This window comes from Nylanderia fulva, unplaced genomic scaffold, assembly GCF_048542155.1.
Source record: "Nylanderia fulva isolate GAGA-0341 unplaced genomic scaffold, ASM4854215v1 Scaffold43, whole genome shotgun sequence".
In the NCBI taxonomy this organism is placed as follows: domain Eukaryota; kingdom Metazoa; phylum Arthropoda; class Insecta; order Hymenoptera; family Formicidae; genus Nylanderia; species Nylanderia fulva.
Window position 1 is genome coordinate 58,122 of NW_028190510.1, and position 144,179 is coordinate 202,300.

The following is a 144,179-nucleotide window of genomic DNA, read 5'->3' on the forward strand; positions in this document are numbered from 1 at the left end:
TATACAAAGTTAATATTACTCTATTATTTTATATCAGATTGATCTCTAAATCGAGAGAATGTCGTATTATTATTGTCGTATAATATAATTATTTATTTAATATTTGTGTTATTCTGTATTGTTTTATATATTGTGTAATTTATTGATTAACTTCGAGCATTCTATAAATAAGTCTCATTTTGCACATACACATACACACATATGATATGAATTTATTAATATATACTTTTATATTATATATATGTATATAAAATATGATATATAATATATATATGTATATATATTGTCATTATATTATACACGAGTGTTTCTTATTTTAAGTGTTGTCGACTATCTTAAAAATAATACATTTTTGAGCAAAAAATTATAGATTAGGTTAGCTTAGGTTGATGATTTTTTAAAACTCAGTTAAGTTAAAGTTAGTTTTAAAGTATAAAATTAATTTAGTTGAGTTAAAAATTGCATGAACAAAAAATTAACAATCAGTTAAAGTTAAGCTAAGATTAAATTAACTGCGAATTTAAATCAAAAGTTAATTTTTATAAACATTTATTATTAAATTAAAATTTTATTTGTTAATTCTTTTATAATATCAAATGACAAAGAAATTTTGATTTTTATATAGAAATATATTTTTTAGTAATTACAATATTGATGACAAATGAACATAAAAACTAATAATACTTTAATTTAAAAATGATACGTTTATAACTTATAAAAAAACAATAATATATGATATTCAGAGATAAAAAAGTTAATAAATTTAAGGTCAAAAACTATAGGTCAATAACTATAGTTTAAGTTAAAAATTGATACATTTTAAATTAACTAAGCTAAGTTAATGGTTATTAGATTAGAATAAAAGAGAAACACCCTGTATATTATTATTGGTTACGTACTACTACGAATTTATTATTACGCGTCTGATGATTAATATCTATGAAGGTGTCATACATATCATTATTCTTCTCAAATCAATGTGTCATATATTAGCCGGTTTACGATCCCTGATCATTCCGATTGCAATCACTTGCAATGTGACTAATGCGCATGTCTTAAACGTGCAACTTAAATGACGACACGGCACAAAGCTTAACTTCTTGCACAACCCGCGCAATGCACACGTGCTCACGCATAAGAATTCATTATTCTTCCGTTCGTGTGCGTATATATAAGCGCAGGCATTTAGACTGCATCGGTATATTGTATATGTGCATCTCAGGAGAGGATGCATGTTCGCGAAGACGATTTCATCGACGCGCAATAACGCATATATTCGCGTTGCATCGCTGATTTTTGGCGTTAAGAGACGTAACGTCCCTATTAAACTCTAATCTTACAGGATGCGCAAAAAATGTTGAAACTCCTTAATTTTATTATGTATTTTCGAAAAAAAAGTGTTTCAAACAAAAGTTGTGCGCTTTAAAATGGCTCGTTTAATGGGCTTATATGAATTTGATAACCTTGCATGACGTCACCAAGGTCAAGACAATATGACCTTAAATTTTTAAATGGGACCATCTTATTTTTTGTCATAAATTGAATCCTCTTCATATTTATAAAAGTTATAAGAGTGGGATGGCCGAAAAGTGAATAGTTTTTATACGAGATATTTTATACTTTTTTCGAACCAAATATTTCATACAAAAATTATGGAGTTTAAAAATGATTTATTTACTGGGCTTATCAATTTTTGATTTTGGATAATGTTGTTAAGATCAGGATAAGAGTCACTTTGAATTTTTTAAATAAAATCATTTTTTAACATAAAATCATTTTTTCACATAAATTGATTTTTTTCTAACATTTATAAAAGTTAAAAATTAAATTAGAGTAGGATAATTAAAAAAGAGTAAAATGGCAAAAAAATAGTTTAATTTAATAATTTTTGACATAATTTTACATAAACTATGAAATAGTTCGTAAAATATTTATTTTTCAATAATCTTATTTCAAAATATTTTTATGCAGATAATAATCAACTGGAGTAAAGAAAGGATATAATTGTTTAAAAAAATATATATATATTTATAGCAGTTAGTTGCATTTAACATGCTTTTAAAGTTAAATATTTATAGTCTTTATAAGTTATAGTTGTAATAATAAATATTCACTATCATATCCGCGTATAAAAAAACTTTTTAAATTGTATCACAATTTTATTAATATTGTTTTTAATTGACTTTTTTTATAAATGTTCTTTTTTTAAAATTGAAAATTGATGTTTAAACTAATTATTTTCTCGAGAAACCATATTCATTGAAAACTATAGAAATGTGATAAAAATATGGAAAATTATTGCAGTAATGTAAATTTTTTTAATTGTTTATTTTCTATACAATTTTTATATATCTGTAAAAGAAAAAATATATGTATATTTTCATCTTTTATATTTAAATAAAAAATTTTCAAGATAACAAATATTCTTAAGAAACAAATTTAATCAGCAATATTAATTTATTCTTTGAATTGACACTTTGAAACAAAATGTTAGATTATGTCGATATACAGAGACTACAAGGTATGTCGATTTATGGAACATTTCAATTTTCCTACAGACAGAATGTAGACGTCAAACAGAAAGAGAGGACAGATGGAAGATGGATATTAATAGAAGAAACAGATTATATAAGTAAATATTTTACTAAAAGAGTCACAAAAAAGTGTAAAAGTTCAAAGTAGAAATTAGACACGATTTAGATGAGATATTTAGATATTATTATATTACAACTAATAATACTATGTAATAATTTCTACACTTTGTATTGTTTTTTTTTCTAAAACTAATATTATTTTCAATGCAGAAAGTGTTCGTAAACACAATAGAAGTTAATACATTTATATATATACAAACTTTTCTAGAAATATCGAGCGTAAATGTCAAATGTCATTTTGTCACAACTTCTGTCTCGCAAAAAAAAAATTAATTGAAGGCAGGCAAAGTACAAGTAATAGTGTGAGCAAATGCAAGCAATAGCGCAAATATATTCCTATCTCTTTTATTCCTTCTCTTGTTTTTCTTCTTTCTTTCTCTCTCGTTGCGTTCGACTTTGAAAAAATTGGCAAAACCGGTGAGACACGTTTTTCGAAAAATGACATTTTGCACTTTCACTAACGCAGTCTTAAATGACAGGCATAATTAATTGGGTGGCTGGATTTAATGGAAACTGGTTTGTTGGATGCTTTCACATTGTAATTTTTCCTGTATTCTTTTATTCCAATAAAGATGCATACAGAATGATGTTTCAATAATTCGTATAATTTTACTGACATGAGTCTTCGAAATTCCGAAGTATTTTTCAACTTTTGATTGCTTTCTCTGTCACTTGTTTTTCTTTCGATTTTTATACGTCTTAGAATAAACTTGAAATAGGAATTAAAATCAATTTCTATATTTTTGTAAAATAATATATTTGCTGAAAAATCTCCACGTATAAATAAATATATCGTGTTTCTTTGAAAAAATTTATTAATTTCTTTTTTCTTACTTTTTCATTCTCTCTCTCGCATTTGAAAAATTTTTTAAAAATATTAATATTGAAGATATATTTATAATATATTCAGTGATTGTTAGAACAGTTGCAAGCTTTCAAAAAGTGCATATTATAATTCTTGAGCAGGAATCTTTTGTTCGACATGTGCATTAACGTCGAATAGCACGAATTAACGAAGCCAGCCTCTAAATTACAGCTTTATTGCCTATTTTCGCTCCCTAAAAGATAACGCTTCTATGGCATGTTTGTGTGAAACTTTGTTGTGTAAGCAGATACAAATTCCACCGATTTAATCCTTTCTAACCTTCTTCCCTCCTTCCCTTCCTTCCTCTCTATCCTAATTTTATCTGCGACCGGTGTGATAAGAGTATGATAAGGAATTTCAACATGTGGTTAATGATTTTGGCAAAATTTGGTCCCACAATCTGATAAATCTGTTTGTTTTACATAACATATTTTCTTTTTTGATTAGCACAATCTTTACGTAACATTTTTGGACATTTTAATTATTCCTTTAAATATTATTTTTTCTTACCATATTTTTTGTTCTTTAATGCTTTTTTATTCCCGGAAAAAAATTTTTTATATATTAATTATATATAAATAATTGCATAATTATATACATCCTAAAATTATATGTGAATATGTCTATTTTTATACATAATTATATAAATGTATATATAAATTATAAGGGTTTATATATAATCATATTAAATTAATATATGAAACATATATATTTATATATATATGAAGAAATACTTATTTATTATATATATAAATTTATATAATTATATAGAAAAGCACTTTTATCTAATTATGTATGGGCATATTTTATAAATAATTTTGTGATTATATGTATAATTTTATATATATCTATATAATTTTATATTGTTATATATAACAAATTTTTTCACGGGTTTATATGTGAAATTCGGTCTAACGTCCATCATATATATTAAATGACTTTCTGTTGAATCATTTATAGCCTATATACATATATGTTAAGAATATTTTATAAAAATCTTGCGATACTTAAATATTTTATGTATACAGGGTGTCCGGTAACTAACGGACCAATTAAGGGCGGATTCTCTGGCCAATTTGGAGACGATTTTTTATTAGCAAAAATGTTGAGAAGTCAATAATTTTCGAGTTATAAGCGATTGAAAAAAATGGGTTTTTTGAAAACTAAACGTTTTAGAGTTAAAAGTCTAACATAATTACATTCTTCAGTTAATTTCAGGTAAAGTTTACTATAATAAAATTTTAATTTAAGGCTTAGTTATAAAGATACGTAATGACAAATATTGGAAAGTTGTAAAAAATGATGACCTTTTTCGACATTTTCGCTGAGGAAAAATCGTTCCCAAATTGACCAAAGAATCCATTTGTAATCGTTGGTCCGTTAGTTACCGGACACCCTGTATATTACACAGGAATAAGCTCAATAATTTTTATTTTAAACATTTTTTTTATTTAATTATTACTTTATCAAGTGGAATATTATTTAAGAGAAAAGAATATATAATAATACAATATAAATGTGCTGTGTGTGTTTATTCTATAGAGTGCTATTATATAATTAATTATCTCTTAGCTTTAGGCTCTTTAATCAATTGAAAAATATATTTTACTTTTAATTCAGTTTTTTTAAAGACTAAGATTATATCATACAAAATTGAGTATCAAGAATTTTTATATGCAGTAAATGTAAATAACAAGAGCTAATAATAAATATACATAGAGTGTGTATTATATAATTATCTCTCAGCTTTAGGCTCTCTTATCAATTGAAAAATATATTTTACTTTATTCAAATTTTTTAAAGACTAAGATTATATTATATAAAATTATGTATCAAGAATTTTTATATGCAATAAATGTAAATAACAAGAGCTAATAATAAATATACATAGAGTGTGTATTATATAATTAATTATCTCTCAGCTTTTAGTAATCAATTGAAAAATATATTTTACTTTAAATTCAAGTTTTTTAAAAACTAAAGTTATGCATTGCGTAAAACAGAGTATATCGAGAATTTTTATACGACAAGAGCTAATAATAAGAGCATATAATTTTATGGATGTAATAAATATAATTTTTATCAGCAGAATTTGTCCTTTTTCTTGCGATATGAGTTGTTTCTTTCTTTTTATGCACCGGCAACCGGTAATTTTATTTTTACAGCTGCGTAAAATGGCGCGTGCCGTTGTCAAGGTCGTTATTCTTAGTGATAATTGCAGTCCAAGATTTCCACTTTTTGCCTGCAAAACATTCCGCATGAGATTCAATAAACGTGAAAGAACTCGGCTTAGAATTGCAAAAGAGGGGATACAGAGAAAAAGAAAAAAGAATGGAGATTTTGTCGAGTTAACACTAAAAATAAAAATAATTTCTTTTAGCTTTCTTTTCCATTTCTTTCCATGCAAAAAGTTTATGCGCACACACGTGTTTATATATATGTATGTCTAGTATAATTAATATTATGCATTTTACGCATATTATGTGTTTTTTTTACAACATACGATTCATATTCAGCATATTTTTCCCTTTACATTTAATGATTTTATTTGGAATTTATAAAACAATTTATAGAGAATTTAATAAAAATATATATACGCACACACATATCTTTCTACAAGTCAGTGAGATTTATTTATTAAATATTTATAAAATTTAAAAAAATGTTATATATATATATATATATATATATATATATATATAAAAGGGTGTTATAAAAGTACCGGAACAGCAGAATAACTCGAAAAATATGAGTCCTAGAAAAAATGCTAAGTATTGAGTTTTTCTGATTTTTTCCTGGCTATCTAACGTTCAGATAGCCAGGAAAAAATCATAAAAACCCAGTACTTAACATTTTTTCTAAGATTCATATTTTTCAAGTTATTCTGCTGTTCCGGTACTTTTATAACACCCTGTATATGTGTGTGTGTGCGTATATATTATACATATGTACATTTTTAAATATGCAAAATTTTATTTTATATTAAATTATTTTACAAATATTTTATAATATTCAGTATTTTATATCTGTGTAAAAAATCTTTTTATTAAACTTTTTTAAATATTTTATATATTTTCTCTAGTTACATTTTACTAATATGAGAGATCATATTTAATTTATGTTTGATGCATTACATTTTATATTGTATACTCGCATATTAAATTTATGCTTATATATTACATGCATGTATGTGTATATGTATATATATATATAAGGTGGTTTTAAATAAATGTAAAAAATTTTAAATAATTCTTTGTCGAAAATTAAAAAGGGTTTTTTTATTTAAACATATACTTCTATATCTCTTCCTGAATAGTCTTCCTAAGAGAGGTAAAAAGGAACGTGAAAATTATTCTAGAAAAATTATTATAGGAAGGTTATTTTTTTCTTGAAAACTATTGATTTTATGAAAAAAAGAAATAAAAATGTTTCTAAAAAAATCAAGCTTTCTAATATATTTAGATGATCACATTCCAACTATTAAAACGTTTTAATAAAGAATTGAGTAGAGGTTGTTAATCCCCTTATAACAATATGGGGAGATTAAGAAAATATTAATAAAAAATTTTTTTACTAATAGAAAATATCCATCAAATTTTATTTTCCTATAACTTGTCCAAAATGTGCGAAAAAAATAAGAATTAAAAAAATTTTTATTATTATTATATTATTATTATTATTATTATTATTATTATTATTATTATTATTATTAGCTGAATTACTAGTCGACAATTAATTTTTCTTTGTAATGATTATAGCAAGATATATTTTTTATGCAGTAATGAAAATTATAATATATATTAATCTATGTATAATTATTAAAATATTGAAATTAATATTTTATTTTAGAAATAAAAATAATAAAAATAAAATTATTTCCAGCAAAATTCACGCCTTATTATCGCGCTTGCGAAACCTTATCGTCATGTAAAATATAGTTATACGTAAATGCGATAAAATGCGATAAAAAAAACATCAGATTTCGGTGACGCAAACTACAGAGAAAATACATAAACAGGCCGCGAAATTCGTACATTATCGAAAAATCGAAATATCACGAATCGCGAGTCTAAATAAAGCGAAAGGTCGCGCAAACTGAGTCTCGGATTCGAATCTCAATTTGAACAACCCTTAACAGCATGAACAAATACTATCACGCTTTTCTATACTTTATTCATGATTTTATATTTGAATTTTGTACGTGAAAATATATGCGAATTGAATAAACCGCGAAATTCATTTTTGCTATTATTTGAATTGTATTATTAATCTCAGAGAATGTTATATTATTAATCTTGTGTATGTAAGATTAATATATGTTTCTAATATATCTATTCTGAATATTGTAAAATTTTCTATTTATTATTTTTAAGGAATAAATCATATACATCATTATATATAAATTATATTGATTTTTTAAATTAATTTTTTACTTAGGCAGTTTTTTTTCTTTATATTTAGATGGATAACTGAAGAAAATATTATCAAATGTTATAATTATATTGAGATAATACTTATATTTATATTTTATATGTGATACAAAAAATATTTTTGTTTAAGAGAATTGATAAATATGACATTCTTATAGATATGTTTTGTGGCAGATTGAGAACTTTTATAGGAAATGAAACTTTATTTGTGCTATAATTTTTTTTATTTTATTGTTAACGTACAATTTAAAAACTCATAAGTACAATTCAACAAACCAGCATCAAATACTACTTTTTTATTTTTAATTTACGAAATAAAACAATGATAAATTGGTGTTAATGTTTAGCATTAACAAAAAACTTTAGTTTTAAATAAATGAACAAATTTTATCATTTTTTAATAATTTTATTGTAACTGTAATATTTATCTTAGGAGTATGATTTACTTTTCTGTTGATATATGTATATGTATATATATATATGTATGTATGTATGTATGTATATATCCAGGTAGAAATTTTGTCTAGAAATAATCAGGGCTCCATATTCTTTTAAAATATTTATGGAATCCAGGTAAAAAATCTAACTATCTAATCAGGGCTCCATATTCTTTTAAAATATTTCTGGAATCCAGGTAAAAAATCTAACTATCTAATCAGGGCTCCATATTCTTTTAAAATATTTCTGGAATCTAGGTAAAAAATCTAACTAGAACCTGTGTAAAGTTTGGAACGCCTAAAACGTACAGGCCCTGACATAGAATCCGGGTGGGCTCAAGATTACGCCCAGAATTTGTAGAAAAATTATTTGGAGTCTAACTAGGACCTATAATTTTTTTAAATATTTGCTTTATTTATTTGTATTATAATTATTTCTATAAGCTAGATTATTCAATCGTGGCCCCATATATAGTTTCATATTTATTCTAATTTGGAAAAAATGTCAGTGGCAATCTAGAACCCATGCAGATTTTTCCGATTATTTTTTTCCTCGGTAAAATAAAGATAAATTTCTAGGGAGTATTCTGGACTTAGACAGATATTTTAAACTGAATTTTTTTACCTAGGCCCTGTTTTTAATCTCGGCAAATCGAGGTAGATTTCTATCTGGGTATATTTTTATATATCTATATATATATATATATATATATATAGTAAAATATAGTGTTGTGCTTAGTAATTTTCAAATTAACTAGATAAAGATGAGATGAAAATATGTAAATTTATCTTAAATAAGATGAAGATAATTTTGTTTTAAATATATTTAGATAAAAGATAAAAATTATATAGCGATTTATCTAGATAATTTCCAGATAATATCATTTTTAAGATTGCTTATGTAAACAGTTATAAAAAAAGTAAATTATAAAAGGGATATAAAAATATAGTCATATTTTAATTTGTAAGTTTTTATCATTTATATCTTAGGTTCTACTATACTTAAATATTTTTATGTACTATGACTCTAAACCAAATTATCTGAACATTATTCTAGATAAGTTGGTAAAGATAATACCTTTTTTATCTAACAATAAGATAAAGGTGTAGATAATACATATTTTTATTATTCATATAAAGATAAGATAACGCCAAAATTTCTAGATGATTATTTATATAATTTTATTTAGATAACAGCAAACACTGGTTATACATATAATAAAAAATTTGAGAATATTTACATTTATAAGACTTCTTTTACATTTATAATGTTTACATTTATAAGAATTCTTAAAATTCAATGTAAAAAATAATAATTTTTATTGAAGATAAAGAAAAAAATAATATTTAAAAAATCAATATTTATATATACAATATAGTACATTATTATATTTTTATGAAAAGTATATATTATGTTTTACTTAAATAGCAAAACCGTATTATTTTAAGCTTTAAAAGAAATAAACTAGAAACTAGTAATCAGAAATGTATGTGAAACTTCTTTTCGTTATGTGTGTGTTTGTGTGTTTATGTGTATATATGACAGCCGATAGAGGTATTGAGTTATCGTCGTTTCGATGCGGCAACTCTCTCCTCTCTCTCTCCATTTATTATGTATATATACTTACACACACATACATATATATATATATATATATATATATATATTATTTATATATACATGTTTTATATATATAAAAGTATGCATCCTTGTTTTTATGAGGTGACTTCACGGTAACTGTAATGGCCACTCTCACAACGCGAAGCACCCCATTATCGTCACTCTATTTCACAGTTGATATCTATATCTACCTCTTCACCCTTTCCTTAAAGACCGCGTCTCGACGATGCGAACGATAGAAAACCATAATGCGCTATTTCTACGCATGAATTCTCTTATCATTTCACACACCGGACTTTTCGCTGCCTTGGATTATGCGAACATAGATTATTCAATCGAGATGTGCGATCAAAGACTAATATTTCCATAATTTTATTCGGAATATGAAAAACGATATATATAATATAATATATAGAATAATATATAATATAATATATTGTAATAATATATAATAATAATAATATATAACATATAATAATATATAATATATATAATAGAAAGTTAAAAAAATTGCAAGATATCGCATTGAAAAAATACACATATTTATTGCTTGGGTTGAACGAGAAGTAAGAATAAAGGTAAAATTAATACGAATATTTTTTTTGTAAGAATAATACGCAAACAAAACATATTTTTTTCTATAAATATTATTTGCTATAATTATATGCTTATTATTATTTTCTATAAATATTATTTAAAGCAATTATGCGATTTGTATTTGTAATTGTAAAATGGAATTATAAAGAAATTGAAGATATAAAAATGACAACTATATATCGGGATAAAAAACAATATACAGAGGTTTTTATAAATAAGTGCGAAAATTTTAGGAGATAATACTTTGTGGAAAATTAAGGAAGGTCTTTAAGAAGTTATCTTCCTGCAAAATTAGGGTTTTATTTTTTTTTTCTTCAAAATTATTGATTTTACGAAAAAAAATTAAACAAACAAGTTTCTAAAAGAATCAAGCTTTCTAATGCATATTTTTAGATGATTATATTCAAGTTTTAATAAAAAAATTGAATAAAGGTGGTTAGTTTCATCCCCTTATAATGATACAGAAAAATTGAAAAAAATTTTAATAAATATTTTTTTACTAGTGGAAAATATCCACCAAATTTTATTTTTTGAGTTTGTCCAAAATTTGAGAAAAAATTAAAAATCTAATTTTACCTCCCTATTTGGATGAGTATAACTTTTCAGGGAGAGATATAGGAGTATTCTACGTTTATATGAAAAATCCTCCTTAATTTTTTACAAAGAACCATCTCCTAAAACTTTTCGCGCTTATTTAGAGAAACACTTTGTATAAAATTGAGAAAATTGCAAGATACCGCATTAAAATAATGCAAAATATTCATGTAACGCTTAAACTGAACGAGAAATAAAAATAAAAATAAATTTAATTATTAATTTAATAAATTAATATACTAATATAAAATAAAAATAATATAAAATTAAATATAAAACAAAATAAATTAATATATTTTTTTTATAAAAACACCACACAAAACACACATATTTTTTTATAAATATTATTTATAAAGCAAACGTATACGATTTAATTTATAATTACATAAAATATGAATCGATGAAAATACATCGGACGTAAAAAAATGAAGAGATTATTTATCCTCTAGGAAATATAGTCGTTTTTATATCGTTAATATTTATCAGGTACGTTTGACGATCTTTGAATGGCTGTTTCGCCAAGAATCTGCGATCTGAACAAGCACTTACGTTGTGTAATGCGATCCGCGGTCTCGTTGTAAAAGTTGATGTCGGATCGAAATTGAAGGTGCCATTGAAATTCAGTGCGTCTCTTCTCCACGATCCCGATATAATAAAGATATTGTATATATAGTCATATATTTCTCTCCGCGTATGAGAGAAAAAAAAAGAGAGAGTTCGCCCGTGGTGTCTGTAAAATCTCCACGTACTCAGAGACGTGATTGCGTTTTCGAAATAACATATGGACTCTTGATATGGTATTTGAGGCTCTCTACCTGTTCCTTTTGCCTCTCATTAGCGCGAGCGCTAATTAATTAGCAATTAAGAGATTGCAGTTTCACCAATAAATGCGAAAACAATGTATTATCAAATTTAAATGCTATTATATTGTTTATTTTATTAATATATGATAATCTTTATTATGATATATCAATTTTTATCTATATATACTCAGACATATATATATATATATATTTATATATGTAATTTATTAATAATTAGATTAAAGTAAATTAGATGAAATAATTGGATAAAATTAAATATGTCTGCATATACTATCAGATAATATATAATAAATAAATAAATAAATAAATATATATATATATATATTTATATAAGTATGTATATATTTGTATATATACATATATTGTTAGATTTAAAAGTAAAATGTATCATGCATGAGGCATTGGAAAAAAATCTCGTCATCCATTCGAAAGAGTAAAATAATAAAAAATACGAGAAAATGTACGCTTCCATGCATTATTTTTCTGGAATCTTCTGAATCTTTTGATCCGCTTTAAAATTTCCGCTAAAATTTGTGTGAAAATTTATATGTCTATTATCAATTAATAATTAAATCATTTTTATATATAAAATATATAATAAAATTATTTCTGATTCTTTAAAAACAAAATTTGTTTTAAAAATATCTACAATATATTTAAATATATCCATATAGTGAGGTAATTATTTACTGTAAATCATTTACTGTAAATAAATCAGCCGCAATAGAAAGCAAAGAAAACGAGACAAGGGGAAACAGCTGATCGTAATATATTTATATCATGACGTACACTTATCTGATTTCATATACGCTTTAGCGTGATATAAATATCAAAGTGGCACGTGTATTATGTATATGTGACGGTAACGTGATATAACGATATAAAAAAAAATACCGCCGCGCGCCATTGTATAAAAATAACGTTGGCCAGTCTTGTTATCGACTTGAATTACATATACCAACGAACCATATGATGCATTACGACGGCCCATCGCGTTAACTCGCAAATGCAACACGGCATGTCGATATGCAATCATAATAGAATTTTAATTATAAATTATAATTTTTTTAAAAGATTTTAAGAATTAATTAAGGCGATCCTAACATTATTTTTGTGCATCCTTTTCTTTTTATTGGTTGAATAGAATAATAAATGCTTTTTTATTATTAAAGTACATATAGAAACAAAGCGCAAACTTATCGATTTTATGTTAAGAACAAACAATTTTTAATTTCTTAATTTAAAAACATTTTTTTGTTTTTAATATAAAATTGATAGGTTCGCGCTTTGTTTCTATATGCACTTTAATCGTGGAAAAGCATTTATTATTCTATTTATAAAATAAAAAAATGAGTGCACAAAAATGATATAGAAGAAAAGGAGAAAAAAAGAAAGAGATGAGAAAGAGAGAAATATTACAAAAATATTTAATATGAAGAATAAATAATTTGTAATAAAAAATCTCTCACAAAATATTTGTGTGACAGAACAAAATTAGAAAATATAAGAAATTTTAATCAAGTTAATCTATATATATATATATATATAATAATTATATAATAATATAAAGTTATATGACTAAACTTTAGTCACTAAGTATATAACAATATACAAAGTGTTTTTAAATAAGTGCGAAAAATTTTAGATGATTCTTTGCTGAAACTGAAGAGGAGTTTTTATATACTCGGATATCCCTCTCTGAGAAGCTACATTTTTTCAAAGGGGGAGATAAAAATTAAGTTTTTATTTGTTTTTTTGAAAATTATTGATTCTATAAAAAAATACATAAAAAAGTTTTTAAAAGAATCAAACTTTCTTATTACCGGATATTTTTAGATGATCATATTCTGGTCGGTTAAAAAATTCTAATAAAAATTGAATAAGAGTTGTGAGTTTCATCCCTTTATAACAATGCAGAAAACTAAAAAAAATATTAATCATTTCTTTTTACTAGTGAAAAATATTCACCAAATTATATTTTTTTAATTTTTTCAAAATTTAAGAAAAAAATTATAAACCTAATTTTTACCTCATTCTTTGGAAAAGTATATATGTGTTTATATAAAAAATCGCTTTTTCCGACAAAGAATCATTTCCTAAAATTTTTCGCTTTTATTTACAAATTCTCATCTGTATAACTAAATTAATAACAGTTGTATAAACATAATAATAATAATTGTCAAAATATTTTCTTCATATAATTTAAATTATTTTTCTGTTTCAGACGGCGCGATAAAAAGGACGTTGTGCACCGGTATTCAAAATCTAATTAATATATTCACCAATTAATTCAATCTTTATTTGGGTAATAAACACATTTTTATTTAACTTACATAAGTGATATATTTTGCCGTTTTTCACAAATGTTCAAAGTGCAATAAAAGTGCAACAAAGGGTGTCGTGTGCAATCGAGTGATCGTATCCGTCGTTCGTTAAATTTCTCGAGAGAATCCGGCGCGTCGCGACGCCGGATTACATCATTCTTTCGTAATCATCCCGAGCTCTGGCTGACGGGAAATGTTCCGGAAGTACAAGCTGCAGCAACGCGACAGCAATTGCCGACCGCCTGACATACACAGATAACGCGAAAGTTGATCGCGAGGAATTGCGCGAAGGACCCGAAGATTCGAGATCAAGGGGCAGAGAATCAAGATCGAGATCGACGAGCCGAAGATTTAAATTCAAAGACAAGAATGATGATGATAAAAAGTCAAGGAACCTCGAAAGGAGGGTAATAACAGATGGATCCTTCGAATTGTCAAATGGTGGGATCGACGATCAAGTGAAAGTTGTTGAGGGCTTTAATAAAGCGGGGGATTCCTTGCGAAGAGTGTCGAGTAAGAGTAAAATCGGTAAGAGATGTGATAGATTGCTGGGAAGGATCAATAAAAGCCAATTGTTTCCAAAGAGAAACATCCAGCGGAAGCCAAATCTGAGGAAGAAACATGTTCAGGAGAATTTCTTGTCGTTGAAGAAGGGTATTCGAGAAGAAATATCATTAGACAATAGAAGACGGAGTTTAATATTAAAGAAAAAAGATATTAAAAGAATTTTAAAGGAAGGTTCTCTGTTGCTGAGAAAAAACAGGGAAACATTGTCAACTGATAGAAGCAATCGACAAATCCTAATATTAGCGAGAAAGGATTTTTACGAAAATCGACTGAAGAATAATATTCAGAGAAAGATAGCCGAAATAAACAATCAGCAGAGTGTATTAATTGCGGAGAAATACAATCTGAATAATCCTTCATTGTCAAAAAAAGAAGGGCTTCATGAAGACATTTCATTGCCAAAGAAGAAAATCAAAGAAGATACACTGTTGACGAAGTTAAATCTTAAGGAACAATTAACGCGGGAAAACATCGGGAAGAATCTGTCATCGGCCAGAAATAATATTCTCCGTTTATTCTCAAAGAATTATTTTCAAAAAAATCCACGTCTCTCGATTAAAAAAAATGTCAGCGACAATCTGAAGAAGACTATTTCCCTTGATCCATTAATGCGATTAATGGACAAAAATATTCGGAAAAATTCAGAACCGTCAACAAGCATTTGCGACGACAAGATATTTTTGGTAAAAAAAACTTTTGAGAAAACCTCACAATTGTCTACATGTGTAACAAAGAGTTCCTCATTATTGCGGAGAAAAGAGATTTTTGATGATATAAAGTTAGCGCGGATCGAGAATAATTTTTTATCGACAAAAAATTGTTTTCCTTCGACTCGAGAAGGAGATATTCCTGAAGCTTTACGGTTGCAATTAATAGAAAACAACGTTCGGGAAAATTTGTTTCCGACAAATACCATTTTTGCTCCAACTAAGGAAGTTATTTTTTCACAACCTAACCAAGGCACTTCTTTAATTGAAGAAGAAAACGATATTTCTGAAAAGGGTCTGTCGTTGACCGAAAGAACCAGCGACCAAGAGTTTTCTTCGACGAGGGATTTTTCTTTTTCAACCGAGGAAGATATTTCTTTAATTGGAAAAAAGACTAGACTATCAGAAGCAAAATGGACCATCTGTAACTATCTTTCGTTTCAACAGACAAACGATTCGGTTGATCTCCCTTATCGATCATCAATTATTCACAGACGTCATCTTCTATCGAAAGTTCCTGGGTCAATTCTTCAGGAAGCTAAGAAAATACGCAATAGCGACTGTAAAGCAAAAAGATCGCCACCACCGGAGGAAGTCCGGCTGAGTCAAGGGTCAACAGGGTTTGATAACGACGGGTCAGCCGATAAACACGATTCGTCCGTTGTGAAATGCAGACTTACGGATTCGAATTGCTATGCGAAACAGTCGATCGCGAAACCATCCGAAGTGCATATTACAATTTCTAGGATCTTCTCTTGCCCGAAGCAAGATAGCTCCGAAGAAGGTCCGGAGGTCAATTTCATCGCGGAATCTGAAAGTGCATTGGGATGCACAAATGTTGAAGATCTAAAGAGGAACTTGAAAGATTCGGTCATCAAGATTAAGAATTCTGAAAAGATTTCGAAAACTCGAGGCACTAAAGTAAAACACGAAGGGGTACTAAGGAAATCGGTCGATGAGGAAAAAGACTCCGAGGAGAGCTCGAAGAATCCAATTGTTGGGATAAAATATTGCGAGGAAACTCCGACAAGTCGAATTATCGAAGTAAACGGCAACAATTTGCCTATCTTGAAGATAATCGACAATCCCGAAGGTCCAACTCGTCAACAAATAGTTCAAAAAGGTTCACAGAAATTTTTCAATTGTACAAATCATCGATTGGATAAATCTGTGGATCGACGTTCGTCATTAATAGTAAATTCTAGACAAAATTGCGCAAATATCTCGAAAAGTCCATCCATTAGGATAGAAGAGTTAGTCGCCAGGATATACACCAACGATTCACCTGCTTCGAAGAACAATCCCGAATTTCTGAGCAACCAACGACTAATTCGCGAGTCCTATCGTCTTCTGGATCATCGATCGGACGATTCGCGGTTGCCGATAGTCGAGCAAGGATTATTAGAAGGTAACAAGAGAAGTGACTCGATCGACGGACTCCGTAAGAAAAATCCCAACATGAAACTGACTATCAGACTCATCCGCATTCGCGACAAGTTGGTGCTGGGCCTTAGCGCGTTCGCAATCGTATTCACGCTTCTGCTGGTGATGGACCTGCAGATGGATCTGGGTTACAGCGGCCATCACCTGACCCCAAGCCACGCTCGCGTTAGGGTCGGCGACCCGGCGGACGCCGACAGCGTCTACAACAACTTCCGCCGGAAGTTCCTTCAACGAGGTAATGGCAGCCGGGAACAGGCGAACGGCGACGCGACGCCTGCAGTTGAAAAATCCGGGAAAAGCGAACTGACTCCGTCATCGTCGACGGTCAGGAGGCATGACGATTTCGCCGATCTGATGGATTTGGTGATAAACGGGGACGTGGTGAATGGTGACGAAGGCGTGGCGAGAAATAGCGGGCGAAACCGAGATATGTACAATCCGACACTCGGAGAACTGAAGAGGGTGGCACCGAGGTGAGTAGTTCAAATTCTAACAATACAATTATTAAAAACAAGGTTGAGATAATTTTATTGACCAATACTGGCTAAGAATAATAATTCTTTTATTAAAAAAGAACAACGTTTCGATCCTAAAGTAAGTCCTCTTCAGGTTATTATTTAATGTATTGTAGAATGGTAAACACTATACGTTCATGATGTCATTTCAGAATATGAATTAAAAATATATAAAACTTGACAGAAATATAGTCAATATCAAAAAACAATTATACAAAATGTTAAAACAAAATTATAAAAACATATCAAAATACAATTATTATCCTTTCATCGAGTATCAAAACCCTAATAATACAACATATCCGAAAGATATTCAGAGGATATTCAGAGAATATCCAGAAGACATTCTCAGGATGTTCTCTGAACGTCTTTGGGATATGTGTGCTGTTAGGGAAATAGTGCAAAAAAATATCGGAAGTATCATATTATAAATTGTGTGAGAAAGGAAGCTGTTTTTTGTACTCTTCACAAAACTGTGAAAGAAATAAGTTCATTGAAATATTTGTATATGATTATCCTATGCTTTGGTTCACATTTCTCTCTATTTCTCCCCCTTCTCACTCTTCTTATTTTTTTTGCCGATAAAAATTGATAACATTTATTTTTAGAACGAATCCTTCGATTTATGATGTGTAATTAATCTTCCATTGAGATTTAAATTTGTCAAATTTGTCTTTTTATCTCATTTGATTCTTAATCCTCTAAGATTTGAAATGTCAACACCCCTTTATCTTATTCATTTCTTTATCTATTTTATACTCATGTATGTTATATATACAGTATCCTCCACAAGTTTGGAAACACCTTACATTTTACAGTTAAACAATCATATAGCAGATTTTTTGTATGAATAAATCGTAAAATATTTAAATGACATTTTTATTTATGACAGATTGCTGCCATGCGATTGTTTAACTGTAAAATGTAAAGGGGTTTTTTCAAACTTGTAAAGGTATGTATGTATATACATATGTACAAGATATTTCATTTTTTAAGTGATGCAGTCAATCTTGCAAATAATACATTTTCAGGAAAAATATTTTTTATAGATTTTTCTATATAAATCTTTTTATTAATTTGAAACTATGATTCTTTGTCAATATATACGCTAAACATTAACACGAATTTATCATTTTATATCGTAAATTAAAAATTAAAAAAAGTATAATAGTATTTGATATAATTTACAATATATATACTGGTTTGCTAAATTTTTGCATTGTATGAGTTTTTATAATTGTACCTCTAACAATAAAATTAAAAAATTGTAACACCCATAAAGTTTCTACAAAAGTTCTGTCTACTACAAAACATCTATGAGAATGTCATTATTATAATCATAAATTCTTTTAAACAAAATTGTTTATATTTTTGTGTCATACAAAAGTATAAATAAGTATTATCTCGATATAAATGATAAAAGTTGGTACCATTTTCTTCGGTTGTTCATCTAAATATAAAGAAAAAAATTAATGCTTAAGTAAAGAAATTAATTTAGTAGATCGTACCAGAGTACGAAAAGAAGAAAAAAGTTAGTGGTACGTTTTATCGACTTCCATTGTTTAACTTTTATTGCTTTATCAAATTTGAAAAAATGCTTTAATAATTTTAATTGCTTATTCTTCTCAAAGTGATAGCTTAGGCACAGTGTGTTAAATATTACATGAAAATTACACAAAATAAATTTATAAATGTCACTTATCATCTTACTTGGAAAAACATTGTGGCATTTTCGAGTGAAGTTATAGCTATGATACAACAGCGTTATCACCTGAAAATCTTAACTCTGTTTAAAAAATACAGTAGAGGTATGATTTAATGAAAAATATGATTTAGCATTCTTTTCTTTGAAAGTTGTAGGATTTCAAGGAAAACATAATATTGTTACCCCGAATTGCCCTTGGATGGCGTTTTTTCAAAGTTATTTAGAAGTTAAGCTGGATTGTTTAAATAATGGAACTACTATATTTTTTTTACATAAATCGATTCTTTGTCATAAAAAGTTATAAGAGTAGAATGGCCTAAAAGTCTAATTTACTGAGATATTTTATACTTTAATTTGATATAAAAACAATGAAATATCTGCTAATCTAAAAGAACGTCATTCGACATCAATGACGTTATTTTGACGTTTAATGACGTTAGTATGCTACCTGGAGAACTATTCATTTTCTGACGATTTTACCTCTCGATTTCTTTATGCACAAAATATAATGAGAGAAATCAATTGGTGTAAAGAAAACATATAATTATTTAAAAAATCTATGTATAGATAGCTATAGTTGCAATTTACATCCTATACGTAATTTTTTTCCAATTATAATGCACAATTTTCCATAGCTTCTCTATATAATTTCATCCTTCAATGTGAGTGCGGCTTTAGGCGTTGCGGGATGCGGGGTCGGCGGCGCATGCACGAGTGCGTTTGCCGTTTGCAAACGTAATTATACCGATGACAGTCGGGACGAACATACGTAATCTCGACGCGGGCGCGCGCGCGCGCGCGCGCGTGTATCTATTTGCGAGTACACGCATACAACGGGAAATGTTATTGGTACAGGTGCGCGATGTTCCATGGCGCCTTCGTGGAACGTTGGAATTACGTTTCGTTATAATCGCGTGGTAGAGAACGCGTACAAAAGGTTGTTGTTAGGTCTATTCGATCCCACACTCACATTGTGCTGTTCCACATGGAATGTACCATATATGATTCTCCACTTCGTTATATTCCGACGATAAATACATATATATTTTCGAAACGTCGAATTTTTTCAAGAATTTTATTGGAAAATCCTAATGGCACAACATATCCAAAAGATATTCATAGGATATCCAGAGGATTTTCAGAGGATATTCTCAGAATGTCCTTTGAACGTCTTCGGGATATGTGTGCTGTTAGGAAAGTAGATCGAGTGAAATAAAAAAGCGACTCTTTTCTAATAACTTATTAGAAATATAAATATATTTCTAATATACGATAAATATTTTAGAAACGTTGAATTATTGAAAATATAGGAGGGAGATTTGTTCATTAAATTCTCTTAATCATTGTTTTGATTATTTTTTTATTTTCCTCAGAATTTTATTTCTCCATAGTATTGTTTGTCAAATTCTATATTCTTAATTGTATTTGTTGTCAATAGGTTTTTAAACCTTACAGTTTCTGATCAATTTCAAAGACATCTTGTTAAACCGCTATAAATTTTGCGAAGCATGAAGGTCATCTTAATTTCCGGTGCATCATGAACGTGATTACATGGCGATAGCGGAAGCGTGATGATTGCAGTTACAATAACGCTTCATTTCCGCGATGACATATAATTATCAAAGATAATATACAGTCCAGAAGTGCGTATTTGGTCAGATTCAAAGAATACAAAGTAAATCAAATCTTATCTTTCAATACACATATAATTTCTAAGGATATCTCACTTTAGTTTAAAATACTTTTTTTCCGGATTAAGCTTCGCCAAAAAAAAAGAACAGATAATAAAATTGTATTCCTTAAACAAGTTCAGAGATAGATTTTAGTATAATAAAATTGTAAATTCAATTTTGGAGATATTTTAAAATTTAGAAATTGAATTTTCGCTGAAAAAAGAAGAAAAATTGATCGAAGAAAACATCATTATATTATTTATATATTTTTGTTGAATTTACAAATCGAAGCGAAATTAATGGCAAATAAAATGAAATGCAAATTTTATTTTTTCGACGGTTAAACACTGATGTTTTCGATATGATGGGATCGATTACAAACTGGTGAGAAAAAAGATCCATCGTCGGAATTTTTCCCTCACTTTCTAAAATTCGTCATTGTATTACGCGTATGAAATCACGTTGGATCCCAGTAGATTACGAAGAGAAATGCGTCATCAGCATGTATCCACTCATCATATGTGTTATGTTAACGTTTCTCATCATCTTGTGTCATCTTGCGGTTGATCCTCGGAATGCGATTATGCACATTCGCCGATGATAAATATATTTTAAAAATTAAACGCAAACAAATCCGCATTTACAATTTATGCATATAATTAAATTGTAAATTAATTAATATTGAAATTATTGTTGAAATCTGTCAACTCCATTAACATTTGTCAACGTCATTAACATTTGTCAACTTTAATATGCCTATTTGTTTGTTTGTTGACTAATTAACTGCATGTTAATAAATCTATATATATGACCATTTGATTAATTGAATCATTAGTTATTGAACGTTAACATCGCTAATATTTCCCTGAGGCAAAATATATTGTAAATTTTATAGAAAAAATACAAAAGTTGCAACATGGTAAATAATGTCAACGGTGATTTCTGGTTGATCTCCAAAGGTCACAAGACATTGATACAAATTTTTATAATGATAATTCTCTATTTTCTTATTCATGATTTTTATATCCTATATAAAGACGATTTCAAAATGCTATAATTTTATACTTGCTTGTATAATCAAATTAAAAGAGATATATATGTATAAGTATAAAGATACAAACACAGATATTTATATACATAATCATTCGAATATCTTTTTTTTTAAATAATATAATTATTTTTTAAATATTACATAAATATATAAATATAAAATATTCCGCAAGACTTTGTTTTTGAATTGTATGTATGTGATTCATTGTCAGATTACAAAAGATTACAAGTAATTTTAAATCTTTACGATTACTTAGCATTAAATATTATAATAGAAAGACAACATTTTTAGTTGCAAGAAAATTTAGATATTTCGTATTTCACAGAAAATTAATTTTTGGAAGATATATTAATTTCAAAAAAATAAAATACATATTATATTATTTTATTCATTTGGTTAACACAAACAAAATTATAAAGTACTTTTGACGTACATTTTGTACAAGAATATGAAATAAAAAATAAACTTTTTTGGCAACAGTCGCTTTTTAGCTAAACTAAAACAAAATGGCGCCTTTACGCTGTAAAAAATGTGCCACTTCTCAAGGCTTCGAAATCTTCTAAATAGGCAATTTTGTCATAGGAGACATAGGAGGGAAATAAAAAAGTGTCTCAAACGCTGGAAAAGAAGAAAAGAAACGGATCAGCTGTCTTGAAAACTTAGAACGTCTAACAACTGACAAAGAAAAAATTTCCCACGCTCTCTCGCGGGAATCGACGCTGTGAGATCGGAAACGATCTCAATCTTGATTGAGGGAAAAACAATAGTGATGCAGAAAAATGAGAATAATACACCGCCATCGCATCAATTTAGTATTATTTTAGCAAACAATTACGACTGATTAAAATACAAGAAGGGGGACAAAAGATGGTCATTTGAAAGTTATTTGTTTTTCAAATTAAAACTACTCTATTTTCGCAATTATTTGACGTAAAAAGTAATAAGAGTTAGTATAATAATCAAAAAGTGAATTGTTTTACGAGATATTTTATACTTAAATTTGACATAATTTTACATAAATTAAATATCTCGTAAAATATTTATTTTTGCGTCATCTACCTTTATAACTTTTATGTTGAAAATTGAAGGAATGGATTTATATAAAAAATTGAGAAATTGATTTATATAAAAAGAAGATATGGTAGTTCTATTTAAAAAAAAAACATAAATAACCTTCAAATGACCTTGAAAGTCGCTTTTTAGAAAAAAGTAAATATAGCTCATCTTCTGTTTCCTTTCAAATCAAATAACTGTTGTTTGCAACATTTTATTGAACGAGCAAAATAAATAAGTTTTTGGTATATTCTGTATAACCGCATTTCTATATCAAATCTCTATGAAAGTATCACTGCAATTTTTATTTTATTTTTATTTATTGAACAGATCGTTGTACTTATAACACATAATATAACAGATAAAATGATATATAAATAAATTTTTAAATGTTATTTAAATACTACATTTTTCTGCAACGACGTAACGATGCAACAGGTAGTCGTTCTTTTACCGTCATGATTATTTCGCATCTGCTTGTTTCGCTCGTAAATTTAATTACGAAGAATACTATAATTCGCGATCGTTACATGCTTCGGTTTGACGGAGACTCTTTTTTTTCGCTATAACATGATTTACAATGCATCTATCATCGTATTACTATCACTGTCATATTAATCCGGAGACTAATAAATACGGATAAATTTTTAAGTAGTCAAAGTGTGCCAACATATATAGGATTAAAAAGATTGATTAAGAATTTATTAGAATTGATATTTAAATATATATGGATAATAACATTATAAATTATATAAATTGTAAATTAATTAATTAAGATAAGCAATTAATATAAATAACCAAATTTTTATAAAAGGAAAAGAAATATAAACTTGTATAAATAAAATTTATATAAATAATAACAGATTAATTACATTAACATATGGTTAATATTAAATTAATGCAAGAAATCATGCATACAATTAAATTAATAAATACGATTATTATTATTATTGTTATTATTATTATTCTTTAAAAATATATATTTTTTTATAAATCTAATAAAAAATTAAAATTTTATATATAAAATATATATATATATAAAATTTTATATATTTATTATATATATATTATAAATTTGAATTATTAGTAATACATTTTACTATGTATGTAAAAATATCGCGTAGAATGAGTAAAAAAAAGAGGAAAAAAGTTAAACGACTGTTTCTATATTGCGTGTTCTACTGTAATTCATGATACGCTCAATCGATCACATTTCTAACGAGCATTGACGATCGTAAAATAAAATAGAGCTACAACCTCGATTATATTCCCGCTATGTAATTACTAGATACGAATATTTTTTTATTATACAGATTTTTAATACCGATAGTGTACTAAACGTAAACGAAAAGAAAAGATATAGAAATCGAGAGCGATTCAATTATACGATGCGAAATCTGGACTCTTTAATTTTCCGCCAAGTTCTATTAACCGATATCGCACAATTTTGCACGGTAATAAACCACGGTGAGAAACCAACTGAAGTCAAAATTGCTGAATCGTGAGAGGAAATTTTATGCGTAAGAATTCCATGAACAATAATTACAACAATTTTTGAGAAAAGGACAAAGGATTGCGGTGCTTCGTAAATCTAGTGACTTTACAAAATTATAATATTTCCCAATAATGTAAAATAAAATTATGCAAAATTATAACATTCGAAAGACGTAATTGTATATATAGTTTCAATTTCGTTAGAATTTTTATTAAACTCACATATACAGAAACAGAATCAGAGAAAAGATTTCATTTTTATAAAACTATTATTTTTCATTAATTATGTTGGATAATATTATTATCAAATTATGATTAACTATTATTTTTTATTAAATATAAAAATAAAAAATAACAAACATTTCTCTCTCTTTCTATCTTTATTATAATAAATTGAATAAAACATAATAAAAATAATTACGCTTTTCATATTTAATTTTTCCTCCGTTAAAATATATGCATGTGATATATGTACAATATATACATAACTCTAGGTTAATCATGTGTTAGAAATACAGTTACATAATTGCAACGTGTACAGATAAACTGGATTATCGTATCTGCGAAACTGGACATACTGGAAATACTAGTTATAGTCGACACGTATAGTCGATATATACATATATTCGGGGTGTCAAGGAACAATATAATTAATTAAACAAAATTTAAACAAAGAAACTATATATACAATTACGTCTTTCGAATGTTATAATTTTGCATAATTTTATTTTACATTATTGGGAAATATAATTTTGTAAAGTCACTAGATTTACGAAGCACCGCAATCCTTTGTCCTTTTTGGAGTCAAAATGGCGTCAAGTAATGTAATAATGCACACTTTGTGTAAGTTTTTTATGCAATTTTTTGTGATTTACGATTTTATCTTTCTTTATTCACAAAAAATAAAATTATAAAATACATTTAAAACAAATATATAAGCTCGAAATTGCTGTTTTACGTGGAGTCAAAATAGCGATTTTTGTTACTAATTGCGGTACTTTGTAAATCTAGTGACTTTAATTTTGTATAGTACCTAATTCTTCAACGTAATATTATTATAATATTATCTACAAAGGGGATTGCAAAATTACATACATATTTTATTTTCTATTTTATTTGTTTTTATTTTTTTCTATTTTCTTTTTTTTATTTTGTACTATTATAACAACTAATAACATATAATAAGTTATTTTTGTCATGGAACAGAACTACACGTTTATACAAATATTATCACAAAAATCAATAAAAATCATCAATATATAATTCCCTTTTCTCATAAAATATCCATATGCAAATAATTGATAAGTGTTTCAATGCTTTCATGAGAGAAAATACTGATATATTCCGTTGTTATGTATCTGATAATGCTGTATATAGCAAAGTATACATGTATATATGTTGTTATCCGCCCTAATCTAGTTTTAATATTTTAATTATTTAAGATTCTATAGTAGAGCAGAGACATGCTCGTTATTGAAATTAAATGTTCGATCGAGGACGTCGCAAACAAGTATATGCCGTGTGTTTGCATCACCTCTTATCATCTTTTATCAAATAAGAGAGATAAGAGTAACGACAGATGTATAATGGACGAGGAAAATGATGGAGTTTCAAGTCTGACAATAAATATCTCAGACTATTTGTCCCAATTCTTTCGTTTTTTTCATATAATTAATAGGGTTGGGTAATAACTAGTTAATTAGTTCAAAGTTAAAAAAGTTACAATAAGGTTAATAACTTTAACTTAGCTTAGTTAATTCAAAATGTATTAATTTTTTATTTCAACTGGTTATTATTAATTTTTTTTCTAAATTAAATTTTTTTATCTTTAAATATCATTATTGTTTTTAAAGTATTATTAATTTTTATGTTTATTTGTCATCAATTGTAATTACCAAAAACTATATTTCTACATGAAAATCAAAATTTCTTTGTTATTTATTATTATAAATTTTAAAAGAATTAACAAACAAAATTCTAATTTAATAAAAATAATGTTTTTAAAAATTAACTTTGATTTAACTTCAGTTAATTCAATCTTAACTTTAATCGAGTTAATGTTTTATTCATGCAACTTTTAATTTCACTAAATTAATTTTACAAGCAATTAACTTTAACTTAACTTAGTTTAAAAAAATCATTAACTCACCCAACCCTGATAATCAATAATAATTTAATGAATTAAGTATATAAATTCCGTAGATAAAATTTAATTTTGATAATTCCGTATACCGTTTTTTACAGATAGACATAGATCCATCGATCCAATGATCTCCGCGTTTTCTTGTACATATAACGGTTACTTACATTGGTTACATGTTGTACATATCTATATAGACGGCCAGCAGGATCTATAGACTTATAGATCGGAGGATTTTCTCGCTCGGTTAGTTTCGGTTTATACACAATGAACCGAAATTAGGTCAATAGTAGCTTCTCTTTCTCGTCAATTTCCGGCAAACAGAACTGCGTGTTCTCGAACCAGCTTGCCTGTCCAAATTGTCATACACGATCAAGATTGAAGCAAAGAGAAACATGGGAAATTGATTTTGCTTTTACTAATATTGAGAGACTGTGCGAGGTCAAAATATATAAAGAAGTATAAAGGATGAGATATAAATTTTAGACTCGAAAAATTTAATTAAATTTTAGTTTTAATATATCACATTTTTCCACTCGAATTTTCAAAGGATTCCCTCAGCGACCAACGAACTCCGATAAAATAGTAGCGCCCTCATTTTAGAATTAAAAATATCCGTATTTACCGACATTTTTTCGAAGCATAATTATATACTGATATTTTGAATTTTACATTACCTATAAATCCTACCTATAAATACCTACAACGCACGTACACGTATGTACGAATCGTAATACAAACTATACTTTTATATTAGACTTCTAATCTAGATTTAGAGGATAACAGTGCTTTTTTATGTATCTTAATCCCAAAGATCTTATAGTTCGTACAAAGGATATATTTTTTATATAAAGCACATAATATGATTAATTGACAGCCGTCTGTCATTCGAGACGTTATATTGAGATAAAAGTTGATAAGGAAAACTGTAATTTCTCGTTTTTCATATGAAATCGAACTTTCCTAGGATCATTAATGTAAGTATTGCAATTGTAGAGAAGTATTTTTAGTCTGTCAAATTAATGCGACAAAAGACTAGAAGTACGAAAATAATAATTGATTGATAATAAAACAGACAAACGTGAGAATAGTAATAATATTTACTTATAATTATGTATAATTATTTAATAAACATTACACATAAGAATTTTTATATTTTCAACAATAAAATATTTCTTTTTCCCGATTTTTTCTAGTTTTTCTAATTTTTCTAATTTTTAAATTTCTATATGTCTATAATTTATCCTAGTGTATATGTATGTCAAAATAATGTAATATCATTTTTACTTGAATTTTTAAATTATTTTTTAAGTTTTAAAGTTATAATAATATTTAATTATTTATAATTTATATACAGAATGTCCTAAAAGTCCTGCAACATTCAAATATTTCGAACTTTGAAAAAAATGTTTCAAATACTATTATGTTAATGTGACTATAAATAGCATTATTAAGACTATGTAAAATTTATCTTGAAATATTTTAATGGAAACCTTTATTTTTGATTGCACATTCTTGTAACTTATCTCGAGAACTTTTCAAAACATTATAATAAAGTATTTTTTTATTTGATACTTTTCGAATTGTAATTTGAAGTTTACAGTACTTTTTTGACATAAAACACAAAATATCTTGTAAAATATTTAGTTTTCGATAATCTTATCTTAATACTTTTATGTATAAAATAATTCGATAAATCAATTGGTGTAAAAAGAGAACACATAGTTATTTTCAAGAAAATGTATTTCGATTTTTAACATATTTTTTTTTAATAATTATATTTTTTTACACCAATTAATTGGTCTCGTTATTCTGTATACAAAAGAATCAAAGTAAGATTACTGAAAACTCAACATTTTATAAAATATTTTGTACTTTACGTCAAAAAAAGTACTATATCTTTCAAGCTTTATAACTCGAAAAAATACCGAATGAAAAAGAACTTTTAAGGTATGTGAATATATAAATTCAAAAATAAGAATTTCCATTAATTAATTTTAAAGTGAATTTTGCATGGCCTTATTAACAATACTATTTCTACAGTCACACTAATATTACTACTTTAATGCGCCACTTAAATCCGTATAACTTTTATTTAAAACATTTTTCTTAAAAAGCTTTTGTTTTCGAGACATTTATCTTTTGCAGAACTTTCGAGACACGCTGTATAATAATAATTGTTTAATATATTTTTCATTTTTCTCTTCTCTAATTTTTATAATTTTAAATTTCTGTATATTTTTATGACATTTTCTAAATTTTCTGTATAAATGTCTTTTATTTATACAGCATATGTCATAATATGAATATTAGATAAATATTGAGGGGAGAGGGAGGCATTTTCATTTTTCTTCTCTAAGTTTTATTCATTTTTTTCAAAGTTCGAAATATTTGAATGTTGCAGGACTTTTAGGCTATTCTATATATAAATTATAAATAATTAAATATTATTATAACTTTAAAACTTAAAAAATCATTTAAAAATATATTTTTAAATTTCTTAATAATTTCTGTAAATTTTTATAACAAGTTTCTGTATAAATGTCTTTTATTTATACAGCATATGTCATAATGAAAATTAGATAAACATTGATGGGAGGAAGAAAGCATTTATTTTTCTTCTCTAATTTTTATATTTTTAAATTTCTTAATAATTTCTGTAAATTTTTATAACAAGTTTCTGTATAAATGTCTGTATTTATACAGCATATGTCATAATGAAAATTAGATAAACATTGAGGGTAGAGGGAGGCATTCATTTTTCTTCTCTAAGTTTTATATTTTAAAATTTTTTTATAATTTCTGTGTAACAATTTTTATAACAAATTTCTGTATAAATGTCTGTATTTATACAGCATATGTCATAATGAAAATTAGATAAACATTGATGGGAGGAAGAAAGCATTTATTTTTTTTCTCTAATTTTTATATTTTTAAATTTCTTTATAATTTCTGTGTAATTTTTATAACAAGTTTCTGTATAAATGTCTTTTATTTATACAGTATATGTCATAATGAAAATTAGATAAACATTGAGGGTAGAGGGAGGCATTCATTTTTCTTCTCTAAATTTTATATTTTTAAATTTCTTTATAATTTCTGTAAATTTTTATAACAAGTTTCTGTATAAATGTCTTTTATTTATACAGTATATGTCATAATATGAAAATTAGATAAACATTGAGGGGTGGGGGGCAGAAGAAAAGAGAGAGGCGAAGAGATGAGAGAAGAGGGTCCGTACACCGGGTCGTTCCGCTCTGGAAAATGCGGAGACGCATTTCTCTCCCGGGGAAAAGCCATTTTCTCGGCTCTCGTGCTGTGCCGCCTGTTTACCCCGCCAACTCATCTATAATTTCTATCTTCGCTTGTTTATAGCAGCGCGTCGTCTCGCAGCAGCGCCACTAACGTTCCGGGGATATCGGTGTTTTTATTTCCAATCAGACCAATGGGGGACAATTTTTGCCACAAAATTCTAAATTTCAATAATTTCTCCGAATTATCATTTTTGCGGTTTTATGAAAAAAAAATAGATTTAGATTTTTTTTACTTATTTTTACTTTTCCAATACCGAATGACGCGCGAAAAAAATAATTCGAGAGAAATATTATTTTTTGACAGTGTGCAAAAATAAGAAATATCTATTTTTTTTCAGATATGAAAATTTATATAACTTGCATTTTATTTTGTCGACAAGCTTTAAAAAAAAGAAATCAATTATTTAATCCAAGATTACGTATGAATTAAAACATCCATGGATAAGTTTAAAGTACTCTTTTTTTTATATAACATAAAGTTATATTATAATTTATTTATTTATTTATAAGAATAAATTAATATGTGCATGTTTAATTTTTAAAGTGTATTTTCGACTTGTACAAATATTATATTATATATATTTAATCACAATTTTACTTTGATTATATGAATGAAACTATTGAATATATAATATAGTTAGAAAGATATAATTAAGAATCTTTAACTTTTATTATTATAATTTTTAATAATTATGGCCTTTATGGAATGAGTTAAGAAACAATTTTACTATAGTAATATGTATGTGTGTGTGTGTATGTGTAAGTGTGTGTGTGTGTGTTTGTGTGACAATTATTTTTCTACTTTCCATTTTTTATTACTTGATAGTGCTTAATTTATTACCAAATATAACTGCGGTCAACCAATTCGATAACATTCTTTTATCGAAAAATTTCGTTTCTCGACTGAAAGCACGCATGTTTCATCTCTGATAAGTTGAAAATAACTGTTTTCTCGTAGTTTGTTCATGAGAGAAAACTAGCAATTGTTTTCTCTCAAACAATTCGTCAATATTAATCTATTTACAGACAGTCAATTTAATTTATGTAAATTGCTGTATATTAATATTGTCAATATTAAAAATAATTTCATTGATGTTGAAATCAATTTTAAACAAAGGCATAATAACTAGTATTTATAAGTATTTTGCTACAAGAAAAGACTAGTATTTTAAATTATTATTAAAATATTATTTATTATATATATACATATATATATATATATATATATATATATAATTATAAAATATATGTGTATAAAATATAAAATATTACATATATGAAATATTATTACATTATTATATATTATTAAATATTAATATAATTAATGATAAATAAATAATAATAAATTATAAAATACTTACATATAAAAAATAGAAGAATATTAATAAAATATTTTTATTTTAACTAAAATAAATTTGATATACAATATATATGTATATAATAATTATTATATTTGATTATTAAATATTTATTAGTATTTTTAAGTGATTTTTCTGCTTTGCAATAAAAATTCAATTAAATAACTAGAGCAACGATGTCTTTCTCTCTCTCTCTCTCTCTCTCTATTGTTACGCAAAACAATGACTTATTCCCTCGGCGAGGTCACGGTCTCCCTTCCTGATAGCGCGGACTATATACTTGTACATGACAACGTTTACATGTTGTAATCCTTAGGGAAACACATGCCAGCATTTCTTTTACAACACTTTGTGTCGTGACATAGTCGATATATTAGTCGAGCAAAACTCGTCTCAATGATAGCCGCAAAATGCTTTTCATCTAAAATATCAAAAATGGCACTTTGAATAATTAAACTTTCGATGACAATATTGGATTGTTTGATTTTGTTTTATACCTGTCGACAATTTGTAAATAATTTCCGAAAAAACGCAAAATGCGTATAAACGTTTTTATATAATTAGGGTTGGGTAATAACTAGTTAATTAGTTAAAAGTTAAAAAAAGTTTAAAAGTTAATAACTTTTAGCTTAGCTTAGTTAATTTAACATGTATTAATTTTCACTTCAACTAGTTATTTTTTACCGTAAACTTATTAACTTTTTTCTTAAATTAAATTTTTTTTATCTCTGAATACTATTATTGTTTTTTATAAGTTATAAACATATTATTTTTAAATTAAAATATTATTAATTTTTATGTTTATTTGTCATTAATTGTAATTATCAGAAAATATATTTCTATATGAAAATCAAAATTTCTTTATTCCTATTTGTTATTATAAATTTAAATGAATTAACAAACAAAATTTTAATTTAATATAAATAATGTTTTTAAAAATTAACTGTTAATTTAACTTTAGTTAATTTAACCTTAACTTTAACTGAGTTAATTTTTTGTTTATGCAAACTTTAACTTAATTAAATTACTTTTATCAACAACTATAACTTTAACTTAATTCAGTTTATAAAAGAATCATCAACCTAACTTAACCTAATCTGCACGTAATTGAAGATATATGTTCAATTGATCTCTCTTTCTTTTTTACTCAGAACAAAAAGTTATTTTTAATACCTTTGTTTCCATCACAAATACGGGAGATTTAAAAATAAAAGTATTGCGAGCAAAACTCGTCTCAATGATGGCCGCGAGATGCTTTTTATTTAAAATACTAAAAAAAAATTCGAACAATTTGGACAATTAAACTTTCGATGACAATGCGTGCGACATTAAATTGTTTTATATGTATATACATTTTTGTTTTATACCTACAATTTGTAAATAATCTGAAATATGAAAACGTATAAAGTATAAATGTATGTATCATTGGAGATGAGTAATCTTTTTTTACGTTTTTTCTCACTGAATAAAAAATTATTTTGACTTACTTTTTTCCACCAAATATATAGGACATTTAAAAATAAAAAGCTTAAAAATAAAAAACATGTTTTTATAGTTTTATAGAGAGAGAGAGAGAGAGAGAGAGAGAGAGAGAGAGAGATTTAAAATTAGATTTTGTATACTAATATATTTCTATTTTTCTCGCATCAGTTTGATGTTTCTTAAAATGTTTTATTTTTATTATATATGAATCGTTTTTATGACGCGCGCACAAAGAAACACATACATGCACAATATTCATATTATATATATATATATTATATATTCGATTTCAAAAAATCATAAAGTAATATTGTGTAAATTGTCTTCCCAATATTTTACTTTTTCACAAATTCATTCTCTACCGCAAACAATTTGCAAATAGTTCGAAGAAACAAACGAAATGGAAATATACCTTTTTGGAAAATTATTGTATGCTATAAATGTGTGTTCTATATAACTAAAATATAATTCTACATAAGAATGCAATACTAATATCGGTTAGTAAACTACCTAGAAAAGTTTCTATGAAAACTGAAAGAAAAATTGAGGAAAAGTAGACGTAAGAAAACAATGAAATGTACTTAGTTATTGTTTGTTATTTTTAAGAAAAAATATGTATATATATGTATATATATATATATCTTTATTGTATATTTATTGTATATATGGACCTATTTTTAAAATATCCATACCTTTAATTTAGATTAAAAAAAAAAAATAATCATTTGCGACATTATAGATATATTTTTAAAAAATATAATTTTAATATGTTTTTGCAAAAACTTTTTCGTGAATTCACTTGTTCGCGACCAAGTTATAGTAGTTGAATTATTTCTCCGAGAGAATGGCAAACTCTCCTCTCACGTTTGTATATCGTATTTCCGTCATTAACAATTCGCATATGTGTGTGCCTTTGTATAAGTGGGTGTATTGCATGCTTGGGATGCATGAGTATATTTGCATCTGCAATTGCACGGAAAAAGAAACTGCACTTTTATTCATTTTCGAATTTATGAGACTCTGTTATTAGCAATGGCACAAATATGATTTTTGTATAAAAATAAAATCATTATTATCGTTGTTCAATTATATCATAATATGTATAAAGTCTTTTGCATATTCAATTGTGCTAATGATAACGATGTTAACTGTTATGTCGTTTTAATTGCTCATTATTTAATTTTAGATTTTATGCGCAACGTTTATTTATTTTAAATATTAATTTATAAGATATTTTTTAGAGTTAGACTTTTCTTCTCAGCTTAGTGTATTTATTAGCTATATTATATATTATTATATTATTATATAATTATTATATATTATACATACTGCATTAATATTATTATTATATTATTATTATTATTTTTATTATTATTATTTAGGATTGGGTAAGTTAATAATTTTTTTAAAACTAAGTCAAGTTAAAGTTAGTTGCTTATAAAATTAATTTAGTTAAGTTAAAAATTGCATGAATAAAAATTAACTCAGTTAAAGTTAAGATTAAATTAACTAAAGTTAAATCTAAAAAAATTTTGATTTTTATATAGAAATATATTTTTTGATAATTACAATTGATGACAAATGAACATAAAAATTAATAATACTTTAATTTAAAAATAATATGTTTATAACTTATAAAAAAGCAATAATAATATTTACAGGGAAAAAAATGTAACTTATCAAAAAAATTAATAAGTTAAAGGGTCAAAAATAATTAAGTGAAGTTAAAAATTAATACATTTTCAATTAATTAAACTAAATTAATAACTTTTTAACTTTTTTTCAACTTTTATCCAATTAACTAGTTATTACCCAACCCTGTTATTATTATTCTCATTATAATTATCATTGATGTATGTATTTATAACGCTTTTAATGAAGAGTATTCTACGGTTTATCAGTAGTGCGTATATCCATAGTACGATATGAGCCATTGATAATGATGTAAGTTATGGTAAGTCAGGATAATTAAAATGGTTGATAAAGTCGGTCAACGTTAATAGTGGTTGACGAAATACTTTACTACAATTCGCGTTGTAAAGTAGATGATATGCTTCTATGAGCATTATTTCATTTACTTGATCTATATAAACTATAATCTTATATTATTTCATTTAAATAAATTATATACATATACATATATATAATTACAGGATGTCCCATTTTAATAAATATGCTTAAATCAAAATAAAAAAAAGATATTTTGAATAAAAAAGTTAGTGCTACTGAATTTTTTGTAAAGGACGATTTTCAAGGTCATTTGGAGGTCCTTTACTTATAATTTTTTAAATAAAACCTCAATTTTTTATATAAATCGATTCCTCGTAATATTCGCTATAAAAAATTATAAGGGTAAGATGGTCAAAAATGAATAGTTTACGAGATATTCTATACTTACAATTTTATTAGAATTTTACATAAATTATGAAATATCTCGTAAAATATTTATTTTTCGATAATCTTAATACTTTCATGTACAAAATGACGAGAAGAATCAATTGGTGTAAAGAAAACACAATTGTTTATAAAAAATTATTCATTTGCAACTATAGCTAAATACTTTTTCTTTCAGGAGGTTTTTAATTTTCTACTTATTGATTTTTACAACAAAAGTAAAATAAATAAAAAAGTTTCTAAAGGAATCAAGTTTTCTAATACATATTTTTAAATGATCACATTCCGGTTGGTTCTTTAAAAAGTTCTAATAAAAAATTAAGGGGTGGTTATTTTCAACTTCTTATAACAATACAAAAAATTAAAAAAATATTAATTAGTGAAAAATATCCACCACATTTCATTTTTTTAACTTGTCCAATAATTGAGAAAAAAAATTGAAAACCTAAAGTTTTTCAGACACATTTAGAAACATTTTGTATATGTATGCATTTATTTAAAAATTTGTACTAAAGTGTATTTTTTTATTGAAAAATGTATTATATAGCTTAAGGGAACTTCTATTTTAACATCAATATTTGCGGTACGAATTGAGGGGGCATCGAGATATTTCGAAGCGTTCGGTACATCGAAGATAGAATCCGCGAATCGAGGAAGTGACATCTCCGAAATCCGCGATTCGCTATTGATATCCTTTTACGGGATTGATATTCTCTTCGATGGCGTTGTGGGGTGATCTTTCCTTCCTCCGTTACGAGATCACGTGAGAAAGTGCATCGTATGCATTATGCATCGCGGTAGCGACCGAACGGACATTGCTTGAAAATCTCTCGACGTGGACCACATTATTTTCCACAAGAACTAGATAAAATTGCATTATTCGGATAAAAAATTATGTTATAAAATTTTATGTTGTTGAATTCGCGAGAAAGCATGATTATATAAATAACATTTATATACTTTACTAGCAGCGTTTGCTGTTATCTAAATAAAATTATATAGATGAAACTTTGGCGTCATCTTATCTTTATAGATAATAAAAATATATGTATTATCTATATCTGAATCATACATGGGCACTGTTTGATTAAAAAATTATTTAAGTAATATTCACAATTTGAAATAAAAATTTAATCAAATAACTTTTGCAAACAACTTTTTAAAATAATTTTTATCTAACTAATTTTTAAATAATTTTTTTTATTTATTTTAAAACACATTATTTGCAAATAAATTATTTTCAAATAAATCATTTGCATTATTTTATTTGCGTAGAATTACAAAATAAATTGTCAAATAATAGTTTCATATAGAATTGTCATTGTACGTGCTATTTATATATATATATATATATATATATATGTGTGTGTGTATACATATACAATTATTATATATATTAAAATATTAACTCATACAATCAATGCCTAGGTTGCATGATTCTGATAAAGAATTCTAATAATACTTATTCAATATTATATACATATTTAATGTTACGTTTTTCTTATTATTTGTTATTATAAAAAGAGTATATAAATTGCTATTAAAATAGCTTGAAAATATTCTTCCTGAAATTAATTGAAAATTATTTGTTTTTGGTTAGTAAAATAAAGTTTATTTGAAAATAATTATTTGAATTTTTTTTCCTAAGAAAATAAAGAGTATATATAATCCGCTTTACATTATATTATTAATGATGTGTGCAATAACTTATAATTATATTGATTTATAATATTTATTATTATTATTATCATTGTTATTTATTAATATGAGTACGAAAATAAGTTGAGTTATAAGTCGTGTTTATTTCCCAAAAAAACTAGATAAAATTGCATTATTCGGATAAAAATTTATGTAAAATTTTGTGTTTATATCAAATTTCGAAATTATCTCACTAACATATATAATAACAGTTTTCTCAATAATTTAAATTAAATTTAATAAGATAAATAAATTATATTTAATAAGATCTTTTTTTTATAGAAAGAAAGAGCAGCCCGAGTTTAATTATTGATGATGTGTGCAATAAATTATAATTATATTGATTTATAATATTTATTATTATTATTATTAATTAATTAATTTGGGTACGAAAATAGTTGAATTATTAATTCGTGTTTATATTAACGAATTTTGCCGAAGGGGGGAGGGGATGAGGGATATATGGTGTACAATCTCGCTCGCTTTCGTTCTCAATATACACGCGATCGCTAATGCAATTTCACGGGCGTATACATGTGCAATAACGAAGGCTTAGGTCAGCCTTTCATGTGCACACTGCTGCGACTGATTACGTCTTGTCCACACGCGATTCGCATTAATTTGGTTTACCGCTTATATATGAATATATATATATATATATATATATATTTTTGCATACCTCATCGTTCGCATTTCCGCTTCTCTAATTGCATTTCCGCAGTTGCCGAACGCACATAATCTCGAACGTGATGGAAGGGAAGAGGGTAAATCAAGGATTGGTTCCCTAATAGCGCAACATATTCGAAAAATATTCAGAGGATATCCAGAGGACATTCGAACATCCTCAGGATGTTCTCTGAACGGCTTCGGGATATGTGTACTGTTAGGGTTGTTTTATCGTAATTATTATTCAATTATCTAGACTCATTCTTTTTTTTTTTTTATTAAATTTAAAAAGTCGGAAAGAGAGAGATTCATGGATTTGGGAAAGCTAGATAGGAGCTAAGGAAAAAAGAATCTAACAAGTATCCGGCGAATCCAATAATACTATCGGTAGACACCTCTCGTTTCTGGACTAATTTCGGGATCGCTACGCGTTATACATGAGAACCAGACTTAAGACTTAGTCTCGACAGAGTTCCCGACATCGACATCGAGAAAGGAATAGGACGGCAGAATGAGAAGGGTTGCCGAAGGAAGGAGGGAGGAAGAAGTCGCGGATTAGTTTCGCTCGCACGTGTGTTCGCTGAGAACTCAATCTAGAGATTCGGTTTGTAGCTCAGAGAGACAGAACGACGTTGCGACGACGACACCGTCGTTGTCGACGTAGACGACATCTTGAAAAGAGGGAGGGAGCGAGCGCTCTAATCATGAAATCCCTAATCAGCCATCACGTTCGGCCGTAGCTTCAAAAACTTCGGAAACTTCGGATTTTAATAATTGATCATTCTTTGATCAGGAAGAAGATAACACGAGGTCACAAAATTATTTTTTTTTATTATTTTAATCCAGATAGGTGTTACCCAGGCAGCGAACTGACGTCATTAAATGTCAAAATGACATTTTGACGTCAAATGACGTCATTTGGACGTTTAATGATGTTTCATTAATGATGACGTTTAATAATGTCAGTTGGTTACATAGGTACTTATAGGTTTTCTTTTTTTATAATTGAAAACGACCGCGAGCTAAATTCCATCAGTACGTCAGATTTTTGAAAAAATTGAGGTTTAATAATAAGGCAAAAATATGGCTATTTTGCGATCTTTACGACATCTTGAAAAGAGGGAGGGAGCGAGCGCTCTAATCATGAAATCCCTAATCAGCCATCACGTTCGGCCGTAGCTTCAAAAACTTCGGAAACTTCGGATTTTAATAATTGATCATTCTTTGATCAGGAAGAAGATAACACGAGGTCACAAAATGATTTTTTTTTTATTATTTTAATCCAGATAAGGTGTTACCCAGGCAGCGAACTGACGTCATTAAATGTCAAAATGACATTTTGACGTCAAATGACGTCATTTGGACGTTTAATGATGTTTCATTAATGATGACGTTTAATAATGTCAGTTGGTTACATAGGTACTTATAGGTTTTTTTTTTTTATAATTGAAAACGACCGCGAGCTAAATTCCATCAGTACGTCAGATTTTTGAAAAAATTGAGGTTTAATAATAAGGCAAAAATATGGCTATTTTGCGATCTTTACGACATCTTGAAAAGAGGGAAGGGAACGAGCGCTCTAATCATGAAATCCCTAATCAGCCATCACGTTCGGCCGTAGCTTCAAAAACTTCGGAAAACTTCGGATTTTAATAATTGATCATTCTTTGATCAGGAAGAAGATAACACGAGGTCACAAAATTATTTTTTTTCATTATTTTAATCCAGATAAGGTGTTACCCAGGCAGCGAACTGACGTCATTAAATGTCAAAATGACATTTTGACGTCATTTGGACGTTTAATGACGTTTAATAATGTCAGTTGGTTACATAGGTACTTATAGGTTTTCTTTTTTTATAATTGAAAACGACCGCGAGCTAAATTCCATCAGTACGTCAGATTTTTGAAAAAATTGAGGTTTAATAATAAGGCAAAAATATGGCTATTTTGCGATCTTTACGACATCTTGAAAAGAGGGAGGGAACGAGCGCTCTAATCATGAAATCCCTAATCAGCCATCACGTTCGGCCGTAGCTTCAAAAACTTCGGAAACTTCGGATTTTAATAATTGATCATTCTTTGATCAGGAAGAAGATAACGCGAGGTCACAAAATTATTTTTTTTTATTATTTTAATCCAGATAAGGTGTTACCCAGGCAGCGAACTGATGTCATTAAATGTCAAAATGACATTTTGACGTCAAATGACGTCATTTGGACGTTTAATGATGTTTCATTAATGATGACGTTTAATAATGTCAGTTGGTTACATAGGTACTTATAGGTTTTTTTTTTATAATTGAAAACGACCGCGAGCTAAATTCCATCAGTACGTCAGATTTTTGAAAAAATTGAGGTTTAATAATAAGGCAAAAATATGGCTATTTTGCGATAATTGAGATTTTTTTATAAAAAAGATTGATGTTATAGCTACAAATTCTGATTAGATTGTCATGAATGTGTTCATCTATTATAAAATGCATTTCTTAATTTTGATATCTTACTTTGGTAAGTTTAACCTAATCTAATCCTAATCCAATCCTAATTTTTACCTAATTTTCATATTTTTTACAAGAAAATCTGAAATATCGCAATAAAGCCATTTTTTACATATTAAACCTTAATTATTTTCAAAATCTGATATGAATCTATGCTAGTGAAATTTAATTTGTGGCATTTGTTTAGCACTCAAAAGTTTTTAATAAACACATAACTGCTGAAAAACGAAGTTTAAATGTTTTATAAGTATATTAGAATTTTATATTTTATAGAATTTTGATAATCAGTTACATTAAAATATAATATTTTAATTTAAATGTAATATGTTATTTTTGAAGCAATTAAAATATATTTTACTTTAATTTATATTGATAAACTGTATTAAATACTTCATCCATCTCAGTTTTATGATTTACTTTAAATTGCATATATATATATATATATATATATATATATATAATATTAATTATTTACAATACATTAATAGACGTATACTAAATATAATATTTTTTTTAAATATAAAGTTTTTTCTTTAAAATAATTAAAATATATGTATATATATTCTATTTTAAATTAGATTGATAAAATTATTATTTTTACCTTACAATATTAGTTTCATATGATTTATTTTAAATTATATGTATTAGTTTTTTTGTATTAACATCCGAATAAAAAACGTATGTTTTATAATGTAATATAATATAATTTTAATCTATAAATTAATATATGTGTGCAAGTGGAGATGCGTGTATATATAATATATATACATATATATATATATATATGTATATATATATATATTATATGATTTTGCTTCGTTCTTTTTTGATACATATAATGTGACATTCAAAATATATATAAAGAGAGATTATGGCAAAATTTAAGTTTGGTATTGTCTAAAATTGTTCTATCAAATCGATCCATCAAAATTTTGGAAAAGTGTGGAAAAGCAGAATCATGTGAAAAGATGATAGAGAGAATAAAAACAAGTGCAGTAAACAAGAATAAATAAATACACACACACACGCGCGCGCGCGCGCGTAAATATATATATTTATTCTTGTTTACAGCACAAATTGCTCTTGTTTTTATTCTCTCTGTCATCTTTTTACATGATTCTGCTTTTCTACATAAAATTTTGATAGAACAATTTTGAACAATACCAAACTTAAATTTTGCCATAATCTCTCTTTATATATTTTTTGAATGTCATATTACATGTATTAAAAAAGCACGAAGCAAAATCCATCTTACCCAGCCCGATGCTTTCAATATGATGAGATCTATAATTATATGATTCCACACGAGTTTTCAACTTTTAATCCAAATAAGCGAGATTCGCATACGCACAGAAAAATAAATCTCTAACATATGCAGAAAGTTACAAATCCACCAACAACTTTTATGTAGGTTTAAACTAGGTTTATTCACTGAATTTCGTTCGGCTTGATATATAAAAAAATTATTACAAAATTATTTCACTTTATATAACGTCACAATTTTTTATTCTGTTAGAACTAAGCCACTAAAGTCATTGATATTCATGAGGATCAACTTAGGATCCAAGTAAAGGTCATTTAAGGATATTTAAAGTCATTTACGAGATGTTGCGAGACGTCAGATAAATGTTTATTACGCACAAATATTTGCTATAAAATATAATATACATTTTTCATATTTTTTCGTAATATCGTTTTCTGTATAAGTAGATATGCTCTGTTATTATAAATTCATTATTAAAATAAAAATGTTTTAAATATTAATAATATTTCAATTTATTTTTAAATTATTGAAAATATTAAATACCTATATATGTGTATCACACACACACACACATATATATATATATATATATATATATATATATAAAATTGTAACTTATATACATATATGTAATATATATGTATACGTATATATATATATATATATATATATATATATATATATATATATATATATATATATTTACCTTACACTATATATATATATAAAATAAATATAAAATAGTTTATTTCGTAAATTATAATATTATAATACATCTAATATTGCAATTTAAAATTAAACAATGATATACATTAAATTATTTAATGAGAGAGAATTAAAACATTTTTTTTATATTTTAAAATTATTCTCTCTCTCTCTCTCTCTCTCTCGTTCTCTCTTTCCCTCTCGTTCTTTCTTTCCCTCTTTTGTGACGATGAAAAATCCATGTCTAGAAGTATCATATCAACTTTTCGTCTTCAAGAAAGATGAAGAAGCATCATAGCAGAATCCTTGTGGCATACTAACTATCCGATGACAGGATCTCTTCCTTATTTTTAGGCCATCATCTAGGTCTAAACGATTTTGTGAATTATAATACTAAGGAGAAAATAATTGTTGTAACTATATCAAAACTGAGAAACAAAGTTAATATTTAGAAAATATTAAAATAAATTTATTTAGTTATAATATTAATTTTATTTTATATTAATTTGATTAAAATAAATTGATATATAATAAGAATATAGTGAGAATAACTGTGAATCGATATTATATACATATATTAGCAAAATAAAATTAATATACACATATCTTTTTAAACATGCATCTAAATCAAAATTAGAGAATAAAAGTATATGCTTTTAATTATAAATCTACCTGCGCATTTTTCATTGAAATTCGATGGAAATATCGAAAAATTGGAACGTGGCTGAAAGTTTCAGCAACTCGACGATATGATGATTTATTTAGCGAAAGTGGTGGATTTTTATTGGAAACACGTCGTAACTGGATATCGACAAGTGTTCAGATTTTAGGTTGGAGGTGAAAATGGGATTCGGGGTAGGAGGATGGCAACGAAAAGGCCATGAGATGAATTTTAATAAAAGACTGCTGGCAGTAAATTAATCGATTTGAGATTGATGCCGTCGAAAGTTTTCTTTACGAAAAGAATTTAATAACAAATTTTGCGAAGTAATTATTTGTAATTCAATAATAATTTATAATTCGAAAATTTTATATTTATATAAATTTTATCGTATAAAATAAAATTAATCATATTTTTTCATATTTAACGCTTTATATTATATATAGAGGAAAGTTTGTTAAATCGTACCTCTTGTTTTTCTTAAACAAAATTAAAATATATTTTAAGAGATGATTTTCATATAATATTCGGTACCCCGTGCCAAAGTTGTCATATTGAGAAAGATAAGCAAATCAACTTATTTTATTAAAGCATTTTTTCATCTTATTTAATCCTGTTTATGGAAGCGTTGAAAATCGGCAAAATGTTTTAAGATTTATTTTTTATTCATTTTAACAAAGCAATGGAAGTTCGATAAAACATACTGTAATTGGTTCCCGATTTATCGCACTTGTACGGTTTACTAAACTTATTTTTTTACGTAGATATTAGTTTTTTTATATTTAGATGAACAACTGAAATATTATTAATTTTTATAATTATATTGAGATAATACATATTTATATTTTTGTGTGATACAAAAAGTATTTTTGTTAAATTTTTAAAGATAATTTATGATTATAAACATTCTTATAGATATGTTTTGTCGCAGATTGCAAACTTTTGTAGAAAATAAAACTTTATTTTTGTTACAATTTTTTAATTTTATTGTTAGAGGTATAATTTAAAACTTATAGATATAATTTAATAAACAGTTATTTAAGTTGTACCAACTACTTTTAAAAAAGTTTTAATTTATACAATTGAAAAATTTGTATTCATTACATGTCCCAAACGGTTCACAGAAATTTTTGTGTTATTTAATATAATATAGATATGTTAAATGGAGACACAAATACTGTGTTAATATTTTACCACAAAATAAATGCAAAAGTTTAATTTAAAATAAATTTTGTGCGAAATTAACATAGTTTTAATGTAAAAATTAACTAAAAAAATATGTTAATTTTCGATTTTATCATTCCCACTTATATTATGAAATAAAAAATCTACATTTTTTTCCTATAAATTTTAATAAATAAATCTTGTCACTAATAAAACAGGACATATTTATTGTGTAAAATTGAAAATAGATTCATATTGTGTTATTTTTACATTTTTTTTCAGTCGTTTCAATAATTTAACATTTAAGTTCAATTAACACAACAGCAATATGTTAAATTAACATATAAATGTATTAAATATTTAACACAAAATTTTAACGGGAACTGTTTTTAATAAGAAAACAAATTTTTCTACTGTGTACGATATAAAATAAAAATATTAATGTTTAGCGTTGACGAAGAACCATAGTTTCAAATAAATGAAGAAATTTTTTCATTTCTGTGATAGTTTTATTGCAATTTTAATATTTACCTTGGAAGATACGATTTAGCATACTTGCCCCTAATGTTATAATACTATATTATTAATGATTATATATGATATTATTAATGATTATATTAGCAGAAGAATTTTCGTGCATACACATTGATATATCTTTCCTATTGCTTTGCATACATATTTAAAAAAAACAACATTATGAATTGGGAAAGCGCATGTCGCGCATGTATATAAGAAGATAACTAAGACGATATCTTTTCATATCGGATAAGGGTATCCTTATTCTTAAAAGAATATCGGAGTAGTTTCGTATTATCGAAAAGTGAGACTAGATTTGACTATAAATCTATTTATTGGCTATACAGATTGTTTATTATCTGAAATTATAAAACTAACGCGGTTTGTAATATTAATACTTTAATTGTGGAAAAAGATTTATAAATCTCTATAGCCAATCAAAATATAAATAAAAAAATTAAAATATTTAGATTTTTTAAATTAAATTCTCTTTAAAAAATAGATTTATAGTCGAATCTAATCTCACTTTTCGATCGATAAAACAGAACTAATCCAGCATCTCGTGAACGCCATTGCATGCATTTTGACATGGCCAAATGACGTCTACAAATTATGTTTTCGTGATCTTCCCTTCCATCTCTCTTTGCCATTCTGTACAAGAGCTCAATATCGCGTCATAAAATTTTGATGATTATTTCTGTCTTATTTTGACAAAACAACTGTGAATAAAATATTAAAAAATACATTGATATCCACTTTTTCATTTGCTTGTTTTATATAATATTAATTAACATATATGAGACATATCTATGTATATAAAAATATGTTTATATAAACTCTTTTTCTTTTGGCTTAGAAACTATACCAAATATTAAAATGGATTTTTGAATAAAATAAGAAAACATTTTGTCTGAAGCTTGTAAAAGCTTTGTTTTCAGGAAACTTTTTATTTTAAAAATATTGATATATCTCTAAACATATAAATTATCTTAAAAAAATGAATGATGGTAAAGTAAAAAAGCAATATGATTTTTATTATTTTTAATAATTTTATTTGTTATTGCGTTAAAAACAAAATTTTTGAAAATATTTTTATCTTTTTTCCAATTTTCTTAAAAATTTAAGAAAATTAAAGAAAGAAAAATTTGTTTTTTCCTTTCGAAAATGTCTCATATTTCCAGACATATAGTAATCTAAAAGTGCTAACTTTGTAAATTATGAAGAACATAAAACCATTTTTATAAAAAACTTTATGTATTTATGATCAGATTAATATTTATGCGCTTGTAATATTATCTATACACTTTACAGTTCCGTTCTTTATCTTTTTCTTTTATCTTGTTACATCGAGAAAAAATGGCAACGGGAATTGCATTTTTATCGTTTGTCCTCGTTCGCGCAGAAATATTTGCCGAGAATTTTTCCAACGTTTCATGAATGTTTCTAGAATTGATACCTGCATCGATTGGCATTCGATCTTTTTTTCATAACGAAACGTTATTATTAATTTGCCGTTAAAATGTTTTGCGATCAGTAAAATAAATTGTTGTCGAGAGTTAAAGCTTCTTTTTTTTCAAAAGTTATTCTTCATCAACTCTCTACATTTCAGAAAATTAAAGCTGTTAGAAGAAATTTTTCTAAAAAGTCACGATTATTAAGAAGCATCATGTAAAAAAATGAAATTCATTTTTATAATATGATACACATGTAAATTTTAATAAATATTTTTTATTTTAAGAATACGTTGAAAGTAAACGCAAATATTTTTTATCGCAGAAAAAATGGCACAACCTTGGAGAAGTTTCATCTGCAAATCTCAAGATTGCAGTTATATCCTAAGAACTCGAAATACGTGGACCAGTTGCTCCACGAGATGGCGACTAAGCCGATTCTTCATGTGGGTGAGTAGAATATTACAATATAATTATATATTGTATATAGAATTAATCGCACAGTTTGTAATTCTCAAATAGTGTCTCCTATAAAATATTATTTTATAGCTTTTTACGTTTAAACACTTTTTTAATATTATTAATTTATATTAAATTATAATTAAAATATTAATAATATTAAATTAATTAAATTTATTATATTAAATAATTATATTCAATTATATTTTATTGCAATCTTCCAATATTATTTATTGCATGTCATTTAAATTAAAATAATATTTATTTTTCTGTATTTTAATTGAAATTATATGTTATATTATTTTATATTATTATTGAGTTTATTGTGAATATGTGTAATATTTTTATTTCTGTTAGTTAAAATATACGGGATTGTTTCACAGGATAATATCTGCTCGATAAAATCGAAGACTATAAATTTATGGTGAATAAACCTTCGAAAAATAATAACAACGGAATTATAAAATTAAACAAAAGAAGACGAAGAAATAAAGATTATAGTAAGACAAACAAATATAAAACTTTCGCCATAATAATAATTAAAATTCCGCTCCAATTCGATCGACAATAACGAAGACTGTATTTAATTAGTCATGGTAATTAGTCTAATTATATCCACAATGATGGCAATTATACATACGTTGACATACCGTCACTAAGTCATGAGACATTTGAGTAAATAACAGAAAAGTGGTATAAAAGAGGTTATATAAGGTGATGTCTCATAATTATGATATTAAATTATATTTCCTCAATTAATTGCTATATATTCTAATTTTCAATTTATTTTCCATATAAAACCAATTAATACATTTACTATACGATTACTTTCGCAGCAACAAAGTTGTAAAATATAAATACATTGAAATTAAATAAAGCAATGACCGAATTAATAAATAATTAAGATAATACGAATATTTACTGATATTAATATTAATAACATTATTTCAAAAAATAATTATTACGCTCAGTTTCACTTTATTCTTAAACCAATTTTTTATAAAATAAAATATTTTATAAAATACTTAATAAGCAAATAAAACAAATAAACATATAATTAAACACATAATTAATTTTAATTTTAGATACAAGTTTTTGTATATAAAATATCATAAAGTGAGAATTTTTAATTCTTATATAAATAATTTAAAGAATTATATATAAATCTTATTATATTTTTAGATGATATTTATATTAAAATTTAAAAAATTTTTATCATATTTTCTATATTATTATATGATATATATATATATATATATATATATATATATACACAATATATATATATATATATATATATATATATACAGAATTTTTATAACAATTTTATTTCTATTAGCTTGGCATCTCTATCATGAGAAATCAAACATATAGCTTAATCAAATAATATTATATGCTAATTTGTTGCTTTAATTCCAAATTATATATATATATATATATATATGCATTCCATATCAAATCAACGACTTTTTTCCTCGACCATTTTTTATTTGTTCCATTTTTTTATCTTTTTGTATTTATTGAAAGTAGCTTCCATGAATATCATATATACATTGTATAATAATAATAATCCACCAAACATTGACGTGCCGCACGTACATTAATAATAAAATCGTATATTAATAATGAAATTTATTAATTATTTAAACTATGTATATATACAACAAAAGTTTTTATGTACTAATTTCCAATAAAATACGTTTGATTTCATTAACATCTTTTATTTTAAGAGTGTTCTCCTTAATCCGAGTTGCCTAAACAACTGACAAACATTATTTTCGAAAAAATAGCAAAAATCTTAAAAAATTACAAATATTGGAATTTTTCCCTGACTTTTCGAAATGAGTGCTTATTAATTTTGTAAGTACTAATTTTTTAATCGAAATAATGTGTAAACAACCAAAAAATGCGATTTTTGAAAAAAATTTGAAATGGCCTTAAAAAATAATTTTGGTTAAAATTGACTAAAATATACCATTAAATTTTTTTAAATTATTTTAATATTTAGTTTAAAAAATACATTCAAAGACAAAAAAATGATCACCTTATTAATGACAATATATTTATTTTTCTTAAAGTTATAAATATTTGAAATGTTTTGAATTCAAAGAAATCAATGTTTTTAAAAATATATAACTCGGAAATTAATAAAGATAAAAATCTAAAAAAATTCATAGAAGTTATTTTTAATACAGATACAATGTGTGTATACACTGTGTATGTAAAATATGCAATCTTTCGATTGGTCGATTTGTGTTGACTGAATTATAAATTGCCGTAATGGTACACATTCTCAATCATAGAATCACGAATAGTCGTGAATTTGCATTTGCTTATTAACATACTATCGAAACGCGCAACGTATCAGAATAAACCTGGTTCCATTTTCTGCCGAATAATATATCGATCTCGTGATATCGATTATGTCGATATCTTAAATGTTACACGCTCTAAATTCGGAGACTGTAGACGACGAACGTCGTTTTATTATTTGATCGCGACGATTTATTATTGCTTGACAAAGATCGATTCGTGTTATTTAAGCTTATGAAACTTAAATATAAACCACTCAATCTAATCGCGATTTATATTAAAATTGTCATAATTTATAACATTTTACAATTACTAATTATATGTATATTACATATGTAGAAGAATGTTAGAGGGAGGAAGAGAAAAAGAGAAGGAGGAAGGAACACGATTTTGATCATTTTTAACGTAAAAGTACAACTTTCAAAGAAAGTTTTAGCGAGGAATACGAGAAAAGTACTTAAAAAATTCCACGACCAATTAGATGAGATAAGTCTTGTTTGAACCGTCATACAGGTCGGACGTGTTTACAACGCACTGCCGTTCCGAACGCGATAAAATATCTCAGTGTTAACTTTCAATAATACGGTAATGCTAATATTTATCACTTAAAATCAAACATCTGTATGTAAAAAAGCTAAAGTATTTAACAAACAGTAATACACATTGCTGGTCAGCTAAAATAATTCCATAGCAATGCACATATGCAGACCCATACAATGCCGCAACAGAGTAAATCAGATGCACTGAAACAGATAACCGCAGTCGAGACAGATTAGGTATCTTATAATAATGATGCACTTCGAAAAAGTATACCTCGATAAAACATAACGAATGGCAAGAGGTTAAAAGCAAGAACAAACGACCTAGATCCAGTCCAGAAAATCAAGAGACACGGTAGTGTCTCGCGACCAGTTAAGGGCGTAGCGGAGACACCGTGTATCTTAACGCGAGTCGGACATTTGAGTCTTTATAATATTTCGAATCCTCAATAATGGCTGAAGCAATCGAGTTTATACTAGACTTAATCGATAGATTGAGTTCGAATTATATAATAAAAGTGTCTTTATTTCTGCTCTACGTGATTTGTAAGCAGAGATATATAAATGCAAAGTCGAAATATGAAAAATTTCTATTAAGAAACGTCCCCGTCATCATTATCATCATTATCATCATCATTATCATCATCGACCACGCATACATAGTAGTATCGTGCTACACGTATTCACACGTATACAACACATGCGCACACATATATCACACGTACACAACGCATGCAAGATGCATGTAGTGGTAATTTTGTCCATCTCGCACGTTTTACAACAGATGGCGATAGTGGCGCTCCGCCATATCGGCAGCGTGCGGAGTTATGTTGGCTAACTCTCTCTCTCTCTCTCTCTCTCTCTCTCTGGGAGCGCTGCTAAATAATATTCTAACAATATTAAAATTAAATTGTTACTTTTAAACTCATTACAGTTAAAATATGTTTTGTGTTTAAATTAATTAATGTTACTTTAAGGTGCATTGTAATTTTGAAACTTAGCAGCGCGCCCAGTTTTTTTAACTAAAATTTTTTTATTTCTTTTTCACATGGCGCATGGACTTGGCATCTTGTTTATCTTTTTTTTTAAAAGATAAGTTTTTTTATGGTACGATTCTACATTTGCAAATTTAAATTTTTACTGATTCATTATACGACTCTATATATGTCTGCAACTTTAATTTTCCACTGGTACAAGTTTCTACTTTCACTTGGCGCAATTTTTTTTTTATTTCATTACTTTTGTTACGATTGTACATGGGTTTATAATCGATAATTTTTCATACAATTCTATTGTACATGGGTTTGCAATGTAGGATTCTACATAAGTTTGCAATGGATAATTTTTAATACAATTCTACATGGGTTTGCAATGGTTAATTTTTCATAGGATTCTACATGAGTTTGCAATGGTTAATTTTTCATAGGATTCTACATAGGTTTGCAATGGGTACGATTCTACATGGGTTTGCAATGGTTAATTTTGCCTAGGATTCTACATGGGTTTGCAATGATTAATTTTTCATAGGATTCTACATGGGTTTGCAATAGGATAGGATTCTCCATGGGTTTGCAATGGATAATTTTCGTTAATGGCGTGCCCTTAACTGGTCGCCTTTTTTTACCTTTTTTTAAAGGTGAGTTTTTAGAGATTATAATAATATACGCCACTCAAAACAAACACGTATTACCGATTACTGGCTATGCGCGCCAATTAGTGTAGCAAATAAATACAAGCAACTAGACAACCAGGAATTCGAAAGAACAGAAAATATAGATACTGTTAAACCTATAAAAGCTCTACCAATATTTATTTCAGGAGTCAATAATATTAGTCCGTTAATAAACATGCTAAATCTAATTACTCAAGACAATTATACTATTAAAGTTAAAAACCAAGAAATACTACAGCACTTCCAATCCAAGGTCTTAAGAATGATTCTAGATGCTCCATGGTTTATAACCAACGATTTCATACAACACGACCTCCAAATACCGAGCGTCAAAAGAGAAATTGTAAAGTGTTGTACAAACTATCATAATAGACTCCTAAATCACCCGAACTCTCTAACAGTAAACCTCATGAAACAATCCTTTAAAACGAGAAGACTAAAGAGAAAAATACCAATAGACTTTATATCCTAAAATATACAATATTGTAACATAACTTACCCTAAAAACTTTAGATCTACACACCTCAAAGTATTAATCATTATATAATTACATAAAGTATAATCAATATAAGATCATATCACCGGAAACGTTCTTCACATGTTCAATTCCATGACATAAATATTGCTAAATGTCCTACGTACATGGATAGATTGTAATAAAATTAGGATGACAAAAAAATAGATGAGACCAATATTGTATGTATTCGACGATCATTATTTTATATGTACATTTTTTATAAAGTGTGTATTCTTAGCACATTTATTTATTTATGCATAATAAATCTAAAGGATGTTTCTCTTCCCCAAAGAAAAAACTAGTCTAATCTAATTTATTTTCGAAGGGTATATGAATAATATTTTAATAATTCATCCCTTTAAATATATATAGATTAGATCAGGTTAATTTTTATTGGAAAGTTTCTCCTGCCGTTTACGTGTTTATTTTTTATTACACATAAATAAATGAATGAAACTAAGGTACATATGCAAATTTTTTGTTTTCTTTGAATAAAATTTTAATTGAAAATAATAAAAAATAAGTTGATGTGTTTGCATATTTGTGTGCATGTGTTTATATAGTTTTTATGATTTCTATTCGAAATGCAATAATTTTGTTAATTTTTTCGCGTGTTAAAATTTAAAATTTACGTTTTGTAAAATATTTATATCACTATATATCTTGCATATTTTATTAAATCCTAGATTTTTTTTTATTGTGTTTTCTCGCTAAAAATCTCTTTGGAAATCAAAATCAAAACGTGATGCAAAGTTAGCAGAATTTAGCTAAAAAGAGAGAGAATTTATATTATTCTATAATTATTATTATATTATAATTATGAGAAAATTTGAATTTTTTATTTAAGTTTTAATCGAGTATATTTCATAATGTAAAGATTTATCGAATTTTTTGTTGCAGTTCAAAAGGACGGCGGCACACAGCTAAAATTAATCATTGATTATGGCGATAACACGCAAGCATTGTTCAAACCAATGCGGTAAGTACATCATTGATGTATAAGAATATTTATATATACATATGTGTAGCAAAGTGACACCATTAAATGTCAAAATGACGTTATTTTGACGTCAGTTTGTCACCTGGGATATTTAATTACTTTATTGTAATTTTTTTATCTTTATATCATCTCTCTCTCTCTTTGGAGAACATATTCTGAAAACATACAGGATGTCCGATTTTAGTTGACCCCAAAACTTTTTTTATTTTTTATTAATACAACAACCTGATTAAAACAAAAGTTATTTGACTCCATAACCTTTTTTATTTTTTATTAATACAACAACCTGATTAAAACAAAAGTTATTTAACCCCATAACCTTTTTTATTTTTTATTAATACAACAACCTGATTAAAACAAAAGTTATTTGATTTGAAGGAGGACAGAAGATGGCATTACTGAGGAGCGCTTTCCAAAGTCATTTAAAAGTCATTTATATTTTTTAAATGGAATCACCATATTTTTTTTATATAAATCGATTGCTCACAATTTTTGGCATAAAAAGTTATAAGGATAAGATGATAAAAAAATGAATAGTTTAGGAGATATTTTATATTTAAATTTGACAAAATGTTAAATATATAATTGATGAATTATTAATATCTCGTAAAATATTCATTTTTCTTACTTACATATTTTATGAATAATGTAATAAAAGGTATTAATTAGTATAAAAGAAACACATAGTTGTTTGTAAGAAAAAGTATGTAGCTGCTAGTTGCAATTTACATACTTTTTCTTCGAAACAAAATTATGTGTTTTCTTTACACCAATTTTTTTCATTAATTTTATGTATAAAAGTTTTCAGACAAGATCATCGAAAAGTGAATATTTTATAAGATATTTCACAGCTTATGTAAAATTGTATCAAATTTAAGTATAAAATATCTTCTATAAACTATTTGTTTTTTGACCATCTTACTTTTATAACTTTTTATGCCAAAAATTACAAAGAATTAATTTATTTTAAAGAATATAGTGGTTTTATTTAAAAAAACGTAAATGACCTTCAAATGTCCTTTAAAAAACCAATAAAATAAAACTTTATAGGGATGGTCGATAAAAATGACACCCTGTATATGTATATTTAAATTAAATATATTAAATATATATATATATATATATATATATATATATAAGTGATATATTAAAATAAAATAATTACAACCGTGTGCTGTAATAAGGCAAATGGCGCTAATTAGTGGCGATCGTGCGCAAATTACGAGGAAGAGGTCAGCTTCCATGACTTTCGCGAATAAAGACAGCGACAGACCGCTGAGTGTCGGAAAGTTTTTGGTATATCTTGGAGTCGCAGGCAGGCAACGTGCGAAATTACTTTGGCAGTTTGTCGGGGCTCAATGAGCGTCGCAACGTTCTACCGTAGGACATCGTTCCGATAGCGCCTACATTAACGCTAGGATATACAGGGTGGCCCATAAATATAAAGTATTACCAGTGTCGATAACTCAAACAATATTTGCCAAATCAAAAAATTTCATGTATTTGAGAAGCAGTGTTTGTTGTTATCTAAATAAAATTATATAGATGATTATTTAGATGAAACTTTGGCGTCATCTTATCTTTATATAGATAATAAAAATATGTATTATTTATATCTGCATCTTAGATAAAAAAGTATTATCTTTACTAAATTATAGAATAATTTTCAGATAATTTTGGTTTAGAATCGTAGCACATGAAAATACTTAAATAGTAGAACTTAAGCAGTAAGCGAGAAAAATTTATAAATAAAAATCTGAATACATATATTTTTATATTCCTTTTATAATTTACATTTTTTTATAACTGTGTTTACATAAGCAGTCTTAAAAATAATATTATCTGAAAATTATCTAGATGAATTGCCATGTAATTTTATTTTTTATATAAATTTAAAATAAAATTATCTTTATCCTAAGATGAATTTACATATTTGTATCTCATCTTTATCTAGCTAATTTTAAAATCATATAACAATAAGTACAACATTGTTCAGAGACTTTTCTAACTAGACGTAAACATTAAGTCATCCTCGCTCGTTCTTTAAGGGAAGTGAGAAATAATTTTGTAATTTCAAATGGAAACTCCTATAAATTATATATTTGAATTTTATGAAAAAAAGTGAGTAAATTTTATCTGGAGTATTTCTTAGAAAAATATTTCTATCAAAAGTTATAAGCATTTAAACTTTAAAGTAGAGTTATCATTTAAAAGTTAAATTGATAAAATCATAAGTTAAATGAAAGATATTATAGTTTTTGTTTTTATTTTTTTTTTACTTATATATTTTATGCGGAAAGAGGGGCAATTAAGAGTCAGGCGTGGTAATTGATACGCAAAACGGAGCTATTTACCGACGATCTTTATTATATATTTTACTTGATAAAAAAATTAATATGAAATTGTTTATATTATCTTTAGAAAAATTTCAAAAATTAAATTCTTTATTAAATTAACTATTTGTAGAAAAAATATAAAATTAATTAATTTTTAGGAAAATTTAAAAAAGTTGAAGGAAACTTATTTTAAAAAAATAAAATATTTTAGTAAATTCGAAAGCTTACATTTAATTACAAAATAATTAAAATTAATCAAACAAATGTTCCGAAGAAAATTGACTTGCTTTTTTTCGTAAAATCCAAATACGAAATATTTTATAACGGATTCCATTTAAAATTATGAATTTACCCTTTCCTTGAAGGAGGAGCGGAGGTAACTTTACATAGTTAGAAAGACCTCTTAAATACATTAAACTTCTCTTAAACAAATTTTTGATTCAACAAATATTTTCAAAGTTATTGGCTTTTAACATTTTTTTAGGTGAGCCACCCTATATACATAAAATTTATATTTCTTTCTCTCTTTACCAGAAAGATCTTTTTATAATTGGAATTTAAGTAACTGTAGTAAAAATTCTAAAAAAATATCTGTGCCTCGTTCTGACTCTTTCGAGATTGATAAAAGTTTTGATAAGCAGACAAACATAAATATACATATCTACAATAATTTATATACATATAATCACTTCTGTCTCGATTTCTTCCCACTGACAAAGTTACGCGGATTCAGTTACGAGCGCAATTATATAAATGGTATCTTGAACGTATCCTCATATGAGAGCTATGAGAGAAACACTCTCGAGCAACTTCACAATTTCCTTTCGTCGCGTTTCTTCTTCTTTTCTCTTTTCTCGTACCGCTTCTCTCGTAAATGATACGTCACACACTCCATTGTTTCCGAGAGCGTGTCTTTTTGCCTGATAGCTTATCAAATGCGACGAATTCAATTTTAATTGATATTTTATAATTTATGATATTGACGATTCAAAAATTTATATTTTTATTTCCGTTTTTATTTTAAATTATAATTATGATGCTATATAATTATTATTTCTATATTTAATATATTAAATTAGGTGACTCTTTATGGTTTTTCAATTTTTTAATCGATATATTTATATCTACAAACAAATATATTATTTGTTTAAAATAAAAATATAGGGTATATGTAGTCACTTTATCTTTGAAGGACGAATCAAAGTAAAATACGTCGAGAATGACGAAATAACGTTTGAGCCTTCTTTAAAGAAATACAATTGAAAAATTTATTTGGATTATTATTTTTATTTGAATTAAAAATTTGTAAAAAAAATTACTTCGATAATCATAAGTTAAAAGACACAACATTAATTAACAAATAGACAATAAGATTAGAATTACAGAAGGCGTTCCGCCATTATTGTTTGTGAAGAATTTCCAGATAAACATTTAAAAATGCATTTTGTTTTTGAATTGTAACTTCTTAAAGAAGAATTAAAGGTAAAATCTTCATTCTTTATTTTCGACTTATTGGGACTTTGTTGATTGAGTCTCTAGAAAAATAAGGCACGACTTAAGATACATCCCCAAGTAGCAAACTGACGTCATTAAACGTCATATAATGATGTTATTCGACGTCGAAACAACGTCATTAGATGTCAAAATGATTGATGAATTTTAATTTTGACATCAAATGATGTCAGTTTGCTACTTAGGGGTTGTTTGGTTTATCTTTATTTGATTAAAAATGATGAAAAAAAATCTTTTTGTAAACTAAGTGTAATCAGCATTCGGAAAAATTTTTTGCGACACGCCAAGTGCGGAGAGATAGCGATGGCGCAATATCTAGGAAGGTCGAGAAAAATTTTCGGACAAGCCAGATATTACGATATCTATCTTCGTCTCTTTCTTTCTCCTTCCCTCCCCATCTCTTTCTCTCTCAATGATCCACACGAGTCCAGAACCCTTTAAACTTCCAGTGGGCCGAAGATTTCACGATAAGTGGCCGCCGCTCGCGCGCGGCTTAAACTCCGGTAATAAGTTTGCCAATAAGTTCTTCCAAAAGTTTGCGACCCGTGAGGGAGAGAGAGAAAGGAAGAGAGCAGTAGCAAGAATTTTGGGGCCAAGCTTGGTCGCAATAAGCTCTCGTTACTCGCTTGGACAAAATTTACTCCATCTAAAGGAAGAATAAAAACACATTTTCTCTTTACGATATATACTATATTTTTTATGTGCAATTTTTTAATTTATTTTACAAGGTAATTACGTATTTTTTACGTATATAATCAATGTTTGCTGTTATCTAAATAAAATTATATAGATGATCATCTATATGAAATTTTGACGTCCTTTTATCTTTATATAGATAATAAAGATATGTATTATTTATATTTGCATCTTAAATGAAAAAGTGTTATATCTTTACTAAATTATCTAGAATAATGTTCAAATAATTTGCTTCAGAATCATAGTACATTAAATAAAAATACTTAAATAGTAGAACTTAAGCAATAAACGATAAAAACTTACAAAAAAAGTATGAATTTATTTTTATATTTCTTTTATAATTCACATAGTTTTATAACTGTGTTTACATAAACAGTCTTAAAAATTATTATCTAGATGAATCGCTATATAATTTTATCTAGATATCAAGTTATCCATTTAAAATGACTATATTTTTATATCTCTCATCTTTATTTAGATAATTTTAAAATCATCTAAGCAGAACACTGTATATTATTGAGTTGTCGCATCGTGGATGGTTCAGATTTTCTAAAAGCGGCAGCTTTATATGGAACACTTATGGAGCGACGACCCATATTTTAGAGGCGCGTCCCCCTTTGTAACATTTATAATTTAATCTCGAGAATTTAGGAAATTAAAGGTCGCGAGATTCCCTTTATATAGAACATATTAAATTAACTGTTCGAGTGACACCTTTTTAGACTTTTTCTTTTCCCTATTTCCCAGAGATTGATCAGATCTCACATACGCGCGCGCATATAGTGTATGTTGTGTGTGTGTTAATTGTCCTATCTCATATGTATCCATAAAATAAATCTACTTACTTTCATCTCGTCTTTATCTAGATAATTTTTGAATCACAACACTGTATATTATTGAGTTGTCGCATCGTGAACGGTTCAGATTTTCTAAAAGCGGGAGCTTTATGTGGAACACTTATGGAGCGACGACCTATATTTTAGAGGTTAAGCGCGTCCCTCTTTGAAACATTATAATTTAATCTAGAATTTAGGAAATTAAAGGTCGCGAGGTTTCCTTTATATAGAACATATTAAATTAACGGCTCGAGTGACTGGATTTTTTAGATTCTTTTTCTTTTCCCTATTTCCTAGAGATTGATCAGATCTCACATACGCGCGCGCATGTAGTGTATATTGTGTGTGTGTTAATTGTCCTATCTCATATGTATCCATAAAATAAATTTACTTACTTTCATCTCGTCTTTATCTAGATAATTTTTGAATCACAACACTGTATATTATTGAGTTGTTGCATCGTGAACGGTTCAGATTTTCTAAAAGCGGGAGCTTTATGTGGAACACTTATGGAGCGACGACCTATATTTTAGAGGTTAAGCGCGTCCCTCTTTGAAACATTGTAATTTAATCTAGAATTTAGGAAATTAAAGGTCCGAGGTTTCCTTTATATAGAACATATTAAATTAACGGCTCGAGTGACTGGATTTCTTAGATTCTTTTTCTTTTCCCTATTTCCTAGAGATTGATCAGATCTCACATACGCGCGCGCATATAGTGTATGTTGTGTGTGTGTTAATTGTCCTATCTCATATGTATCCATAAAATAAATTTACTTACTTTCATCTCGTTTTTATCTAGATAATTTTTGAATCACAACACTGTATATTATTGAGTTGTCGCATCGTGAACGGTTCAGATTTTCTAAAAGCGGGAGCTTTATGTGGAACACTTATGGAGCGACGACCTATATTTTAGAGGTTAAGCGCGTCCCTCTTTGAAACATTATAATTTAATCTAGAATTTAGGAAATTAAAGGTCGAGGTTTCCTTTATATATAGAACATATTAAATTAACGGCTCGAGTGACTGGATTTCTTAGATTCTTTTTCTTTTCCCTATTTCCTAGAGATTGATCAGATCTCACTTGCGCGCGCGCGTATATGTGTATGTTTGTGTGTGTGTGTTTATTGTCCTATCTCATGTGTATACATATATGTATATATACACATATAACGCGCGGCTCGTAAGCCCGCACTAAGATCATCGAGTAAATATTTGATCGTGCTCGAGTTTGCGGAACTCCTGAAGCTCTCTCTTTCTCTCTCGCTCCATCTCCTTCCTCTTCCTTCTTCCTTCCTCTTTCGTCCTTCTTTTCCCTTCCCACTCATCTCGAAAGAAATTCTCAAGAGAAACTCGGGGACCAATAAAAGCCCGAGCTTTCGCATTGTCCCTTCGCTGCACTTCCCCGGCGAATAATTTTGATTTTTCTTTATCATACGATGTATTCCGCACGACTGCACGTTGCGCAATTTGAAATTTATCATTCCAGGATGATGTAATAAAATATTTGACTGACTAGATATGTAAATATCTATGCATATATACAATAGGTGTAGTATTACAAAGTAAAAAAGCTATTCCAAGTGGCAAATTGACGTCACTAAATGTCAAAATGACGCCATTTTGACGTCTAATGATGTCATTCTACATCAAAATGGCGTACGCTTGTTATTCGGGATAGAAAACAGTTTTTTTTTTAGAAAATATTTATTTATACTACACGTAATGGTCTTTTTAATTTAAATGTGCTGTCCTGTATATTTTTAATAATATCCTTATTTAGCTATCAATGCACGAGATAATTATCAAATAACCAGTGATTGATAACGAGCATGGATTTATAACAATTGGATATTAGAATACTGATACAAGTATGCGAATATACAGATACATACGTACACGTACACTTGTTTGTGTGTTGCTCAATCATATTAATTTATCTGCTAAATGAATAATTACAATGTGTAGAATGTACTGCAAGTTATTAATAGAAATGAGATGTAATTAAACGAAATAAATAAATAAATCTTTTTACAATATTCGAAGAAATTAAGAAAAAAAGGAAAATCTCTTTTGTTACTTTAATAAAGGGTTTTTCATTTTATAAAGTTTTTTTGTTAATGTGAAATCAAGTAATTTTATAATACTTTATTTTATATAAAATTTTTTAAAAAATGACAATTTAGTAAAATTATATATATATATATATATATATATATATATATATATAATTATTATTTTATATATGTATATATATAAACACACATATGTATATGTATGTGCTTATATACATAATTGACATGATTATTGAATTATGCAATATACGAAGGCAAGTCACAAAGTCACGCGACAGATATCGATCGATTGATGCCGCAATTCGCTGTAATCTTCCGCAATATAGCAATTTCGGATAATCTCTGCAATATTACGCACGCGAGCTCTCTTTTGAACACGTTCGTATCTTCCGGTCGATTACATAAGACGTTCCAAGACAAAAACTATCTTATACAGATTTTCGGACTTTCTCAAAGTCATAATTAACGTACATATAGCAACAAGAATTTTAATTACAACTTAGTTTTTCTTCATATTTGTTTAAAGTTATTTTTTATCCTGTTAAATCGTAGGGAACTTAAAGATTTTAAACCCCCATCAAACTGTCTTTAAAAAAAAGTTGATTTTTTTTTATAATATGATGATAACCAAAAATTATCATGCACAGATTTCCACGAGAGCAACAGACTTTGCCGAATCATTTCTACTTCACGGACTTCGAGAGACATACCGCTGAAATAGCCTCCTTCCATCTAGACAGGTAATGTTACATTTACCTTTTTTTATGTGTTAAGATCAAAATTTTATCTGATTTTTATATGAGAAAAATAGAGAAACTAAGAATGTAAAATAAATTATTTTAGAAAAAGAATAAAAAAATCTCAATTGCTTATAAAAATATTAAATATAGATGCAACATATAGAAAAAAAATCAAAGATATAAATCATAATATATTGTAAATCAATTATATTATATTAAATCCAATAAATAATATTATAAAAATTTATTTTCTCCACATATATATATTTTAAAAGAGTTTTAGTTGAATTAAATTTGTCAAGACAAATACTAACTATATTTTTTGCTCATCTAAAGAATAATGATAAAAAATTATTTTTCTTCAGAATCTAATAAATTGAAGGAATTTTATTTTGCATTTTGTGGAATGGAATTTTGATTTTAAAAGCTTTGCTTGTAATTCCAAAAAGCAAAGCTTTTAAATTCATATTAATATTTAAAATTTAAATATTTTTTAAATATTTAATAATTTAGTTAATAATATGTAATATTTAAAATTAAAAATTTAATATTTAATATTTAAAATCAAAAGTTTAAAATTTAATAACACTAGTTTACAGCCAAAAGTTATTTTAAACCAGACAAAATGTTTCTTATAGATTTTTAGGTGCTTAAAACAATGCCGCAAACCTAATTTTAAATTTTACATTCATTCTCTATAAAATACATTTTTTTATTTTAATTACTTTTTAGTCGTGTTATGAAAGATTAAAAATGGGAACTTTTTCTTATATGAAGGTGTTCCTGAGGAAAAATTATTTTTTCTCAATTGATTTTACTCATTATTTGTCTTTACATCATATAAAACTTTTATCTGGAACATTTTTTTGAAAATGCATTTGTTTCGAAAAATTCAAGATGGACAATTAAAATGAGACATCCTATAAATATACATTTAGTGGAATTTATCCTACGATTAAAATATTTACTATCTTAGCAAAACTCTGTATTTACATCCTTCTTAACATGACTAAAAAGTGATATCGAAATAAAAAATAAATGCGTTTTATAGGGGATAAACAATACTTTTTTTGATCAGAATTTCCAGATAATGTTAATCTTAAAAAAATCTCAAATATCGCAAAAAAGCCATATTTATTATTAAAAGCCATTTTTTATTTCAAAAGCCTGACGTGCTGGTGAAAATTAGTTTGCGACGTCGTTTTCAGCATCCAAAATAAGAAGAATCTTGTCTGATTTAAAATAATGAAAAAAATATTTTAATTTTTGTTAACGTAAAAAGAGAAAGATTTCATGTTTTTTTTAAATTTATTACAGGCTTCTGGGATTCCACAGAGCGATGCCGGTAAGCGGCCGAACTCTCAATGTTACTACAGAAGTTTATCAGATTGCCGACGGCGAGCTGCTCAAGACGTTCTTTGTAAGTCCGGCTGGCAATCTGTGCTTCCATGGCAAATGCAGTTACTATTGTGACACCGCACACGCGATTTGCGGTAGCCCGGACACCCTGGAGGGCAGCTTCGCCGCCTTTCTGCCCGACAAAGCCTTCGCGGCCAGGAAGGCTTGGCGACACCCTTGGCGTAGGAGTTATCACAAGCGGAAGAAGGCCCAGTGGGAAGACGGTGAGAACACCTTCGTTTCTTCAAGAATTCCGTCCTAAGAGATTCCGAGGATTACAAAAGAAAAGCATAAGATGTCCTTTTCTTTTGATTACATTATTTTACGCAAGTAGCAAACTGACGTCATTAACGTCAAAATGGCGTCTAATGACGTCATTTCGACGTTTAATGACGTCAATTTGCGACTTGGGTTATATTTAAAGAAAATGTTTCGCTTTTTCGTTGTATCCTACTGAACTTTATTTATTTGCTTTAACTTTTGCTATTATTTTTTTTTTTATTATTATCATATTTTTTTATAATAATCCTTTGCCTTATTTTGAATATCTTTTACTAATTTTTTCCAATTTTTTTTTACCAATTGATTCTTTTCATTATTTTATAAATAAAAGTATCGAGTTAAGATCGGCGAAAAATAAATATTTGTTTTGAAAACATAAATGACTTTCAAATGATCTTGAAAAGCGCCCTTCAGAAAAAATTCAGTAACACTTTGAACCATCCTATACATGTGTATATTTGTACATCTTTGTTGCATTGAATTTATTAATTTTTTTTATTTTAATCCCAGTATATTTACAATCTGTTAAATTTTGACAATAAGTTTTTATATACGTTTAAATAGTAGCGAGTTTGATCGACGCACGCGCTACCTTGCGATTTTTATCTGCATTATGTAAGCGCAACCATCCTATTATGCCCTTAACTTACTATGTACATTGTGCAATCTTTAACACTTATTTCATTAAAAATATAATTGATAAAATAACATTTATTAATAAATAAACTTTTTTGCAAACTTACAGATTCCGACTATTGTTCGCTGGTAAAAGAAATCTCACCCTACGACGAGGGTCGAAGATTGCTCGACCTGATGGACATGGCCGTCTTCGACTTTTTAACGGGCAACATGGATCGCCATCATTACGAGACGTTCAGGATTTTTGGAAACGACAGCTTCACGTTGCATCTGGACCACGGAAGGGGTTTCGGAAAACCCTTTCACGACGAGACGTCTATTTTGGCACCTCTCTTACAATGCTGCATGATTAGACAGACTACTTTAAGTACCCTACTCCGGTGAGTCACATTTTTATTAATATTGCAATATTTGCATGCTGTGTAATATAATAATAGTGCGCAATAATTCGTACGGCAACTATTTTAATTTTTAGTCTTTTTAATATCAAATTTTTCCATAAATTATTAAAAATAACTACATGTATTGAACATATCTAAAAATTAAATACATATAAAAATACATATATAAAATGCATAAAAATATATAACATAATATATAACAATAATAAAATTACATATAATATATTACATAATATAATAATATAATAGAATATGCTATAATTATAATATGACAATATAATTATAATATATAATATAATACATATTATAATTTATTTATTATTACATATATGTATAATAAAAATTTGTATATTTTATATAGTAATATATATTTTCTATTAGTACAAAAATTGTAGAATTCTTATTGTAAAATAATATGTACGTATTAATTCTTCTTAGTTTCTTTCGCAAGAGCATCAAATGTTCCATTAATCATTAAAATCGAATTTATCGTTACGGAATGCGGTATAGCAATCACTCCGATAACACACAATTTAATCTTCGAAGTGTCAAATGAACGTGGGGACGAGGGAGGGAGGATATTTCATGATTAGAGTAACTAGATGGATACGATAAAACGCGAGAGCGAACGCGATTTGATTAGAAGAGCGTTTTAATCTGATATATCCAGAGTGTTAATCTCGCGCTTGACATTATTTATCGGTTTTCCATTTTCGATACTTTGCGCGCGTCCGTGAAAATTCGGCCGGCTGAGCAGCGAATTTATCGCGCGAATTTACCCTCCTCCCTGTAAAAACGTGGCGCGAATCGGCGAATCAAAGCGAAGATTCACGAGCGTGGCCCCGACAATTCTGATAAAACGCAGATTGCCCTTATCGTCAAGTTTTTGCCGTTTTCTTTTTTTTTTTTTTTTTTGATAGGATCGAATTTATAGCATCGAATTTAAAATATACTATCGACACTGTTCTGAATTGGAAATTCGGCCGATCGACAGACACCGTCTGTCACGCGCAAAAATTCGACGACTCGAAATAATTGCTCTTACATTTCTATATCATATGTGTGTGAAATTTCTATTCTCTTCGAAAAGAGGAAGAGACGCGAAAAATATAAAATCTTTTAAAAATATACGGAATGTCCCAAAAGACCTGCAACAGTCAATAAATATCTCGAAAACAAAGGTTTTTTGAAAAAAGTGTTTCAAATAAAAATTGTATAGGACTTTTAACACAAAATTTTTTAATGAAAACCCATATTTTTGATTGCACATTATTGCAGTTTATCTCGAGAGCTTTTTGAAACATTATATGATAAAGTATTTTTTTATTCAGTGTTTTTTTTATTATAATGCTTAAAGTTCAGTATTTTTTGACATAAAATACAAAATTAAAGTGATATAAAAATATATATTATTCATATTTTTATTTATAAGTTTACAATATTTTTTTTTACATAAAATGTATTTAGTTATTTTTAAGAAAATGTATATATTACAATTTGTAATATATTTTTTCTTAAAAACAATTTTTCTTAAATTTTTTATAAACGCGTTTTTTTACATCAATTAATTAGTCTCATTATTCTGTGCATAAAAGTATTAAAGTAAGATTATCGAAAACTGAATGTTTTACAAGATTTTTTGTATTTTATGTCAAAGAACACATATCTTTCAAGTCTCAAAAAATACTTAACGGAAAAAACTTAGTATTTTGACAAGATCCTAAGATAAGCTACATGAATATGTAATAAAAGTGTATTTATTTAAAAATTTCAAAGTGAATTTTACGTATTTAATAATGCTCTATTTATAATCACATCACACTAATATTACTACAACTTTTATTTGAAACATTTTTCTCAAAAAACCTTTGTTTTCGTTTTGTATTTATAACTGTTGCTTTTGAGATACCCTGTATATTACTTTTTATTACACATACACCCACACACACATATATCGGTAAATTATACGAGATATATTTAACGGTGTATAAATCATAGAAAACTATCGATTCGTTTTTAAAAATTTAATATTTCTGCTAAGATTACTTGGGGAATTTATACTTATTTATAGATTTGTGAAAGACAGTGCACTGCATTTAAAATTATATTTCACAAACTTCTTTTATATTAATAATGTTATAAAAATATATCTACTACTAAACTTGCAATTTTATATATTATTATATTAATTATATATTAAATTATTTATAGTTAACTGTTATTTTTTTAACAGAATAGGAAGAAAGATTAATTTTTCTATATACTTACACATTCAAAATGCTTATTAATGCATTGCTCTATTTTTTAGTTATTATATGTATACATGAAATTATATTTTTATCTCTTGCGTTTTATCTCTACATTATATTAAAAATCAGTTACTTTTCCTAACAAAAATAATAATTATTTAATAACAGACGAGGAGAAAGAAATTATATATATATAAAGATTTTAAAAATTCTAAAAATTATAGTATATGAGATATAATTAATAAATCAATAAAAAATACAAAATAAAACGTAAAATAAATAAATAAATAAAAAGCAAAAAGAATAAAAATATTTTACAAATTTGTTTTTAAATGATTCTTGTTAAGGATTAAAATATACGAGTACCTATTTGAACATCTTAAACGTCCCATTGTAGAAAACGAAATAGAAACACACACACAAACACATAAAAGAATTAAAAAAGCCCACGTCTATTAAGCGTGTTATTGCAGTATAATTGCTTCCTGCTATACTTGTATCGTGTCGCATGAACTGCTGATTGTGACTTCTTCTATGTTAGTTCTTTCTTTTTTTTCTGCATTTTGCACGACGACCGATCGCCCGATCAACCAACGTAATTACGGTAACAATAAAGCGAAATTACTTGCTTGCTTCGCGCTGGCTATCAATTAAAAACGGTAGTAAATTTTCAGAACGGTAAAAATTGATATTGTAAATAAATAAAAAATAAAACGTAAAATAAATAAATAAATAAAAAGCAAAAAAAATATTTTACAAATTGATTTTTAAATGATTCCTGCTAAGGATTAAAATATACGAGTACCTATTTAAACATCTTAAACGGCCAATTGTAGAAAACGAAATAGAAACACACACTCAAATACATAAAAGATGTAAAAAAGCCCACAAGAAATCACATGACAAAGAAAAAAAGGTTTTTTTAATCAGTGATAGGTTATTTCTAAATTGGCAAATTGCGCTGATTTTAAGCCAGACAAAGTGTTTTTTATAGATTTTTGGGTGTTGAAAACAATGTTCAAAATTAAATTTCATTAGCATGTCAGATTCCCAAAATAATTGAGACTTGTAAAAAATGGCTTTTTGATATTTGAGATTTTTTCTCCGTAAAAAAGGTTAATGTTATCTAGAAAATATGGTGAATATGTCAAGTATCAAACTGACGTCATTAAACGTCAAAATAACGTTATTTTTACGTCTAATAACGTCATTTGACATTAAAATGACGTATGCTTTCTATCTGGAGTAAAATTTTTTTTCAAAATTGATTTTACCTAAGTTTTTAACTTTTTCGAAAATACATTAATTTCGAAAAGTTCAAGGAGGACAATTAAAATGATCCAAGTAGCAAACTGACATCATTCAACGTTCAAAATTAGTTTGCTATACTTGGAGATTGGAAAACACAATACAATATTTCCCAAGTGACAAACTGACGTCATTTTGACGTTTAATGACGTCAGTTTGCCACTTTTCTTGTAAACTAACGTAATTTCCTAATTATTAATGAAACATACGTTTCTGAAGAAAACAATATCGAGAGGTTCGAAGGTTTTTCGGGATTGATAATAGCCCGGAGATGCTTTTCGGAGCGAACGTGGGTTTTTAGATCAACAACCAGGCGGTCGGAAGCTTTCAGAACGATAATGGAAGCCTCCTGGAAGGGTTGGTGGGACTGCCAATGAATAAAGTATCGGCTTGAGCAGACACTCGACTTGGGCTCTCTATTTATACGAGGTGACACACACACACACACATAAGCGCATACATACATACGCACACAACGTGGCGCGTCACGTTGGATAAAAGTAGACTCTCTCAAAGTACTTTGCTTTGCCACCGGTTGGCTACTCACCGGGGAGTCCTCGGAGAGGACTTTCTTTCAGGATTAAGGAGGAAGGATGAGCCTCAAGATCGAATAACCTTTTCATCCCGAGACTTTTGTTAATCCGGTTGCTCTCTCATTGTCAATACGAGAGTTTACGCGTGGAAAAAAATAAATAAACTTACATATCAAGTTATAACATTTTTCTACGAGATTATCAAAGGTGTCGTACTTCGCCCCTTTTCTTTTTTTAATAACAAACTCTTTCTCTGTGGTCGACTTAAATCGATTTGTCTTTGGCAGAAATTTCGAATATAGTTATATATGATATGTATAACTATATACAATATAACAAATAATAATTTTTAATTAGATGAATAATAGGATTATTTAAGTCGATTAAAAGTTTTTTTTAAATTAAATTTTACAAACTTGAATTACATTAAACTTTACAAGTAGTAAAATTTAATAACTTGGATTATTCTTTATATTAATTAGGTATTTATTTTTTCAAATGCACAAATATGTTTGATATTATATTAAATTAAATTAATAAATATAAGACAATATTAAATTATATATACATATATCATTCTTATATTTTAAATAGTATGTTATAATGTACATTTTACGTAATAGTATGCATATATAATTTTTAATAAATATGTATGCAAAAACATAATATTTTAGACAAACAGACACATTATATATTTCATCTCGTTAAACTGCAAGATATAGTTTATTAGAATTTTAATTTAAAACATTAATTGTTAATATAAAAGAATGAAAAAATATATAACATTAAAAATGTTTAAATGAGAGTTATCTTGTTTTTCTTTAGAAAAAGTCAATTTTAAACCAATTTCACGGTATCCAAAGAATTTTCTATCGTTAAAAAATAACGATAAATAATGAGAGAGAGAGAGCTGGTTATTTTCGATAATTATCTCGCTTCGAATAAAATGACAGCGTCCTTCAAAAGAAACTCTTATCAATTAACTTTTACATTGCTCGAAACGATTTTAGACAATCATTGCTGTAAAAAGATTCTATAAATGGGTTCCAAATATCATCATTTAAACAGCTATTGTTTTTTTATAAGTATACATATTTATTGAAGATTATATGTATTATGTGAAATATATAAAGCAAATTTTAAAAGTCAATTATTTTAAAATCTTTTTTCGATAATAAGAAGAATTTTATGTGTTTTCTATATAAAATCAGATAAAATATATATCTTTGTAATCCAAGATAAGACGTAAATTCCATCTATTTAAATTGAATTTAATTTTAGTGTGTAAGATAAGATATATATAAGATGTCCCATTTTAACTTCTACATCAAGATATCTCGAAAACTAATAAATGATTTATGACTACGAAATATTTATGCTTTATCCTGTTACACTTTTACAAAAAATATTACATATCTATAATATGCTCATTTTTCGATAATCTAATCTTAATAATTTTCTGCATAAAATAATGAAATAAATCAATTGGTGTAAAAAAGATTGTTATTTTTTTAAGTATGCAATTGCACATTGCAAATTGCAATTTTTTTAAATCACAAGAGTATGTTTTTTTTTTACACCAATTGATTTATCTCATTATTTTATTTGTGTAGGAAATTATTTTAAGATCAGATTAACGAAATATGCTTATATAGTAATATCAGAATAGAATATACATATATCAACAATACATTTTGCTTCATTAAAATAAATAAAATATATATATATATATATATATATATCGATTCAATAACAATAATCATCTACTACAATCATTAATCTGTTACAGCAATCTCTCGATGATCCTCGATGATCTCATGACATTGCAATGTTTGATTACAATTCACAATAATTCATGCAAAACAGACGGAATATATTACATAATGCGGATATGTGTGCGCAAATATATTTTCTTAAGAGGATGCCGCATTAGATTATCTATTTTATCGATCAAAAAGTGAGATTAGATTCATCTAGAAAAATAAAAATGTTTTAATTTTCTAATGATTGGCTACACAGATTGATAAATCCTTTTCCACAATTAAATTATTAATATTAATAAATCGCTTTAGCTTATAATTTCAGGTATATAATAAACAATCCATATAGCCGATAAATAGATTTATAGTCGAATCTAATCTCACTTTTCGACTCCGACATCCTCTTACTCCGACGCCGTCTTGTTTTATCGATAAAATATTATTTTTGTGCACCCTTTTCTTTTTATTGAATGAATAGAATAATAAATGCTCTCCCACGATTAAAGTACATATAGAAACAAAGCGTGAACTTACCGATTTTATATTGAAAACAAAATATTTTTAAATTAAGAAATTAAAAAATTGTTTTATTCTATTTAATAAAAAGAAAAGGGGATACAAAAATGCGATGTTTTATCGATAAAACAAGACGGCGCTTAGGATTACCTTAGAGAAACGTTATTATCGAGGTATATTATTGATTTGTAATTAAATTGAAAATTAAAAGTACAAGAGTATATAAATAAATAGGTATAGGTAGAGTATACATATATATAAATAATGGCATAAATTAATTAGCATACTAATATACTATTTATTTCGCATTTCCGACATTTCCGTTATTTCCAACACGCTCTCGCATTCGGCACTCATCTGAAAATTCGAAATGCCAATACTATAATAATGTCAATTGCGCTAGAGCAACGACTTTATAAATACAGTAAACAAACACGCGTGAATTAATCGCTCTCATCGCTATTGATCTCAGTGCTCTGCTTGCAGAATTCTATTACCGTGCTGTGAATTTCACTCGAACAATTGAAGATTAAATGATTCAAATCAGTTTATCACGCAGCGACAATTATTATTTATTATTAATGTCAAAAATTATGAATATTATTTACATAGAGTAATTAATATCCAAAGGTCAATTGTTGATAAAGTTGACAGCTCTTTTTTATTTTTACTAGACAACACAAGCGCGTGCTCCTTTGATATTATTTTGATTGTTTATTTTACAACTGTCAAATTGTTAATCTTCGCAATGATAGTTGCTTGATGCTATAACCATAATTTTAATTCGCCGAATTTCTATTATATACATAATTTTAATTCGCTGAATTTCTATTACATAATTTTAATCCGCCAAATTTCTATTATGTACCTAACTTTAATTCCCGAATTTCTATTATGCACATAATTTTAATTCCCAAATTTTCATTATATACATAATTTTAAGTTTTTATTATGTACATAATTTTCAGTTTGTCGAATTTCTATTGTATTGTTTGGGAACTATTTTGTATATATATGTATATCTTTATATATTTTTTTCTTATTTTGTAGCGATGCATACATGCAAAAATTATTGCAATCAATGCATAAAAAATATATTAATTATGCACCGTATAAAAATTTAATATTTAAATCTTTAACAGAAAATACGAACAAACACTGACTGTGAGAATTATGCTGTTACATGAACAATTTATATTAATTATCAGAAACACGTAATTACATAATCTTATCTTATGATTTATTTTAACGTAAGATATAAAATTTTTTTATGCTAAATATTGCGACATGTATTTATTTGCACATTCAATTATAAAAATTATAACTTATCTGGAACGTACACATAATCTTATCTTATCATTCGTTTAACATAAGATATAAAATTTGTTTATGCCAAATATTGCTACATGTATTTATTTGCACATTCAATTATAAAAATTATAACTTATCTGGAACACGTACACATAATCTTATCTTATAATTCATTTAACGTTTAAGATATAAAATTTGTTTGTGCTAAATATTGCAAGATTTAATTAAAAAATAATTTTATTATAGAATATAATTGTTAATTTTTATAGAAGAAATTAAATATTAAAGAAATAATAAGAAGGCTGGAAGTATATTTAAAAAATTCTTATTAATTATATTTAAAATTTTTTTTAAAAATCTAAATATACACAGTTATAAATACATAGAAAACATAAATAAGAATTATACAAAAACATGTTTTATATATCTTATTGTTCGACGGTAATTACTTACGCACATAGCACGAATGAGTGTATATATGGGAGCGTTTATAATTAATTTTTGAAAATAATATTTCGTAACATAACTTAAATTATTACACATGGTTGAATTCGGAAAAAAATAAGCTTTAAATTAGGTAAAATTTTTAATTGTGAAAAAATTACGTGGTAAGGGTTTAAAAAAAATAAAAATAAAAAATTTTTGTTCATATAACTTTAAAGTACTCTTCAAGCCATTAAAATTTGTTGTACATTTTTTCTTTTTATCTCTTTTATAGTTTAGCAGATATTCGATCCTAAAGAAAAACACCGTTATTCTTTAAAGGAGTGTTTCACACCTTAAAACTCAAAATGCGCACATATAAAAAATACGTGTCTTTTAGATTTGTGTATTTAACAACATATTTGAAGAAGAATCAAATCGGTTCCGGATAGTTGTGACATGTTCCTTGTAAGATAAGATATATTTTAATTATCTCTATATAAAGATCTATTTAAAGAAAGTATCTAATATAAAGATAAGATGACATCAAATTTTATCTAAATGATTATCTATTTAATTTCATTTAGATAACAGCAAACATTGCCGGTGTTGTGCTTAGATGATTTAAAAATTAGCTAGATAAAGATGAGATAAAAATATATAAATTTATCTTACAATTAGATAAAATGAAGATGATTTTATTTCAAATATATCTAAATAAAAGATAAAATTATATGGCGATTCATCTAGATAATTTTCAAAAAAATTATTTTTAAAACTGCTTAAGTAAACACAGTTATACAAAAAATGTAAATTATAAAAAACATATAAAAATATATTTATATATTTGTATTTATAAATTTTTATAAAACACAAATATTTATCAAATTTATAATTAAAATATGTATAATACTTATTTAAATATTTTGTCGCTTACTGCTTGTTCTACTACTTAAGTATTTTTATGTGCTTTAATTCAAATTATCTGAACAATATTCTAGATAATTTGGTAAAAATAACACTTTCTTTCATCTAAGATGCAGATATAGATAATACATATTTTTATTGATGATCATCTATAATTTTATTTAGATAACAGCAAGCATTGCACACACGTGCATACATAAAACTTTGTCGGGATAATTTTTAATTTTTATTTGTAGCTTCCACAACGGTCCTATGCGGCTCAGCGCTGCTATGCGGCAGAGCATGGCGAAGGATCCCGTGGCTCCTGTTTTATGGGAACCCCATCTAACCGCCTTGGACCGACGGATAGGCATCATCCTGCAAGCCGTCCGCGGTTGCATCGCCCGTGAAAACTCATCGCAACAGGTTATTCGCAGTGACGAAATCGACTCGAAATTATAGTCTTTGATTGTCGATTTAGAATAATTAATTGCGATGTAAAAACCGTGTAAAGAAATCTTTTTGTAAAGGCACTGATTGAATTCCGAAGAGAGGATTTAAGTCCATTTTTCTTTTTTTCAGTAAATATGCATAGAAACTCACCGATTTAACCACCACTTACAATTAAATATGTTGTAAGTGGATGTAATTTCCTGTAAAAATCCAATTTCGGTTGACTTTTCTCTATCAATTTATAGGTCGAAATTAAATTAAACCATTTATTTCTTTAATTAAATCGATTGAATCAAATCGATCATACAAATATATTATGCAAACCAGGTTTTATTTTCAAAAAAGTTTATTTTCAATTTATCAACATAAGATTTGTATTTTTTAATTATTTTTAATTTATATTTTCTTTTCTTCCGATTAAATCAGTGAAATTATACCAAACATTTTAATTTATTTAATTATCAAAAATTATTATTCTATACTTTTTCTAGAATTAAAATTAATTCAATTTTATTTTAATTCAATTCAGAGGTTTTATTATATTTGTCATTGCTTGTGTTTATTACTTCTCAGAAAAAAATTTTATCCATCTTTCCAAAGATTTTATAGCGTTGTTATATATTAATATATTAATATATTTACCTGTTATAGAATCGGAAATATGATTAATTAATACTGGTTGTTTATACATACAATATGTTTTTTTGCCTCAGATAAAATTATGATACGCACAAAAAAATAATAAGTTAATTATTAGATATTTTTAATTTCGTTAGATATAGCGTTAATTTCTGTTCATTACTTAAACGTTAATTTTTTAACCAGAATGTTGCTCAATAATGTACCAAAAATAATAAAAATATAAACATTGTGTCTATAACCGATTAAATAAATATTAAACTAATTCTTCAAATTTTATATATTATTCTTTATAAAGAGAATTATAAAAATAATTATTTTTTGCAGCTAAATTAATATTTTTAAATTACGATTTATGTAACTTTATTACATATAATTAGAAACAAAAAAATGCATAATTTTACATAATAGAAAAAATTAATTATTCAAGAAAAAATTTAAAAGAAGAAAGAATTTTAAGAACAAACTAATATGCATTAAAGAATAAGGACATTTAAAAACAAATTGAAATTTTTGACATCTATTCTTCTTTAAATTTTATCTTGAATATTGTTCTTAGAATTATTTATTCTTTTAATTATTCTTGAAGCAGGGAAATAATAATTTAATGTATTTTTAAATAATAAGTTTAATTGTCATTTGTGTTTTGGAAGGAAAAGAGAATATCCAAACATATCATTAAAATCTTGCTAAGATTATTAGTTTCATTTTGATAAGAACATTTTTAATGTGTACAAAGAGGCTATTATACATACTGTGTAAGTGTTGTATATGTATAAGTATATATATATGTATACATGCATAATACTTATAAATATACAATTTACTCATATATGCTATATTATATACATATATATTCATATTTTGATTGCGATTTAGCGATAATCAAAAAAATTTTTGTCAGTGCGTGCAATAAATGTCAATGTAAATAACTTTAAATAATTAAAAATAACGCTAGAAAATTAATCTATTATCGGCCAAAATTCCATTTTTAAAATAAAGATTTTATTACTTATATATTTTTTATATATTATAAAAAAATAATATATAAAATAAAAAATAATTAATTGTTAGATATTAATAATTTATAAATAAATAATGATCCAAGAATAATGTTTCAATGATTTGATTACTTTAGTATTAATTGCAAACTTTTTAAAATAAAAATAATTGTGATTATAAATATATATATATATGTGTTTGTATGTTTGTTTGTATACGTGTGCGTGTGTATGTAGAGGGAGAAAAAGAGAGAGAGAGAGAGAGAAAGAATCGATAATTATATATAAAAATTATTAACTATTAGTTACAAATTATTATCAATACAATCAATAATTGTTAATTAATAATTATAAAATTGTTAAAAAATTATAAAGTTGTTTATATTATAATTTATATGACGTGCGTCAAATTAGTTAACAATAAGTATAACATTTTTTGTAAATAAAAGGAATTAATTGAGAGCGTGGATTGAAGGGGAGTGTAAATGTTTATATCATCTGCATGAGCGAAATTTGCGTGTATATATAAATATAAATGCATAAGAGAGCTTTTGTAAATTACCTTCCATGTTTTACTTTTCCTGCATACGCACTTGTACGTGAAAATAAATGCATTAAAATGAAAAATAACACGAATTGCAATCTAGGCATTATTTTGTATTAATTATTTCATTAATGTTCCCCCTTCTATTCCTCGAACGATGACACGTACTCGTTTGTGTGTACATGTATGCAAAATCATAATATCGATCACATTATAAGAAGCAAGGAAGAAAACGCTGTTTATTGATCCTCTCGGAAAATCCATCGTTAACGTTTCCTCGAAGGAAGTTTTCTCTCCTCGCCAGGAGAAGAGGAGCAAAGTTTAAGCCTTTGCTAAAGACGAATAAAGTTACGCGGAACCACAAAATCCCAAGTACAACAAACGCGGAGATCCGGCGGATACGTCAAGGCGCGAAAAGTCGCGCAAATATTTGATGGGGTGCGAATAAACGAGAGAAAACGTGAATGAGAAATTAATTCGTCGATTGCTTTACTTATTATTTTAATATAATGAACCATCAATTTTGTAATAATTTAATTAACAGAATAATTAATATTTTTCTAAAATATTTTAAAAAAATGTTTTTGAATACATTTACTTTATCGAGATTTATCAATTTTAATTTTCTCAGAGAATTTGCAAAATAAAATTGCAGATAGAATTTTCTTATTTCAAAAAATATTAATAAATACAATTAATAAATTAATTGTTTTTTATTTTGCTACATGCACTTGCAGAATGAAAATTTCTGAAGACTGCATTCTTCAACAAATTTTAAATATAAACCAATAATAAAAAATATTAATAATTTTATTAATGATAATGATTTTTAATATATTCCTTTATCAGTATATTTTTATAAATTATTAGTATGATTATGGATATTCATTTATTTTTCTTGTAACAAAAGATCGAAGTATCAAAATCAACACTATTATACTAATCGATAATTTCTAAGTTAAAATTAATTTAAAATGTATTAATTTTTAACTTCAACTAATAGTTATTTTTAACCTTAAACTTATTAATTTTTTTATCTCTGAATACTATTATTGTTTTTTTATAAGTGGTAAACGTATTATTTTTTAATTAAAGTATTATTAATTTTTACGTTCATTTATCATCAATTGTAATTACCAAAAAATATATTTCTATATAAAAATCAAGATTTCTTTGTTATTTGTTATTATAAATTTTTAAAAGAATTAACAAACAAAATTCTAGTTTAATATAAATAATGTTTTTAAAAATTAACTTTAACCGAGGTAATTTTTTCTTCATGCAAACTTTTAACTAAATTAATTTTATAAACAACTAACTTTAACTTAACTTAACTTAAATATATAGCATAAAAGTTTATTTCTTATTATAAATTTAAAATAGATTGCTCCCATCGAGCTAATTTGTCATTAACGTCAGAATAATGAAGATAATATGCATGTCAAATTCATTTTTGATGCCACTTCAACATCGCGAATCTCGCGAATTCGCTTTTTTCCGCGCTGGCAGATTTTTCCGATTTTCGTGGTTGTAGCTGACAGACGAGGTGGAGATTTCCAGATCGCGAATAAATTTCGCAGGCCTGTCTATCCTCGCAAACAAATGTCCGCGGATCGTCCGAGAATCGAGTTCCATCATTTTTCTCATAAATTTATCGATCTCACACATACTTTTCATCTATTACATAATTTTTAATAATAAAGAGCATTAATTATATATAGCGACCGAAATAATATGAAATTAAAAAGAAACAAAAAGTAATTGAGAATTAAAATATGTGAATTATACATATAGTTGTTAATATATATTTTCATAATAATAAAAATAAAAAGGCCTTTTAAAGAACAAAAAGGTTTTCTCCTTATTTTTTAAATAGAACCGCTATATAATTTTATTATATATAAATCGATTCCTTGCAAAACTTGGTATAACAAGTTATAAAGATAGGATGACCAAAAAAGCAGTTTATGCTATATTTTGTACTTTAATGTGATATAATTTTATATAAAAGAAAACACATAGTTGTTTAAAAAAAATGTAGCTGTTAGTTACAAATTACATACTTTTCTTTATAAACAATTGTGTATTTTTTTTACACCAATTGATTCTTCTCGTAATTTTGTGCATAAAAATATTAACATAAAATGAACAAAACATGAATATTTTATGAAATATTTCATAGTTTATGTAAAATTATGTTAAACTAAAATATATAAAATATCTCGTAAACTATTATAATTTTTTTATTATCTTACTCTTTTATAACTTTTTATAGTAAATATTACGAGGAATTGATTTGTATAAAAAATTAAAATAGGCGTTTTATTTATAAAAAACATAAGTAACTTTTAAATGACCTTAAAAATTGCTCTTTACGAAAAAGTCAGTAGAACTAACACTTTTTTTCCCCCTCAAAATCCTACAACTTCTGTTTGAAACATTTCTCTTTATAATGCATTATTTATAAGTTAAAATAGGAGACCCTGTATTATATGTGTATAAGGTTTTACTTATACGTATATATTTATAAATTAAATATTACACACAACAAACACACGTGCGCGTGCGTATATATTAGCATGCTTTCAAGCTGATAAATATTTCCTTTTAACCCAATATTACATGACAGCAAATAACTTTTATTTTTGATTGAAGAAAAAAATATTTCAGACAAATTCGAGAGGAACCTAAGATATATGTTTACCAAAAACTGAATATTTTTTATTTTATGTCAAAAAATTGTTAACTTCGAACCTTTATACCTCAAAAAGTATTTATTGTTAATGAAAAAATACTTTATTATAAAATTTTGAAAAGCTCTCGAGATAAGCTACAAGAATATGTAATGAAAAATATAAGTGGTTCCATTTAAGAAATCGAAGGTGACCTTCACGTGACCTTCAAACAATTATTCAAGGTCGAACTAATGGCACCATCTTAAGTTCCCCTCAAAATCATATAACTTTTGTCCGAAATATTTTCTTTTAAAATGATAAAAATAAAAAAGTTATTCGGGATGGGACATTAAAATAGGACACCTTGTATATTTATCAAAAATCAAAAATTAAAAGAATCTACATTTTGAACTGAGAACTATTTTTAGAATTATTAATTATTAAAATATAATATTAATGTTTCATTATTCTGTGCATAAAAGTATTAATAACGTAAAAGATTATCGAAAACTCAATATCTTATGTAAAAAAGATTTACAGCTTAGAATGTTATGTGCGATTTATGGATCGGAACCCTGGATAGGACACCCTGTATATTTATCAAAGATCAAAAGAAACTGACAAATATTTTTAGAATTATTAACTTAAAATATAATAATGTCTTATTATATCCTGTGCATAAAAGTATTAATAAGGTAAGATTATCGAAAACTGAATATATTTTATGTAAGAAAGATTTACAGATCAGAATGTTATTGCGATTTATGGATCGGAAGAGAGAGAGGAAGGCAATTATTATTAATTGCCCTAATATAACGCGAAAGGCAACTCGATCTATCTGTCAAGGAACAGACGTTCTGTTCAAGACGTCTAACGTCACAAGCAAATCCGAGATCCGTAATTAACAGGATATACGCTCTCTCACCCACACGCCGCTCTCCCGCATGCCAATCCGTTCCTTCAAAGGGAGACTGGCTCTGATTCTGTTGCTGTCGCAGACAGGATCAGATTCCGGACTGTTAATATCATGGAAGATATATTCGTCAAACACACAATATATATTCGTCCGCTGTGTACATATCCGCAAATGTCACTTATTAATTCTGAGAATTCCACGGTAAAGTACTAAGACCTGGAATATTTACCTAAAAAGACTATGCGGAAATTTAAGATATTATGTATGTACAGCGTGATTCATTTTAATCGCTCCAGGCAAATATTTCAAAAATTATGAGAGATGCAAAAAAATGTTTGACCTTGAATAATCGTTTAAAGGTCACGTAAAGGTCATTTTCCATTTCTTAAATGAAAACCTCTATTTTTAATGCATATTCTTGTAATTTCGAAAATTATGAGAAATGCGAAAAAATGTTTGACCTTGAGTAATCGTTTAAAGGTCACGTGAAGGTCATTTTCCATTTCTTAAATGAAAACCTCTATTTTTAATGCATATTCTTGTAATTTCGAAAATTATGAGAAATGCGAAAAAATGTTTGACCTTGAGTAATCGTTTAAAGGTCACGTAAAGGTCATTTTCCATTTCTTAAATAAAAAGCTCTATTTTTAATGCATATTTTTGTAGCTTATCTCAAGAGCTTTCCAAAATACTATAATATAATACAATAAAGTATTTTTCTCTTAAGTATACTTTTCGAGTTATTAAGGTTTGATGTTAACAATTTTTTTACATAAAATGTTTTTTTTACATAAAATATTCAGTTTTCGATAATCTTACCTTAATACTTTTATGCACAGAATAATGCGACATTATTATATTTTGATCTAATAATTCTAAAAATATTTGTCAATACACAAAGTTATTCATGAAAGAGCTTTAATTTGTTCGAGGGTCCTTTCTAATTATGCAACGTTACTCCTTCCTCTCCTCTACCCATTTCCTCTGAAGTAGATGAATAAAGGTAAAATAAATGGTAAACATTCTTTATAATTTTGAATGAAACCTTCTATAAAATACATATTTGAATTTTATGGAAAAAAACAAGTAAATTTTATATGAAACATTTATTTGAAAAATGCTTCTATAAAAAGTATTTAAATTTTAAAGTGTGCATTTTTCAAATTAATAATACAACCATGAAAAAAATGTAAAAAATTACACACGATACGGTAATGCAAGGTTAAAAAGATCTCTTGTGAAGAGAAGATTTCAATTTTAATTTCTAAATCTTTAATTTTAATTTTTTTATTATTAAATGTAATTAAAAAAATATATAATTTTCTAACAAATAAATTTTATTTTTCTTAAAAATAAGTTTATTTTTTAAATTTCCCTGGAAATTATAAATTTTATTTTATATTATTTAAGAATAGTTTTAATTTAATCATTTAAATATATTTTCTAAAAATACAAAAAAATATTTCAGATAAAGTTTACTTGTTTTTTTTCGTATAGAATCCAAATATATAACATTGTATAAGATTTTATTTGAATTTATCCTTTTTATTTTATATTTTTATATTTATTTAAAGTTATTCCTCGGCTTTCCTTAAAAAGAGCATTTTTTTAGAATTATTAATTACGACTTGTAACGTTTTACATGGACCACTCTGTATATTAAAGTATTCGCCTAAAAGAAAATTTTTTCTTTCATTAAATGTAATATCTAAACTGTGACAATATTTAATAAATATTTAGTAAAATAATTATATAATTGTACATGAATTTGTAAACAAATAAAGATATTTTATAGAAATATTTCTCTCCAATCACACGAAAATGCAAGAAATCGAGAATTCAAGAAAAATCTGCTTTATCAGCTTTATTAGCACGGAAAGAGTTGTAGAGAACAATTTGTTTTCCCGAATGGTCCATATATGATAAAAATTACGTAAAAACTTATGTTAGTTGGAGAGAGCGGATATATATTTATTTGAATGCTATAGATTTCTCTTGTGCACTTTTTGCCATAAATCAACTCTCGATTGTCATCATCCCTTTGTGATTCGACTTTCTTCGTCTGCAGTTTTGCAGACAAGTGATAAGAAAAGTTCGTGCATTCTCAGCACAAAAGGCACATCAACTTTTTTATCTGATATATTGTTTATTTATTAATTATTACTGTTAACATATGTACAATTTAGTGTTGTATAACAATATATTATTTATTTATTTAACATATTTTTTATAATAGTATATAATAATAATGATTTATTGATATAATTAATAATTTATTCGAATTTATTATTATAATTAATAAAGCAAATATTTTTAAAATTATTGCTAACAAAAATATGCATGACAAATAATACAATTAAAAATTTATAATTTTATTGTATTTAACAAGAAAATTTGCATTACCAGTGTCTCCTTTGAGACAGACATTCGCAGTCTTCCGTCGTAAACAAATTTCTCTACGAGGAAAAGTCAGTCGTGAGAAGTCAGCCAACATTTCATCGACAATCTTTTGTACAACTCGGCAAAGTTTCGACCAAGAACTTTCCTGGAGCCGCTAATCGAAGCTCCCGAGTAAACAAACATTAAAACACAACAGCTGGACTTAACCGAAAGACAAATCAAGGCAAAATAAGCTTTCTTCTGCCTATTATCAGTAGCAAAATAACACCCAGGTAGCAGATGACGTCACTAAACGTCAATGCTAGCTGGATAGTTTTCTCAGCGGGAAAAAAATTTTTTTTCTAAAAAAAAATGTATGTATGTGTGTAAAGATAATATGATTAATAACCCAAATAGCACACAATATTTATGATAAAGATTCATAAATATTTATAAATTAATATTTTTTTCAAATGTTATATAAATATTTTAAAAACGTTTTATAAAAACCTTTATTTAACATTATTAAAACATAGATTAAATATTTTATATTATAAGGATAGAGAATGTATCGCTGTGAAGAGCCAAATACTTAGCAATTTTATATAATATTTATGGTATGTAAAAATAAATATTTATAATAATTATTTTGTAATTATTTTTTAACTAAATTGTTAGTTGTCTCATTTACCGTTATATGATGTATCTTTCTCGTATTAGATTCTCTTCGTGAAAATTATATAAGGCTGGTAAAAACAGAAATTAATAAAATTAAAAATGTCATAAAATTATTTCTATTTTTGAGATATGATTCTGCAACAAAATGTCTTTTAACAAATAAATTTACGTACACATCAATATATACGTAAATTTATTTGTTAAACTACTCTGTTGCCTAAGTATATTTGGTGTACATTATAATTTTATATTCTATTTTAAAATAAATCTATATATATAAGCACCGTCCGTCTGTCTGTCTGTCTGTACCCGAACTACTTCCGCATTTGTGGACCGATTGTCTCAAAATTGGTACCAAAATGTTACAAATTTTTCGGGGGTGGCTGCTGTGGGGTTTTTTTTTTAATTTTTTTATTTTTATTTTTTTTCCTCAGAGGAGGGTATGTTTTTGCAAAAAAAATTTTTTTTGCAATATTTCTGAACACATGGTATCAAAATGTTGCAAAATTTTTGGAGATAGCGACGATGCGGTTTTTTTAAGTGTTACTTCCACTCACTCACCCACCCACGCATTTACCCACATGCATGCGCATTTATGGACCAATTTTCACGAAATTAGTACCAAAATGTTGCAAATTTTTCTAAGGAAACTGCTGTGTGGGTTTTTTAAGTTTACGCCTCCACCCACGCACCCACCCGCGCAATCGCATACTTATGAACCGATTTTTTTTAAATCGGTACCAAATTGTTGCAAATTTTTTGGAGATGGAGACGATGCGGTTTTTTCAAGTGTTACACCTCCACCCACGCACCCACCCACGCGCATGCGCATTTATGGACCAATTTTCACGAAATTGGTACAAAAATGTTGCAAATTTTTCTGAGAAAGCTGCTGTGTGAGTTTTTTAAGTTTACGCCCCCACCCACGCATCCACCCACGCAATCGCATATTTATGAACGGATTTTTGTAAAAATTGGTACCAAAATGTTGCAAATTTTTTGGAGGTGGCGACGATGTGGTTTTTTCAAGTGTTACACCTCTACCCACGCATTCACCCACACGCAAGCGCATTTATAGACCAATTTTCACGAAATTGGTAGAAAAATGTTGCAAATTTTTCTGAGAAAGCTGCTGCGTGGTTCTTTTAAGTTTTATCCCACCCATGCATCCACCCACGCATTCAAACATTTATTCACAGACTTTCGAAATTTGTACTCAAATTTTGTCCGGGATGGCTACTATATGATTTTAACAAATTTTTATCACTTTATTTATCCACCCACGCACCCACCCAAAAAAAATTTAAACATTTATTTTGATATAAATTTCGTGAAAGTCGGACAACAAATGTGGAAGTAGTTCGCGGTAATACAAAAAAAGAATTAATTTTTTGTGTTAAAACGGATTTAATATAGGCTATATAAGGACCGCGCGAAGCGTGGTCCGAAAAGCTAGTGTCTAATAAGTTACTTATAAACATTTTTTACACATTTTTAACTTTTTATAAATTGCTAATAGAGTTTAAGAAACACAAAATAAAAATTTGTTTTGTGTTAATTTAAGAAAAAATTAAGAAAGAGAGATGCCAAGTGGACTACAAATTGAGATTTTTTTTAACATAAAAGTGGTTATAACTAGAAAACGAGTTATTTCTGAACCTATGTTTGTATAACATTTTTTCTTCTTTTTTCATCCTCCGAAGTGAAGTAGGCGATTTTTTTCGGACACCCTGTATATATACATTATTTTTCCAGCAACTAAAGGCATTATTATTGTCAACAGACATGCCACGTTACAAAGCACCAGTTCTTGTTTGATCACTGATATTAAGCAACTTTAGGCTTAAATAAGATATAAGAATAAAATGTTTAAACAATATTTGTCTCTAATCATTGGTTTTAATAATTTCAGTAAAATTGCAATAAAATATTAATATTTTATAATTATTATCTTTGTCGTTTTGATTTTTATTATAAATAGAACATAATCATGTGATTACGTTTGATAAAAACTTACCAGATAGAGTTACATATTGGGGCTTGGGGCATTAATATATTTGACATGCAATAAACTGAACTGCAATAACTGTAATATATATTAGCAAATTTATGTGTATATAATATTTTATTTTTAAGTGTCTATGTATAAATAAAATTAATTAAAAATTTACACTAGATTAAATAATGGAATACATTTTAAAATCTGGCATGCAATGAACTGCATATGCATTAGTAAATTATGTATATGTATGCAACAAATATAATTATTTTCAATTATCTGTTTTATATTAATAAAATAAGTATGAATAAAATTAATCAAAATTACACTGTTTAGCACAATATAAAATATAAAATATAAAATTTAAACAAATTAATTAAAATTTATTTTAAGAATATATTGCAAGCCTATTAAAATAAAGTTTGAAATATAAAAATAAAATAATAAAATATAAAAGAAAATCTATATATAAAAAGTATGTACAATTTAAAACAAAAACAGAAAAAAAAAGTGCCAACAGTACATGGTGTTCCCAAGCGGTCACCCATCTAAGTACTGACCACGCTCAACGTTGCTTAACTTCAGTGATCGGACGAGAACTGGTGCTTGAACAACGTGATATGACCGTTGACGAAAAGAGGGCCTTTAATTGCTGGAGAAATAATGTGTATAATTTGAAAATTTTTAGATTATTGTCATTAAAATATTTCTTTCTTAATAATCACTTCGAGAGTTTTTACTATCAATGTAATGTATTTTTTAGAAAGGGATGCCCTAATAACAATAACCTAAACATTTTCAAATTATAAATACTATTTTCTCAGCAATTGAAGACGCTATTTTCGTCAACGGTCATATCACGTTGTTCAAGCACCAGTTCTCGTCCGATCACTGAAGTTAAGCAACGTTGAGCGTGGTCAGTACTTAGATGGGTGACCGCTTGGGAACACCATGTACTGTTGGCACCTCTTTTTTTGTTTTTGTTTTAAATTGTACATATTTTTTATATATAGATTTTCTCTTATATTTTATTATTTTATTTTTATATTTCAAACGTTATTTTGATAGGCCTGCAATATATTCTTAAAATAAATTTTAATTAATTTGTTTAAATTTTATATTTTATATTGTGCTAAACAGTACAATTTTGATTAATTTTATTCATACTTATTTTATTTTTATTTAATTTTTAATTTATTTTTTTTTTTTTTTTCAATTTGTATTTATTTTTTAATTTTTATTTTTTTAGTTTTCAATTTCTCATTATTTGTAAATACGGTTACATTATTATTAGAAAATAAAATGAAGACCTCTATTTTTGATTACATATATTTATATAGCTTATCTTAAACGCTTTTCAAAATACTATAATAAAGTTTTTTCATTAAGTATTTTTTGAGACTTGAAAGATACAAGTGTTCTTTGACATAAAATACAAAAAATCTTGTAAAACATTCAGTTTTTGATATAATCTTATTTTAATATTTTTATGCAAAGAATAATGAGATCAATTGGTGTAAAGAAAATATGTAATTGCTTTTAAGAATAAAATATGTTGCGAAAATTGTATATACATTTTCTTCAAAATAATTATGCATTTTCTTTACATCAATTAATTTGTCTATTTATTTTAGCATAAAAATGTTAAGATAAGATTATATATCAAAAATTAAATATATTTTACTAGATATTTTGGTTTATGTCAAAAAGATACTATTAACTTCAAGCATTATAAATCGAAAAGCACTGAATAAAAAAATATTTTATTGTAGTATTTTGTAAAGCAAGAGATTTTCATTTAAAAAATTCAAACTATATTTTATATAGCCTTAATAATTTTTTTATAGTCATACTAATATTACTATTTAATGTGTCACTTAAAGTCCTATAACTACATTTTTTCAAAAAGTTTTTGTTTTTGAGATATTTGACTGTTGTAAAATTTTTCGGACACCTTAACAAATGCATACATATACTTATATGTGTGTGTATAAATAAATATAACAATATATAATTTGTACATTATATTTTAACAAGGTGGGATAAGTTAATGATTTTTTAAAACTAAGTTAAGTTAAAGTTAGTTGCTTATAAAATTAATTTAGTTAAGTTAAAAGTTCGCATAAACAAAAAATTAACTCGGTGAAAGTTAAGTTAAGATTGAATTAACTGAAGTTAAATCAAAAGTTAATTTTTAAAAACACTATTTACATTACATTAGAATTTTGTTTGTTAATTCTTTTAAAATTTATAATAACAAATAACAAAGAAATTTTGATTTTTATATAAAAACATATATTTTTTGATAATTACAATTGATGATAAATAAACATAAAAATTTATATTTTAATTTAAAAATAATACGTTTACACAACTTATCAAAAATCAATAATGGTATTCAAAGTTAAAAAAAAATTTAACTTAAGAAAAAAGTTAATAAGTTTAAGGTGAAAAATAACTAGTTAAAGTTAAAAATTAATATATTTTAAATTAACTGAGCTAAGTTAAAAATTATTAATTTTTGAATTTTTTTTATTTTTAACTACCCGGAAAAAATTTTTTTATATACATATATTTATGCAGAATTATATACAATTATACAGAACTATACATAAATGTGCAGAAATATGTATAATTATAAATGGCACAAAGTATAAGATATTATACATATTTATATATAATTATATCTAACTCTTTCGTCATGTATAAATATGCATATAATTATAACTAGTTATTACCCAATCCTGTATTTTAATATCTATATACATTATAAAAAATTATATTGACATGCCATTAAACATCAAAATGTTGACGTCGAATGACGTCATACGCTTGCTAATCTGAGAGAAATTTGGTATAACATAATTTAACGTAATAAATATCTGGCGATATGCACAAATACGATTGATTTACAATGCATCGCAAAAAGTAAAAACTATATATATATATATCTACACGATGCATATATGTACATTAACGATGCAATTGCAGACAATGAATTAGGAGATGGGAGAGTAAACCACAGGCATAAATGTAAAAACGTCACGACGCCGCCTTTCGTGTCATCTTTCGCCGAATAGTCGGAGATTTTGATAGAATGCATTTTAATGCGAAATTTGCATAATCGCTTGAATTCACGTGCGGATCGTACGTGATGCAGCTGAATAAAGAACCTGAACCAAAGTGAAGCTTTCTTCCACCACATTCGTTTCCACCGACCCCCCTACAAAAACTCTCTCGATTATCTTTTCCAAGTTATTCTTTCATTAGAAAAATATAGAGCGTCGACTTTGATTTTATAGATCCGGAATTGTTGGAATTTATACTTCTAACAACAAACTAAATAACTATGCACAAACTTCCCAAGTAGCAAATTATAATTAACCGACGTCATTGAATGTCAAAATAACGTTATTTTGTGACGTTTAGTGACGTCATTCGACGTTAATATTTTTTTTTAATTATACTGTGTGATTATTATTGAAAAATACTGGAGAATTAAAATTTTAAATAGATACGTAATACATATAAATAAAAATATAATTTTTTCATATATATATATATATAACACATATATATTTTTTGTACGAAGTGATTCATTAATTTTAATTGCCCCGAATATTTCGAATAAAATAGAAGACAGAAAAACGTTACATATCAAAGTTTGTAACATCGAGGGGGACATAAGATATAATGGCATTATTTTAGTTTAACCTTATCTCGAAAGCTTTCCAAAGCACTATAATAAAATATTATTCTATTAAGTATTTTTTGAGTTATGCAAAATATTTTGTAAAACATTTGGTTTTCGATAATCTTACCTATTAATATTTTTATGCACAGAATAATGAGGCCAATTAAGGTAATTAAAAAGATTAGGTAGATTGTCGAAAACTGAATATATTTTATAAAATATTTTGTATTTTATGTTAAAAAATTGTGAACTTTAAATCTTATAACTCAAGAAGTACTTATAAAAGAAATATATTTTATTATTATATTAATAAATATAGTGTTTTGAAAACCTTTTGAGAGATACTACAAGGATATGCATTAAAAAAGTAGGGATTTCCATGTTTTGGAAAGCTCTCGAGATAAACTATACAAAAATTTAAAAAAAATATTTCAAAGTTATTGTAAAACATGATTCGATAAATATGAAAAACGTTTCATATAATAGTTTCATGACTTTAAACGGATATAATATGGTATCATATTAGTTTGATCTTGGATAATCGTTTGAAGATCACGTGGAGGTCATCTCCAATTTCTTAAGTATAGTTAACTAAAAACGTTTCATATAAAAGTTTCATGATTTTGAGGGAAATATAAGATGGTATCATTAGTTTGACCTTGGATAATTGTTTGAAGGTCACGTAAAGGTCATCTCCAATTTCGTTAACTCTATAGTTAAGAAATTGAAATTGAAATTTTTAGATGAAACGTTTTTTCGTACCTTTCATATATTTTTCGAAATATTTGTCTGGAACGATTAAAACAATGAATCACCTTAATTGTATAAATGTATAATTAGTATCGCGATGTCTCACAATAATTTTAAAATATTACTTATTTTCTTTTTTTATTCCTATCTTCTTCTATATAACAATAACTTCTATTTTTGCCACAAGTGTCGATCAATCGCAAAACATCGATTTGTTTACCACTGCGCTGATGTTTTGAAAATAGTGACAAAAGCTTCATTTAGTGACTACATGACATGATTCACTGTCGCATTCGAAAATAACAGTTATCAAACTTTATATAGACGAGACTGCTTTCAAACATCGGTATAGGTTTTAAATATAGGATATAGATATAGATTTTCAAAATACATACTTTTGTGTAATTTTTTCGCATTTAAGTTTCGTGTATTTATTCAAATAAAAAAATCACAGACAAGAGAATTCAAAATTATAAATTATTTCGTTTTTGCGATCTCTTTACAAATAATAATTTTATTTTTTTCTTTTACACAGATACTTAGAATCTCTCAAATATATTTCATTCAATGCTTAGTTCTTCGATTATTTAAATATAATTCGAATTGAGAACGTGCAACAATTAAAACAATTGGAGCAATTTAATAAATAATTACTTTATGAATAATAAAACTATACTTTAAAAATCTAACACGCTAAATAAACATTACTCATTAATCGATTGCAACTCAATTTTGCAAACGCAAAATTGGAAATTTTATTTATTATCTAATTTATTTTGTAAATAATCTATTTTGTAAATAATTTAAAAAATAAATGATTTTTAGAATTAACAAAACATTTTAAGAATATTCTATTTTAGTAAAAGACGTTTATACGATAACAAACTTGGGGTTTTGAAATATTTTCTTAATAAAAATTTCTTAAAAATAAAAGAAAATTTTTTTAATAAAAGATAAAATTATTTTCTAATTGTTTATTATTTATTTCATATTTTGATTTCTTTATAAATTCTTTTATAAATTAATACAAAATATTCTAATAATTGATATGTGATAATTCATAATATTTTCTAATTATTAATATAATTTATTCGAAAAAAATTATATATATACAATATATATATATATATATATATATATATATATATATATATATGTATATATTGCATACTATTTTTATTTTCCCTCCTATTTCTTAATTTAAATATTTCAAGGCGTGCTTTATACTCTATTCAAGACAAACGGTTTATGGCTCATATGCCTTCATTTTATTACGACAGAATTTATGATGATACGGTTTCGATATTTAAATTGGCTTATCGCCATTTCCCGTAACAATAATTAATTTAAGTTAAAAAAAAATAGAAGTTGAGTGAGACAAAAAATTATTTTCAAAATTTATAATTAATCAGTAAAACCAAATATTATTTTATGTAAAAATACATTTTTTTACAAAAGTTAAAACAACTGTAGGTTCAAGAATCAAAGTATAATGTCTTCTTTCGCATAACTTTTTATAAAGTTAATACATGACTTTTATAAAATTAAATTTTTTTTTTATATTAAGCATTACATATAAAGATATCACAAAAGAGGAACAAAAGTATATATGTTAGTTGTTATATACATATATTACTTATTTTCAGAAAAGAACTTAATATAAATTTAAAACTAATATAAATTTAACTTAATATAAATTTAATATAAATTAAAAATATTTATTCAAAACGACCTAACTGACCAATATACAAGATAAAGTCGCACAACTTTTCGGCCCTACGTCACGGGCCCTTATCAAGTGTCTGTTAAATAAAATTACATTATACATAAAAAAAACTAAAGACTAAAATCCGCGATCGCACACGAGGTGCTGACAAAGACGTCTTGTATATTAGCCAGTTAGGGGGGGGTCGTTTTGAATAAATATTTTTGATTTTTAATTATCACTGGCGAATTCAATGTATTAAAAGAGTTTTTTAATATAAATTTATTTTTAAAGTAATAAATTCAATTTTTATATATTATTTGCATTATGCATTTTAAATGTTTATATAATCTGATTTTAATAGAGATACATTTTTGCCATTTATAATATGTTAACAATATGTAATACCAAACCAAATGTAATACAAATATAAATTTTGAAAATACATTATTTAAATATTTTTAAAGAAATGTCCTCAATTATTTTAATATCTCTAGTATTAAATTCTTTCGTTGTGAAAAATTACGTCCTTGAATCATAAAACGAAGTCGTCCGCCTTCAGTATCTTCTTAGGAATCATAATGGACTTCTAAATTAATTTAAAAATTATTAAATCCTCTTACATAGATTACTTTATATTATACATATATTAACAAAACGGAGTATATAGAGTATTCCATTTTAATCAATCAAATCTAAAAGTTTTTTTATTTTTGATGGTACAACCATGATCGTTATTGAGTTTTTTCTAAAGGACGCTTTTCAAGGCAATTAATTTATAAAAAAATAGTGATTCCATTTAAAAACATAAATGACCTTCAAATGACCTTGAAATACACTATTTGGAGAAAAGTCTGTAAAACCATCTTCTGTCCCCCTTCAAATCAAACAACTTTTGTCTGAAACATTTTGTTGCGCAATCAAAAAAGAAAAATTTTGGAAGGTGATCGATTAAAATGGAACATCCTGTATAGCAATTCTATACATATACATATATGCGCGCGCATATAAAGAAAGTCAAAATATATATATATATATATATATATATATATATATACATAAATAATATTGCATTAGTACATATTTAATAATATAAATATATTTTATAATCTTAAGTATATTGTAAAATAAGATTTTTACAAACCTTTCTAAATCTTTTGCCACATGGTGTATCTTTTCTCAGTATTTCGTCCGTAAATTCTTTGTTTACATATCTTTCATACCAATTAGCTACCTATAAACATTATATTTTATCACATATTTTTTAAAGATTCTAGCCTTCAATTATTATTAATTTTTAATTATTATTTTATTATTATTATTATTATTATTATTATTTCAATTATGATTAAACTTACTGGTTTTTGAGGCTTTTCCTTTCTCTTATCCTTCTGTTGTATTTTATTTTCTTTTACATTTTGATCTTCCCGATTTCTTTCGGATTTGCCGGCTGAATCTAATTTTGAGTCTTTCAATGAATTCTGCGATTCTTCAACTGTAAAGCAATATTTTCCCGATGTACTTTTTTCCTTCTGTCGGTGTATATACATTTCATTATTATCAATTTTCTCTATCGATACAATTCGTGGACGTTCCAAGTTTTTAGATTCTTCCAATCTCGTATTTTCAGATTTATCATGATTATCATTTAAATTATCGTTTTCAACGCTTAAATTTTCTTTACAATTTTTCTCAGAAGTCAAACTATTATCTTTGTTCATAAACGTATTTTCGAATTGCTGAAGTTTGTATTTATTTTCTTCCGACATATTTTTCCTTTTATTATTTCTTCCAAGAATGGAATTATTTTCCTTCTCTTGCAATTTAATATTTTTTTCTTTGTCCACGACAAGATTGCTTACAATATTTTCTTCCTTAGATTTTAAAGCGTCGAAAATAATGCAAGCTTGCTTATTATTACTTTTGTCTTCAGAAAAACTATTATTCACACTTTCTTCTGAAGAACAGCAACTCTCGGGAATGATTTGAGCTTGTTTAATGATCTTTTTACATACAATATCACTCGCAAAATTATTCTTATTGTTATTAGAAATATTATTTTGGCTTTCATCAAAACAATTAATATTTTTCAAATTACTTTCGCCGGTTTGAATTTTCATCGCAGTGTCATCTGTACTAATCGTTGTATTACTTTGCTCATTTTCGTCAGAAAGACGACTTTTTTTCGAAATATGCGAACTTATTTGGGAATCACAAGTTTCGGGAATTATTTTACGTTTGCTTTCTCTATTATTCTGCTCGTCTCTTATTGCAATATCGCTCTTCTTAGCGTTATATGTATCTCTTTCTTCGCTTTTCTTCGCAACAACATTATTACTTGGAGAATCACAAGTTTCAGGAATAATATCCCTTTCAATTTGCCTTTTAGCAGGATTATCAACAATGTCCTGCGTATCATCGGCTATTATTAAGTCAGACGGAGAAAACATTTGCGTCTTTAATTTTACAAACGTAGCAAAGTCGAATTTGGGATTACAATACATTTCTTTGGTGCAATGTAGAATTGCGAGAGGAATTTCTGTATCAGAAACTAGTCTACGTTTGATAGCTCGCAACTTGTTATCTGTAATATTAAAAAATTATTATTATTACTATTATTATTATTATTATTATTATATACAGGATGATTTATTTTAATCGTTCCAGACAAATATTTCGCAAACTATGAGAGATACGAAAAAATGTTTCAAACAGAAGTTTTTTGACTTCGAGGGAGACATAAGAAGGTGTCATTGTGTGTGATTTGACCTTGTATAATCATTTAAAGGTCATGCAAAGGTCACCTTCAATTTCTGAATGAAATTTATTATTTTTCATCACATATTCTTGTAGCTTATCTGGAGAGCATTCCAAGACACTATATTAAAGTATTTTTCTCTTCAGTACTTTTTGAGTTAATAACTCAAAAAGTATTTAAGAGAAAAATATTTCATTATGGTGATTTGGAACGCTCTCGAGATAAGCTACAAGAATATGCGATAAAAAATAATAGGTTCCATTTAAGAAATTGAAAGTGATCTTTACATGACCTTCAAATGATTATATAAAGTCGAACTAATGACACCATCTTACATCCCTCTCAAAGTCAAAAAAACTTTTGTTTAAAACATTTTTTGTATCTCTCATAGTTTGCGAAATATTTGCCTGGGGCGATTAAAATAAATCACCCTGTATATTAATTTAACGTTTTATTCTATTCACGATTTTTATTTTCTGTCTCAATTCTTTCTTATAATAATATCCAAATACTCACAAATGATTGGGTAATCAACTGCAAACACTTGAGTTAGTTGCGAGGAATCATTAGCAGGCTGTTGTATAACAATAGCATTTTTTGCTGTGAGATCTCGAGGAGTCAAAGGTCTCTTTGTAGGATACACACATGACTTGCCACCTAAAATATATATAATAATATAAAATAATATAAAATAAGAATTATAAAAATAATAATATAAAATATATATAATATACAGATAATAATTCCACTTTTAAATGTTTATATATAAATAAAAATGAGAAAATATTAAGCATGGTAATAAAAGTATAAACATCAAAAATTAAGTTGATAAAAAAGAAAACTTTTTTAAAACGTAATTTTATTACAAAATATAGAAAAAATTAAGATATGTCTAACACACACGTTATATTACGATATATTATGTTGTTCATATATTTTTTCTTATATGTATATGCAAAATTTTATTTTTGCATGCAAAATTCAAAATTAATAGTATTTATTACCTGCCGCAGCAATTAACTGCGCATATGTGAAATATTGCTTCGTACAAAAATGTACAAAGGACAGGCCCTTGAATAGTGTTTTACGTTCTTTATTCGGTAGAAAAAATCTCGGACAAACTTTCAACCAATCCTCTTTTACACTCGGTAGAAAATCTTCAATTTTTGGCAGTTCTTTGGCTTCTTTGATAGCTATATTGACTGCTTCCCAATACATAATTGTGACGATAGACTTAGCAGAGGCCAATGCACAAGCTAACTAAACATAATATAAATGTAAGTATAAATTAATAAGGAAATTTGTTGTTTCCCCAACTTGTGTTATAAAAGTCTTGTAATTTTTTGCTGAATAGAAATCACATAATACAGAATTAAAACTAAAACTTACAAAATAATATCATTAGAAATAACAAAAATGTCAAATTTGTTTTTTAATTTATATTAATATTAATTTTATATTTTTTAATTTATATTAATATTTTTTAAATGTATGCCTTTTAACTATACAACAAATTTAGTTGTATAAATAATAAAATTATACTTTTGTATACTAAATTTTTTAGCCTATAAAAATTCTTTAAATTCTATTGCTCAAAAAATACATGATATAAGAATTTACAAACCAGAATTATAAATAATACAAATAATAACAGGATGCATTCTGAAAAAATCCTGTTAAATTATAATTTTCAGTAATTAAAAAGATCTATGCAAAATTATAGAAAATTTTACTTTTGTGGTAAATAGAACACTTTTAGCTACTGTCAAGTGTGTGCAGGAATTGTCCCAAGTTTCAGATAAGCTTCCCCCTAAATAATCCACAATATTTCTCAATCTCTCTGTATCCTCTTCATTTAAACCAGATTTTACAATCACAAATAAATGGCACATTACTCTGCAAAAGAAAGTTGTTATAAAAATTAATCAATTAGATTAAAAACAAATATTATATTATAAATTATTAAATAAAAAATAAATATATATTATAAAGAAAAATTAAGTATAGTTTTAAATATTATGTAATAACTGCTTAACTTATTGCATACAACAAATTGTACATGTGTATATAATTTGTTATAAAAAAAAGAACATACATAAAAGTTTATAAACGTAAATAAAAAACCATATAAAAAAATACTGTTTTACAACTCTTACACAAAAGTATACTTCTGGCCAAATTGCACTACATCACCAGGTCTCAAAGTAAATTTGTCATTTCCAGATAGTTTTTTCTTCTCCTTATCTCTTGCAACAACTGTTCCATTTTTTGATACATTGCTGATAACGCAATTATATTGTGTCTAAAAAAATGTAACATTTTTAGGCTATATTACAAAATTCAGGAATACTGGAATTTATAATATATGTAATGTGAGCTACAGATTTATGGTAATTTGATAGTGAATATTTTGGAACGCAACCTCAATAATGATATTTTTCTAAAAAAATAGAAATTGAAGCGGATTATTCATAAGAATAGATTTACTCCAGGTTCCACAGAATTCGATTCCACAGAAATCACTGCATGGAGTTCACTAATTGCGGCATCTCTCACCAATTTGATGTCACTCTGTGATTTGCCAAAAGATTTCTTCTGATTTGGCAAGATGTAGATGCAAAGACCTGTGAAAATAAATTATCATGTTTCAACATTGTTATTAATTGATAAATGCATTGCAATAATCATTATAAGATGACTCATTATAAAGATGACTCATTATAAGATAAATCATTATAAAATTGTAAAAAAAAAACAGAGTTAGAATCTTTCAAATTGCACACACACACACACACATATATATATATATATATATTAAAATTTTAATTAATTTATCATTTAATTATCCTTTACAAAACTAAAAAATTTATGTTTATTATTTGATTCATTATATACATACATATTTGCTTGTTTCTTCAGTTTTAAGAATAGAAACTTAATTAATAATTATTAAATAAAAGTAAAATAATAATAAAAATAAATAAATATTAATTAAAAAATGTAGATTTCAATCAAATATATAAAATATAACCTATCAAAATACAGAAAATTTAAAAATATATTTTTTTATTCCCAACCACAAATTTACCTTCATTTGATTTAAGACACCACATGTTGAATATAATTTAATTTGTGTCCGCAGTGTTAATTAAGTATAAAAATAGAAACTATTGATATTTGAATTTTGTGGAACACTCTCTTTCGAAACATCGTCGACTGTCCGCGAAATACACATTAAGCCCCGTCCACAATAGGCGATTTAAGCCCTAAGCCTTAAGAAATTGACCAATCACAAGCCATAACGCGAAAATTTAAAAATATTTAAAATATTTTATATTTATACATAGAGTATTTTCTAAATAAGCACAAAATTTAACTCAAATAAGTTACTCGTCCTGTACCTTTTGTCATCATGTTTAAAAGCAATAATTTTACATTATATAAAATAACATACATTTTTTTTAAATAATTTAAATGCTAAGATTTATAAAGAAAAGGATTCATTTCTATTCATAAAGTAACAATTTTATGCTTTAGTATATATAAAGTATTAATGTCTTATTTTTATTATTTTACATATATTTCTTCCAACAATTTTATTCTTCCTATATAAAGTATAATGTTATGTGTTCTAAATTTTTGACAATGTGAGTAATAAATATACACAATGGTGTCTCATTTTATTTTTGACAGTCAAATATATAAATTCTTCACAATATATATGTTGCATAAAAAATTATAAGTTGACCATAGAATTGTTATTTGAAACATTTTTTTCTATGATTACATGATATCAAGATATTCAACTATCAAAAATAAAATGAGATATATCCTGTATAATGAGATTAACAATAAGAAGAGACAAAGAATCGTTATTGCTAATTTTCATAAAACATATGCATGATTCTTTAATTTTCTTTGAGCACTAGGTACTTATATATATATATATATATATATTTATAAATACAAAAAATGCTTTTTTTACAAAGAAGTAATTCTCTCTTTCTTTCTCTCGCTATTTCTCTGTTTCTTCCAGCATTGATATAATTCTACACTTTTGAAATACATAATTTATTTCGAATTTCAAAGAATTGATCAAATAATCCAGGCTAAACATATATCCAGAAGAGGATATTTTTCTATTAACTTTTTTCTTTTTTTTTTAACCTATTTCAATATTTTTTTTAAATTAAGCATTGCAAATTCATTTTTTTTTATAAAAAATTAAATATTTTCTTTTTTGTAAATAGAGATTATAAATTGACATTTGTTGGAAGTTATGTAAAATATTAACTCTAAAGTATAAATTCAGTTTTTCCTTATTGATATTTTGCATGCTCCAGAATTATCAAAATAAAAATTTGTTGAACATCCAAAAAGATTAATAAAACTATAAGTCATCAATATAATAGTTACTATAAATTATCATAAATTATAAAAATAAATAAAAATTTTTCAATAAACATTAATATTTTAGAAAACTAAATGTCCAATTAAACAATTTCGAATAATATAGTAAATAATATTTAGCAAAAAAAATCTTCTATTCTGTTTTTCACTAATTCAGTTGTAGACTTATATAACAAACTAGAATTCTCTTATGTTATTTTTCCCTATTATATATTTACATAATCCTAATTCTATGTGACTCCATGCAATTCGTACATTTATATATAATTTATATATGATGTAATATTTACATATAAAGTATAAGTAAAAAAAATGAGTTGAAAACAGAAACCGCTAATTACAGATTTATTCTGCAAAGACTGTTTAAAAAAAAAAAAATGACAGCTGATTAGTTTTAGCAATTTCTTATAGGACTCCCTGCATAATATACATTTTACAGCTTCACAGTTGATCAATCACCATATTGACAATTGACAGTTTTAACGTCGCTCTGGCCCGGGTCGGTAATCGACGCACTAGTGGCGCTATTTTTCTGAAGACATGTCTAATCTCACTTCTGATGGGAAACATAGTCCTTCTCATGGTTCCTGTCATTTTCCTCAGTCGTTTTGCCTTTTTCCTTGTCAGATTCTTCTTCGTCATATCTTTGTTCAAGTCCTCCAATTCTTCAAAATACTGTTCCTTTTTTACCTGCAATATTAAAAGTTATATATTATTCAGAATTAGTTATTCTGTAATTAACTTTAATACTTATTTTCTTTTATCCACAAATAATTATATATATATATATATATATATATACCGGATGTTCAATTTTAATCGATCATCTCCAAAAACTTTTTTATTTTTGATTGAACAAAAATGTTCCAAACAGAAATTGTTTTTTAAGGAGGATAAAAGTCGAGCTAATTTTTCTGAAGAGAATTTTTTAAGGTCATTTAAAAATCATTTGTTTTTTTTTTATAAAATTATTATAATTCTTTTGTTAAATAAATAAATCAATTCCTCGTAATTTTTTAACATAAAAAGTTATAAAGATAAGATTTTGACGTTTAATAACGTCAATCTACTACGTGGGGAATATATTCTGTCCAACTTTACTAACCAGCACTCCATCTTGGTTCTCAAAAATCTTCAAATGCGGAAGAAGTATCCCTTCGTCTACTTCTTCTTCTTCTTCTTTATTAGCATCTAAAATCTCTCCAGTAGATTCTGCGGACATCGACAGAATATCCATTAAACTTTTATCCATGCTTTGCTTCTTTTTTTGCAAGACACTAGAGCTTTGATTGTTCTTTTTCCCCCAAATTTGTTGCTGCTGTCCACTCGAACTACTCGTCAAGCTTTTCGCCTTGCCTTGTTTCTTCTGAGCTTTCTGAAGCTCTTCCTGCTGTTGTTCCTGCTCTGGCAGATTGATCTTGATCAGCAGACCCGGAGGGATGCTCGACAAGCTGTGAACTGGTATTGGAGCACCAAGGGTCGAGATATCCCCCGCAAACGGCACTATAATCTTCTTTATTCCTCCCTGAAGATTACCCGCAACATTATTGGAAACGACATTGTTGATCGTGATCGGTTGAAACTGATCCCCTAACTGGATCTTCCAGTTGGTTGTAGGCGGGAGAGGCAGTTTCTTGCTCATTTGGTTCTCCACACTGTTAGGATCAAGTCTGGGAATGTTGATAGAGGTCGGTCTTCGAGATTTTCCCCGTTTCTTCGCCAGCGGCGTCGGTTTGTTGGCCACCTTGGGCTTCTTGCTGGAGACCAGTGGTCTGGAGGCCTGCTGGCGCTTGTTGAGGACCTTGGAGGGATCCTTGTTGTCCTCCCCGAGGTACTGCTCATCCTCGTTTTGCTCGAAGACGTCCTCACATTCCGAGACGTCCTTGATCGTGGGCACCGCGTCGCACGGACCGACCTTGTGGAAGCTCTGCTTAGCCTGAAAGTGCTTGGAGCAGAGCACGAGCTTGCGTATCTGATTGGGGGACATCTTGAGCAGGTCCTCGCGGCCCAAAAACTGGCACCAGCGCAAACAGCGGCCTATCTCGTACGCCGGGAAAGGATGAAACTTGTAGTGTTCGAGTTTATTCCTCGGATCGGACCTCATGCGACCGCAAGCCGCGCAAGCCTGGCTCTCCAACACTTCAGTGGGCAGCGGTTCCGACTTCTTGCACTTGTCCGGGAAGTTGAAGAGCTTCAACTCGGCCTGCGAGTCGTCGACGGACGACTCTGATCGGTCCGGTTGGTCCGCATCGCGAAACTGAGGAATAGCATTCTCCCTCAATCTTCCCTTGAACCCCGAAACGAACTGGGAAGGATCGAAATGCTTGGAACAGATGTAGCAGAAGAGGATCTCCTTCCTGGTCAGTCTGTAATAGGAGTCCACGCCGACGAAATCCAGCCACTTAAGGCAGCGGAACTCTTCTCCAGGAAAATGGTGGAAGGTCGTTCCGTCGTAATCCGCGGCAGGTGGATCCCTTCGCGTTCTTCCGCAAAGAACGCACTGGATGTTGTACAAGCTCTGCTTAGGGTCGTAAACTGATGGTACCGCGGTTGGATTTAAGCGGTCCAGGTATTCGTTGAGGAAGTCTTGGGGCTGGAAATGCTTGGAGCAGACCATACGCTGAAGAAGCTGCTTTTTTGTGAGCTTGTAAAGGTCCTCGCGGCCGCAGAACTCCAGCCAGTAGCGACACCGGGTCTCGTCGTTCACTGGAAAGCCGAAGAACATGTACTCCTCCTCGCGATTGTTGGGGTTCATGCGTGAACGGCCGCAAACGACGCAAGGATGTGGCATATTTGTGATATCGTAACTCTCAAAAATAAAGAGAATCTATAGCTTCATGATTCAAAATTAAAGATATACATTTTGAAGGTCAAATAGTCTTTGTATCCTTCATCCTCATAGTTTTAACCAAAGATGTAGTATATTTGTGCTATCGTAGAAAACCTATAGCTTCATAATTCAAAAGTAAAGATGTACATTTCGAAGGGGTCAAATAGTCCTGTATCCTTCATTCTCGTAGTTTTAGCCTAAGAGAGATGCTGTGACGTGTATTCTTCTTCCTCTTCATAATTAAATTAGTTGTAGTAAGCAAGTTTTGACTTCCATAATTTGTTGCGGTTGATACTGTACCTTTCAAAATAGAAATATACATTTAAAAATTCTTGTTAACAATTTAAAGTCAAAATTATAACTGTCAAAACTGTAGCTTTTGAACGTCCGCTTCTCATAATTTAAGCTTGAAATTGCATCTGTCGCATCCTTCCTCTTCATAATTCATGATTGAAATTATAATCTTTGAATGTCAAGAGATTTTTAAATTCTTCCTTTTCATAGTTCACATTGAAATTGTGATTTTTCCAAGATCAAGCTGTTTTTGAGTCTTTTCTCTTCACGGTAGAGTTTAACGCAACAATCAATTCATAAATTTAGAAATTTTTACAAGAATATATTTCATATATCTGCATTGTCCTTGCGGAATCTCCTTTTAATACAGCTGAAAAAAAATTAAAGATACATAAAAAATATGTGAAAAAGATATTAACAACTAATTAAACTAAATTAGATTTATTAACAATTAATAGAAGATGGAAAAAAGAAATTTTATTACTTATATATTTATATATATATTATTTAAAATAAATTTTATTTTATCTTCTTGTTTACTGGAAGAGGTTAAGTTGCAAAAAAAATTTAATAAAATTTATTGATAGAATGATAATAATAGAAATAAGTTAGATTATAAATTTAAAATCAATTATATTATTTTTCTTACAATTTTATAAAATATGTGTTTATTATTATTTCGGTGTAATTCCTGTCGGATCGCTTCGTCACACTTTTAAAGCACTTCTGGACGAGAAAGTAACTTAATTTTACCACGTAAATTTTAAACTACTCCGAATGATCTTGAAAAGCACTTGAAAATTGTATTTCACTGGAATTTCACGAAAAAACTTGGAAATTGTTGAGTTTATTCGGGAGTTGTGAAAGTACTTGTTGCAACGAAAAATGGGGTTATGTTGTTTTCCTCAGCATTCCTAACCTCAAAATCCCAAATATCAGTGGACAACTTGACAGCAGAATTGACATTTTATTGACAATTGTCAACAATAATTGTCATGTCAAAATAAAGGGAAATAATATAATGAGAATTGTAAGTGGAAAAATTAATATTCTCGTTCAAAGAACAAATGTGCACTTTTTTTAGCAACAAAATTGTTAGATTTGTTTAAAGAGTTACATCAAAACATTTCTCATAACAGAGTTTCATAATAGAAAAAATATAATTATATACATAATAATTATACACATTACAATTACATACATATAATAATTATATACATATATAATTTATACATAATTGTATTTTTTTAATATATAGGTTAAGAAAGTTTTATGCATTACTTAAAATGTTAATAACTTTTGACATATTTTATTAGTTAATGTAAAAGATACTAATTTTTAACTTCAACTAGTTATTTTTTATCTTAAACTTAACTTTTTTAAATTAAATATTTTTTTCTCTGAATACTATTATTGGTTTTTTATAAGTTATAAACATATTATTTTTAAAGTATTATTAATTTTTATATTTATTTGTCATCAATTGTAATTACCAAAAAATATATTTCTATATAAAAATCAAATTTTTTTTGTTATAAATTTTAAAATAATTAACAACCAAAATTCTAATTTTATATAAGTAGTTTTTAAAAATGATTTTTTATTTAACTTTAGTTAATTTAATTTAACTGAGTTAATTTTTTATTTATGCAACTTTTAATTTAACTAAATTAATTTTATAAGCAACTAACTTTAACATAACTTATTATTAGTTTTAAATAATAATTAACTTACCCAACCCTGCTTAGTTATAAAGTAGCTCTTTAATTCCTTTATTAAATATTATAATAACTTATTTATATTGATTGTTTTATTAGCAAATATCCAATAAAAATTAGCAATTAAAGACGAGTCAAGAATTAAATAAACTTTCTTATATCGTTTCCTGAAGAGAAATATTTAAAAAAATGGCAGAGAGCGCAAATAATCCATATGATATTAATGGACAAAATTTCAATGCTGATATGTATTTTCAAAAGCTATTAAAGGTGAGTTAATTTCAATAAATATTTGAAAGAATAAAGTAAAAATTAATAAATTCAAAACTAATCGTTTATAATATAATTAAGATACAAATTAAATATAATTGTAATTTAAATTAAGAATTATTTAAATCAAATATTTTTTTATTTTCTTATTACAAAAAAAGCTTTTGCTGTAAGTAATTATATTTTACGCAGACAAGACAAAACAATACATATTATTTACATTTTTCTATATTATAATTATTATATAGGAATGTACACTGAAGCAAATTATGGATCACGAAGCTGAGATTATAAAAAATACCCAGATTTTACATTCAGATATGCAGACTTTGGTATATGAAAATTATAATAAATTCATATCTGCTACCGATACTATTCGTAAGGTAAGCTTATATTTAAAAAATATTATTAAATATATTTTTAATTTTGAATATTATTTTAATTAAAAACTTTTTTTTTTAGATGAAAGCAGACTTTAAGGAAATGGAGGATAGCATGGATCTTTTGGCAACAAATATGGACAGCATCACTTCTTTCTCAGAGCAAATCTCTTCAACTTTACATGGAACGAGACAACAAATTGCTAAGTTATCTTCTGTCCATACTCTGTTAAAGAAATTGCAGTTTCTGTTTAAACTGCCTGGTAATCTCAAGGATAGAATAAATGAAGAAAATTATAAACAAGTATGCATTTATGTAAAAATTATTTATATTCTAATAAGATATAATAATATAATCTCTTCCAATCAATTTTTAAATGAATATCAATTTTAAATAAATATCCTATCAATTTTTAAATAAATGACTTATTTTCAGGCAGTTAAGGATTACGTTCATGCACAAAGAGTTTTACATCAATATAGTAATATGCCATCCTTCCGAGGCATTCAGAAAGATTGCGAAGACATTTTAGAGGAACTAAAATCCAAACTCAGATTACAATTTCAGAAGAGAGACACCTCCATTAAGGCTTTAGCCGAAAATGTTGAGCTTTTATTACAGTTAAAAGAGCCAGCTGATTCTTTATGCGTTGAATTTTTGACGCACACAGAAGGAAGATTAACAGAGCAATTAGAAATCCTGAAGGATATGTGCGAAAACGACATTATAGAGTTTATGGACATGGCTTCTTCGGGATTTCTTAGTGATTTGTGTCTGATTGTGGCCTCCTATAACGATATGTTCATAAATCGATTACTGGACGATAATGATTTGGTTGATGATTTTGAAACTAAAGCTACGAATCATTTGAATAAGTTTATTGTGAGCAATATGAAGAAATATTTTGACCTAGTGGGCAAACGAGTAGAAGATGTCAGCGATACAGCACTTTTGGTGAGAGCTCTTGACAGATTTCATCGCAGGCTGCAGGCGATGAATATATCATGCAAGGAAAAGGACTTTGCCAGGTGATAAAGAATAAGGAAAATATATTGAAATAAATTAAAAGCAATTTTTGGAATAAAATGTGTAAATAAGAAATATGGAACAGAAAATATATTTTAAAAAGTAGAGTAGAATACATCAAAATAATATTTTACAAGTAATATGTGTAGAAAGAGCATATATAATAATAACAATTATATATATATATATGATTCTTTAAAGTTTAAATTATCAAATTTAAAATATGAATTAAATGATAAATAAATAAGAAATTTGTTAATAGTGTGTATATATGTATATACATATATGTATAAAGTATATTTTGTTACAATATTTTTATAAAGTTAGTATTTACAAAAAAATTTTGCTATTTTATAAAGTACGGAATGTTTTTTATGAGATAATTTTATAAAAAATTAGAATAATTTATAAATAATTTCCATAAAATCTGCAACATATATACGAACCAATAAGTGTATGTGTGTAATATGATAAAGTGAAAAGTAGTAAAATTAATTAAACCAATTATTTTGCAGAATTGGGACCGATATTGTTATGAATGCTGGCCGAAAGCAATGTCGCAATCATTTACACAGTCTGAAACAACACTTGAGCGAGACTTTAGCAAAAGTGAGGCAGACATTAGCTACTAAACTTACACAGAATAGTGATGGGAACTTAGCGGAACTTCAAGCAATGCTCACCATGCCTATCATTGAAAAAATTAAGGGAGTTCTGCAGGATTTATCGGTTTGTATCTTTCTCCTCTCTACCTTTATTTATTCAGCTCTTTAGAATTTCTATATTATATATTAAAATTATAAATATATATAATATAATTTTTATATTATATATTTAATTTATCTTCAACTTAATTTTTTAGTTCAAATTCTTAAATATATTTTTCATTCAATCTTAATTTAATTTTTAATATAATTCTTTCTTTGACAATTATATTTTTTAAATATTTTTTCAATTTTTGCGACTAATCTAATAATATATAAATAATAATAAATGTGGATAATAAAAATACTTAAATTAATTACAATTGTTCTTTTAGGTATTTTTACAACTGGATTTGTCGTTCAGTTTAAAGACCCAGTTTCTGGAAAGTTTTTGTGTGGATGAAGTGAGAGAAGGATTAGTGATCGGCTTTTTACATCATCTCACAGCTACAGCAGCTGGATTCTGCAATGGATCTGATGTTCCAAAATTTCCACCGACCTTATTACTTTTGCTTAGCAAAATGTGCATCGACTATAAAGAAAACAACGTTCGCTATCTGGTATATTTCAAGAAATATTGTAGTTAACTATACATATACAGAATGTGCCATAAGAAATTGCTGAAACTAATCAGCTGTTATTTTTTAATACATGCAGTTACTAAGAAAACAAAAATTGTGTTAAAAAGAGGAAAGTTTACAATTTTTAATGGATATATAAATAAAATATTGGTATACCAGTTTATTTTATTGATACAAAGTAATGAAAAAAGTGCTAATAATCACAAAATCACATAAATAACTAATGATAAATATTTTTAACGGTGCCAGATTTAATAGCAGCTATTAAAAGGATCGTCAATAACATTAAAAACGACATGTTAGAAAAAGTTTTTACGAGTTTTCGTAAAAGAACAGAATTTTACACAAATTCAAATAATGCACATTTCGAAAATGTTTATCATAGCTTACATATGTGATTATTAACATTTTTTACATTACTTTTTTTCAATAAAATAAACTGGTATACAAACATTTATAAATGATAGATGATTAGTTTCAGCAATTTTCTATGGGACACCGTGTACTATAATGATATAAATATATACTAATATTAAAATTAAAATATATAAATAAAATAAATAATATGTAAAATAAGTATGTTATTATATTTTACAGCTGATGACCACCGACGAGCGTTTCAGTATTGATCAATATGCGACTTCAGAAAACATAACTTCCGGGTCAGAAATGTGCAATCACTTTCAGGAGGCTGCTCAGAATCTCCTGAATCATTATGTGCGAATTCAAGGACTGGCGGTTTCTCAAATGTTGAGGAAATCCGTAGAAACCAGGGATTGGTTGCACACAATTGAACCTAGAACCGTGAGGGCCGTGATGAAAAGAGTCGTCGAAGATGTAACAGCTATTGATTCCCAAGTTGCTGCTCTATACGATGACAATGATGGTCAAATAGATAGAAGTAGCGACAGCAGTAGGAAGACTCATAGGTAAAAAAAGAAATTGAACCTCTTGTTCTATTAAATATATCTTATTTTTTTTGTAAATTATATTTGATGATGGATATACATATATATAGGATATCCTATTTTAATCGATCACTCTCAAAAACTTTTTCATTTTTTATTGTATAACAAAATGTTTCAAACAAAAGTTGCTTGATTTTAAGGGGACAGAAAATGATCCTACTGACTTTTTAAAAGGACGCTTTTCAAGGTCATTTAAAGGTCATTTATGTTTTTTAAATTAAACCAAGTATAAAATATCTTTTAAACTATTCATTTTTGGCCGTCTTATCCTTATAACTTTTTATAAAATTGCAAGAAATTAGTTTACTTAAAAAAAAAAAAAAAAAAAAAAGATTGTTCCATTTAAAGAATGTAAATGACCTTTAAATGACCTTGAAAAGTGTCCTTTAGAAAAGAGTCCATAATCTTCTGTCCCCCTTTAAATCAAACAACTTTTTTGTTTGAAGCGTTTTATTTTTGTTGTATAACTAAAAATAAAAAGGTTTATGGAGATGATTGATGAAAATGGGATATCCTGTAAAGAAACGAAATGTTATGCAATGCAATGACAAACATACATATATTTGAATTTTGAAATATTTTTTTAGATTTTTTCGAATGTATTATTTCGTAAACATTATACTTTTAGATTTGAGATAAATAATCCAGGTTTCTTTTTTTTAGCATTAGTGTCTCCAGACATCACTACAGATCAAACTGGTCGTCCTATACACCCAGTCACATCGATTCTTCTCTGGTATCGAATATTCATAAATTATTCTCTGAACGGATCGAGATTTTTTCGTCCGTGCAATTCAACAAGGCGTCTATTCTAACAGGAATCATCAAAATAAGCTTAAAAGTAATATTAATGATAATATATTATTATTTATTTTAATATTTTAATTAATTAAATTATTTAATATTTATTATTTTTTAATTACTTATTAATTACTTAGAAATATTTCCTTATTTTTTACGTATTAAATAATTTTTTTATTATATAGAATGATAAAAAATTCTTCTGGATTAATACTTTTAGCAAGTAATGTACTATGGCATGATCGCGCGCGCGCTCAGGTGCAGAGTGGTCACAATGATAAAATAGCAGAGCTATTATCCAATTTGTAAAGTTGATTCATCTTTTCAACTTTGCCATTGTTCACTAATAATACGCAGTATATATGTTTTATGATTTTGCCGCTGATTACAACAAAAAAAATTCTAATCTAACAATTATTCTGTCTAATGACAATTTTTATAATGAAACGTTAGTATATTTGTTTGCTAATAAAATATATCTTTCTTCTCTGTACATATAGACTTTCTTGGAATGCGTGAGATTGCGAACGTTCAGCAAATATGGCTTGCAACAAATCCAGGTGGACACTCATTATCTACAGCTTTATCTGTGGAGATTCGTGTCGGATGAAAAGTAAATTTTTTTACATCTATTTCTTTGACAGAATAAGTAAAAAAAATGGTTTTATATTTATGCTAATATTTTATTTTTTTGTAGCGTGGTTCATTTTCTGTTGGATGAAATTCTGGGTAGCGCAGTGCACAGATGTCTGGAACCAGTTTTGATGGAGCCCAGCGTGGTGGATATTATTTGTGAAAGGGGCTGAATTACATTATAATGTCGTAAATAATAACATATATATAGATATATAAAATTTATAAATATATAAATACGATATTCATTATTTAAATAAATATAAAAATATGATATTAACAATTTATATAGAATATGAATATTTATAATAAATAAATAATTATATACATAATAATAATAATAATTAAATGTGTATATATTTAAAATTAATGTAATTAATATAAATATGTAAAATTAATACACATCTTTATAAAGTATATATTTCTCTTTTGCATTAATTTTACATAATTAAAGCTTAAATTTTATCGCAATAAGAATTTCAATTTTATACTCTATGTTTCTGTTTTCATTCATCATTTTCCATTGTATTGTGAAGTCGGTTTGCTATTTTTTTCTGTAATCCCCACCTTATCTTGCTGCAAACATAAAGCTATTAAGGTTTAGTGCACGGTGTAAGAAGCAGCACAGGGTCAAACGATTTTAATAAGTCTTAATTCTTCTTCGCCACATTCTGTACTTTCGAACTTTTCCGCTGATCTCACTTCTTTGCCTTTTTAAAACTTTTTTTCAAGAAATTTGTATTTTAGATATATATTTTTTTAATTAATTTTAAAATAAATAAAAATATTAATATATATATTTTTCTATATTTTTATTTATATGTTTTTCGTTTATCCTCTCATTTTAATTCCAGATTTATTTTTATTATTCTAATTATACTTTTATTATACTTTTTGTTTTTGTATTATCGATTTAATCTTTCGTCTTTTATTATTTTTTTTTATCTCACAACTACTTGATACGCAATATTATATAGTATATTTTTACTATAATGACCTGCTGGGATATGATCGATCAATTAAGAGATGAACGGGGTCGCGATAAGTTCATATATTGTATATGGGATATATCAGGGAGAACTTGGTTGTAGCCCCTTGACAGTGGCTACTCTCGACTTAATTCAGACTTCCTCTCTCTTGGGATGAGATTCATTCGGCGAGTATCCGGCCTGGGCCCACGCATCGCATTCTATCCAATTTAATAATATTTGCTCCTGTGTGAATTTCGCTCTTGGCAAGCGATTACATTGTCGAACTTCGATTTTGAGTTTTGTCGAAACTCTTTTTTTCTACGAACATAATTTTTCGCAGAGTTGGGTAATAAACTATATAGTTAATTAGTTAAAAAGTTTATAACTTTTAACTTATAACTTTGCGTTAAAGTTGAAACTTATTCAAGCTTCAACATGCATTTTTAATTTTTAATGTTGCATTTTTATGACGATTTTTACGATGATTTTTCGTCGAGTTTCAGCGGTTTGGAAATGTACTATAATTTTTAGGATATATAAAATATAATAAGATATATTTCAGGATATAATTTTTAGGTATAATTTTTAATATAGGGTTGGATAAGTTAATGATTTTTTAAAACTAATTAGTTAAGTTAAAGTTATAGTTGCTTATAAAATTAACTTAGTTAAGTTAAAAAGTTGCATAAACAAAAAATGAACTCGTAGTTAAAGTTAAAGTTATAAGATTAAAATATCTCTGAAGTTAATTTTTAAAAACATTTATATTAAATTAAAATTTTGTTTATTAATTATTTTAAAATTTATAATCACAAATAATAAAAAAATTTTGACATAAAATGATTTTTTTAAAACTATATGAAGTTAAGTTAAAGTTAAAGTTGCTTATAAAATTAATTTGTAGTTAAGTTAAAAGTTGCATAAACAAAAAATTAACTCACAGTTAAAGTTAAGATTAAATTATCTAAAGTTAAATTAAAGTTAATTTTTAAAAACATTTATATTACATTAGAATTTTGTTTATTAATTTTTTACAAATTTATAATAACAAATAACAAAGAAATTTTCATTTTTATATAGAAATACATTTTTTGGTAATTACAATTAATGACAAAATAAACATAAAAATTAATAATACTTTATCTTAAAAATAATACGTATTATAACTTATTTAAAAAACAATAATGGTTCAGAGATAAAAAAAAATTTAACTTATTATAGGAAAAAAGTTAATAAGTTTAAGATTAAAAATAACTAGTTGGAGTTAAAAATTAATACATTTTAAATTAACTATAAGCTGTAAGTTAAAAGTTATTAACTTTTTAACTTTTTTTACTTTTAACTTATTAATTAGTTATTACCCAACCTTGAGTATATAATATATATATATTTATTTTTTGCAAAAATAATATGCAAAACTAAAAAATTTCATAATTGAAAGATTATTCAAATTCTGCTATATATTGAGGAACGTTGAAGAGAGATAGAGATGATATCAAAGATAGAAATGACAGACAGACATATGTGGCAGCAGATACACGCAATATCTTAAGAAACACCTGTGCATGCGTAATTTGTCTGAAATTTCCCGTGGCATTCCGTCTGAAACCGCTGCCACATATCGATATCAGCACATCGTCGTCCTACGTGTCAAAATGAATCGTTTAGTTATGGTGTGAATAAGTGAATAAGATTGAAAGGGTTGGATGGGAGAAGGAGAAAGCTTACAATTTTTTTATAAATTTTCTACGCGTAAGTATTTTTAATATATATATATTTTTTTTATTAAATACATGTTTCATTCTTTGAGGAAAATCAGAGATATTTTTATTTTTTAAACTTTATCTTTGATCATTTCTTAATATATATTGATATTTTGCATATAAGATTCGAGTGCATAAATTCATACACTTGAATAAAAAAGGATAAGTAGAAAGAAGACGCTATTAGGAAGGAATAATTGGTACTTTGTGTAGTAATAATCGTTTCATTGAGGTAAAATAAGCCCGCATGGGAAAGCTATGGCAGCATACAATTATAGCACATTTCGAAGTGTCTCTGAATATAAGGGCACAATACTTATAATCCTTATGCTAAAAAAAGAAGATAAAAAAATTATGTAACCTTATGCCTTATTTATTTTTATTGTCACGTTAAATGAAATTTTATCACATTCTTTATTTTTAAATAAATTAATAAATAATTTAATACATTAATTTACAAGCTATTCTAAGTACCAGATATTTATTTTTATACATAGAATTTTTTATTGATTTATTATTAGTATTAATTAAATTAATCTTTTTTCAGATTTGTAAGAAGCAAAACATCAAATATCATGGAAATTGCAATAAGGATATTTTAATTTGTGACCGTAATAATGGGCGAATGATGATTTAAATGCTCGTTAGTACGTTCACAAATTTAACTATCTCTTTTATGTCCGCTAAATACAACTACATATATACAAGCACATAAAAAGAAAGAAAACGAATCTGATTAAAATTGATTCAAGTCTTAATATATTTTCTACAAATATGCATTAGTAATGAATGTTTATAATTATAATATATATATAAATATATACATATAAATTTATATTTATAATACATATACATATATAATTTTATATATTCCATATATATATATATATATATATATATACTATATATAATATATACATATACATAAATTTATATTTTCTATTTCAAGATAATTTATTTTGGATCGTTTAATGACAAAAATACATATAGAGAAGAAATATAAATAATTTTATTTTATTTATATATTTTATTCAATTCTCTCGTCTCTTTTTTGATCTTGAAAATATAATTTTACAAAATATATTGTATATAATAATTATAAAATTCTATATACAACAAATATTATCGATATATCGATATATTAATATATCAAAAATATTACCAATTTAATTTAATAAATTTAGTTCGTTAATTATTTATTTCTTTTTTATATTTTATATATTTTTTTTTATTATTTCCATTTGCTCTTTACACAGTATGTTCAATAAATAAGGGGACTTTTAAGATATAGAATAAAACACGTATCGTACTATGTTTGAAAGTTATTTTTTATTCGAAATAGTCTCCATTTAACTCAATACAACGTTTAGAACGATCAACCAATTTATGCATAGACTCTTTCATGTCATCTAAAGGAATGTTCTTTAACACCTGTGTCACGGCTGCTTGAATGGCTGGAATATCATCGTAAAACGCTCCTTTCATGGCAGTTTTCAGTTTAGGGAACAGAAAATAGTCGCATGGTGATAGATTAGGAGAATACGGAGGGTGGTCGATGACACAAATCTGTTTTTTCATCAAAAATTTACGAACTTTTTTGGTTTTGTGAGGTAGTGCATTATCATGCAATAAAAACAGCTGTTTCCCCTCTGGATTCAAGTCTAACACGAACAATTCTTGACCACAAACGATGTAAAACTTGTAAATAGTATTCTCTATTAACAGTTTGACAACAACAGCAATGATTTCGCGGACTTTTTCCACCAATTCAGCACGATTACTTTCTTCTAGACGACCAGGTCTTTCATCATCATTCAAATCTTCACGACCATTTTTAAATCGTTTAAACCACTTATGAACTTTTGAACGAGCTAAACAATCATCACCATACACTTTTTGCATCAATTCGTACGTCTCACAAAATGTTTTTCCAAGTTTAAAACAAAATTTAATATTTCCATTGTATTTTTACGACACAAGCACAAAACATACTGACAGTTAAAAAGCGCGTAACTTTTTAACCTGTCAACCGATTTACATGAAGTTGGCTGCGTTTGAAAGGTGAGACCTGTACCTTTCTAATGTTATCAACGTTCAATAGATGGCGTTACGTGTTCCATGATTTAAATAAAAAGTCCCCTTATTTATTGAACATACTGTGTATATATAGGATGTTTTAAAAGTTCTGTAACAATCAAATCTCGAAAATAACACAGCTTTTTGAAGAAAATAATGTTTTAAACAAAAGTTGTAGCTTTAAATAACGCATTAAACAATGTTAATGTTAATGTGACGATAAATAGCATTATTGTTAAGGCCATGTAAAATTTATTTAAAAAATTTTTAATGGAAATCCTTATTTTTGATTACACATTCTTGTAGCTCTAAAGCCCTACAATTTTTATTTGAAACATTTTTCACAAAAAGCCTTTGTTTTCGAAATATTTAACTGTTGCAAAACTTTTGGGACACTCTGCATATATACATATATTTGCTATATAGCTTACATATTTTATTTAATATTTTGTTCACATTTTACCTATTTCTTATATTAATATTTATTTTTATAGTAATATTTATTGAAATATTATATAATATCTATAGTAATATTTATATTGAAATTTTTCTTTAGAATATGTTAACAATAACAAGGGATTTTGAGATGGTGTATTTGTGGAAACAGTCTTTATTTATTTATTTTTTTGTATAAAAAAGTCATTCAGTATTTGAAAGAAATCAATTGATAAAACTGATGCAGTTTGCATTAATAAAATATAATTAATGAAAAAAATTAATTAAAAAATTAAAAATAAAAAAATTTTGCAGCTTATTTGCATGTTAAGTAGTAGTGCCGTAGGTGATAATCTACAAAATTCACTTCGGCACGATTACTTTACACGCTAGTAGGCGCGATCGACTTGGAGACTTTATTATTAAAACATTTAAAATTTATAAAGAAAGCTGGAGCTATTCTTGGTAAAAATGTTATGGTAAAATATATTTATTATGTAATTCTTTAAAATAAATTTTTAATTATATATATTTAAGTTCAATATTTTATATTTTTTAAATTAAATTATCATTAAATTAGCAAGTAGATTTATTATATAAATTATAATTTGTAGATTTATTAAATTAATTTAAAATATTCATCATTTATGTGAATTAAGAAATAATAATTTGGAAATATATTGTATATAATATACATATCCCAAATAGCAAACTGATGTCATTAAACGTCACAATGATGAACGACTACGTCATTTTGACGTTTAATAACGCCATTACTACTTGAGATACAATAAGTTGAATTGTCATTTTTTCAATTAGTATTTAATTATGAACTCTGTTAATCTCTATATATTTACTCGTTTATTTATACTACCTTTCTCTTTCTTAATTTTTTCTTCTTTCAGAGAGCTGTTTAAATAACTTTTAAAAACGTTTTTTAAAACAAAAGTGTAATTTTTTTGAAAAAATAAAATTTTTATAGTCTTAAATTAATTTCTTCAGAAATAATAGAAAAAGAATTATTTTAATAAATTTGATTTTTTTTCTTTTAAATATGTTTAAAATAATTTCTGATTTATTTTTTAAATCCTGAATTAAATTCGTCGAATTTTATCCTTCTTTTTTTATTCCTATTTTGATTAATGGGATTATGCGATTTAATTTGCGATGAGAGCGCGCAATCTTATCGCAAGATTTGAATGAGGGCCTCACCGGACTGGTGAATAGTTTGATTGATAACAGCTACCCTCTTGACGGGAAAAGAGAGGAGAGACAGGATCATTTGCCGTCGGTTGGTGGACTATTCAGTGCCGTGACCGACACTGATTTAAATTGGTAAATTGATTCAGAACGAGTGGGAGAGAAAAAAATGGCGGCGACTGACGCGATGATGACGTCGCGGAAGTAGGGAGAAACAATGGCGTAATTAACATCGCAAAGAATGTTTAAAACTTTAAAAATATAAAATTGTAATATCCAAACATTATTAATTTAATATTGTCACTTAAATAAATATTTACGTATCGATATTAAAAATAAAAAAAATCGATTCTTTTATTTATATCACCCAAGTAGCAAACTGACGTCATTAAACGTAAAAATGACGTCATTTGACGTCAAAATGACGTTATTTTGACGTTTAATGACGTCAGTCTGTTACCTAGATTATATCCCTAACAACACACATATCCCGAAGACGTTCAGAGAACATTCTGAGAATATCCTCTGAATATCTTTCGGATATCTTGTGCTATTATAAAGACATCCTTAAAAAAAGAAGAAGAAAGGGAAAAATTTTGTATTACCTTGCCTAAAATTTCAAATCTATAATTATAAGAAAAATGAGAAAAAAAGAAGTTGGAGATGGCAGAAAACACTGTCGGAGAATAACGTTCCGCCGTAGCTGTCTCCTCTCTCATTATCGGGCAGTTGGTTAATAGGCAGTGAACGCTGTTTGAATGCTTAATGCGGCGCGCATTCTAGGATTAAATTGACCAATCATTTCCCGCGCGGCGCACCGCGGAGCCAATTGCGCCGCGCGCTTGCGCGCCCCAACTATATCAAGCCAATCAACGACACTTAGCGCTCAGTTGCCGTCGCGCCGCTGCGTAACGCGCGTCGCGGACAGATATATATATATATATATATAGTTGTGTTGTGTGAATGATTTTCTACGTACGTACGTATATACATAGTCGATCAAGGGCGTACTACAACGCTCGGTCAGTCAGTCGCTGCGCGTTTCATTAGTGGAATTTGTTGCTTTTTTTGCTTTCGTCGCATATGAAACCGCACGCGCGCGAATAAAGCTGCGATTCAGCGCGTACTCAGTGAACGAATAGAGATGAGAATGAAGAAATGCACACGTTTGAGAAGTTGGTTATATTAATTTTGTAATGAGTAAGAGAAATTGTTCTATTGGGGCTCTTTTGAAAAAATATATTAGATTTTTTATCAAATTTCATTAGTCGCTGTAGAGAAAATATTTTATAAAAATCTTGTTGAATCCTTCAAGTTTTGCAAAAAATATATTTCATATATATAATATCATTTTTTTAAATTAAGATTCTTTAAGATTTTCCAGATTAATTAAGGGATTAATTTATAATAAGATCGATGATTTACAGAGTTGGATAATAACCAGTTAATTAGTTAAATAAAGTAAAAAAAGTTAAACCATATTAATAACTATTTTATTAACGTAGCTTAATTAATTTAAAATGTATAAATTTTTAACTCTAACTAGATATTTTTTACCTTAAATTTATTAATTTTTTCCTAAGTTAAATTTTTTTATCTCTGAATACCATTATTGTGTTTCTTATAAATTATAAACGTATTATTTTTAAATTAAATTACTTTAACTTATTATTAATTTTTTTTCTAAGTTAAATTTTTTTATCTTTAAATATCATTATTGTTTTTAAAGTATTATTAATTTTTATGTTCATTTGTCATCAATTGTAATTACCAAAAATACATTTCTATATAAAAATCAAAATTTCTTTGTTATTTGTAATAAATTTTAAAAGAATTAACAAACAAAATTCTAATTTAATATACTAATGGTTTTAAAAATTAATTTTGATTTAACTGCAGTTAATTTAATTTAACGGAGTTAATTTTTATTCGTGCAATTTTTAATTTAATTAAATTAATTTTATAAGCAACTAACTTTAACTTAACTTAATTTAAAAAAAGATGTTAACTTACCCAACCCTGTTAATTTGTAATGAGTAAGAGAAATTGTTTTATTGGGGTTTTCTCGAAAAAAAATATTAATATATATTCTTATAAAATTTAATTATTCGCTGTAAAGAAAATATTATAAAAATCTCGATTGATTCTCGGACTTTCTCGAGATGTTGAATCCTTCAAATTTTGCATAAAAAATTTATTAACAATGTTATATTTCATATAATATCTTTTTCTTTAAATTAAGCTTTAAGATTTTTCAGATTAATTACAGAATTATTTTATAATAAGATCGATGATTTATAATAAAAGTGAATATATAATTTAAAAAATTAGAGATTAGAATGATTAAAACACTCGTTATTTTAAATATAAGTAAAACTCACATATAAATATATATTTATTAAAAAGTATTTAAAGTTTAGAAGTAATTAAAAAAATTATTAAGTAAAAATTGATATGTAGATGAAGATTAATTAGAACGTATATAGATATTTAGATTAATATGTTAATATAACATCATCTATACAACATCATTTCAATATAAATAAAAAAAAATGCTAATTAAATGCATTTTTTATAGAATAATATTTTATTAAAATACTTTTTTATCTTACATGAATATATATTATACATTAACATATCTTTGTTAAAATTTTTATTTATTTTTCTATTATAATAATAGTTTTGTAATTATATACATAACATATTATTTTTATATGTATACATTATCTTAATTATTTTACATTTCATAAGTATGTAAGAGTAAATCTATAAAACAGATTAATAGATATATAGATACAAAAATAGATAGATAGATCGATAGAGAAAGAGGGAGAAGAAAGATGGAGAAGAGAGAGGGGGGAGAGAAAATAATGGATAAAATATAGAATGTAAAAAAATATAAAATATTGAATATTAGTTAATATAAAATATATATATATATATTAATAAATAATAAAGTATACAAAAGCTGTGTGCATGTATGTATGTAAATTATGTAAAGATTAAAGAAGTCTAAAATATATTAATATACGCATATATTTAATATACTTTTAATAGATACATTATAAGTTTATTTATTTATATATATATATATATTTTTTCTTTTTTTATATTAAAATAAGTAATGTATTTTAGATAGAGTAATACCTATATCTTCCTATAATAATATCTAGTAAATATAAGTCAAATATAATAGATATGCTTATTTCTTTTATCTATATATATATATATATATATATATATATATATACTTATTTGTATACTTATTAACAAATGTTGATTATATCAGAAAATTAATACGCATACAATGCGGATGAAACGGGGCGAAGGTTACGATTTCCTGTGATTGTTTCGGTAAAAATACTGTTATTGAAATGTATAATTTATCATGGAGGAAAACTGTTAATTTATGGGACAATAACAAACGTTTCAATTAACGATTTTTAAACTTAACAAATTTTTTATTTTTTTTATTTGTTATTAATAAAATTAAGTTAATTAAATTAAATAATTATTATTTGGTTACTTTATAATTATTAGCAAAGTGGTAAAAAGCACATATACATAAATCTGGAAATCTTAAAAAAAATTAATATTTACTTGCATTAATATTAATTAATTAAAAAATATAAGAGAAATATATATATATATATATATAATGTTACAGCATTTAAATGTTACTTAACATTATAATGATAAGAAAAAAATTTTTATATTTTGAATTAATTTGTACTTCTTTTTACTTTCTTTATTTTATTTTCTGTTTTAATTGTCTGTTCTTTAATTTCATTTTCTTAATTTTATATTCTATTTTAATTATTTTCTGTTCTTTAATTTCTGAATTAATGTCTTAAAAATTTCCCGCTTTTTATAATTTCTAATATAATTAATAATTATTTAAGAAACATTTTAGAATCTTTTATTTATCTCATTTCTTAAATTTTAAATCTACTTTAAATCATTTTTATTTTGATGAAAACAAGTTTTAAAATTGGAGAAGGTATTTTGTAATTCTGAAAATATAATATACTCTGCTCTCTTCACGGCTCTTTGCTCTTTATCACGATGACTTCTTGACCTCGCATGGACGATAGCATAATGTATGAAACATAAGAAAGAAGAAAGATACGAATTATAGGGTTAAAATAATATCAATAATATATTTTATGAGAAATAGGTGAATTGAAAAGAAGTAACATTGAAAAATTATCTTTTTAATAAAAATATTAAATGCGCCAATATTAATACCATATTTATTGACTTTTTTCTATGGTTATTCTTTTTATTTTAAATTAAAAATTAAATGTAAAATACATAATATTACTGATTTATCATATTTATTAAAATGAACAAAAAACTTTTATTTCTTATATATCTTCTCTCTATACAAGAAAATCTTTCTATTAATTACTGACAATAACAATGTTGAGTTAATTGAATAAATTGTGGATATGTTATCTCCAGAACTTTATTCCAATAATACTAATATTGAACCAATTGCTGTTATTCAATTATTATTAATTCGAATGCATTATTTTGTTGCGTTGCGTGAATATTATATTACAAAAAATAATTAAATAAATTAATAAATAAAAGTACGTTAAATTAATTAATAAAATTAATAAGTAAAATTACATTAAAAAATATAATTACATTGCAAAAACACATATGAATATATAATATCTATGGAGAAATTTCTTGTTATAATTAAAGTAATTATATTTATTAAATTATTTTTAAATAATAAAGCATTTAAGATAAGAAATAAAAAATTTAAAAGTTAAGTATTAACTTAAAATTAATAAAAATTACAATTATTGTGCAATCAATTAATCAATTTATTAATTAGTAAAAAATAAAATTTATATTTCTGTAGCAGTCATTCTTTTCATATTTTATTTTATTTTATAATACTTAGTAGATTTTATTTCTCTTCTTTTTATCAGAGCACATACATTCATCACATCTTTTTTATCAGAGCTTTTAAATGTATTTAAATATTATAGTATCATATTGTTAAATGTTTCTTATTTTATTTTATTATTAATGCTTTTAACATCTTTCGCATTTTGGGCTATCTCTAACAAAAAAAAACTAATTATTTCGTCTATAAGAGTATCTCACTAATATTCAATAAATTAAAAATAAAAATTTTTTATAAAAAAAATGTGCCGAACAAAAAATGTTTAAATAGAAAAAAATAAGAAAGAAAACTCTTAATAATTAAATAGTTATGTTAAGATTAAATTAAATCAATTAAATCATGAAATTAAATAAAATCGTTCATATTTCTGGACATTTTTTTGTATTTTTAATTCTCCTAAATGTGTGTATATGTGTATATATAATGCATATGACATGCTGTACATAAATCTGCAACGGCAATTATTTCTAATCCTCTTTAGCAAATAATTAGAATTTAATCCGAACGACGTAAAAAGATAATAAGCAACATAGCATGTATTGCTTTATTAACAGTTGCATTATATATATATATATATATATATATATATATATATGTATATATATATATATACATATGTTCTATTATGTAGATATGTTTTAAAAACTGAAAACTTTTATTGAAATTATAATTCTATCACATAATTTTTTCTTGTTAAGTTATATCAATGAACAATTATTGATAAAACAAAAAATAAAAATTTGTCAAGCAGAGATATAAAAAATTTAATTAAATTTTTCCTTCGCTCTTCCATTTTTACAATAATATGAGTTTTGCATTTATTTTCTATTCTGTTCGTAAGAAAATACACAAATTAAAAAAAAAACACCTAATTTTTGTGATAGTATACATGTTATATTATATACTTTACATTGTATAGCTTATTTATATTTTTATCTCTTTAAAAAATATATTTATATATATGTTATTCTATTATTTTATAGATATTACAAATTTAATATATTATTCAGAAGATTAAAAAAAGGGATATGAAGATTTAAAGATAATTTGCAACAAAATAGCTTGTATTTAGATCAGAGAGAACATAATAACTTTAATATGTTTGAAAGCAATGAGGGTGAAAGAGAAAAGGAAGGACTTGAGAAGAAAAGAGGAATACACAGTAGGCAACTCTTTAATGACCTCTCGAGGTTATTTCAATAAAATACGACTCTGTCCATCGTTGCATCATCGCTATATACCGGGTGTATTGCGAATAATAATTTTCTTAATAAAATAGATTATTTTCCTATGGTAAGAGATTATATTTTTATTTTATTTTTTTTCTAATTTTATTAATTAATTTTATTTTTATCGTTTTTACTTTAAAAAGTTACCTTTTATTATTTTATATATATACTATTATTATTAAAATATTGAGATATAAATTTATTAAGGTAGTAGATATTAAACTGACTACACTGGCTGTCTATTAGATTTGTTAAACTATATTTATTGACGTTTCGACCATACGGGCTGTGGTCCTTTTCAAAATTACAGGTATAGTGTGCTCAGTCGTGACAAGATGACACAAGTGAAACGCAGTTAATTTACCATCCGATCTTAAGTTAAGTCTCACCGGAGCGTACTTTTAAATGTCAATAACGATATGCAGTAACTCATTAATGCTTCTATTGTAATTTTGAAAAGGACCACAGCCTGTATGGTCGAAACGTCAATAAATATAGTTTAACAAATCTAATAGACAGCCAGTGTAGTCAGTTTAATATCTACTACCTTAGTATTTCATTCCTGGCGAACGAAATTTAATATTTTATTGTTATATAAATTTATGTCGTAAATATAAAATATTATAATGTTTATATATATGTTATTGTTATAATGTTTATTTTAAGTAAAGACGATAATCAGAGAGACGCAGGAAATCCTAATTAATCCTAATAAGTCCACATATTGTCGGTAATATTTGGCGAGATTAGATAATTGGCGAAGAAACTCAGTAATACATGTTGCGTGATATGCTTTCCTTTCATTATTTAAAAAAATCTATATATAGGGTATTCCGTTATTGCCGTATGTATAAAATTGTCAAAAGAGATTTTGATGGAAAAAGCAATGCGAGATTGTGTGTGTGTGTGTGTATTGAATATATGTGTTATATTTTATTTTTAAAGAAATTTTAAAAATTATTATATTATATACTATATTTTATATTTTTTTATGAATATTTTTTTATTTTTACAAAAAAATGCTGAATAACGATCTTTAAGAATTCGATAAAAAATTCATTATTCGATTTTATATATATTTTATAAATGTACAATAATTATATATATATATATTTATTTCTTATTATATGTATATATATATTATATTTTTACTCCAAATTCTAATCAAATTTTAAATAATAAATTCGAAGTTTTATAAATCTTAATTAATCTTTTCTGTTTTATCATTTATATCGTTTATTGTTATCTCAAGTAACAAACTGACCTCATTAGACGTCAAAATGACGTCATTAGAAAATGGCGTTATTTTGACTTTTAATGACGTCAGTTTGCTACTCGAGATGCATTATATATGTTTTATTTGCAGAAGGTGTCGAGGAATCAATCCTTGAAGCTTTAAAAAGGAATGGGAAGATTAAGTTCTGTCCTGTTCCTAAGTACTAGTGCCGCAGGAGTGATTAGGCTGGACAAGACATTACCATATCTCCTGCTGCTCAAGTGCTTATCAACAGGTCGGGACACGTGTCAACTTTTCTTTAACGGTAGAAAGCGAGGGAAGAATTTCGGAGACTTTTCTTTAATTCAATCTTATATTGGAAATGTTAGACATTTTTTTCAATAAAAATAGATTTTTTACAGACTCTATAATATAACATATTTTTAAATATAATGTTATAATTATACTTATATGTATGTAGATAACTAAAAAAGTTCGTGTACTTTTCGATAGAGATCAGTGTAAAAAAATAATTACATTTTGTAGTGAGAAAGATTTGCAAAGCGCAAATTTTTATGCACGTCATAAATTTTTTTTATGAATTTGAAGCCTTTTAAAATATTAGTTGAATTTGGTGTATAATTCGAATTTGTTTACTTTATTAATATAAACTCGATTCAAAAATTGTAAAAACTTCTTGTAAAATATAAATATATGTAAGGAATTTAGAGAAGATTAGATAAAAAAATGTACAATCACACTTCAAATAGACAATTTTGAAATAAAACAAATAAAGGGAGTTTATTGAAGCAGAGGATAATTCTGAAGCAATGTTTTATATAAAACATGTATATGTATTTATAAATTTATATATACATATATATATTGTTGGAAAATGAGATTATTGATTGTAAAGGATGATTATTTTAATGAATAAAATATTTTATGAAAATTTCTGTACTTGTGTAATATAAAAAACCGCACAAACTTTTTTAGTTAATTATAATATGATTTTTATATTATATGATAAAATATTCAATAAATATTTTAGAATTTATAATTAATATCTCTCTCTCTCTCTCTCTCTATATATATATATATATATATATATATATATAGAATCTATTATATATATAATTATATCAATAAAATGTCTAACTATACATATACTTAATGTAAAATTCATATATTTGCATACAATGTATACTTTTTATCTCTTGATTGTAAAATAAAATATACATTATTCTACAGCACATAGTAACTCTTTATTATGAAATATATTAAAATAACCAAATTGTCTTTATCGATTCCAGAATCCACTTAATTTCTATATGTATTTATATGGATAGTTTTTAATGTAATTTAAACTTCTGACTCATCACTTAATTTCTAATATAGAATATTAAAAAATATAATGATACAAATTCTAATAGAGTATACATGTATACTAACAATAGAACTTTTTTAAATATTAATGTTCTTATCCATCAAATAATATTATAAGTCATAACTATACTTCCGCAACACAGCTCATATTTAACTATGGATATTATTTCAATATTGCGTCATATTACAAATATTGCAGCAATGTTGTACAAATATTATTATATTAAATAATCACAACTAATACCAAAAATTCCTTTTAAGGGTTAAAAGTCTTAACAACATATTTTATTTTAATTGCAATAAAACTTCTTTGATTTTGATTGCAATAAAACTTTCGTTACATATTGTATAGGTATATAATACATGATGAAGTTTGTGAAAATAGTCTTTTGTTATAACTTTAATAAGAAATTTCTCAAAATTGTAACATAATGGAGCAATTTGGAAACCAGATTCATACTCAGCATCCAAAAAATTATAAAAAACTATAATCTTCCCAAATAGCAAACTGATGTCAGTTTGCTACTTGGGTTATTCCAACCGATGTTTGAAAGAAAGTCATTTCTTGTTGAACAGAGTGTAATAGTTGAATATATATATTGCACAAAATTATAAAAATTATCAGGGTTGGGTAATAGTTAATTAGTTACAAGTTAAAGAAGAAGTTAAAAAGTTGATAACTTTTAACTTAGGTTAGTCATTTAAAAATGTATGAATTTTTAACTTTATTAACTTTTTTCTAAGTTAAATTTTTTTGATCTCTGAATACCATTATTTTTTTATAAACGCATTATATTTTTTAATTGAAATATGTATTGTAGTATTCATTTTTATATTCATTTGCCATCAACTGTATAATTACCTAAAAATGTATTTCTACATAAAAATCAAAATCTCTTTGTCATTTGTTATTATAAATTTTAAAAGAATTAACAAACAAAATTCTAGTTTAATATAAATAATAATGTTTTTAAAAATTAACTTTTCATTTAACTTCAGTTATTTAATTTAACGTAGCTAAACTTAATAATTATCAAATTTATAGTTTTAACTTTAACCGAGTTAATATTTTGTTTATACAAAATTAATTTTATAAGCAACTAACTTTAAATTGGTTTAAAAAAATAACTTGGTTTATAAAAATTAACTTACCCAACCGATTATTCCAGATTAATCTTTCTCTGACATTCAAATAGATAAGAAACCAAATGACGTCACGATCACGTGACTTCGCCAACCAATCAGACTCGACCAATCGCAGTTCCTATCATCCTATGACGTCATCGGGAATACCCGAACGCGATTGGCTTGTCCTCGCTCCGTTCCCCAATGAACTCTCTCCCTCGGGATCTTCCCTAGAACAAATTCCTAGGGAATTCCAGGGAAACTCCACTTCGCGACAGATCTGTCCACCCATATCCGTTTCTCTCCGCGATCCTCTAGTGTGTTAGTTCGCGTTCCGGCAACCGTGCTCTTCCGTTCGCCCAGAGTGCGAGAGAGAGCGCGAGAGGGAGAGAGAGAGAGATCCTCGTCCGCGTACACCCTCCTTCGTCTCTGTGTATGTGTATGTAGCATTTTTTTCACACCATCATCGGTTCGCTCGCCCTGGCTGCAACATGTTTACCTGGCTGGCTGGCCGCCGCGAGGATCACCAGCAGTCCGCCGTCGATTCCACCATGACGCCCAGGTCAGCGCCTCACCAGCGGCGTTGAGTCTCTCCCGGCAGGTACGTGGTGCCCGACGCCGCTCGGCGCCGAGGGCGACCCGCCAAGGGCAGGCGGCGCGGCGCGGCGCGCCCTGACGGCTCTCCCGTGTTTACGTAGTAATGGCGAACGCCGTCCTGTTCCTCGTCCTCATCGTCATCTTCATCGACGCCGAGAGCCTCCTTCCTCCCCCTCTCGTCCTCCCCGGGGCTCCCGGAGAAACCTCAGGTTTCGTGATCGGAGGAAGAAATCCGATGCCTCGAATTTTATTTTTTATATATATATGTATATGAGGATTGTCAGAGGATGTTGTATTTAATTATTTGACACCAGGGTGGAGCACCGATTTTTCTTGAGATTTTCCTTCGACTTTGTTGGTGTGATATTTTGGACAAAGTAGTTTTTATAATTCTGTGAGTGTTTTGTAATTGAGGGATTTTTTTGGTATATTGTGAGTTCAAATTTATTCTAATTTATTTACCAAAATTGAAGTAGAGTACTTTTGTATGGTGCAATGTGATAAGATTTGTTTTGTAACATTGTATCATTTTTTTTATGTATTTCCACCGAGAAGGAGCACCTATTTTTGTTGAGATTTCCTTTTGACTTTGTTGATGTGATATTTTGTGATGTTTTATAATTGAGGGATTTATTGTGCTCTTTTGTTGTATTGAGAGTTAAAATTTATTCTAATTTATTTATCGGAATTGAAGTAGAGTTCTTTTGTATGGTGCAATGTGATAAGTTGTGTCGTAACACATTGTATAATTTTTTCATGTATTTTTTTCCAAAAAGAAGGAGCACTTATTTTTGTTGAGATTTTTTTTTCAATTTTGTTGATGTGATATTTAGACAAAGTATTTTTTATGGTATTTTTGTGAATATTTTGTAATGGAGAGATTTTTTTGTTACATTAAGAAAATTTATTCTAATTTATTTGCCAGAATTGAAGTGGAATTTTATATGGTGCAATGTGATAAGTTTTCTATTGGAACATTATATAACTTTTTTATGTATTTCTTTCAGATCAGTATAACATAAAGCTGGTGGAGAGACAGAGATAAAGTGAGCGAAAGAAAGAGAGAGAGAGAGAGAGAGAGAGAGAGCGAGAGAAGTGCCATGGATGATGAAGTACGTCTTGAGGGTGAGGAAGAAATGGAGTTGGACGAGGCTTCCGAAGGCGAAGATGAGGATGAAGAGACTACAGGGATTCCAATATCTCCAGCTAACTTGGACCAATTGCTCGGACAAACTACTCCGACAACTCCTGGTAACAATTAGTACCTGCAAATTAACCATTTCAATATTGTTATGTTCTCTTTTTCTTTTGCTATTTTTAGAATAAGAAGCGTTACAAACTTGTAAGAATTATTTATTAAACTAATATAAAGTTATATATATATAGTATATATATATACTATATATAAAATGATTAAATAAAAGCATTTGAATTTTCAAATTAGAAAAACATAAAATGAAAAAGTTTGATTGAAAAATAAAAAAATTAGTAATTTAAAAATAAATAGATTATTATTATAAATATTAATTAATAATATAAACTTTTATAAACTAATTTTATTATAATTTATTTTTTCTTTCAGTTTAAGCTATGTTTTTCTATTACTTTTCAGATTAAATTATAGTTTATTAATTTTGTTTTAAACTAAAATTTAGAAAATGTGATCTTAAATATTATATTTTAAAAATAATCTTAAATTTATTTTATTACATATGTTCATTTTATTACATTTTATTATATATAATACATATAAATGTGGATTGAATTGTTAAAATATTTATTTATATTAGATTTATTATTAATAAAAACCTAAACTATTACATTTTAGTTTTTTAATAATAATATATATTAGTACATTGAATATAAATATAAATATATATGGAACTCACAGAAATTAAATATGTGCTCTTTTATTAATCTTTTTAAATTATTTCTTGTACTTTTATTTAATATGTTTTTTAGTTTACATTTATGTTGATATTTATTTATTTTTTTCTTTTATTAGTCACACCAGATGAGGCTTTTCACGATCCATTGAGGTATCAGAAATTTCCATTGCCTGGTGGAAAACCTTTGAACATTCGTCGCGGACCTGGTAGACCTCGGAAAGAGCGACCGCTTGGTATCACTCGTGGAGGTGCTAACAGAAGACCTTTTGGAAGAGGTGGTGCCAGAGGCAAAGGGTTTGTGTTCAATTATTATAATTATTGCTGACGCTGCGTATGTACATCAATTATACAGGGTGTTCCATAGGAAATTGCTGAAACTAATCAACTGTAATTTTTTTAATAATTTTTTTTTTTAATAATTATTTTTTTCAAAATAAACCGATATACAAACATTTTATTTATTATTAAATATATTTATTTATATTTATTAAAAACTGCAGACTTTTCAACACAATTTCTGTTTTCTCAATAATTGCACGCATTAAAAAAATGACAGTTGATTAGTTTCAGCAACTTCCTATGGGACACACACCCTGTATATATGATTTTAATAGGCACACATACATATATAAATTATTTTATAATATATTTTTATTTATAGACTAGGATATGCAAGAGGTATACCGCGTCGTACCAAAAGCAAAGACGATGATACACATTCAGAGTCGCCAAGCCCTTTACGCACCAGTGGAATGGACGATCCCAGTATCGACGGTAATGGAGAATCGGGAGGGAATATTACTGACAGGTCGATGCCGGCACCTGAGGAGCCTCCTTATTTTCCTGAACAATGGTAAAAAAAACTCCGCGTAACTCTTCAATTATTCCATGAAAGTTTAAGTATTAATTTTACACTGTTCCAGAACTTATAACTTTTTTTACAATTATTTGCATATAATTTTATTCTCAAAAAAGCATTCTTTATTAATATTTTGCAATATAAGCATCTCTTTAAGTTAAATATGGAAAAATTTTTCAATAAAGTTTTCTAAAAAACAAGAACCTAATGTAAATTTAAGGTTCCCGGCTTCTCGCCGATAGAATTGTGATGTCAGAGAACGAAATAGCTTTTCATTTAAAAATGACATCTATGAATGTTCAGCGTGTGCTTGCTCGTCTCTGACGCCACAATCTAATATGGAAGCGGCGAGGATCCAAGAGCCTTAAGTATTTTAATATTATAATTTTATAATTAATATTTATAATTTTTATTTATAATTTTATAATTAATATTTGTAATTTTTATAATTCATACTTAAATCACAATTATAAATATTTTCAGGCCGGGCAAGGCATGCGCATTATGTAATTTAGGCGAGAGGAGTCAGCTGGGCCAAGGTGAACTTTTGCGCCTAACTTGTCCGCCGGGCTTTACTCCCGAAAAGTCAACAAACCGGGATGAAACAACTACCGATCGTCTTATTGACATTACTGTCGCCGGAGATAAAAGTCCACGTGCGGCTGGACCTGGAGTCGCTGTGACCTGTCGTAGACAGAAGAGCCTGGCCAAATGCAGGTGTGCGAGAATTATATTAATATTACATATTAATATTATAAATTCAATACTATATTATATTTATTATTATAATAAATAATATATTATAATTAATTATATAATATTATATTAATATTAAATATCTATATGGATTATTCATATTATATTTTATACTAAAAATAATATATACATATATATATATATATATATATTTATATATATATATCTTTAATGCTAAAAAGTATGTAAGCAGTGTCGGTTGCTTACAAAGAATCCACAGATAAATTAAAATGTAAAAGTTCACATTTACATAATTTTCTTTTCATAGGAATACTAGTCTAACAAATTTTACGGAACCGGTAGAAGAACTCACAATCGTGGGTTATTCGGAAGAGCCAGAAGTTGGAGCTCTGTTTGAGCCACTAACCGGCTATTATTACGTTCATCAATCGTGTATTATTTGGTCCAGTAACAGTCAAGATTTGGCACCAGAAGTGACGTGTCGCGCCGTCTTGCAAGCTTCTTGCAGACGTTGCGCCTACTGTTCACACTTTGGTGCTGGAATTCCTTGCAAAGTAAGTTTTTTTTAACTTAGTCATTATCATATCATCAGTAATAAGTTATTAATATGAAATATAATTGTGAGATTTAATATAATATATTTTAATATATGTATTTAATATAATATAGAAAAAAATATAAATAGTAATTATATTTATTAAAAATTACATATAATATTAATTATAATTATAAAAATTAAAATTAAAAATTTCGCGATTATTTTCTTATACTATTTTAAAGTATTTACACATAATTACAGTTTCTTGATAATAATCTATTGCGATTCCATAGGTGGCGTCGTGCAATCGTTATTTTCATTTCCCGTGTGCAGCAGCCAATAGTTGCTTTCAGGATACGAAGAGTCTGTCACTTTTTTGCAGCCAGCATCTCGGTCAAGTTCCGCTTTTGCGTAAGTTCTTCATTTCTGAGCAGTGTAAACATAAAAATTTTATTTTTATTATTTAATCTTCAATAAATTTAAGTAAAGATAAAAATGAAAAAATTATTAAAGTGATAACATAACTAATAAATAGCAGAAAAATGTTATTGTTACATATAAAAATTATTTAAATAAATTCAGGCAATTTTTATTATTCTAATATCACTGAGTAGCATAAGAAGAAAATCTGAAAAAAGAAAAAGATTCATAATAAAAATTACTTATTAAGGTTCCTGGCTTCTCGCCAACCATGTTATAGTTCTATATTAAAAGAATTTTATTATTTTTTCAAAGTTTTATTTAATTAAGTAATTTTAAAGTATTATTTAATAAATTAATATCTAACTTTAATTTTTTATATCAGACTAATTTAATTACATAATGTAGTTTAAAAATTTTAATACTTGATTTTTTTAAATTTATTATAATTTTTTAAGATTTATTACTATATTTATATATATTTCATATTCTCCAGGTATTTTAAAAGTGTGCTAAAGTCATCTGAAATAGCGTTTTATCAAAATATCTTTTCATTTAAAAGTGACATCTAAGAATTTTCAGCATGCGCTTTCTTGCCTCTGACGTCACAATCTAACATAGCCGTGGCGAGGATTCAGGAGCCTTAATTTATAATCTTGTAATTATTAATTTATAATTAATTCATTAAATCTTGCATTTGCAGTGAATGGGGAAGTGACGTGTGTGCAATGTTATGGAATGGGCGATGTATCAAATTTAGTGATGTGTTCTGTATGCGGCCAGCATTACCACGGCAGCTGCGTCGGCTTAGCATTGCTGCCTGGAGTACGTGCTGGATGGCAGTGTGCGTCCTGTCGCGTCTGTCAAGTCTGTCGACAACCTGAGGATGTCTCTAAGGTTACAAATATCATAAATCATAAAGGAAAAAAATATACGCTGAAATCTTTTAAAATTGCAGAATGCAATTATACGAGAAGAAAATTTTTAAATATTTTATTATATATATATATATATATATATATATATATATATATATATATATATAATATGATTTTTATATTACAGTAGTTTATTGAAAATTTTATAGAAAATTTCAATTACGGTTATAATATAAAAAAGAATTTAATTTGTAAAAAGTAGTAATTGATACTGTGATTGTTTTTATTTTGAAAATTTTTAACGCATTTAGTAAACTATTAATGAGTTTATTATTATTAAAACTATTACTATTAGTGGAAAAACAATTGCTGAACATTTTTTAAATATTTTAAATTAAAATAATGTATTAAATAGATATTTAAAAAGAAAAATGTGCTTTTTACACGCTAATATGCTTTCAAATTACAATTCTTATACAATTAAATTAATATTAAATAGATAACTAAAGAAATTTTTAAAAGTTACTAGTAAATTCTTTATTTTCTGAAAAAGTATTAGAATTGGTTAATACTAAAATTAGAAATTACTTAATTATTTAATTAGAGATTAAATATATTTAAAGGATTTTATTGTTTTTTTAAGTTTTATTTATTATTTAATAAATTAACTTTAATTCTTTATATCAAACTAATTTAATTACAATATGTAGTTTAAATTAAAATGTTGAAATATTTGATTTTTTTAGCTAATTATTTTTTTAGTCTATTAAAATTTTTAAAGATTACTATATTTATATATATTTCATAATTTTATTATATATATTTCACATAATTGTAATTGCACATGATTGTAATGTTTTTATTAATATTATTATAAAATAATTTTTATAATATATATGTATATATGTATAATGAATGCAGGTGATGCTATGTGAACGATGTGACAAAGCTTATCACCCCGGCTGTCTGCGACCTATCGTCACTTCCATTCCGAAATATGGCTGGAAATGTAAATGTTGTCGCGTGTGCACCGATTGCGGTTCACGTACTCCCGGAGCCGGACTCTCTTCCAGATGGCATTCTCATTATACTGTGTGTGATTCGTGTTACCAGCAGCGCAATAAAGGTTTTTCTTGCCCGCTGTGCAGAAAGGCCTATAGGTAATTCAATATTTTTTTAAACTAAAATTATTTATACATGCTAGACAAATTTTGATAAATATAATTGTATATAAAATACATATTCTCAGATGTAATTAATATATCTTGAGATATTAATAGACAATTTATTAATTTCATATATGATATGTAATTTTATTATAGGATTTATATATTTTGATACTACATTAGATATGTTATATTAAGATATCGATATTTTTTTAGCTATTAAATATTTTGTAAATGTATGTTATTTATTATTTATTTATTTATTTATTTATTGCTATTTGCAGAGCCGCAGCGTATCGCGAGATGGTACAATGTTATTCCTGCAAGAAGTTTGTACATGGCACGTGCGACTCCGAAGCCGATCCGCTCACCTATCAGCAGCGCAAAGAAGCAAAACCCGATTACGAATACATCTGCCTTCACTGTAAGAACATGGCCATGGTAGCCAGACGGAAGGACAGCTTCGACGAGGGCGATTTAAATCTAAGCGCTTCTCAAGAGAGCCTCGACGGCGAATCATCCGAATTGGATTATCAGGGCGGTAGTTCCGAAGAGGCGCTTTACTCGGTCGGATTAGGGAAGGGAAAGCCGTTTTGCGCCACGAAAATTGCGAAGAAGAGATTGGGGATTAGCGGTGGAATTCTCGGTAGGCCTAAGGGAATTGGTAAGTTGGGCTACCAAAAGAGGCAGAAGATGACAGAGTTCGGTAGGAAGAGAGGACCGAAGGCGAAAATGAGGGGACTCTTCGGGCTGCCCGAAGTGGGCTTGCAGGTATATGGAGAACTTGAGATATAAAATATGACAGGGTGTATACTCCTGAAAAAACCTGGAATTCTCAGGGAATTTTGTTCTACCTTGAAAAATCCTGGAATTTGATTTGAACTTAGGGAATTTTAAAAAAATTGCTCCTTTGATTTTAAAATCTAGTTTTAAAGAATATAAAATTTATTAGTTTTATCTAAAGTATATTTATGAAAATATATTTTATTATAATACAATACTATATTACATTGTTATATTTAAAAAATACTTCGTTTATATTTAAAAAATTATGCACAACAAATTATTTCAAAATTGTATTTTAAATATTATTTAAAATACTTTAGTTTTACCTGGAATTTTGAACAAAAGTACCTGGAAAATCATGGAATTCTCAGGAAATTTATTGCTCAGATTTGAGTATACACCCTGTATATACAGGGTGTCTCATAGGAAATTGCTGAAACTAATCGGCTATCATTTTTTTTAATACATGCAGTTATTGAGAAAACAAAAATTGTGTTCGAAAGAGGAAAGTCTGCAGTTTGGATATATACTAGACAACACAACGCGCGCTTTGCGCGCGCTATTTGTATTATGTTTCTTTTTATTTTATAACTGTCAAATTGTTAATCTTTGAGTGACAGTTGCTTGATACTTTCAATTTAACAACAAAGCGAAACAATCAGAACCACAGAAAAGCGGCAACAATACTTGCAAGAATGCCCTTTTTAAAAAGAGATAATTTTAATTCCCTTTTTAAAAAGAGATAATTTTAATTCCTAAATTTCTATTATGTATTACCTCATTTTACATTGCGGAAAAGCGAGGACAAAATAAATAATATGCCTTTTTTAGAAAGGAGAAATAAAATGTGTATATATTAGTTTATTTTATTGATAAAAAGTAATGAAAAAAGTGCTAATAAAATCACATAAACTAATGATAAATATTTTCAACAGTGTCAGATTTAATAGCATCTATTAAAAGTATCATCAATAATATTAAAAATGACATGTCAGAAAAAGTTTTTACGAGTTTTCGTAAAAGAACAGAATTTTGTACAAATTCAAATAATACACATTTCGAAAATATTTATCATTAGCTTACATATGTGATTATTAACATTTTTTCATTATTGTTTTTCAATAAAATAAACTGGTATACAAACATTTTATTTTATTTATATCCATTAAAAATTGTAGACTTTCCTCTTTTCAACACAATTCTCAATAACTGTATGCATTAAAAAACGACAGCTGATTAGTTTCAGCAATGTCCTATGAGACACCCTGTACATTTATATGTTAAAGGATTTTTATTGAATTTAACACTCTATTTTATGAGTTTTGTAGTATTACTCGAAAAAAAATCATTGTATTTGTCGATAAGAAATTGATTTATTAATAAGTATTTTATATTGTATTTTTTTTCTCAAATTTATTGGAAATAATTTTGCATACATTTAATATTATTATTGCAATATCATTTTATATTAATAGTAATAATATAATTTTTTAAAGTAAAATTATATAGTTTTGAAATATTTTATTAATATATTTAGCTATTTAATTAATATTTTTAAATTTATTATTTTCTGTAAATAAATAATAAATTATTTTTTTATTTTTTTTTAACTGTTGCGTCTTATATAATAACATAATTTTTTAATAATAAAATTATAGTTTTTAAATATTTTATGAATAGAATGTATAATCAATCGAATTGAAAATGGAATTTATTGTTCTTGCCATAATTATAGATGGCAGCACGGGTTCACTGCCATATTTATATTCTTTTTCTTCCTACTTTGTACAAATCTCAGTTTATTGCCGCAAGTCATGATATTGGGTCCAAAAAGGATTACGAAGAAAACTTTTTACACGTGTATTTTTTTGTCTTTTTAAATTTTCTATAAATAATAAATCGTTTTTTTTTTTTTATTTTTTTTTTATTTTTTATATTTTTTTATTTTTTATTGTTGTTGTTGCAGAATTCTGTATAATAATAGAATTTTTTAATAGTAGAATTATAAGTTTTAAATATTTTAATAATCTGAAATTTAATACTGAATTTTTAATTTATTGTATATAATACGTATATTTAGCTATTTAATAAACATTTTTAAATTTATTATTTTTTGAAAATTAATAATAATTTTTTTTTTTTCAATTATCGCAGAGTCCTGTATAATAATAGAATTTTTTAATATTAAAATTATAGTTTTTAAATATTTTAATAATAGAATAATACTGAATTTTTAATTTAGCTATTTAGTAAATATTTTCAAATCTATTATTTTTTATAAAAAACAAGAAATTAATTTCTTTTTTTCAACTGTTACAGAGTCCTGTATTAGATTCCTCCGCATCAAAGGAAGAGGAGCCTGGGGGGGAGAACAAGCTAATCCTCTGCTCCGCCAAGGATAAATTTGTCCTGACGCAGGATATTTGTGTGATGTGCGGCGCGATCGGCATTGATTCAGAAGGTTGCTTGATCGCGTGCGCACAGTGCGGTCAATGCTATCATCCATACTGCGCTAGTGTGAAAGTCACCAAAGTCATCTTGCAGAAGGGCTGGCGATGCCTCGATTGCACCGTCTGCGAAGGTATTGGAAAATTAATTAAACTATATTAATTATAAAATTTATTATAATTATTTTCATTGTAATTATAATTATACGTATTATAATTGTATTTATATATATTATTATAATTATAATTATATTTATTATAATTATAATTATAATTGTAATTATATATCATTATAATTATAATTAATTATAAATAAGTGATAATTAAAATATTAAATATTTCTAATGCTTCTAACAAAAATGTGGACACTATATATTGATAAATATAAAAATTAAGATTATATTATTATGACGTAATTAAACATTAACATTTTTTATATGAAAATAATTTATGAAATTTCGATAGAAGGTATAGATTTGTGTTTTATATATATAGGGTGTTATAAAAAAATTTAGGGAGGTATTCTTTACACCTAAGGGATGAAAAGATGTTATATGAACATGAGTACGGAAACTCTTTTCAGAAGTTAGAGCTTCTTTTCTGAGTATGCGACGTTACAGCTAAATGAGGTAGTAACCTTATCTGTCAGATAAATATTGACCTTTAATGTTATGGTTACTTGTTTACACTTAATAATGGCTTAAGGAGGGTGCTCAAATCAAAATGATAAGAATCTAAATTTATGGGAGATATTCGTCTATGAGAATCTGTCATTCATGCCAAAGATGAAGGCAATTGTCTGCACGGTTCTCGAGTAATTAATTATTGAAGTTATACTTTTCTCTCTTGCACGTGGCCGACATAGCTAAAATGTTACATACCTTGTAATTTAACTCTCAAAAGCATGTTACAAATGATGAGAATTTAATAAAAATAGTTGCAAATAATTGGTTACACATTTACGAAGGACGTGAGAAAAACTGAAATGATTTGTCTACATAGTTATCAAAAATTGTAAAAATAAAACAGCACGTTGTAGCTGTTTCGCGTAAAGCTATCGAGCACAATTCGAAAAACGACAACGTGGCGTGTTAGTCGGCCCTGATGAATGGCCGCTTTCCATTTTCTACTTGTTTTAAACGCCGATTATACTGTTTTTATATTTGTAGTTTTCACTTCCACCTTTTCATTTTTTGAGAACACTAAAACTAAAATAGATTTATAATGGTCCGCGTGGTCGCGTTCTGACGTTTCAGAGTTATCTCTCACTATCTAGTTCTACCAGCAGTTATTGAAACTGAAATGTATCGTTGCCACATTTCAATGTGAATAATAAATAGTATTTGGCTTTTAATTGTACAAAACACGATTTAAAACCTTAAAAAATAGTTAATTAAATGTATTCCACATATTCATTTGATAAAATTACTTAATAATATCAATATAAAAAATTAACTCCTAAAAAAACTAATTCCTGAAAAAAGGAATTTCTACACCCATGTTCGTATAACATTTTTTCATCCTTTAGTGTAAGGAATATTTTCCTAAATTTTGCTTGTGCATTTTTAAAACACCCGGTATATATGTGCCATATAGGGTGTTCTAAAAGTTCTATAATAATTAAATATCTCGAAAATAAGTTTTTTGAAACAAATATTTTAAACGAAAGTTATATTATAAATGCTTAAAATTTACAGTATTTTTATATAAAATATAAAATATCTTTTAAATATTTAGTGTAATCATATTTTAATACTCTTTTATACTTTAAAATCATTAGACAAATTAATTAATGTACAGAAAACGCAGATATTTTTAAGAAAATGTATACAATTTGCAACATAGTTTTTCTTAGCAATATTTTTTCCAAATCCTAAGAAAACTGAATTCATGCAAGATCAAGGCTTCTGGCTTTTCGTCGAAATATCATTTTATTTCGAAATGGCATCTAAGAATTTTTAGCGTATACCTTCTCGCCTCTGACGTCACGATCTGACATGGTGAGCATCCAAGAGCCTCAAGCCTACACCAATCAGACTCGTGAATTTTACAACAATTGTAAAGCAACTTTCTCTGCGGAAGACATCCAAAGTGTTGGTGACACCTAAAAAATTTGAAGAATAAATCCGTCAAGCCTAATATAATTATTTTCTAATTTTTCCAGGTTGCGGCGAGCGAAATGACGAGGCTCGATTAATCCTCTGCGACGACTGCGACATCAGCTACCACATTTACTGCATCGACCCGCCGTTGGATCACGTGCCGCACGGCACCTGGAAATGCAAGTGGTGCGCGCAATGCCAGACCTGCGGCTCGAATAATCCCGGCGTAAATTCATCCTGGCAGAAGAGCTACACTCAGTGTGGACCTTGCGCTTCCCATACCGCCTGCATAGTGTGCCAGGAGGCTTATCAGGAGGGCGACCTCATCATTCAGTGCGTCCAGTGCGAGAGATGGCTTCACTGCAGCTGCGACTCGATTAAGAATGAGATGGAGGCCGAGCGTTGCGCCGCGGAGGGTTACATCTGCCTGCTCTGTCGTCCGAGGGATGTTCCGCCGCCTCATTTGTTGTCGAAGCCGCTTCCAAAGTTTGCCAGGTTGTCCCCGCCCCCGCAGAACCGCAGTCCGGAAATGTTCAAATCGTCGTCTACGCAGCAGTATCTATTGGACGGAGTCTACCTTTCCGAAGCTGGAATGAATCATATTAAATCCTTGACCGCGGAGCATCAGCAAACTCGGAAGAAGAGAAGGAAGCTGCTCCCGGTGGTGGACAAAGAGGCGGATATTATGGCGACCATCGAGTCCGTCGTGGCCGGGGGTAGTTTAGACAATTCTTTGGAGGAGAATAACAAGATGGAGCTGATGGACGTGAAGGACGAGCCGGAAACGGTGCTGAAGGAGGGTATGGTATGGAATCAGCCGCCCCCTGAAGGCTTCAGTATTTGCACTTCAGAGAGCGGCCTTCCCGTTTTGCGAAGAAAACGTCAGAGAAACCTGCAGAAATTGGGAATCGGGGGATTCGTTGTTAGATTAAGGGGCACGAGGAAGGATAAGGAGGAGGAAGGGGACGCGGAGAAGTCCGGGGAGTCTTCGATGGGAGTCGGAATGGGGGATGATAAACCGCGGAGGAAACCTCAGAGGAGGAAACCGAAGACGAAACTGGCAGAATGTTTTCCCCTTTATATGCAAGAAGCGTTCTTCGGGAAGGATTTGATGGATACGACGAAGGAGAAGGATCTCGAAAGCAGCAGCGAGTCCGAAGAGGAGCGCAAAACTCCCGGGAACGCTAACACAATTCAGTTATCGCAAGACGAATTGAAGGCAATGGAGCAAATTAAGGCAAAGCAGGAAAAGGAAGACGAGAAGGGTCAAGAACAAATCAAACGGGAAGAGATTGTGGAGGATGATGGTAGCGATACCGAGGCACTTGGTGATATTTTACCAATTTCTGGAGATTTATTGGATAGTGATCTAGTAAATACAATAATGAATGAAAACGACGAAGACACTTTGGCGAAAGCTAGTGAAGCGTTGGTGGACGAGTTGGATGATACTCAGGGTGGAAATAAGGATGAATTGACAGAGATTTTGAGTCCACATTTCAATTTGGAAGCGATGGTCAGAGACACAGGTAAGATCTTATAAATTAAAAATTTAATTTTTAAATTAGAAAAATTATGTAAAACATTATGATGCTATATTAATACAATTATTTTTATATATTATTTTTTTATATATTATATATTTTAATTATAAATATAATTGTAATATATTATAACTGTAATAATGCATAATATTAATATAACAAATATATTACAAATTATATTATTTATAATAAATTTATTATATTTTTATTATATATAATAAAAATATAATAAATAATATAATAAATTATAATATAGATAGATAGATAATTTTATTCGTCCTCTTGGGGATTGAAGGTGCTTTTTTAGAGGAGCGTACCCAAACCTCTTACACTATAATAAATTATAATATATTATAAAAATATATTATATATGTATTTTATATATATTTTTATATGTATAATAATAAGCAGCAAATCCTCTTTTCCGCCAGTGATTAATAAAATAAATCAAATAATTTTTAACGACCCAACTGGCATAAAAAAATATCTTTATTGTTGGTTAGACATCAAATAAAATTAAGGACGACGTTTCGACTCTTGGTTTGGGTCCTTCTCAAGTTTGACATAAATTAAAATAAAATAACATTTTAAGATTTGAGAAGGATTTATTTTTATATAATGTTACATATTTTTTTTAAAGGATTACCAAATATGGATAGTAAAGATATCGAGGAGATATTTAAAGGCGTTTTGACTGACGAATCTCAAGAGTCTCAAGAATCATCAGTGTTTTCTGTTCAAGCTCAAACTTCACACCCTTCTTCGTCTACTACCCCCTTAGTATCACCCTCCCCCCATCCTGGTAAGTACATAATGCTGAACATATTAATAATTAATAAAAATTTAGGTTTATCGAACATTAAAGAATTAATATGAAAATAAAATACACAAAATGCAATTGCTAATAAAAAAATTGAATGTAATAACGATATAAAGGAAATTTAGGTGATATAAATCCTTTAAACAAAATTAATAGAAAAGATTAGAAAAATTTTAAATAATTCTCAATTATTAGTGAACATTGTAATAATATTAAATTACATCATAGTTCACATTCGGTTATAAGTAAACATCGATCTGAATTTGAACATGATTTTGATTGGAATAGATTTAACATTTTACACACGGAAAAACATGTAAGAAAGAGAGAGATAGCCGAAATGTTTTATATTAAAAAACTAAACAACAATATAAACTCACAGAAGAATATAGAGTCTAAACGATATATATAATAAAAATAGTTAAGGTCGTATAAATAATCTCATTTAAAATACATTAGGATCTGACGATTCTTTGTTGGGATATATTGTGGCTGTCTCACAATTTCAATTTTACACAATTTTACAATTTTAATTTTAATTTTGACTTGTATATTTCTCTCTAAAAATTGATATTAATTATTACTGTATGAGTTAATTATTACTTTACTTGTAAGTATTACGTTCGTTTCCAATTGCGAATTTTATATTAGTGTTTTGTTGATAATAATAATATATGTAATAAATTATTTTATTCTCACTTGAAAAGGACCACGACCATATGGTCGAAACATCGTGAAATTTAATAAACGATTATTACTTGCTAGTTTGGTCGAATATTTCAAAAACTCCTATTATTTTAAATTGTTTTTAAGATTAAGACATCAGAAAAATGAAAAATTAAAACATGCATAAATAAATTATATATATGTAAAGACTATCTTTCTCAAACACGTATTTTATAATAATTTTATAATAAAAAATTGTATATGTACTTAATAATTATTTTACTTTATTGAACAAATTCTTTTATAGGTATTCAACCAGCAATACCTTTGGCGAGGCCTCAAGTACCTGGTAGCCTTGCCCTCAGTTGGTCAGTCAACCTTAAACTCTCCGATGAGTTTTCCACCACCTTCACCATATCACTCCGAGTATAGCAAGTAAGGATAAATAGATATAGTTATATATATAGATATATATATATATATATATATATATATATATATATACACAAGGTAGGTGGCCCACATAAAATAATACAAGTTGTTTTCTCTGCCACTGCTAGATATATTAACTTGAATTATTAACTTGAATTTTTTAAAAAATTAAATAGGACAAGATACCTGAAAATTTAATGGAGAAAAAAAATATTAGGAGTCTTTTTATATAAGGAACAAAAGGAAGTCACTCCATTTTTTAAAATAGAATCATTGTATCATAGTGTATACTTCCGAGAAAAATCTTATTCTCAGGGAATTTTATTTTGAAAAATCAGGATATTCTCGTGGAATTTTAATCAGGGACTTTTTTAAAATTGCTTTTTTGATAATTTTATTTTTATTTAACATTTAAGAAATATATGTCTAACATATCTTTGCAATATTTAAGTTTTTATTAAAATATTATTGATCTATTTCAAAATCTTATATAAGTTTCACAGAAAATTCTTCAATTTTTTAATAAGTACTTAATATTTAAATAAAATTACTCTTTATTTATTTAATAAATAATTTAATAATAATTTAATAAACAAATAAAAAAATAATAAAATAATTTATTAAAATAATTCATTTAAACAAATTAATATTTCTTAAGACATTTATAATAAATTATTTTTTTATTTTATATTTTTATTCTATATTGTATACCTATATGTTTAACATTTAAATATAGTGGTCATATCACACTTTATTATTATTCCAAATTAATTTTACAATTAGTAAATCATTATTATAAATGCTAGAAAAACTGCACTTTTAATCGTATGAATAAAAAACATTAAACAGCGTATACAATAGAGGGATTTTTCAAAAGCTGTATCTACAAATTTTCTTATTTTATTTAAAATTTTGAACGAAAATATCGAGAAGATCAAGGGATTCTCAAAGAATGTTTTTACAAAATTTGAGTAGACACTAAATATTTTTTTACATAAATCGATTCCTCGCAATATTTTACATAAAAAGTTATAAGAGTAATATGATGGAAAAATAAATAGTTTACGAGATATTTTATACTTTAATGTGACATAATTTTATATAAAATATCTTGTAAAATATGCATTTTTTATGATTTTACCTTATATGCCCCTTTTATGCATAATGAGAGAAGTCAATTGATGTAAAGAAAACACATAATTGTTTTTAAGAAAAAATACGTAGCTACTCGTTTCAAATTACATATTCTTCCTCAAAAACAAATAGTAAATTGTACTATTTTATACATGTAATCTCAATTTAATACTAATTTATTTTCAATTCTAATTTTCGCAGCAGTCCACAATTTAGTCCAGCGTTTTCAGAGCCACCTAGTCCATGGGTAAATTCCGAAGATGAAGGAAATACGACATCAGGTACTGCTACTATCTCATATAATCAAAGAAACAGTCCTAAAATGGAGGCTGACGAAGCATTGGGTGGTGGAGCAACGATGTCAATGGTGCTCTATGCCAATCTCAATCATCCTGAATGGAAAACTGAATTTCCGGGTGAGAGACCATGGGGTGGGATCCGTTTAACCACGTTGACATTGGCCACAAAGTCCTCCCGGGTTGGTTAATGTTGGCAAAAATACGCTGAGCAGCGGCCGCCATGATCGGCTGTGTGTCAATGTCAACGTGGTCAATCGAGACACTCCTCAGATCTATGCCCTTCAATAGATATTTCTTTTTTTCATCCTTTGATTGTGACTTTTATTAGAACCTTTAAGTGTTTCTTCCATCTTCCGTTGATGTAAAAATTTCTATGCAAGAAAAGTGTGTAAATTGCAACAGATTGCAGCGAGCAAGCTGGCTTCTCAATTTTGGTTTCCACATAAAATTATGAGGAAACAAATTTCTAATTAAGTTTCCACCATTTTTTTTATGCAATTTGTACGCAAAAAAAAGTATGCAAATTGCAACAGATTGCAGCGAGCAAGCTGGCTTTTCAATTTTGGCTTCGTCATGAAATTATGAGGGAGCAAATTCCTAATTAAGTTCTACTTCCGCATAAAATAGAGGAAGCTTTGTTTCTTCCATATTCTGTTGATGCAATTTGTATGCAAGAAAAGTATGCAAATTGGACCAGATTGCAGCGAGCAAAAGCTGGCTTTTCAATTTCAATAGATTAATTTTCACAAAACACACACATATATGAGACATTTTTCGAAAATGTGTCTGTTTCGATGTTTTGGAATATTTTGAAACACATTGGCATCTAAAAAAAAATTTTGGCAGAAAAATTAAAGTCAAGCACCTGAGTCTTCGCTGCGGTCATATTAGATTGTGACGTCAAAGGTGAGAAAGAAAAAAAACGCTGAAAATTCTTAGATGCTATTTTGAAATGGCATTTAATCATTTTTAGTGTGTTTTCTCGCCTCTGACGTCACAATGCCAACATGATTAAGGAGCCCAGAGCTTTAAGCTTCAAAATTCTAATTCGAAATTGAGGCCATTTAACTCAGATATATTTTTATACAGGGTGCCCCTTAATTCGCGAATCACCTTTCATGGGCAAATAGAGCGTGTTAAACTGAATAGAAAAGTCCTGTATTATTTTGTGTGATATTTGCAATAATTATTGAGTTATTAACTAAAATATCTAAACAAATGAGCGGGTAGAAAGCGGTAGGCCGGACTCGGTGTGCATGTCGGATGATTTATTTGTTATATGCCGCTTAGTATCAAAAGTATCATCTTACTTTTCGGCGCCACTACATTGGTCGCCGCTCGCTGCATGACGCCGCCTCTCGATCAAATAATGCTTTCTACCTGCTTATTCGTTTAGATATTTTAATAAATAACTCAATAATTATTGCGAATATCGCAAAATGATACATGAATTTTCTATTCAGTTTAACACGCTCTATCTGCCCATGAAAGGTGATTCGTGAATTATGGAACACCCTGTATATACTATACAAAGGACATATTTACTTCTCTAATGTAACAATATTGTATTATATATGTATATGTGCATATATATTATAATATTACATTATTTTATTTTAATCTTTAAACAATAGATAAAAAAGTTGTATAAATTAATTTTATTTAATTAAATAATTAATTACATTTAATTAAATAAAAAAGAGATCACTTTTTTATGATTTTACCTCATTTATGGAAAAAGGACACATAAATTACTACACCTTTAAAAAAAAATTGGTTTTAAAATTGCATTAAGTAATACTCTAATAAAAACTTTGAAGTCGATTATCTTATGTGTCTTTTTTCCATTCAATGGTCTTAATTCTATCGATTTCATAAACGTATTGCTTTCAATTTGCGCAGTGTGGGCCGACAGGTACAAGCAAATCACGAAGAAGTGGCGAACTCTTCCGAACGAGATAAAGGCTCCGTATTTGAATCAGGCTCGAGAAAATCGAACTGCCTCTCGCATGAAGAAAGCGCAACAGGTAATTTACATATACGTATATATATATATATCTCAAAGTGAAAAGAAAAATGCGGACTTCAATTATTATCGCATTAGTTTCTTTTTTTTATGCGTTTAATTAATCCATCCAGCAAAGATTTATATATAGTTAAGAAAACGCGATAATTTGTTGGGATATCCGTATTTCTGGATCTTTCATTGGGATTTTTATTTTTTTGTCTTCGAACGTGTCTTGTGCTAACATTCAAGTGAGACTAACAGCTCGAGTTCTGTGTGTCGCAAACTATGTTCCTACTATAAACTTTAAGATTCTTGAAAGCATTATTATGGTCAAAATATGTGACGACTAAAATGAAATGATATCTGTACTTTATTAAGACTTGATTATACAGGGTGTATTATAAGAAAATGCTGAAATTAATCAGCTGTCACTTTTTAATGCATGCAGTTATTGAGAAAACAAAAATTGTGTTGGAAAGAGGAAAGTCTGCAGTTTTTAATGGATATAAATAAATGTTTGTATACCAGTTTACTTTATTGATAAAATAATTATTAAAATAATTATCAGTACTTTTTTCATTACTTTTTATCAATAAAATAAATTGGTATATAAACATTTTATTTATATCCATTAAAACCGGTAAACTTTCCTCTTCTCAACACATTATTTGTTTTCTCAATAACTACATGCATTAAAAATGATAGTTGATTAGTTTCAGCATTTTCCTATGGGACACCCTGTATATTTGTATTGTTTTGTTTTTGTTATAAATGTTTTGAGATGATACTAAATTTGAGATAATGAAATTAGATGGATAATGATTTTAAAATAATTTTTAATTAGAATTATAAAATAATGGGCACTTATATTATATTTATACTTATATGCACACATTAATTCCATTAGAATATATATGTATAAACATGCATTATGGAACGATGGAATTTGATGTCATGTTTTTTCAAAAAAGCAAATTGAGAAATGAAAAAATCGGAAAAATTTTGCAACAAACATGAAAAATGAGTAAAACATTTTAGGATTTAAAATTTCTTTAAAGAAAGAAAATCGAGATTTCTTAATCTTTGCAAAATATTTTAATTAGTAAATTCTTATTTATACATCAAGTTCTTGCGATGAAAGAATATATTGTAAGCCACTAGTATAATATAATGATGGATCCGATTCACGCTCAAAAATACAAAGAATTGAACGTGAACGGGCCTGTATGTAATGGGCCCAAATGAGGTGAAAAGGAGGGCGGTTCATCAATTTTCAATTTTTATTTTTTTTTATCTGTATAAAAATTCAAAATAGAAATATTCACATAATTACTCGTGAAGGTATTTTCCAGACTATGCACATATGAGTTTAAAAAGAAAAATAGAATGATATTATATACATAAGTTCGATTTTTATAGATCTATACATATTCAGATATGGATCTATAAAATTGATT

At 26.7% G+C, this 144,179-nt stretch overlaps 5 protein-coding genes and 2 non-coding genes across 8 annotated transcripts in view; 4 read left to right on the forward strand and 3 right to left on the reverse strand.

Annotated features, from left to right (window-relative positions):
• Positions 1-14,530: 14,530 nt before the first annotated feature.
• On the forward strand, positions 14,531-73,361 carry LOC114937741 (uncharacterized). Its single transcript, XM_085486391.1, has 7 exons — positions 14,531-17,536; positions 46,191-46,315; positions 52,266-52,344; positions 60,470-60,562; positions 61,880-62,184; positions 62,988-63,261; positions 72,546-73,361. The coding sequence occupies exons 1-7, from the start codon at positions 15,522-15,524 to the stop codon at positions 72,748-72,750; spliced, it is 3,096 nt and encodes a 1,031-aa protein (XP_085342517.1). The 5' UTR covers positions 14,531-15,521; the 3' UTR covers positions 72,751-73,361.
• Positions 73,362-84,083: 10,722 nt separating this feature from the next.
• LOC114934815 (5S ribosomal RNA) lies at positions 84,084-84,204 on the reverse strand. Its single transcript, XR_003820355.1, has one exon. It is a non-coding gene; the product is annotated as a 5S ribosomal RNA (ribosomal RNA).
• A 212-nt stretch (positions 84,205-84,416) lies between these two features.
• LOC114934817 (5S ribosomal RNA) lies at positions 84,417-84,537 on the forward strand. The gene has a single exon (XR_014925575.1). It is a non-coding gene; the product is annotated as a 5S ribosomal RNA (ribosomal RNA).
• A 4,953-nt stretch (positions 84,538-89,490) lies between these two features.
• On the reverse strand, positions 89,491-95,731 carry nbs (nibrin). Its single transcript, XM_029311322.2, has 9 exons — positions 95,568-95,731; positions 94,967-95,103; positions 94,636-94,781; positions 94,213-94,375; positions 93,484-93,739; positions 92,996-93,136; positions 91,080-92,305; positions 90,866-90,955; positions 89,491-90,310 (listed from the first exon to the last, which is right to left on the reverse strand). Exons 1-9 carry the CDS (start codon positions 95,590-95,592, stop codon positions 90,257-90,259), a joined length of 2,238 nt encoding a protein of 745 aa, XP_029167155.2. The 5' UTR covers positions 95,593-95,731; the 3' UTR covers positions 89,491-90,256.
• An 872-nt stretch (positions 95,732-96,603) lies between these two features.
• LOC114937739 (uncharacterized) lies at positions 96,604-100,917 on the reverse strand. 2 transcript variants are annotated; one of them, XM_029311326.2, is made up of 4 exons: positions 100,663-100,917; positions 99,867-100,383; positions 97,995-99,595; positions 96,604-97,579 (listed from the first exon to the last, which is right to left on the reverse strand). In XM_029311326.2, the coding sequence occupies exons 3-4, from the start codon at positions 99,504-99,506 to the stop codon at positions 97,331-97,333; spliced, it is 1,761 nt and encodes a 586-aa protein (XP_029167159.2). In that variant the 5' UTR covers positions 99,507-99,595; positions 99,867-100,383; positions 100,663-100,917; the 3' UTR covers positions 96,604-97,330. The 2 variants fall into 2 exon arrangements, with proteins under 2 accessions (XP_029167159.2, XP_029167158.2); XM_029311325.2 differs by having other exon boundaries at positions 97,995-100,383.
• Positions 100,705-107,357, forward strand: Vps51 (vacuolar protein sorting 51). The gene is made up of 11 exons (XM_029311323.2): positions 100,705-101,043; positions 101,831-102,001; positions 102,250-102,384; positions 102,464-102,685; positions 102,818-103,410; positions 103,924-104,137; positions 104,448-104,672; positions 105,291-105,622; positions 106,325-106,502; positions 106,963-107,075; positions 107,160-107,357. The coding sequence occupies exons 2-11, from the start codon at positions 101,921-101,923 to the stop codon at positions 107,266-107,268; spliced, it is 2,202 nt and encodes a 733-aa protein (XP_029167156.1). The 5' UTR covers positions 100,705-101,043; positions 101,831-101,920; the 3' UTR covers positions 107,269-107,357.
• Positions 107,358-123,716: 16,359 nt separating this feature from the next.
• The window catches only part of LOC114937742 (uncharacterized), a 59,786-nt gene continuing 39,323 nt past the window's right edge, over positions 123,717-144,179 (forward strand). The window contains 17 exon segments of the mRNA XM_085486434.1: positions 123,717-124,021; positions 125,025-125,268; positions 126,023-126,200; positions 126,568-126,759; positions 127,249-127,482; positions 127,790-128,036; positions 128,314-128,431; positions 129,144-129,337; positions 130,240-130,478; positions 130,769-131,255; positions 133,590-133,851; positions 135,882-137,348; positions 138,004-138,165; positions 139,157-139,200; positions 139,202-139,284; positions 140,617-140,831; positions 142,617-142,741. Of these exon segments, the coding sequence (XP_085342560.1) occupies positions 125,118-125,268; positions 126,023-126,200; positions 126,568-126,759; positions 127,249-127,482; positions 127,790-128,036; positions 128,314-128,431; positions 129,144-129,337; positions 130,240-130,478; positions 130,769-131,255; positions 133,590-133,851; positions 135,882-137,348; positions 138,004-138,165; positions 139,157-139,200; positions 139,202-139,284; positions 140,617-140,831; positions 142,617-142,741 (4,398 nt within the window). The 5' untranslated portion in view covers positions 123,717-124,021; positions 125,025-125,117.

Bases quoted from the DNA above. Each gene is read 5' to 3' on its own strand.
- nbs (XM_029311322.2), bottom strand. From the start codon at position 95,592: ATGTGGTGTCTTAAATCAAATGAAG. The intron at 93,740-94,212 runs GTAAAATTTTCT...TATTATGTTTAG, and splicing joins GTGTTCTATTTACCACAAAA to TTAGCTTGTGCATTGGCCTC. The intron at 90,956-91,079 runs GTAAGTTTAATC...TAATGTTTATAG, and splicing joins AGGAAAAGCCTCAAAAACCA to GTAGCTAATTGGTATGAAAG.
- LOC114937739 (XM_029311325.2), bottom strand. From the start codon at position 99,680: ATGCCACATCCTTGCGTCGTTTGCGGCCGTTCACGCATGAACCCCAAC. The intron at 97,580-97,994 runs GTTAGTAAAGTT...TTAATATTGCAG, and splicing joins AGAACCAAGATGGAGTGCTG to GTAAAAAAGGAACAGTATTT.
- Vps51 (XM_029311323.2), top strand. From the start codon at position 101,921: ATGGCAGAGAGCGCAAATAATCCATATGATATTAATGGACAAAATTTC. The intron at 105,623-106,324 runs GTAAAAAAAGAA...TCTTTTTTTTAG, and splicing joins AGCAGTAGGAAGACTCATAG to CATTAGTGTCTCCAGACATC. The intron at 106,503-106,962 runs GTAATATTAATG...CTGTACATATAG, and splicing joins TCATCAAAATAAGCTTAAAA to ACTTTCTTGGAATGCGTGAG.
- LOC114937741 (XM_085486391.1), top strand. From the start codon at position 15,522: ATGCGATTAATGGACAAAAATATTCGGAAAAATTCAGAACCGTCAACA. The intron at 52,345-60,469 runs GTAAGTACATCA...TATCATGCACAG, and splicing joins GCATTGTTCAAACCAATGCG to ATTTCCACGAGAGCAACAGA. The intron at 62,185-62,987 runs GTGAGAACACCT...GCAAACTTACAG, and splicing joins GAAGGCCCAGTGGGAAGACG to ATTCCGACTATTGTTCGCTG.